The sequence below is a fragment of the Podarcis pityusensis genome, assembly GCF_964106645.2.
Source record: "Podarcis pityusensis genome assembly, chromosome: 2".
Lineage (NCBI taxonomy): Eukaryota > Metazoa > Chordata > Lepidosauria > Squamata > Lacertidae > Podarcis > Podarcis pityusensis.
The window spans coordinates 107,360,511-107,501,694 of record NC_138029.1 but is presented as its reverse complement, the minus strand read 5'-3'; the positions used below and the strand labels follow the sequence as shown (position 1 = coordinate 107,501,694).

The 141,184-nt window shown below is 48.0% G+C and overlaps 2 protein-coding genes across 3 annotated transcripts; both read left to right on the top strand.

Moving 5' to 3' along the window:
* The first annotated feature begins 28,145 nt into the window (after positions 1-28,145).
* MTMR14 (myotubularin related protein 14) lies at positions 28,146-111,717 on the top strand. 2 transcript variants are annotated; one of them, XM_080992006.1, is made up of 19 exons: positions 28,146-28,527; positions 30,024-30,172; positions 44,416-44,524; positions 45,153-45,228; positions 47,524-47,584; positions 48,794-48,916; positions 50,330-50,403; positions 54,729-54,799; positions 58,941-59,015; positions 66,564-66,630; positions 68,037-68,122; positions 69,384-69,460; positions 70,158-70,194; positions 71,343-71,413; positions 72,890-72,939; positions 76,555-76,693; positions 82,858-83,034; positions 100,482-100,625; positions 111,191-111,717. In XM_080992006.1, the coding sequence occupies exons 1-19, from the start codon at positions 28,207-28,209 to the stop codon at positions 111,366-111,368; spliced, it is 2,085 nt and encodes a 694-aa protein (XP_080848132.1). In that variant the 5' UTR covers positions 28,146-28,206; the 3' UTR covers positions 111,369-111,717. The 2 variants fall into 2 exon arrangements, with proteins under 2 accessions (XP_080848132.1, XP_080848133.1); XM_080992007.1 differs by lacking the exon at positions 100,482-100,625.
* Positions 111,718-113,747: 2,030 nt separating this feature from the next.
* Positions 113,748-139,229, top strand: LOC308471742 (copine-8-like; the record flags this gene model as incomplete). The annotated part of the gene is made up of 5 exons (XM_080995998.1): positions 113,748-114,276; positions 128,567-128,607; positions 136,019-136,065; positions 138,028-138,131; positions 139,130-139,229. Exons 1-5 carry the CDS (start codon positions 114,200-114,202, stop codon positions 139,227-139,229), a joined length of 369 nt encoding a protein of 122 aa, XP_080852124.1. The 5' UTR covers positions 113,748-114,199.
* Positions 139,230-141,184: the final 1,955 nt, after the last annotated feature.

Sequence of the window (141,184 nt, the reverse complement as noted above, 5' to 3'; positions counted from 1 at the left end):
AACCTAAGTGGGGGGAAATCAGCTGACCTTCAGTCTAGGCCAGGGCAGGTCCAGCTTTTCATACCAAGTGGGCCACAAATGTACTTGAACCTGCAGGCTGCACACTACCTTGTCACACTGGTGGGTGTGGAGGGAGGCCAAAATCTGGTGCCCCCGCAGCCCTAATGTTGCTTTCCCAAAGCCTGCTAAGCGAGGCAGGGCTTTGGGAAGGAGGTGTGAGGCTCTGGCGGGGTCATAGAGTCATCCCATCTCCTTCCCAAAGCTGGGAAAGCAACAACTAGGCTTTGGGAAGGAGGACTCTAGGACTCTGCCAGGCCCCTCACTCTTCCTCCCCAAAGCCCAGCACCTCGCTTACATGGCTTTGGGAAGCCAGCCTGATGGCTGCAGTGTGTGTGTGTGTGTAAAATGTTGCTGAGGGCCACAAAAAATGCCTCAAGGGCTGCATGCAGCCCACGGACCACATGTCAGACCGCCCTAGTCTAAGCCTTTATGTTGTTGATATAGCCCTTAAAGCCTATTAAAAGGTAAAGGTACCCCTGACCATTAGGTCCAGTCGTGACCAACTCTGGGGTTGCAGTGCTCATCTCGCTTTACTGGCCAAGGGAGCCGGCGTTTGTCCGCAGACAGTTTTTCCGGGTCATGTGGCCAGCATGACTAAGCCACTTCTGGCGAACCAGAGCAGCACACGGAAACACCATTTACCTTCCCGCCGGAGTGGTACCTATTTATCTACTTGCACTTTGACGTGCTTTCGAACTGCTAGGTTAGCAGGAGCAGGGACCGAGCAACGGGAGCTCACCCCATCGCGGGGATTCGAACCACCGACCTTCTGATCGGCAAGCCCTAGGCTCTGTGGTTTAGACCACAGCGCCACCCGCACTGTGAATCATTAGAATCGTATAATTGTAGAGTTGGAAGCGATCACGAGGGTCATCTTGGTCCAATACCGCCCCCCCACACACGACAACCCGGAAATTTAAGAGTCTTGTGCTCTACCGACTGAGCTATCTCATTACTCTAAAGCAGGGACGTTCAACTCCCAAGAGACAGTGATCTACTCAGAATGAAAAACTGATGGTGATCAGTTTTTCGGGGGGGTTCAGGTCAAAGTTGTCGACCCTTTTTTAGGGGGGGGCACGGGCCACTGTGGGGACAGGATGATGGACTTAGATGAGTCTTTGGCCTGATCCAGCATACTCTATGTTCTTATGAAAGTTTGTAGCACAAGTGTGTAACGGCCTCAGTCCAGTATACCTGAATGAGTGTCTCCACCTCCATGTTTCTGCCCGGACACTGAGGTCCAGCACCGAGGGCCTTCTGGCGGTTCCCTCACTGTGAGAAGTGAGGTGACAGGGAACCAGGCAGAGGGCCTTCTAAGTAGTGGCGCCCGCCCTGTGGTACGCCCTCCCACCAGATGTTAAAGAGAAAAATAACTACCAAACTTTTAGAAGAGATCTAAAGGCAGCCCTGTTCAGGGAAGCTTTTAATGTTTAATAGGTTATTGTATTTTAGTGTTTTGTTGGAAGCCGCCCAGAGTGGCTGGGGGGACCCAGCCAGATGGGCGGGGTATAAATAATACATGATGATGATGATGATGATTCAATCCCTGGCATCTCTAGGCAGGGCTGGGAGAGAATCCTGTCCAAAACCCTCAATAGCCACTGCCAGTCAGTGTAGACAACAATTGAGCTCTGTATACGGCAGCTTCCTATGTTTGGTAGATCTTGCTAAGAATGGAAACCAAGGAGTTATTTCAGGAATCCTCCTCCTTTTGATTCTCTCTTTTTCTCTTAACTCCAACCGCCTCCTCTCTGCAAAGGAAGCCTGAAAGAACTTGTAGCTTGTTTAATTTTTCTGAAGAATTTTTGATAACAAACACCTCCAATATGGAAGTCGGTCCCAGTGTTAGGGCCCCGTCTGAGCATGTACAGAGTTTCCTTCTCTCACACATAGACTACACATAGACTAAGAGCCAGTGTGGTATAGTGGTTAAGAGCGGTAGTCTCGTAATCTGGTGAACCGGGTTTGCGTCCCTGCTCCTCCACATGCAGCTGTTGGGTGACCTTGGGCTAGTCACACTTCTCTGAAGTCTCTCAGCCCCACTCACCTCACAGAGTGTTTGTTGTGGGGGAGGAAGGGAAAGGAGAATGTTAGCCGCTTTGAGACTCCTTTGGGTAGTGATAAAGCGGGATATCAAATCCAAACTCTTCTACATACTGAGTAGTCCCCATGGCCCACTACCACCAATATTTTTTTTAAGCATTTCACCACGCTTGTTGTGCGTTGCCCTGACCATGAGCCCGTGGTGTTGTTGTGGTGGTGTTGTTTTCAAGTCACAGCCATTTCCATGTGTTGAACTGGCAATACTGACTGGAACAATGGACTTCATCACCAAGTTCAAGCCAATCTCAATGGACCGAACTCAGTTCTCGTTTCTGGGGCTTTGGGGCAGGATTCCAATATCAGAGGGCTCTTATTCCGGCTAGGGAGCGGATGCTGGGAATAAACAATGGGGTGTTTTTCTCCATCATGTATTTTGTCTAGCCAGGGTCAGGAATTGGGTGATGGACTTGAGGTTGGAATGCTGCGGACAGACACCTGGAAGTAAATCACATAGGAAGCTAGTTGCCTTGTACAGTGGTGCCTCGGGTTAAGAACTTACCGTATTTTTCGCCCTATAGGACGCACTTTTTCCCCTCCAAAAATGAAGGGGAAATGTGTGTGCGTCCTATGGGGCGAATGCAGGCTTCGTGCACCTCTCCGCAAGCAGCGGGAGCCCAGCACTGGGCTCCCGCTGCTTGCGGAGAGTTGCCTGCATGCTGAAGCCTGTGCGCGCTGAGCTCAGCGCGTCCAGGCTTCGCGGACCTCTTCGCAAGCAGCGGGAGCACTCCCGCTGCTTGCGGAGAGTTGCCTGCATGCTGAAGCCTGCGCTCGCTGAGCTCAGCGCGTCCAGGCTTCGCGGACCTCTCCGCAAGCAGCGGGAGCCAGCGCTGGGCTCCCACGGCTTGCAGAGAGCTGCCTGTTTGGGGGCTGGGGTCGGGGGAAGCTCGGGCTTCCCCCGCCCCAGCCCCGCGCCTGGGGGGGAAATAATTTTTTTCCCTTTATTTCCCCCCCAAAAAACTAGGTGCGCCTTATAGGACGGTGCGTCCTATAGGGCGAAAAATACGGTAATTTGTTCTGGAGGTCCGTTCTTAACCTGAAGTTTTAACCTGAAGTTAACCGTCCTTAACCTGTTCTGGAGGTCCGTTCTTAACCTTAACGTGAGGTATCACTTTAGCTAATGGGGACTCCTGCTGCCGCCGCATGATTTCTGTTCTCATCCTGAAGCAAAGTTCTTAACCTGAGGTACTATTTCTGGGTTAGCGGAGTCTGTAACCTGAAGCGTATGTAACCCGAGGTACCACTGTATTAGGTCCATTGGTCCATTTAGCCCAGTATAGTCTACTCCATGGGTAGGCAAACTAAGGCCCAGGGGCCGGATACGACCCAATCGTCTTCTAAATCCGGCCTATGGATGGTCCGGGAATCAGTGTGTTTTTACATGAGTAAAATGTGTGCTTTTATTTAAAATGCATCTCTGGGTTATTTGTGGGGCATAGAGATTCGTTCAGATTCCCCCCCCCCCCAAATATAGTCCGGCCCCCCACAAGGTCTGAGGGGCAGTGGACCGGCCCCCTGCTGAAAAAGTTTGCTGACCCCTGGTCTATTCCATTGGCCCCAACTATTGGGTTGGGGCTTGATTTAAGTCTGTTTCTCTCTATTGGAATAATTTTTAGGTGCTTTAATTCACAGAATCAAAGAATCGCAGAGTTGGAAGGAATCCCCAGGGTCATCTAGTCCAGCATTTCCCAACCTTGGGCCTCCAGCTGTTTTTGGACTACAACTCCCATAATCCTCAGCTAGCAAGACCAGTGGTCAGGGATGATGGGAATTGTAGTTCGAAAACAGCTGGAGGCCCAAGGTTGGAAAACACTGAAGTGTTTCCCAAACTTGGGTCTTCTTTTGGACTACAATTCCCATCATCCCTGACCGCTGGTCCTACTAGCTAGGGATGATGGGAGTTGTAGTCCAAAAACAGCTGGCGACACAGGTTTGGGAAACGCTGATGTATTCCAGTGCCCTGCAATGCAGGAATCACGAACATGTCAGATGGCCACCTGACCTCTGCTTAAAAACCTGCAGTTGTTGTATTGCTTGTGTGTTTGCTGCCCTGGGCTCTTTTTTGGGATGGAGGGTGGGGTATAAATAAAATAAATAGACAGCAGCACGCAAATACCTTGTTTTAAGAAAAGGAAAATAAGTGAGTCCCCAAATGCATGGTTGGGTTAAAGGTGGGTCCCATATCTGACAAAACTGAAGGAGGTCTGCCGTGACTAGCAGTAGCTTTCTGGAGTCATTTCGCATTCATGCTAGTGGCTCTTTTTAATTGAGAGATACTGGGGATTGGACTTCTGTATGCCAAGGAAGCATTCCTCCAGTGAGCTGCCGTCCCTGCTCTAAGCTTCAGTGCACATAACTTTGATGATTTCTGCAAAGTGAACACGCACAGGTTGCATTGTCAGCAGACCCTGGGCCAGACTCCACAAAAGCAGTTCATGTTCTTGAGTCCTAAAATATATACTTTGGGGGGCGAGGAGGAGTGGAGGAGGGAGACTAATTTTAAATTAGCCATTTCCTCCTTCTTTTTTGTTTGTTAAAGATTTTATTGATTTTCCATTTTCAAAACAAATATCCAATATCAATACAGTGGTACCTTGGGTTACATACACTTCAGGTTACAGACTCCGCTAACCCAGAAATAGTGCTTCAGGTTAAGAACTTTGCTTCAGGGTGAGAACAGAAATCGTGCTCCGGCGGCAGTGGGAGGCCCCATTAGCTAAAGTGGTGCTTCAGGTTAAGAACAGCTTCAGGTTAAGTACGGACCTCTGGAACGAATTAAGTACTTAACCCGAGGTACCACTGTACTAAACATTAGTTTTTCATTCCACCCCACCCCCCGTTGACTTCCCTCAGCTTCCAGTTCTGGTTTATTACATCAAATGATACGTTCTGCTGTTTAGCCATTTCCATCTTCTATTCTGAATGAAAAAGGTAAGATGGGTCAGGATTATTATTTATTAAATTTGTATAGCGTCATTCCCCTTCATGGATCACTGCCGTGTCATGGCAAAGGGGCTTGAATAACTCCCAAGAAGCTATGAGCTATGCCGTGCAGGGCCACCCAAAATGGACAGGTCATAGCCGAGAGTTTAGACTAAATGTGATCCACCTGGAGAAGGATCTGGCAAACCACTCCGGTATTTTGCCAAGAAAACTCCATGGACATAAAAAAAGGAGAAGCTTTGAGAAGAAAGTGAGAGTTTCCAAGGCATGCTCTGGTTCACGGAGAGTCGAACACGACCAAGACGACTAAACAACAACATACCGCCCTTCATCTGAAGACCACAGGGCAGTTCACAACATAAAATTACAAACTGAGAACACAAAATGTACAATAAAGCAGAAGCAAACTGACAACAGCCCACCCAAGACATTTACAAGGCCATAGAATGTTAATCAGCCAAAAGCCTGGTCACAAAGAAATGTTTTTACCTGGTGCCTAAAGATAGGTAATGAAGGTGTCCGGTGAGCCTCCCTGGGGAGAGTGTTCCACAAGCAGGGAGCCACCACGGAAAAGGCCTGTTCTCGTGTTGCTGCCCTCCTGGACTCCCATGGAAGAGGCACATGAAGGATGACTATCACAGGGTCCGGGTCAGTTCGTATGGGAAGAGGCGGTCTCCCCATAGGAAAGTGTGTACATAGGAAAGAAACGAAAGGCTATTTCATTTATTGATCTATTATGCTTTTCATACTGCTTTCTAGAGGAAATCAGAATGCCTCCCAAAGTAGCTTACAGCAATTAAAATTCAGGACGCAGTGCTTGTGGCAGACACTGCCTGTAATTGAAAATGAGACACAGGCGCTGCCCTCAGGCTTACAGAATAAATGACAAGGCATACAAGGGAAGAGGAGTGGTGGGTAAAAGGCAGGAGGAGGGAGATCAGTCCGACAAAGCTAGAGGTGGGTGGTTAACAGATATTTTTTACATTTCCTCCCCCTCCCATCCTCCCTCTAAGGAACTCCGATGTTTTAAAGCAGTGATGGCCAAACTCGGCCCTCCAGCTGTTTTGGGACTACAACTCCCATCATCCCTAGCTAACAGGACCAGTGGTCAGGGATGATGGGAATTGTAGTCCCAAAACAGCTGGAGGGCCAAGTTTGGCCATCACTGGTTTAAAGTGTTCCCTAACCCTAACCCCACAAAGAATTCTGGGAGCAGTGTTAGAAACTGAGCTATGAAAGCTAGGAGCTAAATGGCACCTTAAACCTAGCTTATAGGCGCAACAACAAAATGTCTAGGGGTGTTTTTATAATAAGAATACAAAGCTGAAAGTGAATAAACAGCAGCTAAGATACTATGTTCATTTTTCACATGGTCTATTCTTTCCCTTGACACCCCCCCCCCCGTATTTTTAATAGGGTCTCTTCTCCAGTCTTCAGAGAGTACAGTGGTACCTCGGGTTACATACGCTTCAGGTAACAGACTCCGCTAACCCAGAAATAGTACCTCGGGTTAAGAACTTTGCTTCAGGATGAGAACATAAATTGCGCAGCGGCAGCAGGAGGCCCCATTAGCTAAAGTGGTGCTTCAGGTTAAGAACAGTTTCAGGTTAAGAACAGACCTCCAGAACAAATTAAGTTCTTAACCCGAGATATCACTGTAGCTGGAAGGAGGGAGGCAGAAAAAGGTCCTCGTTTCCTTCCCCTCTGCAGTTTTAATCTGAAATCTTAAGCGCGGTACCTGTTGGGAAAAAGCACCAAGGCAAAAACCAGCTCCAGATGGCTGGAATGCAAAACAGGATGTTATGGTTTGCAGATGTACTGTTGGAGAAAAGGTGGAGCCTATTCTCTGTACTGAGCACCGGATGTTAGCTCAGTGTGTCATCTGACCTGTGCTGGAAGAACAGGGGAGGAGTGCGTGTCTCTTCTGATGGAGACTGAAGGGTGCAGTCGCATTTCTATGTACTGCTGAGTGACAGGAATAAAACATGTAAATAGGACTCATGTCTGTCTCATTTCCCCTCCCTGGGGAGAATGCAGGGAGGGAGAGAAGCAGAGAAGCAGAGGGTGTGTTTTCCTCACATCTAATGAGGGAAATCGCCGGTTTATGACCTAGCCTGCCGGGAGACGCAGCGGAGAGGTCATCAAGTATCTCACTCAGTTGCCCGGGGGAGGCCAGTTTACCTCTGACTGTGAGCTGAGATACTAACAGTACCGCGCCTGGAGCTCAGAAACTGCTCGTGCTAATGAAATTCCCTGTTGCAAAATGTGCCTGGAACAATGTGAGTTCCCAACACTGTCTGGGAGCTGTAGTTTGTTGAGGGTGCTGAGGGTTGTTAGGAGACCCCTATTCCCTTCCCAGAGCTACAATTCCCAGAGTGGTTTAACAATCAGCCCCTCACAGTTCCCTAGGACAGGCAACCAGATATTTGGGTGTCCTGCATCGGTATTTGGGTGTCCTAAGTGGAGCTTTTGCATAAGGTTAGGCGATCAGCATGCTTTGCCAGAAACTGTCCACACACACACACGCAAACATTCTCTCCCCTTCTTCCCTTCATAATCGCATGACCCTGTAATTACAGTGTTATTATTGTCTGATTGTCCCTGGTTTGTTTATTTAGCTCCTCTTGTAATCTTCTAAAATGAAAATCAGTTTTAAAAAGTATGTCTTTACGCATATATGCAGGTGGGAGTTCTTGATCAAGGGCTTTGGAAACCACAGATAACTTCTGAAAGGATCAACAAGGTGAGCTCAACCCCTATCAGTCTGTAAACAGAGATAAGTCCCGGGTGTGATTTCAGTGCTCTGAAAACCAAAACTGGCATGATTCCAGAAACAGGATGGATGGCCAGGTCTACCTGAAGCTTGTGTATGCCTGATCACAAATCCTGTTCTCCCTAAAAGTAGCAATGGATATACCTTGTAGCCCTCAAGATGTTGTTGACACCATCTCCCATCAACCCAGCCAGGCCGGCCAATGGTCAAGGTAGATGGAAGTGGTAGTTCAATGGCCCATGGATGGCCACAGATTCCCCAGAAAAAGGTAAGGAATAGCTAGGGAATCAGCATCCAGGTTGATTTTCCTTTTTTCTTTCCTTTTTTAGCAGGAGCTGAATGACTACTGATTTAAACTCATCAGGCACTCCTCCACCCTGGAGTGTTGGGTAAGAACCCCAGCTATTGAAATGCTCAGACCCTCCCAATTCATTTTTATCAGCCCAGATGTGCACAGATGTTTGCTCACAAGGGAACTGCCTCCCTAGCGCCACCAAGCATACCCACTGCATTGGGGGACAAGAATAATCCTGTTTCTCCTGTACTGTTGTCTGAAGGCACATGATGCATACAGAACTCTTGCTGAGGCTAAGGAGGTCTGGAATTTTGTCTCTGCCTGGGTGGTAGACCTTCTAGGACCCCTGTGTTAAATGATAACGGTAAAAGGTAAAGGTAAAGGACCCCTGGACGGTTAAGTTCAGTCAAAGGCGACTCTGGAGTTGTGGTGCTCATCTTGCTTTCAGGCTGAGGGAGCCAGTGTTTGTCCACAGACAGCTTTCCAGGTCATGTGGCCAGCATGACTAAACCGCTTCTGGTGCAACAGGACACCGTGATGGAAACCAGGGTGCATGGAAACGCTGTTTACCTTCCTGCCACAGCGGTACCTATTTATCTACTTGCACTGGTGTCCTTTCGAACTGCTAGGCTGGCAGGAGCTGGGACAGAGCAATGGGAGCTCACCCCTTCGCAGGGATTCGAACCACCGACCTTCTGATCGGCAAGCCCAAGAGGCTCCGTGGCTTAGACCACAGCGCCACCCGCTCCCAGGACCCCTGTGTACCCAAGGTTCAGTGGTGGAAATGTAATTGATCAATCATAGAATCACAGAATTGTAGAGTTGGAAGGGATCATGAGGGTCATCTAGTCCAGCAGGAATCTTTTGCCCAACACAGGGCTTGAACCCACAACCCTGAAATTAACAGTCTCATGTTCTACTGACTGAGCCATCCCAGGAAGCTTCAGGCTCTCACAGAATAAACAGCCCTGAAATTTGATCTATGGATTTCGGAGCGCCCACATTTTTTGAAACGGGAAATTTTATTCCTCTTCAGATTGATCTGGGTGTTAATACCATGCTACACTTCGCCTCCCAAGTGCTGGCCCACCCATGAGATGGGCTGAAGCATCTGCCGGTGGGGTCACATGATGGCAACGGTGGCTTCCAACGAGATCTCGCGAGAGTTTCATGAGATCTCACTGGAAGCCACCCCCCCTACCGCAGCTGTGTGACCCCAGTAAGGTAGGCGTTGGTAGGGGAGGGTGCAATTTCTCTTTTTGCCTCAGGTGGCAAAACATGACAGACCGCCCTAGAATAGATTAGCATGCCAGTACAAAGTAAGTCCATTCTTAAGGAAATCAGCCCTGAGTGCTCACTGGGAGGACAGATCCTGAAGCTGAGGCTCCAATACTTTGGCCATCTCATGAGAAGAGAAGACTCCCTGGAAAAGACCCTGATGCTGGAAAAGATGGAGGGCACAAGGAGAAGGGGACGACAGAGGACGAGATGGTTGGATAGTGTTCTCGAAGCTACCAGCATGAGTCTGACCAAACTGTGGGAGGCAGTGGAAGACAGGAGTGCCTGGTGTGCTATGGTCCATGGGGTCACGAAGAGTCGGACATGGCTAAACGACTAAACAACAACAACCAAGTAAGTCCAGTGCATATTGTAAGTGCTCAGACCCTCACAGAACTGATGGTGGGGGTCGGGGTGGGGTAGTGAAATCACCACTTAGGAGCATATTAGGGTCAACAGCTTTCACTGTTTTTTATTATTATTATTATTATTAATTTATATACCACTTAATGCTAAAATAGGCTCCCCAACCATTTATAACTGTGAAAACCAACTACATACACAAGCAGTGAAATATAAACATCCGTAATTAGAATATGCATTGAAACCATCCCATTAAAACAACACGGTAATTAAAACGGGAGACTTGGGCTGAGAGATCAAGGGAATGCTTGTGCTAACAGGTGCATCTTCAAAAGCTGGTGGGATGCCAGTAAACATCCCATCAACCAATTTTTTTTTGTCCATTAATTAGTAGGCACCAATTTTAATCAGAGTGATTATGAGTGAAGAGCATATTTGTTTATTTTTCAGACTGTGCTGGTCCTGATGTAAAGGTGGCCTTCTCTTCTAACAGCGAATACAGGTACAGTGGTACCTCGGGTTAAGTACTTAATTCATTCCGGAGGTCTGTACTTAACCTGAAACTGTTCTTAACCTGAAGCACCACTTTAGCTAATGGGGCCTCCTGCTGCCACCGGAACACGATTTCTGTTCTCATCCTGAAGCAAAGTTCTTAACCCGAGGTGCTATTTCTGGGATAGCGAAGTCTGTAACCTGAAGCGTATGTAACCTGAAGCGAATGTAACCCGAGGTGCCACTGTAGTTGCTCTTGCTTACTGTCATGGTACAGTTCTTTCAGTATCTCGGAAAGGCACCAGCCCTGAGGCTTGGGTAACAGCAGATTTCTTTGGAGTGATCATTCTGTGATATTATGGCTGTGAACAAAGCTGTATTGTAACTTCTGAATGAATTTTTTTTTGGGGGGGAATATTTGTTTTAAATTTAATTAACATCAATTCATCCATTTCAAAAGTAGGATTGCAATGTTTGATCTGCTAGATTATAAAATGCTTTGAATCTATAATGAAACAGTGGTAGTTTTCTTTTTTCAAACCAACCAACCATGCATTATCTTTCCTGCAAGTGCTTATACAAGTTGCAGATAGCAAGCACCATCTTAAAGAGGCATTCTCCCTTTTTTCTCACAAAGGAAAGAAGGCCTTACTTAAGATGCTACCAGCTGCAGCACATGTAAGGTAAAGGTAAAGGGACCCTTGACCATTAGGTCCAGTCGTGGCTGACTCTGGGGTTGTGGCGCTCATCTCGCTTTATCGGCCGAGGGAGCTGGCGTACAGCTTCCGGGTCATGTGGCCAGCATGACTAAGCCGCTTCTGGCGAACCAGAGCAGCGCACAGAAACACCGTTTATCTTCCCACCGGAGCGGTACCTATTTATCTACTTGCACTTTGACGTGCTTTCGAACTGCTAGGTTGGCAGGAGCAGGGACCGAGCAACGGGAGCTTACCCTGTCGCGGGGATTCGAACTGCTGACCTTCTGATCGGCAAGTGCTAGGCTCTGTGGTTTAACCCACAGTGCCACCCGCACCCCTGCAGCAAGCACATGTACACATCATCTAAAAAGAAAGGGGGAAAGCATGATGCTTCATTTGTATTGTTTGTATCAATATACAAATCTGTACACATTTAATAAATACATTAAGAAAAAAATAAACCATTGGTCAGCTTTTAAAAATATATATATATCAGGCGATAGGCCTAGTTGAAAGGCCTTTGGCATCTCAAGCTGAAAAAGCCCAGGTATCAGGTGGTACGAAAAATATCTGGCAGAGATTCTAGACAGTCACTGCCTGTCAGAATAGACAACAGTAAATGGACAAATGGTCTGATTCAGTATCACTGCATGTATTCATCTTCATGAGAGTCAGGCAATTAGTCAAGTCAGATTTATTTATGTATCCACTTCCTGCAATTAGTGCACTCCAAGTAGGCTTGCACCAGATATAAATGCATCATCATTCATTCTCTCTAACAAAGAACTCAGGTGGTGAGGGCTGACAGTTTTGCAACCAAAATGGGGCCAAGTGAGAAATGAGAGAGAGAGAGAGAGAGAGAGAGAGAAATTAGCATCCTTGGAGTATCTACAAGGTTTTTAGTACACTTTTTAAAACATCATTATCATCATATATTATTTACTTTGTTGACCAGTGGTTTCTCCAGCCACTCTGGGCAGCTCCCAACAGAATATTAAAAACAGCAAACATTAAAAACTTCCCTAAACAGGGCTGCCTTTAGATGTTTTCTAAAAGTCAGATAGTTACTTATCTCCTTGACATCTGATGGGAGGCATTCCACAGGGTGGGCGCCACCACCGAGAAGGCCCTCTGCCTGGTTCCCTGTAACCTCACTTATCGCAATGAGGGAACTGCCAGAAGGCCCTCGGAGCTGGACCTCAGCGTCTGGGCAGAACGATGGGGGTGGAGACGCTCCTTCAGGTATACAGGGCTGAGGCCGTTTAGGGCTTTAACTGGTAGTGTGATAAGCAGGGAGACAAACAGTAGGTGGCGCTACAGCCAATGACAGACGGAGCCAATTGATTCCAAATTTGCCCCCATCCTTCTCCCTGCTGAGTTCTATAAGGACAACACCGAAGCTAAAGAGGAAGATTATTTCAGGCAGTGCCACCTCCTGGACTGGTTGTAAGTAAAAAGTCAAGGGTTTGGCTGAGGTTGGTGGAGCTGTGACCCATATACCCTGTTAGACCAGCCTCCACTAACTAAATCCCAACAGACCAACGAGAACAGAATAAGGGCGAGAGATGGAATATGGAAGGCCATAGCTAGCTAGTTGGCTGAAACCATATCAAACTATCTCTAGCATTTTCTTTCTGGCCCCACTCGTTTCCTCTAATAGCAAACTCAGGTGGTTGAACGCCGATAGAATTGGAGCCCAAAACTGGGCCACTGAGAAACAAGAGGAAGGCATGTTTAGATGAGCACAGATGGAAATATCAATGCTATTGTTTTGAAGGCAACCCAAACAGAGAAACCCCTAATGACGCCTGAGCATGTTCAGTTGCTTCAGAAGGTTGAGTGTCATTTGGAAAACCAGGGTGTGGGAGAGCGAATTGGTGTGTTTGAATGCCTTGCAACCTAACAGCATCCTAGAGGAGGGTAAGATGAGGCAGCTTGAATCCTGACCAGGAACACTCCTGTTGGGTATGAGGCATGGGCGTAGCCAGGATTTATGTTACAGCAGTGCCGGATTTATGTATAAGCTAAACAAACTATAGCTTAGGGCCCCACTCTCTTGGGGGCCCCCAAAAAAAATCAAGGGGAAAAAACCTGGATGTACATTTCCAAAATATAAGATAAAAAACAAATAAAATAAAACCTACATACAGCAACAGTATTTTGTGTTGTGTAGGCTCCTATGGTGTAAGTAATAGATACCTATTAGGTCCATAAATTACCATATAGCATATATTCAACACAAAAAAGAGCGACAATTTGTTGTTGACAAAGGACAGCTGGACATATATAGGGCCCCATTACCTTCAGTAGCTTAGGGCCTCATCAAACCTAAATCCAGCCCTGTGTTAGAGGGGCAGGCTTCATTAAATAGTTTTACTGATTTACTTGATTGGGGGGCAGCTGCCCCACCGGCTACGCCCATGGTGTGAGCCTGCAAACCTACCACACTCACATTCCATAATAATAAAATTTCCTTCAAAACATGACTAACCAAAAAAACACAGAACAAGCAATGGTAGTAATCAATACAGTCACAGTACATTTGCCCAAACTAGCATTTTAAACGTTATTTAATTGACTTGACACATTCAAAATCCCTTTGTAAGTATTAGTAGCTGCTTAATGCTTGAAACACTCTCCTACAGAATGAGGTTTTGTGCATCGTTCAACATTAAGAGTTCACGAGCTACAATAATCCAACACTATTTTGGCCCCAGCAAGCATTCAGATCTAACGAGCGCCTGTTCAAATTGCAAGCAAAATATGTTGGCTCCTGGGATGCACATGAATGCCTCAAAAAGAGTCACCTGGGATATGTGGTGGTGATGGGGGAACCTAAACAGCTCTGCGAATCCACTCTCAGTAATATTCACGGGTGAATTTTCCTTAACTGTTTGCTGAACTTAGCAGTTGCAGGTATCTCTCACTTGCTTCAAACAGAATATTCCAAGGCGATGCCAAAGGTGTCTTAAGATGCACGAAAATAGAACATGATGGGGCTAACACATTTATTCCTGACTGAGAGGTGCGTAGGACAAAGCACTGGAGGAAAGTCTGGAAGCTACATACTTTTGCAGGGAATCAAAGTGTATTTTACTCCTTCCCACGCAAATCAAACTTTATTTTTAGTTCAATCAGCGTTTTATTAATCGCTGCAGCAAAATTAATTGCTACTACTCAGTTTTAAGGTGGTGGGATGCAGTTTTAATTAGCGCCCCTCCCCCCTGGGTTTTATGTTTTTGGTGGAATTTTGTACATCACTTGGAATGGTAGTTGTGTCCTGAACTCATGATTTATTTAACAACTAAGTATTGCATTTTCTTGGGTGGGTAACAATTCTTCAGCAGTGATCTCTGCTGTCTGGTTTTTAAAAGGCAAGGTTTCTAGTCCTTAAAGCTGTGTTTGAAAGTATAATAGCAACACACTGTGAAATCTCGAAAACTCGAAGAGAGAGCCAAGTAGGATTTTTGGAAGTCAGTGGGTAGAACCTCAGATAAAACTATGAAAATTTGAAATTATAGACAGATTTTCTTAAGGGGCATGGTTTATGCTTTTGTCCCTCCCCATGTCCTAATTCTGGGCTTCCCAGGGACACCAGGTTGGCCACTGCGTAGGAAAGAGGATGCCAGACTAGATCGACTCTGTGGTCTGATGGTGCAGAGAGGACCCTGCTCATGTTCTCTTTCAACTGTGCAGCTCAAAGCCAGACGTGCAGAAGATGCTGCTGATGCAGAAAGGTACAATATGGCCTGGGATTGTCGTGATCCCCTGGACTGAACCATCTGCAGATGGCAGATCTCTTGCCTGTGCAAGATGCCCGGACCCCTCCATCAGATGTATCACAACCCAAGTCATGATGTGCCACAGGTAGACCTGTATGTCTGAACTAAAGCCTGCTCTGCTTCAGTTTTCACCAAGGCTACATCAGACTGGAAATCACAATTCCCTATGCAGGTCTAATCAGAAGAAGGCCTCCTTATATTCTCAAATAAGTATACAGTGGTACCTCGGGTTACAGACGCTTCAGGTTACAGACTCTGCTAACCCAGAAATAGTACCTCAGGTTCAGAACTTTGCTTCAGGATGAGAACAGAAATCGTGCTCCGGCAGCAGCGGGAGGCCCCATTAGCTAAAGTGGTGCTTCAGGTTAAGAACAGTTTCAGGTTAAGAACAGACCTCCAGAACGAATTAAGTTCTTAACCCGAGGTACCACTGTACAGAATTTTTTTTAAAAAATTTTTTAAAAGTACAATGGACCAATACCGTTACAGTTCTGGAAAGCAAGGGAAAGCAATTGTAATAAAAAGTTAAAATTTATTTCTGATTTTTGTGTGTGTGAACACTACCCCCAGACTAGATCTACTCTGTGGTCTGATGGTGCAGAGAGGACCCTGCTCATGTTCTCTTTCAACTGTGCAGCTCAAAGCCAAACGTGCAGAAGATGCTGCTGATGCAGAAAGGTACAATATGGCCTGGGATTGTCGTGATCCCCTGGACTGAACCATCTGCAGATGGCAGATCTCTTGCCTGTGCAAGATGCCTGGACCCCTCCATCAGATGTATCACAACCCAAGTCATGATGTGCCACAGGTAGACCTGTATGTCTGAACTAAAGCCTGCTCTGCTTCAGTTTTCACCAAGGCTACATCAGACTGGAAATCACAATTCCCTATGCAGGTCTAATCAGAAGAAGGCCTCCTTATATTCTCAAATAAGTATACAGTGGTACCTCGGGTTACATACGCTTCAGTTTACAGACTCTGCTAACCCAGAAATAGTACCTCAGGTTCAGAACTTTGCTTCAGGATGAGAACAGAAATCGTGCTCTGGTGGCGCAGCAGCAGTGTGAGGCCCCATTAGCTAAAGTGGTGCTTCAGGTTAAGAACAGTTTCAGGTTAAGAACAGACCTCCAGAACAAATTAAGTTCTTAATCTGAGGTACCACTGTACAGAATATATATTTTTTTGATTTTTAAAAGTACAATGGACCAGTACCGTTACAGTTCTGGAAAGCAAGGGAAAGCAATTGTAATAAAAAGTTAAAATTTATTTCTGATTTTTGTGTGTGTGAACACTACCCCCCTCCTCCAAACACACATATACACAAAGAAAGACTATGGCGGAAGACTACCAATTTGTACTCAGATAGCTGGTGTGTGTGTGTGTGTGTGTGTGTGTGTATGTCTTATTTTCCAGCAACTCATACAGCGGAGGATGGGGGTGGAGTGGAGGAATCAAATATTAAAAATCAATTCATTAAGATGGCCCCTTGCCATTTCTACACCCTACACAACTACATAGACTCAGGACAAATTGCAAGAAGCATTTAATCAGCGAGGGAAAGACAGGGGGAATCAAGGAGGGTAACAACCTGGAAGGCACTGTTGTGAGATGGAAGAATGTGTTTGGGGAATGCTTTGGGAAGGATCTGAGGCTGCATCCGACAAAGGATCGGGGGGGGGGGGTTAAGTCCAAATGACCTCCTCCAAGCCCCCCTAAGACGCTGCGTTGGCCACCTTTTGAGCAATTCACTCCGCGCATTATTCAGAAACCCGGCGCGTTCTCCTAGCCTGTTGGAAACGAATCAATGCGCCTTGCATTGCTCATTGGCTCTGGCAAGGCCCCAGGCAAGCGAGGAGGCCTTTTACTACTCGCTTGCGGGAAAGTCGCTCTGTAACAGGGAATCCGCATCGCGTGCACGGTTCCCAGGCGGGCGGCGGCGCCCTTCCTCCCATCCTCCTTGCGCAGGGATGCCAAAAAAAGCAGCAGCCCGGGTCCTCCCTAGCATATTAACCAATCGCCGCAGCAGAGGCGTCTCGGAGGATGCTCTGCAGCCAATCCGGCTGCGTCATGATGCTTCGGGTACCTGCGGTGCTCGGGGGGGGGGGGAGGGGGGAGAGAGGAGGGAGCCCACCTCGGTTGTGCCAAAAGCTGGTGGTGGAAGCTGCAGGCAGGCAGGGAGAAGGCAAAGCGGAGCATTGGTGGGAAGAGGAGCGGCTGCCCTGCTTCCCGGGCTCCCTTTCACTCCGTTTGGCTCAGATCACGTCTCTTTCCAGAGACTCCTGCAGCCAAGCTGGTGCCAATTAATTGCTCTGCTGTCCTTTGGGCACAGGACTGCCATACACAAGGCCTTGCAGAGCCAGGCAGAGGCCCAGGCCAGGTAGATAATGTGCCCCCCCTTTTTTTAACCCATGGGACAACTGAAGTCTTATAAATAAATAAGTAAGTAAGTATATAAATAAATTTATTTATTTATACTTATATACGTTTATATTTATATACTTTATATTTATAAATTTATAAATAAATTGCAACCCCAGAGTCGGTCACGACTGGACCTAATAGTCAGGGGTCCCTTTACCTTTATATAAAAGGGACGTGGGTGGTGCTGTGGGTTAAATCACAGAGCCTAGGACTTGCCGATCAGAAGGTCGGCGGTTTGAATCCCCGCGACGGGGTGAGCTCCCGTTGCTCGGTCCCTGCTCCTGCCAACCTAGCAGTTTGAAAGCATGTCAAAGTGCAAGTAGATAAATAGGTACCGCTCCGGCGGGAAGGTAAACAGCATTTCTGTGCGCTGCTCTGGTTCATCAGAAGCGGCTTAGTCATGCTGGCCACATGACCTGGAAGCTATATGCCGGCTCCCTCAGCCAATAAAGTGAGATGAGCGCCGCAACCCCAGAGTCGGTCACGACTGGACCTAATGGTCAGGGGTCCTTTTACCTTTATATAAATAATTTTCACAAAAGTTATGCTGATAAATAATTTTATTTCAAGGCTTGAACCGTATCTGCATATAAAGACAAAATGATTGTGAATATGCTGACCGAAGACTCCTTTGGAATCGGAGGCCCGGGCCAAGTGGCCCATATGACCCCCCCCCCTGTCTGGGCCTGCCCATACACCCTTTGCCCTGTCATTTCACAGCTGCTAACTCAGCGGTTGGACCTCAAACCCCCCCCCCCAGAAGCGCGCTCTATTGTCACTTGACAGATGGAGGCCAACAACAACAGGCCAAAAATAGCTTTCTCCAGTAGAGAATGAGAGTCTTAACCTTTGGGTTGTGGGTTCGAGTACCACACTGGGCAAAAGATTTCTGCATTGCAGGGGGTTGGACTAGACGACCCCTGCGGTCCTTTCCAACTCTACAGTTCTATGATTCTGAGCAAAAAGCAGCTTCCATCCTACCCCCTGCTTTGAATTCTTCGTCCTCAGTACTTCCTTTGCAGTTCCCAGCACAGGATTCGCCAACCTGGTGTCCTCCAGCGTCGTTGGTCTACAACTCCCATCAGCTCCTGCCACGAGCAGGTGAACTGGTTGGGGCTGATGGGAGCTGTAGTCCAACAGCAATTGGAGGGTGCCAGGCTTTCCAAACACTTTTAGGGCATTGCACAGGGCTGGGGGCGGGTAACATTCTTACTAGGGTGCTGAAGATTGTAGGAAGCAGAGCTGAGCCAAAATGTCTCACCATAATTTGGGGGTGGGGGGTGGACAAAATATATTTGCTTTTCTCCTCCCCCACCCAAAGAAAGACCACTTTGCAGATTTTCCTCCAAATATTCACCATCATATCTATATATTTGCAATGGCTTCCCATTTTTACCCACAATGCCCTAGAATGATACTAGGTCTGATGCATTAGGTTAGAAAATGGTTCCCAAGCTGTCATGTCAACACAGTTGCTGCTGCTCTTACTTACAGCCTTGGATAAAGGAGGGCGAGAGAAAAACAATGGTACTGCCACCAGAACAGGGACGCGGGTGGCGCTGTGGGTTAAACCACAGAGCCTAGGACTTGCCGATCAGAAGGTCGGCGGTTCGAATCCCTGCGACGGGGTGAGCTACCGTTGCTCGGTCCCAGCTCCTGTCCACCTAGCAGTTTGAAAGCACGTCAAAGTGCAAGTAGATAAATAGGTACCGCTCCAGCGGGAAGGTAAACAGCGTTTCCGTGCGCTGCTCTGGTTCGCCAGAAGCGGCTTAGTCATGCTGGCCACATGACCCGGAAGCTGTACACCGGCTTCCTCGGCCAATAAAGTGAGATGAACGCTGCAACCCCAGAGTGGGTCATGACTGGACCTAATGGTCAGGGGTCCCTTTACCTTTACCTTTTAAGCAGCTGGTACCTTGGATAAAGGACAAGTAATAACAATAATTCCTCCTCCCCCTGGAGCAATTCACTGAAATGTTCCATCCACTTTCTTTGCCCACATATACAGTGGATATATTTGATAAGCCATTTGCACACAGCTCTGGTGGGAAACATCATTGCACATAAGAACCCAAAGGCAAACACTGCTGGATCAGGTCGAGGGCTAGTTCAGCATCCAGTTCTCACAGTGGCTAACCAGGTGCCTGCAGAAAGCCTGCAAGCCACTCTCCCCTCCTGCGGTTTCCACCAACTGGTATCCAGAGGCTTAGGGAAATGGGTGGCGCTGTGGTCTAAACCACTGAGCCTCTTGAGCCAATCAGAAGGTTGGCAGTTCGAATCCCCACAATGGGGTAAGCTCCTATTGCTCTGTCCCAGCTCCTGCCAACCTAGCAGTTCGAAAGCACGCCAGTACAAGTAGATAAATAGGTACCACTGCGGCATAAATGGCGTTTCCGTGCGCTCTGGTTTCCATCATGGTGTTCTGTTGTGCCAGAAGCGATTTAGTCCTGCTGGCCACATGACCCGGAAAGCTGTCTGTGGACAGACGCCGGCTCCCTCGGCCTAAAAGCGAGATGAATGCCACAACCCCATAGTAGCCTTTGGCTGGACTTAACCGTCCAGGGGTCCTTTACTTTCATCTTTTACCTTATTCAGAGACTTGATGCTTCTGACGGTGAAGGGAGAACAGTGGCTAGTACACTCATCATACAATCAAGTGTCTCGTGATGAACAGTTTCCAAGTTGTTGTTTTTTAATGGCGTTTTCCAAAACCTTCCAAACCTGAAATTTCCAAATTTCAGGTTTATATATGCCACTTTTCAGTGAACAGAAGCTCGCAAGGGGCAGTTTACAAAGCGAAAACAATGCCAAACCCCATTCGTAGCCCCCACCACAATAAAACTATAGTGGCCAGAGATGGCAGAAAGCAGGAGAAAAGAAATGCAGACATACCTCAAAGGGAATGGTGTGGGTATCCTATAACACTCCTTATCATCCTCTACCTCTAGCTATATGGGACGCGAGTGGCGCTGTGGGTTAAACCACAGAGCCTAGGACTTGCCGATCAGAAGGTCAGCGGTTCAAATCCGGGACGGGGTGAGCTCCCGTTGCTTGGTCCCAGCTCCTGCCAACCTAGCAGTTCGAAAGCACGTCAAAGTGCAAGTAGATAAATAGGCACCGCTCCGGCGGGAAGGTAAATGGCGTTTCTGTGCACTGCTCTGGTTCGCCAGAAGCAGCTTAGTCATGCTGGCCACATGACCCGGAAGCTGTACGCTGGCTCCCTCGGCCAATAAAGCAAGATGAGCGCCGCAACCCCAGAGTCGGCCATGACTGGACCTAATGGTCAGGGGCCCCTTTATCTTTATCTTTACCTCTAGCTATATCAGGGGTCAGCAAACTTTTTCAGCAGAGGGCCAGTCCACTGTCCCTCAGACCTTGTGGTGGGCTGGACTATATTTTGAAAAAAAGAAGAAGAACGAATTCCTATGCTCCACAAATAACCCAGAGATGCGTTTTAAATAAAAGGACATTCTACTCATGTAAAAACACGCTGATTCCTGGACCGTCCCCCGGCCGGATTTAGAAGGTGATTGGGCTGGATCCGGCCCCCAGGCCTTAGTGTGCCTACCCATGAGCTAGATTTATGAATAGCAGGAGTCTCATTGCAGTCAGGTGGCGCTGGGAGCCCTCTCTAAATGCAAACACTTCATTTTCGGTGGGAGACGGAGGTGGTAATAATACCACCCCTGGGCATTTAAGTAGCATATTTCCAGTGTTCAGGGCACCTCCTATTAATTGCATTGATGCCCCTCACGACAGCCTTGCAAAGCAGGCCAGTGTCACCATTCTCCCTGTTGCAGGTGAGGGCTAATGGAATTTGAGCAAATAGTGGCTTCTCCAGGGATTCCCCAACTCGCACTGTATGCGCTGCGTCAGCTCTCCTGCAGCTGCTGCTCCATGGAAATCTATTAGTAGCAAGGGGGACTACGGAGAGAGTTGCATCTGGTAATAATCCAAGCTGTGCTTCCAAAAGTGGCAAAGGGAGACGGGAAAACAGAGCGAGAAGAAAACAGAGCTCTAGCACCACCTGGCGGTTGCAATCCAAAGCTGGCCATGTCTTTAAAAAAAAAATACTGTATTTGTGGCCTTGTTTTCCTTGGGGCTAGTTAACAAACCTACTTCCAGTTGGGTTCATTTCCACAACAGGGTCCTGTAATCCAGAATTGCAACCTAATTCTTACATCACCAGGTCACATGGTAACCCAACCTCCGTTCCCTCTGCTACCCTGATCAGTCTGTCCAGAGCTGGCCCTATCCCTAGACAGAGTGAGGCCATCGCCTCAGCTGGTAGATCCAGGAGGGCAGTAGCAACAGCCTCCTGTTTCTCTTCAGTCCCCTGGTTTGCACCATGTGGCCTGCCCTGCACCCCAGAACTACCTTGCTGCCCTCAGGTGAGATGGAAGACACTGCCCCATTGTCGGTATAGGAATAGGTAAAGGTAAAGGGACCCCTGACCATTAGGTCCTGTCGTGGCCAACTCTGGGGTTGTGGCGCTCATCTCGCTTTATTGGCCGAGGGAGCCGGTGTACAGCTTCCGGGTCATGTGGCCAGCATGACTAAGCCGCTTCTGGCGAACCAGAGCAGGCACTGAAACGCCGGTCACCTTCCCGCCGGAGTGGTACCTATTTATCTACTTGCACGTTGACGTGCTTTCGAACTGCTAGGTTGGCAGGAGCTGGGACTGAGCAATGGAAGCTCACCCCATCACGGGGATTCAAACCTCTGACCTTCTGATCGGCAAGTCCTAGGCTCTGTGGTTTAACCCACAACGCCACCCGTGTCCTTGTATAGGAATAGTAAGATTCAATTGCCTGCCCAGTTGGCTTCTATGTGTCCTGTTGTGAGGCAGCAAAATATATTGGGCTGGCCCCTGTCAGCCAGCCGTTGTTCTGAAGGGCCACTTCAAGAAAGGAGTGATGCGAGATGGGCCTCAACTTTTATCTCCTAAGCCTAATGTTTAAAAAACAAGTTACATTGCCACAAATTTCTGCTTTTTATGGTTGGCAATTGGGGAAAGAGGAGGTATGGTCTTTCTGGAAAGCCAGATTTGGTCATGAGATGCTGTTTTTGATTCCTATTGTTCTGCATAAGTCCTTGCTGGGAAGGATTACAGTGGTACCTCGGGTTACATACGCTTCAGGTTACATACGCTTCAGGTTACAGACTCCACTAACCCAGAAATAATACCTCGGGTTCAGAACTTTGCTTCAGGATGAGAACAGAAATTGTGCTCCGGCGGCGTGGCAGCAGCGGGAGGCCCCATTAGCTAAAGTGGTGCTTCAGGTTAAGAACAGTTTCAGGTTAAGTACGGACCTCCGGAACGAATTAAGTACTTAACCTGAGGTACCACTGTATTATCTGAAACTCTGGATAGCTGTCAGTGCTAACAGCCCTGAAGTAGATGGACCCTTGGTCTGACTCAGTATAAGGCCTCTTCCAACATAAAATTACAGGCCTCCATTTCAGCCTTTCGAGGGCTGTGTGTGATATAGCTCTATTTGTTTGTCATGAATTATTTTTTTCTGAGTGTGAGAGCTGAATCTTCTCAGATCACAATTTGAATTATTTCAGCACACTGGGGACGTATACACGCCATACATTTAAAGCAAAATACTTTCACCAAAGAATCCTGGGGTCTTTACTTTGTTAAAAGTGCTGGGAATTGTAGTTCTGGGAGGGGTAAGCGACAGTTCCCAGCATTCTTTGGGGCTTTTGCTCTAAATGCATGGTGCGTACAGCTATCTGCTCAGTGCTGGCCCTACCATTGGGTAGCAAACGGTTCATATTGTTTCTTCGTTTTTAAAATTTATTTATACTTTTCAGATATATACATTTCACTGATTTTACAATCATATTGACATTTTAAAACTCGACTTCCTTCCCCTTCTTTCTGCGGTTCCTTAAATTTATTTTTAATATCTTCTGCATATCCAAATTAACACAACTTATTCATTTCTCTCTCTCTCTCTCTCTCTCTCTCTCTCTCACACACACACACACACTCACACACACACACAAACTCTCTCTCTCTCTCTCTCTCTTACGTAGTTGCAGGTTATTACAATAATCCTGCCAGTCTTTTTATCTGTTTACAATTTATCTGTAAATATTCAATAAACCATTTCCATTCTTTTATAAAAAGTTTGTTATCTTGATTTCTTATTCTTCTGGTAAGTTTCACCATTTCTGCATATTACATAAGTTTTTGTATCCATTTTTCATTTGCTGGGACTTCTTTCCATTTGGGAGCAAGTAACATTCTTGCTCAGACGGTTCATAATTTAATGTATTTGTATTTATTTTTACAGCAGGGAAGGTGGTGGAAAAGAGAGTTAAGGGTGAAAACTTCCTGCTTCAGGTGCCACAATAACTTGGCTGGCTTTGGATACAAGGCGCTTTGACTTACTGGGCATGTATGTGGCATTTGCTTCTCCACCTCAGAAAATATCTTCCGCCTGCTGAAGGCTATGGAAAGGAGAAATGGGGAAGAGTTCGCAGAGACATCTTGTTATTCCTTGCAGAGTCTGAGCTCCACCTCCGTTATGAACCCGCTCGCTGGAACTGGAAGCCTGCTGAGGCATGAAAAGGCCTGGCAAAACGGCCTGTCTGGTTTCCACCACCCTGCGGTACCCTCTGCTGAGCCTTGTTACTGGCTAGCACTTCAGCATGTAGCTCAGAGGGGAAACAGCTGACCCTGTCAGGTCTCTGAAAGGGAAGCTGCTCCACAATGCAATGTGACAAAAGCGGGTGGCAGCCGCTAGGATAGCCCTGAGAGCAGCGGTGGTGGTGGTGGCAACAGCGGCTGCAGCAGCGTAAGTACCAGAGATCAGGAAGTGGGTTGCTTGCAAGCACTGCCCTTGCTGACTGGCCTTTCATGTATAAACCAGCACTGTATTAAAGGATGGGGAGAGCCTAGGCGTAGCTATATTCCTTCGCCATTCCCCCAGAAAAAGCAGGGTGGTCAGTTACTGCAGGTCAGCTTCCTAAGGAGAATTCAGGGAACGTAAGAAGAGAGATGGTGCTGGAGGAGACTCTTGAGAGTCCCATGGACTGCAAGAAGATCAAACCTATCCATTCTTAAGGAAACCAGCCCTGAGTGCTCATTGGAAGGACAGATCCTGAAGCTGAGGCTCCAATACTTTGGCCACCTCATGAGAAGAGAAGACTCCCTGGAAAAGACCCTGATGTTGGGAAAGATAGAGGGCACAAGGAGAAGGGGACGACAGAGGACGAGATGGTTGGACAGTGTTCTCGAAGCTACCAGCATGAGTTTGACCAAACTGCGGGAGGCAGTGGAAGACAGAAGTGCCTGGCGTGCTCTGGTCCATGGGGTCACGAAGAGTCGGACACGACTAAACAACAACAAGAGAGAGAGAGGCCTGCTGGATTGGGCAGTGGCCCATCTAGTCCAGCATCTATTTCTTACAGCAGCAGCCAACTAGATGCCTATGGGAAACCCATAAGCGGAAGCCGAGCTCAGCAGCGCTCTCCCCTGCTTGCAACTGTTTTTTAGAGACATATAGCCTCTGGTAGTGGAGTCTCTCCTAGTCCTGCCTGAAAAGGTTGGGGGTTGAGCCTGCAGCTTTCTGTGTGCACAGCAGATGAACTATTGCTGAACTATGGGCCCTGCTCCTGTTATTTAGAGGTATACTGCATGCGAATGCAGATGACCCTGCGCATAAACTGCAGCTCTTGATCAGACCCTGAATGGCTGGACCCCTGCATCAGTTTCTCAATTTCTGATCCTGTAAATGCAGACCACCAGAGGGCTCAATAAATCCTATTATTTGCTGCCTGCCATAGACAGCAGGAATTGTCAAGCATAAACAGTGGTTAGGCTATGTCCGGTTTGGCACATCACAGCACCCCCATCCATGGTACATCCAACTTTAAAACTAGCCAAATGTGCAGGCATTCGGAGGTTCTCTCTCCATGTTGCTAAACAGTTTCAGCTGCTGATTTCTGCAGTTTGAGGTGCAATTAAAGACACAGGAGCTGATCAGTTGGCAATCTTGGCACTTGATATCATGGACTCTTGTTTTTCCGTTGCCATAGAGCTATGCTGATTAAGACTTATTCCCCCCTCCCCAACACCTGTGTATTTGTAAGTTGTGGTCAGAGTGCCTAGGAGTAAAGGTAAAGAGACCCCTGACCATTAGGTCCAGTCGTGGCCGACTCTGGGGTTGCGGCACTCATCTCACTTTATTGGCCGAGTGAGCTGGCGTACAGCTTCCGGGTCATGTGGCCAGCATGACTAAGCCGCTTCTGGCAAACCAGAGCAGCACACGGAAATGCCGTTTACCTTCCTGCCGGAGCGGTACCTATTTATCTACTTGCACTTTGACATGCTTTCGAAATGCTAGGTTGGCAGGAGCTGGGACCGAGCAACGGGAGCTCACCCCGTTGCGGGGATTCGAACCGCCGGCCTTCTGATCGGCAAGTCCTAGGCTCTGTGGTTTAACCCACAGCGCCACGCGTGTATTTGTAAGTTGTGGTCAGAGTGCCTGAGAGACCAGCATTCAAATCCCCACTCAGCCAGGAAGCCCACTGGGTGACACACACATACAACACTCACATCATGAACCTGATTAAGACAAAGGTGGGGAACCTTTTTCAACCCACTTTACCCTCCAAGTGTAACTGAAAGTGGAGAATCACCACCACCTTCTCCAAACATCCTTGTCCCCAAAGGGGATTTTCACTACTGGGCAATCCAGGGAGGTCTTGTTAAGGAGGGCATGCACCATGGCTTCCTTCAAGGCAGATGGTACTTTCCCTCTTCCTTGGACCCATCCAGTCAGTTCCCTACAGCCAGGCCTAAGGAACGTGTCCAGAGGAGGGCAACCAAAATGGTCAAAGGCCTGGAAACGATGCCTTATGAGGAACGGCTAAGGGAGCTGGGCATGTTTAGCCTGGAGAAGAGGAGGTTAAGGGGTGATATGATAGCCATGTTCAAATATATAAAAGGATGTCACATAGAGGAGGGAGAAAGGTTGTTTTCTGCTGCTCCAGAGAAGCGGACACGGAGCAATGGATCCAAACTACAAGAAAGAAGATTCCACCTAAACATTAGGAAGAACTTCCTGACAGTAAGAGCTGTTTGACAGTGGAATTTGCTGCCAAGGAGTGTGGTGGAGTCTCCTTCTTTGGAGGTCTTTAAGCAGAGGCTTGACAACCATATGTCAGGAGTGCTCTGATGGTGTTTCCTGCTTGGCAGGGGGTTGGACTCGATGGCCCTTGTGGTCTCTTCCAACTCTATGATTCTATGAACCACACTGCTTCAAGCAGCTTATCTGAGAGTCAGTGTGGTGTAGTGGTTAAGAGCGGTAGTCTCGTAATCTGGGGAACCGGGTTTGAGTCTCCGCTCCTCCACATGCAGCTGCTGGGTGACCTTGGGCCAGTCACACTTCTCTGAAGTCTCTCAGCCCCACTCACCTCACAGAGTGTTTGTTGTGGGGGAGGAAGGGAAAGAAGATTGTGAGCCACTCGGAGACTCCTTAGGGTAGTGATAAAGCGGGATATCAAATCCAAACTCTTCTTCTTCTTCTCCACATCCTCAGGCCACAAGCACTGAAACGGATCCAGCATGGATGGAACAGGGAACAGGCAGTGCTCTGCATGCCTCCATCAGACTTGCTCTAGGCGTGGCATCGAACACTATCCAAACCTGTAGCCTGGGGAAGGGGCATGCAGTTTGGGGAGAATCGCCAAGCATGGGTAGAGAGAACCACACTCATCCCCTGGTCCTTAAGTGGACTCCTGCTCACGTGAGAAATCTCTTAAGTCCATAAGGCGTTGCACGTTTCTTTCTCTCGTTTTTGCTGCAAGAGACCAAGGTGTTAGCCGGTTGCATAAACTGGTGGTAAGACAGGGCTACAACCAAATTACCTGAAATCCAATCTTTGTATTGTTGTTTTTTACGGTAATAATCAGTGCTTTTTTCTATATAAAAAAATGTTTAGGGGTACTCTCATTTTGACTTGAGAAAATCACCATTTTATAGTTCAAATTGGAAAATAAATAAATACAGTAAATAGGACAGAAGTACAAAGATTCAAGACACGTTTAGGGGTATGTGTCCCCCCCCAGAAAAAAAAGCACTGGTAATAATATACACCAGAGTGCAGAAACCGATATTCTTCTTGGCAAAGCATTACTGGGTATTAATAATATTGTTTGTTGTTGTTTAGTCGTTTAGTCGTGTCCGACTCTTCGTGACCCCATGGACCAGAGCACGCCAGGCACTCCTGTCTTCCACTGCCTCCTGCAGTTTGGTCAAACTCATGCTGGTAGCTTCGAGAACACTATCCCACCATCTCATCCTCTGTCGTCCTATTCTCCTTGTGCCCTCCATCTTTCCCAACATCAGGGTCTTTTCCAGGGAGTCTTCTCTTCTCATGAGGTGGCCAAAGTATTGGAGCCTCAGCTTCAGGATCTGTCCTTCCAGTGAGCACTCAGGGCTGATTTCTTTCAGAATGGATAGGTTTGATCTTCTTGCAGCCCATGGGACTCTCAAGAGTCTCCTCCAGCACCATAATTCGAAAGCATCAATTCTTCGGCGAGCAGCCTTCTTTATGGTCCAGCTCTCACTTCCATACATCACTCAATATTGTTAGTAATATCAATAATAACTGATCCACGTGCACGCGAGCGGCCATCCTGCAGTCTCTTTTCGCTTTGGGTGCGCGCGCGCGACAGCAAACACAGACAAAAAAAACCCTCGCCGCTGCCACCAAAGTTCCACGCGCAGCCATTGGCTCGCAGCCCCGCAATTCCCAGAGCCGGAGTCCGGCCCCGCCTACATAGCCCCGCCCACGGACACGCCCCTCACACCTCCTCCTCCTTAAGCCCCGCCCTTCCGCTTCTTCCTTCTCTTCCCCTGGAAGAGGCAGAGAGGGAGGGAGGGGGGTGTTTTCGCGCTCTCTTCGGGCCAATAGGGAAGGGGTATCCTTTCCGGGCGGCCGGTGGTGGTGTTGGTGTTCGCTCTCGTGTCGCGCTGTAATGACGGCATCGCTCTCCTTTCCCGGAAGCGGAAGGCGGTTGGGATGGAGAAGGCGCTGGCGCTGCAGGGGCGGCGAGTCCGGGGCTCGGGCCCGTGAGTGCGGGGCGGGGATGGCAGGAGCCCCGGGCGACCCCACCTCCGCCCTTCAGGGGCCCGGTGCCGGGGAGCGCGCTTTTGCGGAGCTGCTGCTGGAGTTCTCGAGGGCGCAGTACCGGGCCCGGGATGGAGGGGGCGGTAGCGGGGGAGGCGGCGGCGGAGGAGGCACTTCTGCAGGTGGAGGCAGCGGCAGCGGCAGCGGCGGGGCCGGCAGCAGCGCCAAGGTGAGCCTGAGGGCTGGGCTGGGCCTGCCTTGTTCAGCGCCGCTCTGCACGGCCCTTGCCTTAAACTGTCCCCCCAGGTTGCTACTGATCCCTCTCCTCTGAGAAGTGCATGACTGGCACAAAAACAAAAAAACCTCCCACTGGTGAACAGTTTCTTCCAGCTTGGGGATACCTTTTCATTATTATTCCCCACCGACCATCAAAGGCATAAGCAGGACGGCAGCCGGACATTCCTCTGTCGTGCCTGCAACCGAGACGCATCTGAGAATTGTTGTTTTGTTTTTTTATTTGTACCCAGCCCACCACACTGGGTTTTATACTCTTGCCTTTCCTCCACCCAGTGGGTTCAAGGCACTCGCTTACAGATAAAAATAAGAACTGCTAAAAGCATTGGGGGGAAACCACAACAGTTAAGCAGTGGCAGAAAGAAAGCTAAAAATTCTGAGAAGTGTTTTTGGTTGCATTTTAATTGCCTTCCAGAGAGGAGGCCGTATTAGCAGCAAAAGAGGGCATATTTATAAAGATGTGTCAAATCCATTACGGCGTAAGCTTCTGTTGCGCTACAGTCCACTCTGTCTGATACGTGAAGTGTTACCTGTAGTTGGGTCAATTTGTAATTTACTGTGAACCAATTTTGGAGCCAAGCTTTGGCTGAAAAGAGTGGATAGGTGAATCAACATCTGTTCTCTGCAGCGTGAAATCCCTGTCCATTAAAAAAGATCCCTATTAATACTGCAAAGCTCCTCCCTTATTTTAGTGCAGTTGTTTTAAAACGAATCCTTATATGGGGATTTTCTGGGTTTCTTGTATGGTGCTTCATTGCAAAATAAGCCATGGGAAAACAGATTAGGAAAGGAAGATGGGGTGGAGAGAGAAGGTACTGTGTTGCATGAAGTTATAACTTCCCTAACACAAGTAGACAATCCTAGCATCCCTGGTTGCTCCATGTCTATACTCCCAAGTGCACAATCGGATTCTGCATGGCCTTTGTGGGTTGGATGTGCTTCATTGGTGCACCTTGTCCTCGTTTATAGAGTAACCTAATGCTCACGTGGTGAACATTGCGAGTCTTGTGTTTCCTCTGTCCAAAGGTTGCCAGATAACCAGAATTCTAATGATAAGCATTTTAAACGCTGCAAGTCCATGGGATAGATGCCAGCTATATAGAGGGTCTCATTATTGGATTTTTGGGGCAGCAAAGATTTCCTTAAGATCAAATGTTTTGCTCCATACATGCATTTATTTAACCCATATATACAGTGTTTGTACAATGTACCAGGCCTTTGGTTTGGATCACAGTACAGACAACTCCCCACTTGTGCACAATCAGCACATGTGCGGCTGCTGACATGCGTGCCATTAGGAGGTGGGGCAGGGGCAGAACGGACTGGAAGGGACTTGCCTTGCTGATGTGCACGGCGGCCGAGAACGTTACCCCCATGTATAAATAACAATAATTCTGTAATAACTGTTGGTTTGTTCTTTGACTTGACTAGATAGAGCGCATTGAGAAACGCTGCCTTGAGTTGTTCGGCAAGGACTACTGCTTCAGCGTGATCCACAATGGGAATGGTGAAATCTGCAGCCATTACCCCCGCCTGATTGTCTTCTTGGAATATGAGAGCACAGATCAAGAGAGGCACACGTAAGTCGTGACTGCTTTCGGGAGGACTGTGTCTTACCCAAATTAACCTGAGCACGTTTGTGACCTGCAGAGTGCGTCACTGTTTTTTTGGGAGATGTACTACAGTACTAGCAAGTTACTAATCAGTCTTTTCGTTCCTTTTACTTGGCTCTAAAATTGGCTGTTCACATAAATGTGCACAAGCCCTGGTGTTTTTTCTTATGAATGAGAGGCTACTGTGGTGTGTGAGTTAAGTAGCAACCAGTGAATATAAAAAACCCTGCTGGATTAGACCCTGCTAGTTTGACATCCTGTTATCACAGTGGCTAGCCAGATGCTTGTGGAAAGCCTGCAAGGCAGGACCTGATTATAACAACACTCTCCCCTCTTGTGGTTTCCAGAAAATGGTACTGCCTCCGACAGTGGAGGCAGAACATAGCCACCAGAGCTGGTAGCTTTTGATAGCCTTATCCTCTGTGAATTTGTCTAATTCTCTTTTAAACTTCCATGCTGGTGCAACAAGATGGCCTAGATTGCTGGTGTTGCCATCACAAGTGATGTTGGGGCTGGCTCAGGATTCAGCAGATCCTACAATGGGCCCTCCTGATGCTGTTTCAGGGGTTTCCGCTGATGAGAATGCCACTGTAGGTAACTTCCATATATATACCTGCTGTTCAGGCAGTGCATTGAGGTGCCCCTTGCCAGTGGGATTCCTGTACCCCCGCAGCGTTGGGCAGAGGGACACATCTGTGCTATTCAAACCCTCTGCAGCACAGTGCACCAGTGGCTTGAATTGTTCTGCCTCTTAGATACATGTTGCATGTCATGGGGTCCATGCAGTGATAGCCGAGTAGAAATTCAAGCATATGACAGATCTGCGCAGTGGGATGGAGAAGGGTGGGGTGGACTTCCTCTTTGGTTTTCACTTTTTTCACTGCTGTGCTTTGAAACACTTTAGAGTTGCTTCATACAGAACTCAGTTCCCATGCAGAACTTCAATCTGCATGCAGATTTTGTCGTATGTTGCATGTTCCTTGATAAATTTACCACTATTTTTTTTATAATTGTGAGCTCTGTAAGCTTGTTTATAATCCTTTTTCTTGCAGTGAGGCCTAACTGCACTTCTTCTTCTTGTTGTTGTTGTTGTTTAGTCATTTAATCGTGTCCGACTCTTCGTGACCCTAATATGCTCCTAAGTGGTGATTTCACTACCCCACCCCGACCCCCACCATCAGTTCTGTGAGGGTCTGAGCACTTACAATATGCACTGGACTTACTTGGTTGTTGTTGTTTAGTCGTTTAGCCGTGTCCGACTCTTCGTGACCCCATGGACCAAAGCACGCCAGGCACTCCTGTCTTCCAATTCCTCCCGCAGTTTGGTCAGACTCATGTTGGTAGCTTCGAGTACACTGTCCAACCATCTCGTCCTCTGTCGTCCCCTTCTCCTTGTGACCTCAATCTTTCCCAACATCAGGGTCTTTTCCAGGGAGTTTTCTCTTCTCATGAGGTGGCCAAAGTATTGGAGCCTCAGCTTCAGGATCTGTCCTTTCAGTGAGCACTCAGGGCTGATTTCCTTAAGAATGGATAGGTTTGATCTTCTTGCAGTCCATGGGACTCTCAAGAGTCTCCTCCAGCACCATAATTCAAAAGCATTAATTCTTCGGCGATCAGCCTTCTATATGGTCCAGCTCTCACTTCCATACATCACTACTGGGAAAACCATAGCTTTAACTATATGGACCTTTGTCGGCAAGGTGATGTCTCTGCTTTTTTAACTGCGCTTACCCTCTAACAACCCTCAGTGTAGCCATAACCATGAGGCAGGTTGCTGATATTTCCAAGGTACGTTGATATCACTAGATGTCACAGACCACCTCTCCCCAGATAAACCAACCCGGACTTTGCAATCATCATCCCAGGCCCTTCTCTTTGCGTGCCTCTTCTATGTGAGGTCCAGAAGGTGGCAACATAGGAATGGGCCTTTTCTGCGGTGGCGCCCCGTCTGTGGAATGCTCACCCCAGGGAGGTTCAGATGGCGCCTTCATTATACACTTTTAGGCACTAGGCAAAAACGTTCACCTTTAACCATGCCTTTGGCTGACAGATATCCAATGTTCTTTCAAAATGGGTGGGTAGGAGTTATTGTTTTGTTATTTGTCTTGTTTAGTTTTTGGTCTGTTCTTATGTACTTGGTGGTTTTATTCTGTATTTTAAAGTATCTTTATTCTGTGAGCCTCCCTGAGATCTTTGGATGAAGGGCGGTATACAAATTCAGTAAACAACAACAACAACAACAACAACAACAACGATGATGAGGTATCCAGGAGATATGCACTTGTTCCTTCATAGGGAGTTCATCCCCATCCAGAAGCCCTGCCCTGAAGCGTCAAACGCCATCAATATAGGTGGACTTCTCTTTTTCCATCTTTAATGGCTAAGCAAGCTGCAGTTAGCAAAGTTATTACCATGTGCAAATTTGACTCATGCACTCATGCTTAGCTATGCTGCTTCTTAATGTGCCCACCAGCTGCAGGGTGTACCCATGTGATGTTTTTCATGCCTGAGTAGCTTTCGTTGCCCTTTTGGTTCCTCTTAAGTTTTTTTCACTTCAACTTTCTTGCTGCTTGGAAAACGAAAACAATGACTTGGATGTAAGCTGTACAGTCTAGATCAGAAGGTAGAAAGTGGCTTCTGACCCTGAAGATGGAATCTGAGGATTTTGCAAAAGCAGTTGAAAAAAATCCGAGTTTCGTTTCAGTCCCCTCATATCCGTAGTGAGAACTCAGAAAGATGTGGCGAGTTGCAAAATTCAGTGAGTTGGAAAGGAGGTCTGTCTTGTCCAGGAGTTGACAAAAGTATTGGTTCTGGGACTGAATCAATGCACCATCTTGTCCCTTCAGCTACCAAACCTTTGCCTGCTCTTTCTGAGGTTGCACTGAGAGAGGAGAGGTGGAGACTGCAGCAGCGTCAATTGAATGACACTTCGTTTTTATTCGAACTTCCCATTGGAGATTTAATTCAAGTTTGGATTGGTGTTTCATGAGGTTGCCAAACCATGATGCATCCTGCCTGGTTAACCAAACCACTAAAACACGCTGCTCTGCAAGTTTTCGGGGAGGGAATACTACTATCCTGTATTGCAGCTTTGTGCTTCGCTTCTCCTCCTCCTGTGTTACACACCTCACCTGCTTTGCCCCAGCACCAACTCCAGTATCATAAAGGAGCTAACATGTTTCCCAGCATTGCTTATTGCACTCCATTTGCCCTTGTCTGTTTGGCAGCTAAGGGCGCAGAGCTTACTAACAGTGAAGTGGCTTTTCCAGAAAATTATTGTTGGAAGATCTTCCTATGCATTAGATACTTTTTCTCTATATATGCTAGAGTTGTGCTTGAGAATCTCTAGCCCACGGGCCCAATTAGTCCTGCCAGACTTCCGAGGCTGGCCTGCCAAGCCGTTTTTGGCAGGCCGAGCTCCGTAGGGAATATGGCAAAATGCTGTTGATATGATCTTCAGACATTAGCATTTTCACCCACAGCATTGAGTTCTTGACATGTTTCCAGGGCTTAGATCAGTGCAACCGTGGAGCTCTTTGTTGCCTGATATCTCTTGGGGCCATTCTTGCACTTGGTGGTTGCTTGTTTTCTGTATAGTGCAGTATCTGCCCTCTTTGGTTTGAGTCTTGGAGCCCTTTCCCCCCACTTTGCAGTCATAAAACATTGAGGCCTTTTACACGAGAGGAGCCTGGTGATGATGATAGGCCACTGGGCACCACAGCTCCCACTTCTTGCCCCTCTGGTCTAGTTAGGTGTCCAGGGTCAGTGTGTCCTCCACTCAAATCCCACCTCCTCCTAGTATGCAAGACGCAACTTTAGAACAAAAAGTGGCTGATGGAAATTACCAGGACAGTGACTGACCTCTGCTCGAAGGATTTGTGCAAGATTCTGTACTGCGTAGGGAACCAGCCACGCTGCCTCCTGTCGGAATGAACAAGCTTTCAACCTACAAAAACATTACTTATGTGGTGCAATAGGAAAGTAACCAAGTATGAGCTGCGCAATGTAAGGGTGGTGTAGGGTTGTGTGCCCCCCCCCATGTGTATACCCATTTCCTCCTGAAGGGTGCATCATTCTGAATCTGTTCAATTCCGTCTTTGAGACTGGAAAAGGATTTCCCTTCCAAGTTCATGAACGCCCATGAAGAGGGATTTGCTTCCCTGCTATGGCTCGCTTGAAACGTTTGGTATCATTTGCTATAAACTCAGGATCTACGAAGCGCCTCCTAGGTGCTTGTGGGATACTGAGACAGCATGCACAGTTTGACCTGTGCAGAGACAATTCCGTGGAAGTCAGCCCTGTTTGGAATGATTTTGGTCCTTCCACAACTTTTTAAGCAACCACTTTGCAATAGGTAGGCCCCCCAGTCACTAAAGTACGTTACGTTCCTGGTGTGCCGGCTTCAAGTCACCTCATTTGCTGCCCACAACTAGGATGAGTAAACTTCCGCTTTTCTTCTGAGTGTTGACAAGCTGACAGCTGGCACTGGAAAACATGAGCAGACCTCTGGCTTTACTCCTGAGGAACTGCATCTATGCCTTCCTTGAACCCAGAGGCGTTCAAGATGCGTGAAAGAAAAAGTCAGCTGTCCACTCATAAGTTTTTTATAATATACATTTTTATTAGTTTTTACATATATTTGCCCACTCCTAAGTTGACTACTTCAGTGTCCTGTGTTTCTGTGTTAATATATTGAAAGTTGTTTTCAGCTTGTTTTTATGTTTTGAAAAGTGCCCAGTAAATGCAGTTAGCAATTGTAATGGTGACATGCTTGCTTACTTCGCCAACCCTTTATTAGGCATTACAAATATAGGCCATCATAAAACATCCATATATATAACTTTTAAAATATATAAAATAAACAGCCATCTAAAAATATGTAATAATGATGATTTTCATTGGACTTTCTTCCTGTTGAATAGTGCCATTCACCGCTCTGAGAGATACTATTGATAAAAAACTCAGCCACCCTTGCAGTTACTTCCGGGTTAATGTCAGAGAGATAAAATCTGATATTTTCATTGTGCCGTGATGTTAGACTACTAAAAAAAGGGGATAACGTGTTTGCGTAGCTGGTTGTACAAGGGACAGTAGAAAAGAATATGTTCTACTGTGTCTGGCACATTCAAAAAACATTTGCAATGTCTATTGTTTCTGGGGATGTTTAAATATCTGCCCTTGACAAAAGCTGAGGGGAAAAGGTTCAGTCAGGCTAACATAAAGGCCCTGCGTTGGATTGGAATTATCAATTTTTAAATATAAGCAACCCTGTTACCTGTTGTATTTAAACCATAAAACTTGGGGGGAGCAAATTTTATTTATAGTTGACTCAATGTTTTGTTTTTCAATGTCCCTTAATCTGATTGGAAGATGATGATGATGATAATTTATTATTTATACCCCGCCCATCTGGCTGGGTTTCCCCAGCCACTCTGGGCGGCTTCCAACAGAATATTAAAATACAATAACCTATTAAACATTAAAAGCTTCCCTAAACAGGGCTGCCTTCAGATGTCTTCTAAAAGTCTGGTAGTTGTTTTCCTCTTTGACATTTGGTGGGAGGGCGTTCCACAGGGCGGGTGTCACTACTGAGAAGGCCCTCTGCCTGGTTCCCTGTAACTTGGCTTCTCACAGTGAGGAAACCGCCAGAAGGCCCTCGGCGCTGGACCTCAGTGTCCGGGCAGAAAGATGGGGGTGGAGACGCTCCTTCAGGTATACTGGACCGAGGCCGTTTATGTTGCTCACTTGAATTATACAAGTGTTCCAAGTCAATACCAATAGATCTGATTTTGCTATGTAAGTGTTGGAACCATCTGGATTTATAAGAGTTTTTAAGTAAGTCAGCAGACTTGAAGGCTGGCAACGGAAATGGCAACACAACCAGTATTTTATAGTGCTTGCCCTCACCCAGTATTCCATCGTGTGTATACCTAGTTCTGCACACATAATTTCATACTTGATTGAACTTGGGAGCCCCAGGATACATCTCAAGAAACCTGAGTGTATCTTATCTAAATCACTATTATATGCTTGTATTCATATTGGGGTCCCAAAAAGTAGCTGGGACAACACTTTCGCTTGAAAAAAATTGAATAGCAGCTGGTATAAATCGGTTACCTTTCTGAAAATGAAAGCGAACTGCTACTGAGTAGGTACACTTGGCCTGTTTTATAGCACTTCTGCGATGGTTTGACCAACCTGAGTTGCTCTGGAATAAAATTCTGAGATACCTGTACATCTTTACTTGCTGGATTTCTTGCCCTCTTATTTTCCATTTCTCTAATTTCCGGAAGTTAGAGAAGACCAGAATGTTTTGTCTTCCCATCATTTATTGAGAGCTTATTGGTTTCACAACAGGAAATCAGGGAGAGTAAAAGATGTTGCGGACCTCTCCTCATCAGTGATAATGCCGCATCATCCGCATGCCGAAACAGTGGGACCGGGTTTTGATTGATTGGGGGGGGGGGCACCTGAATCTATTTTTTGAATGTGCTCTGGAAGATCTGATAAAAACGAATTAACAAGAAAAGGGGCAAGAATACACCCTTGTTTCTGACATGCGTAAATCTGGCCAATTATAGTTAACCGCTCTGTGTACTGAAGACAGCAGGACCAGCGGAATATGGAATAGGTTGCACAGCAAATCAAAACTACAGTATTACCTTGGGTTACAGACGCTTCAGGTTACATACGCTTCAGGTTACAGACTCCGCTAACCCAGAAATAGTACCTCGGGTTAAGAACTTTGCTTCAGGATTGTTAGAATTCCTGCTCCATGATTGCAGTCGTGGGATTTTTGTCTTTCACATGACGGTATATGTTTTGACTCCACAGAGTGGGAAGTGACGGAGACAGGATGTTTGTGTTACTGTGTTCAGTGACGTGGGACTATTGTCCTTTGTTTGCCCCCCCCTTTGCTGTCTGATGCTCGAGAAAGAGGGAGCCATGTTGCAGTGCTCCGTGTGTGTTTATACGTAAATAAAGTAGATTAGCCAAAATGCTGAGTTGCTGAGGCCTGTCATGCGCATGATACGCAAACTCTGCAGATCCCTAAGTGTGCCGGTGTCGGTTGGCATTGGTTGCTATGATGTTCGGGTGGAAGAAAGCTTATGAAGCTCCCGAATGATCGACAAGGAGGGAGGGAACATGCCAGTTGGGGCATGTGTCTCTGCCAGGGTCCTACTCGAGTGTAGGCTGAACTCCTGACAAGGATGAGAACAAAAATCGCGCGGTGGCAGCAGGAGGCCCCATTAGCTAAAGTGGTGCTTCAGGTTAAGAACAGTTTCAGGTTAAGAACGGACCTCCAGAACGCATTAAGTTCTTAAACCGAGGTACTACTGTACAGCTGCCACTTCTAATTTACACTCAATTCCGGGTTTTAAATGCATGGTGTGTACCTTCTCCTTCTGTGTTTACAGTAACCCTGTGAGGCGGGTAAGGATGAAGGCGTTTGTGAATGACATGTGGTCACTCAAAGGGAATTCGGACGTACATCTCCTTGGCCTTAAGCGTCACATCCTAGCCAGTGTGCCATACTGGCTGCTGCTCGTCCTTCCATTTTCCTGTGAGCAGCTCTTAAGAGTTTATGTCAAAAACTGCCCAGTTCCTCTTCCGACGCCAGTGAGGGATTACTAGCTTGTTCAGATACTTTGCGCACGCCAGCAAGCTGTTCGCCAACGAAGGCTTGCAAGGTTCTCTGCAAGCAGAACATGAGTGCTCGTTTTGTGGTGGGGGAGGCAGAAGGCTCCTTTAAAAGCACTCCCTTCTTCCCCATCCCAAACACCTGAGAACTGATTCAGCCCTTCATTCTGTGACCAAATCATACAGTCCGTTCCCTCCTTGCTTGGGAAATTCTACTGCTGCAATCCAGACTCCACCCTACTTACATTTGCAGATTACTTAGCTGGCAGAAGAACTGAATTATCCCAGCTGCTAGTGGGCTGGGCGATGTGTGTGTGTGTGTGTGTGTGTGTGTGTGAGTGAGAGAGAGAGAGAGAGAGAAAATCTATTGCTGATAAATATCTTGGAGGGACCGAACAGCTCATGTAGAGCCAGAGAGCCGGATCTGTAGAGCAGAGACTCATGAAACAGCAGAGCAAATGAACTGCAATTCCGTTGGCAACTATTATTTTTTTTAAGAGTTCCTGTTTTAAATGAGGAAGGGCTGAGGGGACAAGGAATAACAACCCTGCCCAATGATGCATTCTTGCACAAATTAGAATTAGCTCCTTTCCTCAAAACCTACCTTCCTCCTTCCCAGAAAGCAAAAGCAGACATGGCCAGGGCGATTGCTTGGAAAACAGGGTAAGGATAGGAACATAGGAAGCTGTCTTTGTGCCAGTACTTCAGAGAGCTTTGCGGCTACTGAGCAGGCCCTTGCCACTCTTAGCTTCATAAGTAACATAGGAAACTGTCCTGGACAGAGTCAGGCCATTGATCCATTTTGCTCAGCTTTGTCTATACCAGAGGTTGCCAAATAACTAAATACAGTGGTACCTCTGGTTACATACTTAATTCGTTCCGGAGGTCCGTTCTTAAGCTGAAACTGTTCTTAACCTGAGGTTCCACTTTAGTTAATGGGGCCTGCCGCTGCCGCCGTGCGATTTCTGTTCTCATCCTGAGGTAAGGTTCTTTACCTGAGGTACTATTTCTGGGTTAGCGTAGTCTGTAACCTGAAGCGTCTGTAACCTGAGGTACCACTGTACTGCGGACCCCCTTGTTTTTCGAAAGCCAAGCCGTGGACCCCCTCCTTTGTGAAAATTTTGATACCTGTCTGATACTTTTGGTTATGTGAATGGTGTTGCGGGACCCCCTGGGTGGGTTACATGGATCCCCAGAGGGTCCATGGACCACCAATTGGGAACCACTGGTCTACACTGGCTGGCAATGACTCTCCGGGACGTCAGACAGGGCTCTCGCTTAGCCCTACCTGAAGATGCTGGGGTTGAACCAGGGACCATCTGTACTGAGCTATGACTCTTCTGCAGCTCTGCAGCTGGATCCCCGTCATCCCAGACCATTTGCCATGCTCTCTGAAGGGCTAATAATAATAATAATAATAATTTATTATTTATACCCCGCCCATCTGGCTGTGCTTCCCCAGCCACTCTGGGCGGCTTCCAACAGAATATTAAAATACAAGAACCTATTAAACATTACAAGCTTCCCTAAACAGGGCTGCCTTCAGATGTCTTCTAAAGGTCTGGTAGTTGTTGTTCTCTTTGACATTTGGTGGGAGGGCGTTCCACAGGGCGGGCGCCACTACCGCGAAGGCCCTCTGCCTGGTTCCCTGTAACTTGGCTTCTCGCAGGGAGGGAACCGCCAGAAGGCCCTTGGCGCTGGACCTCAGTGTCCGGGCAGAATGATGGGGGTGGAGACGCTCCTTCAAGGGTTCGCCACCTCTGATCTGTCCCTCTGTTTTGAACAGGATGGATAAAATAAATTATTGCCGGGGGAGGGGGAATCAGATTCTTTTAAAATTTATATCAGATTTTTAAAATAAAATGCTTTTGGAGGAAAAATCTTTCTAAAGATAATTTTCTATTTAAGTTACATTATGGTCCAAGGGCTGTTCATCAGGAAATAAGGATTTGTTTTCAGTTTTTCATGTGTGCTAAAACTCAGTCTAAGTGTGTTTTGTTTTTAAATTGTTTAACCACATCAGTTAACAAACATGGATACATATGCTATAATGCTACTGCTTTAGTTAAATAAATTGTTTAAATTCTTATTAAGGAAATGATAATTTTTCTCCTTCCGATAAAGTACGACAGAAAAGTACAGTTGTCCAAGTATAAACAGTTATTAAACCTCACAATAATTTTGTAATTATCTGTCTATGTATTTCTAATAGTATAACCAGAGCAGTAATTTTTGATGTAACTGTAAAAACTACTCTGAAAATTTATTATTCCAAAAATGAAACCTTCATCTGGTTGTAAATATTAAGATTATACCAGCAAGAATGAGTCTTTCTGTAAAAAAATAATGATTTAAATCAAGTCTTACTGACTAGTGACTTAAATTGTGATTTAAATTGATTGGATTTAAATCAAATCCACCCTGGTGTTGAGCATTCTACTGTTCCTTTGCACATACATGCCCCATGTGTTCAGGGAATCGGCCACCATTGCCCTCTTTGCCCGTCCAACTGAATGGGGCAGGGCGGTGGTGGTTCTGTGAACCCCCTTAGAGGAGTTACTGCTTTGCCCCTTACACCTTAATGGCAGGGGGTGGTGCTGAAGCAGCAGCAGCAGGAACAGCAGCTACGTGACCAATAAAGCAGACTGTTTTAGGGGCTGTATGTGTGAACTGCACAGGGTAATAGAATATTCTATGGGACTTTAAGCTGGCGGTACTTGCTTCCTCGCTCGTCCTTAAAAGAGTTATTAAAAAAAAAACACAACTGGAAATGTTGTACTTTATGTATTTTTCATAAGTAGGGGTCTGGGTTGCCATAGCAACCCCTTTGGCTTACAGAGGCTTTTAAGAGGGCTTGGGAACTTTAATGGAGTTGGCATAAAATCATTGCGCTTTGGGCACGGTTCTCGGCTGGGCACCGGCTCCTGCCTGGCATAACCGCAGCGTTCTCCTGTGTGTCGGAGGGAACTGCAGCCGCGAGTTCAAAAGCGTCCAGTTCCCTGGCACCAATGGGTGGCCGGATGTGTGTTCCTGGCACCCTCCGGCTGGGCAGGTGGCAGGGCTTTTCTCCTGTCCCCGAGGTCGGCGCACATAGACAAGGTGCCCAAACGGCAGCTGTGCCGTGCAAAATGTTCTGTGCTTCTCCTCCTCCTCCTCCTCCTCCTTTTTTACTAACGCTACGCCGAGATAGGCACTTGCTCACCCCTAATAAGCAAGAGCTACAGTTCAGGGATCGTATGTAGTGGGGTCATATTATACAACTCATTGGCTGCTGGTGCAAAATAGAAGGATTATTTCCAGGCACGATTCAAAGTCCTGGTTATTTCGTTTTGGGAAGCTCCAAAGCAGCTTGGGATCAGGGCACTTGAAGGAGGATGGGGCAGTTGCCTTGGATGACAACCAACTGAGATGGCTTTGAAAGAGGATCATCAGACAAAGTCATGGAGGATAAGACTAGCAGTGGCTGGTAGCCACAGTGGTTGTGCTCGCCTCCATGTTCAGGGGCAGCAAAACGTCTGCATACCAGTTGCTGGAAAACCTGCTTTGATCCTTAATATTGTCAACTTCCCCCATCCCTCTAAAAACAAGAACAATTCTCATATTGTTACGTCCCTTATTATATGCACACAGGCTCCGGGTTTCCGAAAGTGCCAAGCACCAATTATAAGCATATGTTATAATGCGTAAAATATGTTATAACACTGGAGAAAAATACATACAGTGGTACTTCGGGTTACATATGCTTCAGGTTACAGACTGCTAATCCAGAAATAGTACCTCTGGTTAAGAACTTTGCTTCAAGATGAGAACAGAAATCATGGTGCGGCGGCAGCAAGAGGCCCCATTAGCTAAAGTGGTGCTTCAGGTTAAGAACAGTTTCAGGTTCAGAACGGACCTCCGGAACGAATTAAGTACTTAACCCAAGGTACCACTGTATGTGTTATTAGCATATACATAAAATTATATGATGCAGAAATAACGTACCAATTGTGGCTCGTCACTTTTGCATTGCTGTTTCAAAAAAAAAAGCCAAACTGTATGCAAAATTAGATGAAAAAAAATAATCTTACACAATACATATAACATGCTGCTGCTTCTTCTTTTTTGCAAAAACAGCAATGCAAAAGGGGCTTAAAATCAGGCGTCTGATGCAGGAGGTGGTCCAGTGTCAGGAAAGCAACACACCTGATATTTCTAGTATTTGGTCTAACTTGTAGATGAGTTCCTCTCCCCACCCCACCCCGGCATTTTTTGGGGGTCGCAAAACATTGAGAGGTGGATTGTTAAAGGTGATCGTTTCAAGGAAGACTTTGCCAGTCTTGTGCCCTCTAGACATTTTGGACTACAAGTCTCAAACATCTGGAGGGCACCAGGTTGCCAAAGGAGCTATCTGGAATATTGTGGAGTTGCAGTGTATCTGTCAGAAAGCTTCGTTTTGCCGCTGTGAGGCATTTGAGCGAACCAGAGTAGCTCTTGAGAGACAAGTTTATTGGAGAGTGCTTGGCACTAAGGCGAAGCTTTGAGCCAGATGTTGTACCAGGGAACCTCATCCAATGCAGTGTCTCAGTGATGGAAGGGGTGTGTGTGGTTTGGAGTGGATCACAGCTTAATTTGTGGCGCTTCATATATCCCAGTTGCTTACCCAGGCTGAACCTTTGAATTAAATACAGAGGGACCAGGAGCCAACTTAAGTCTCATTAAGGTAGCCAGATCTTTTGATCTGATTACTGGAATAATTTGAAATCGTCAAGTGCTAATTAGCATCCCTTGGGAACTGGCTGCAGTTGACCCTACCTCTCACATGCTCCTTCCCCAGACCTTGGGAGAGTCTCTCAATCAATCCACTGTTTCTCCAATGTCTCTCAAGCATCGTGTAGTCAGCAAAGCCTTTCCAGGGCAAAGCTACCTTATTTCTCCTCAACTGCTTCTCTTTCACTCTTCTTTTCATCTCCCATCTTTGAATTCATTTAGCAAATACAGTCCTCTCTGTGGGGGGAAAGACATTTTTTCCCCTTGTGTTCTCTTATTCAGGCTATATTCAGGTGATCACGCCACAGCTTATTACTCACCATCTGACTGTATGTGCTGCTCCTTTCCTCCTTGGTGTGCCAGAATTAAACCTGGAATTCTTCAACTAACCACAGTTTCCCATTTCATCTGGACCAGGAAACGACGGTTATCAGATTGGAACAAGCCAGGATCTTAAACCTCAGGCCTAAATAGGTTTAACATCCTGGCTTGTGAAAGTTTTCACTGAAATGGGAAACTAGGCTTAATTTGAAGACTTATTGTCTTATTGTGGTGCATTATGGGGTGGGGAAGAAGTGATATGAGGCTGGAGCAGTTAGGCAAAAGGTTTAGGCATATCTCTGTTTATGAAGCCAAGATATGATGATCCAGAGGTGGCCAATTGGTGCCTATTAAATGCTGGATTTGTTTTTATCCAGAAATAAAGCAGAGGGTACTCAGACCAAAGTGGAAATAAGTGGCATGGAGGTGTGTTAGATCCCTACCCAGGATTTTTGGTAATCCCCTGATCCTGCCTCGTCCCCCCTCCCCATTAAATACCCACTTTGTTGAGAAGGGATCCAGGCTCACTCATTTTCCATTCTTGGGCAATGTGCTTGAGCACATGGACACATCTCTGCTCCAGATGTTACTGGATTGTCAAAAAAGATGGCATTCAAGGTCTGGTTGTGGGGCAGACGACTTTGGTAGATCCATACTGGGAAGGCGCAGTATGTCCTAGTTGGTTCTGCTTGGACCTCTTGGAAGCTTTCAGTACTATTGACCATTTATTCTAGACCACCTGACTGGGGCAGAACTTTTATCATTTTTTTCATGGTGGCTCCAGTACTTCTTTGAGGGACAGTTCAAGAATGTGGCGCTGGGAGGCTTCTAGGATGTCCTCCCATCTCGTCTCCCATGCTGTTCAACATCTACATGAAAACACCGAGAGAGGTCATCCAGGGATTTGGAGTTTAGTCTCACCAGTATGCTCATGACACCCTGTATCTCCTTCATCCAACTCCAAGGAATCCATTATCAGTTCTGAATCGGTGTCTGATATTAGTGGTGGTGAACAAATTGAAACCTGATCATTCTAGACAGTGGAAATCTGTGTTTAGGTCTCTCCTTGGCGATGACCACCAGCCTTGTAGCCACTGCCATCTCTCTGCTTACTTACATATGCTATGCTGGTGGGGAGAGCAGGGTTAAAATTTCCTTCTATTTGTTAGTTAATCTGAGTCTGGATCTAGGATCTGTTAAATTTGTGGCCACTGAGCCTTTTAAACAAGAAGACAGTGAAAGGTGAGGTCACATCCTTGGTGGCTGTGGAGTTAACAAAACCAAGCCTTTGGTTAGTGGAAGTCTCCCCCTCCCATCATTCCCCCTGAGCTGTTGGCTTCAAAACAAGATGACAGAAGCTACCAGGCTTTACACAGAATGTATGCCAAGATGAGATTTTGCAGTCACTCGTAGCCTGAGAAGCGCATCCAGGCAACACCTGTCCCCTCCAATCTGCAGTTGGTGCCTGTGCAGGTAATGGGCTGTTTTGCCTCCAATAGATTTGAGAGCACCGTCCAAGTTGGCAAGCTGCAAGACCTCATCCACCGCAGTAAAATGGCCAGGTGTAGAGGGCGGTTTGTCTGCCCCGTCATCCTCTACAAGGGCAAGGTAAAGCTCTCTCTGTCTCTGTCTCTGTGTCTTGTGACTTTCATGGTTTTCTTATGTGAATGTCTCATTGTAGCTTTTGCACGATTTACTGGAGGGTGCCTTCAGCCATGAGCAGAAGGGTCTAGAAAGCGGGTGCAACAATCTCTTGACAACCTTTCTTCGATGCTCCCAAGTCAAGCGGGCATGCACCCGTGCAGACTGAGGCCGGGCTGGCTCCTTTGATAAGCTGCTCCATAACTTGCAGATTTGTTTCAGCTCTGCTACCGATAGGTGAACTTAAAGAGGATCCTGCGGGGACCAGCCTAATCCCGTTCATTAACGGTTTGAGGGAGAGACGGTTCAAAGAGCATGTTAATGAAGCGCACAAGGCTGATATTAGTTAAAAAGGAATTGCAAATAGTGGTGCAAAGTAGAATCATGGGGAAATGTAGCTTAGCAGAGGGTTGGGAAGTAATTAAGCCTGACCTGTGAGCCATGCAGACCTCCATCTGGAAGGCGCAGTGCAGACCACGAGTGCAAAGCCAGACTCTCTTGAATTGGGAATGGGAAAAGGCTGGGAGAGGAGGAGGAGGGTCCATTGCTTCTCTGTGCTTTGATGGTCATTTGTTGCATCTCTCTCTTTCCTCAGCATATATGCCGATCGGCCACCCTGGCAGGGTGGGGGGAACTTTATGGGCGCACAGGATACAACTACATTTTCTCAGGTAAGGGAGGTGTAGGTTTGGTAATAGTTGCCATGTGTTACCTCTGTTTTATGACGCTAGTTGGGGGAGCATCCTTGAAAATTGGTGTGAGCAGCAGGCTTGAGCTGCCATTGAGGACAGTGGCTTAGTTCAAAAAGGAAACCAAACTCATGTTCCCTAGAAAGCCAAAGCTGGCAAGTTCTGCAAGGAGAGAAAGATGCATAGCGTACTGTCAGGTGGTGGTAGCCATTTGTGGCCTTGTCTTGTGGGTCTGCAAGCTCCTCTGTAAGCTTCCTGTTTCAGTATTGGAGTCTGCTCCCAAGGGCATCTTTGTTGCATGTCTTCAGTGATGAAGCAATTGCGGGAATCCCTGGTTGCGCAAGAGAACTGTGACCAGGGTGGCTTTTTTTGTTCTTCAGACACTGCTGCATAGATTCTGCATTTCAGAAACAAAGCAAAACCTGTGGGCCAAGGGAGCTACCCTGTTGCACAAAGAAAATCTGATTTCCAACTTTCAAGTTATGCAAAATATGACATTTAGACAGTTGTCCTCTTAATTATGGGGACACGGGTGGTGCTGTGGGTTAAACCACAGAGCCTAGGACTTGCCGATCAGAAGGTCGGCGGTTCGAATCCCTGCGACGGGGTGAGCTCCCATTGCTCGGTCCCTGCTCCTGCCAACCTAGCAGTTCGAAAGCACATCAAGTGCAAATAGATAAATAGGTACCGCTCCGGCGGAAAGGTAAACGGTGTTTCTGTGCGCTGCTCTGGTTCGCCAGAAGCAGCTTAGTCATGCTGGCCACATGACCCGGAAGCTGTACGCCGGCTCCCTCGGCCAATAAAGCGAGATGAGCGCCGCAACCCCAGTCGGTCATGACTGGACCTAATGGTCAGGGGTCCCTTTACCTTTACCTTTATCTCTTAATTATGGGGAGCTGCACTCAATGCTAAGACTCCCCTCCCCTATTTTCTGATTGGCTGTACACCTTCAGGAAGTCATAGCAGCATTAAGGTCTTTAACTTGAGTGGGAAACCTCTGGCCATATTTGGTCCAGCACAGGTCTCAATCTGGCTGGTGAGGTTGTGTCCCCCAAACCACACCCAGCTGCTCCATAGCTGATGTCACATATGAGGAGTCAAGTGTAGGGCAGGTACAAGTGCAACTGGATAGGCTGCGTGACAGACTTCCTTGTGGGGCAGCCTGATCACACAGCCTATCGCTGCAGAAAGCAGTATTGAAGTCCCCACCCATCAGCTAAATGGGTGGTGAGGTCACGCCTGTTGTGATTGGCTGTGTGCCCCAGTTGTGCTGATGGCCAGTGACTGCAGTCCTGCTTTCTGCAAAGGATCCGCTGCATGACTCAGTTTCCTGAAGGCATCTCTGTTGCATTGCTGATCTCTGCAGAAAGCGGCTGAGCCACAGCCCTGTCCCTGGTGTCTGGGAAGCGTTGAGCAGGACGCTTGAGCAGGTGAGCTGGACAGGCCACATGTCAATCATCTGACATCATTGTGATGTCAGGTAAGCTGTCCCATGGGGTGGAGGCAGATAAGGATCTGGTCCACCGGGCCAAAAAAGTTCCCCAGTCCTGTTTTTTTGTTTCGTTTCTTTAAAGAAAGAGTTGAAACTGTTAGTGTTAGTGCATGCACCATTTTTTTCACCTAGACTAAATGAACAGTCTTGATTTATGACCAGCACCACTTGCTTTACCATGCAGGAAGCAGGCAACCGTTCCTTATCCACTCGATATGTTTCACATCAAAAAAGACTTTAAGTATAATATTTAATGTTATACATAGCACTGAAAAGTAAAAAGATAGGTGGTAGTGTCAAATATACCTGGGTGGTCCAGGAGAATATACGAGCGTGGGACTTCAGAGCCATGAAGTCATTGAGTGCCAGTATGGTGTAATCTGTGTCATCTTAGCTGCTATATCTCAGCCTAGCCTACCTCACAGGGTCGTTTTCAGGGTCTACATCACCTTGGAGCAATTTCCCAACCCTCCGCAATTCCCCATCAATGAAACGAGGGGTGGGACTGAAGGGAAAAGCTCTGTAATAAAGCTGGTCCTGTTGGTAGTATCCTTCCAGTTTGTGAGGCGGCGAGCGAGTCGCTTACGTGGGACGAGCCTGATGATTTGATAGGACTCGTTCATCGTCACAAACGGCATCTTACATTATTGGAACACGCAGGAAGTCCAAAACCATGCTTTGTGGGAGAAGTGCTGAGATTCCTATGCCAGCTGATCCAATCTGTTTAGGGCAGAGGTAGCTGTGGCTACTAATATGCTGAACTTCTCTCGGTGTCTTCTCTGCAGGGGGCACAGACGATGCCTGGGCAGATACAGAGGACATGTCAGAAGAGGACTCTGCTTTCAGGTCTGTTTGACCCAACCACTTCCTACAAATATGTCAGACAACCTTTTGACTCCTTTTCCTACATGGATCTGCTTTATGCTGCCATGGCAGGGAGAAAATGTAAGAGGGACCTTTCCTGCCACCATGGAGCTGCAGTAACAGAAAAACTTGCACTTCCATAATTTCATCTCTCCCAAGGCAGGCAGGTACTTGGCTGTTGTGGGTCACAAAGCAATGGCTGGTGTTCTGTGAGAACAGGCCAGTCCAATGATGCTTTTTCTGGACTGCAGTAGATTTCGTGGGGGGAAGTAAGGATCGTATGAGAGGTGGACTGAGAGCAAGTCCCACACACTTGCTGCCAATATTTCTTCTGGGGTTTGCTTGTTTTTTTAATTCCATGAACCTATAGCCTGCTGTACTATATTAAGGCACTTGGAAGTGCTTCACAGTAGAATTTAAAACAAAACTGGAGAACAACTCATAAAAAGCAGTCCTAAAATCTCAGCATAGAAATATCAATAATAAAATACTTTCAGACTTCGGCGAGATCAAAAGAACAGTTTGAAGCAAAACTTTAAAAACCCATTGGCAGAATGGGCTCCATTGTTAATGGATAGCTTGCAGTTTTAAGATTATTCCTTCTGGTAATTTTAGGCCAATTAAAATCCTCTCTCAAGGACTTGGTTGTTTGCCACTCACAGGGCAGTGTTGGACGTGTGTGACTTCTAAATTTGATTGTTTAACTGGTTTGGCTTAGCTTCCTCCCCTCCCGAAGTTAATTCTGGAGGCCTTAATTCTGGAAGTTGTTGGGGACCTCTTTGGAGTTCTCAGGAACCCCTACAGAACCACCCCCAGAATAAGGGGTGAGGTCAAGACATATAAATCAATGTATGTTTTTATAGCAAACTTACAAGAACCTTCAGAGATTTGGATAAAAAATGTAACCCGTTTTCCTAAAGAGGTTCTTCAGATGCTTTTACTACTGAGCTGGGGCACCATCCATCAGGGAAGCTCTCCTGCAAAAGCCACGTTGAAATCAACAAGTCTTGCACAGGAGAATCGCCCGGCTTATCATGTCCTTGGTCTTGGCCATTGTAGAGCATTAGGACTGCTGTGTGAAGCGTTATGTGTTGGCTTGTAGGACTTGCTTATGCCTTGATTCTGCTAATCTGAGCCTTCTGCATTTCCTCCTCTGGGCAGAAAACCTCATCCCCTTGCTCTGTATTTCAGAAATGCAGACTCGCAGCTGTTCGACAAGGTCCGAGGTCATGACATCAAGCTCTTGAGGTACCTGTCGGTTGCGTACATCTGTGACTTGATGGTGGAGAACAAGAAAGTGAAGTTTGGCTTGAAGTAAGTACGGGTGCCATTTGTGTGTTGTGCGTCCCAATTGGCTGCCGGCAAATTTTGAGAAGCACTGCAGGTGAAGGATGCTCCTGAGAGCAGGTGTAGGACAGCGGTCAGATTTAGATCAGGGATACTCCACCATGGTTCTCACTGTTGCCTAAAGCTTCCTGAGTAACTAACCGTGAGCAGGTCACTATCACTCGGCCTCAGCTGCCTTCAAGGGGGTATTGCGAGGATAAAAAGCAGGAGGGTGGAGTTGGGACGGGGAAGCTGTAGGACTCCAGATACTCAACTGCATCTCCCATCATCCCTGACTATTGGCCATGCTGGCTGGGGCTGATGGGAGTTGGAGTTCAGTAGCATATCAAGGTTTCCCCATCCCTGCTGCAGAGAAAAGGGTGGGATAAAAATATATTGAAATGAGTTAAAAAAAATTAAAAAGTAAAGGAAGCCAAGTTATTGCTGCTATCTGGATATAGCAACCAGGTTTCATTTTCAGCAGACGTTCCTAGAGTCGTCCTCTCTCTTTTGACTTCTCTTCTCCTGCCCTGCTGGAAAGAGGCCCCAAATGGAGGAATGTGCCGAGTGCCTCTCTGTGTTTTTGGCCTAGGTTTGTTTTTCCTCGAGCGTAGAGCATCCTGAAGTGTGGCTGTAGATAGTTGTTCTGCACATAATGCAAGGATAGAATGCTAGGTAGCAGCACTTCGGAATGCAAATGGGTGAGGAAGTTAATTTTTTTTTTTTTTATGGTCCCATACATTAAAATGCTCTTTGCGTGTAGCAAAATAGAGATGTCAGGGAGAAGACTACACTGAACTTTTCTCTTACGAGTTTGCTCGCTATGTGCAGGAATAATGTTTTATAGTGCGTTGATCAGCTCAAAGTCTCTGCCATAAAATGCTTGCTTAATTAGGCAGGGTGTTTTTGTTGTTGTTGTTGCAGGGAGCTTTTCCAGGTCTTGGCAGGATGCCTGCCACTTGGTAGCCATGAGCTTAAAAAACTTGGCTTGCTTCATAAATGAAATTGGTTTGTGGCATTCTGCATTCAGCGTGATGCCATTTCTAATTCCCCACCCCAGACTCATCAAAATGAAAAACAAACAAGCTTCTGTTGGAGAGTAGGCGTGAAGGGTAATCCAGCCAGGTACTTCTTTGTAATCTTCAAGAAAAGGAAAAGAAAAAGAATGCCAGATGGGATAATTTAAGCACAAAGACTAGCTCATGCCTTAATTGGAAAGAGATCCTGAATGTGCAGTTATTCTCTGTAAACTTTGTTGGGGGAAAGCTGAGATTATTCGGGGTGGGGGCGGGGAGCAGCAAGGGAAATTGGGCTGACTTTGTTGAGGTTGGCCCACAATTGCCACGCCACGCCAGCCAGCTTCACACACGTGTAGTGCGTTTCTCTGTTTTCCTTCCTTAGCGTGACGTCTTCCGAGAAGGTGGATAAAGCACAGCGCTATGCAGACTTCACCCTCCTCTCCATCCCGTACCCAGGTAGGAAGGAAGCGTTCTGAGGGACAAGCAGCAATTCCTCACAGCTGTCTAGTGCAGCCTTCCTCAGCCTGGTTCCTTCCAGATGTTTTGGCCTACAACTCTCAACACCCCAGCCAGTGCAGTGCAGTACAGTACAGTGGTACCTCGGGTTACAAACACCTTGGGTTACAAACACCTTGGGTTACAAACACTTCGGGTTACAGACTTCGCTAACCCGGAAGTAGTACCTCAGGTTAAGAACTTTACCTCAGGATGAGAATAGAAATTGCGCGCCAGCGGGAGGCCCCAGTAGCTAAAGTGGTACCTCAGGTTAAGAACGGTTTCAGGTTAAGAACGGCCCTCCGGAACGAATTAAGTACGTAACCAGAGGTACCACTGTATGTCGGGCCCTGGGGCTGATGGGAGTTGTGGTTCAAAACACCCTGAGGACCATTAGGTTGGGGAAAGCTTTCATACTGGGACGAGGGCAGAATGGCTATGAGTTTCTCCCACAGTAAAATAGGAGCACCTCCAATATCCAAGGAGACAAAACTCTTAAGGGGTGCGGAATAAAACCACCTCTTTCATTTACAAAATTGTTCTACTTTCTTTATCGCACCCAACATATTTCAAGAATTGCACGGTCTCTTATCAGAGTCCCTGCTTGTCTCGTGATGGAGGAGTTCCTTTGTCTTTTGGGAGAAAACTCTGGAAATATAAGGCTCCTCAGTCAGAGTCTAGCAGTCTCTGCCCATGGCTTTTAGACCAGGTCTGTGTTGCCCTTCCATGCTCTCACTCCCACAAACCCCCACGGGAACATAGCCAGTAGCACATCAAAAGTGGATGTTGCTGCAAATGGATGTCGCATGCCGGGATAATGGGTGACTGCAGGAAGGATGCGTCCTTGAATTTGGCATCGCCGCTCACCCGCCATGCTGGAATTCGGGCTTTCCCCTCCCTGCTATTTCCAAGCCTGGGATTCTGCTGCTAGGAAACAGCGAGGAAACTCACGGCAAGCAGGTGCTGACCTGGAAACTCTGCAAAGTCTTGAAATGCTGTGGGATGTTCCTCGAGAGGCATTACGTGGGGGGAATGAGCACATGCTTAGGTGCTCGACATCTTCTAATGGATGGGAGACCCACACTGGGAGTGTTCCAATTAAGGTCGCATCAAGCCATGGGTGAATTGTCACCACCAGAACATGGCTCTGTAATTGCCAAGGTTTTTTTTTTATATTAAAGTTTGTGAAGGCTTCTCAAACCAATCTAGGAAGTGCCTTTGTGTGTGTGTGTGTGTGTACATATTTCTATATACGAGAATCCATTTTGAATTCAAGCGGCATGATGCTCTAATCGCAACTGGCCCAAACCTTGTATGACCATTATGCTTCATATAGCCTAGCTTAAGGTCACATCCACTCCAAACATTTAAAGCACTATTAAACCACTTTCAGCAGCCCTGGAGGATCTCGGGCACTGCAGTTTGTTCAAGAGTGCCGGGAACTGTAACCCTGCAAAGTTAGCACCCTTAGGAACCTACAGTTTGTCAGGATATCCGCTCGACCAAGCTGATAAAGCTCATTTTCTTCCCCCGAGTCCTTCAGAATCGCCTCCTGACGTGTTTAACGACCTGAGCCTTTGATAAGGCTCCAGGGCACGTTCCATTCAACAGAGTTTCCAGCACAGGAAAGAGACGAGAGGTTTGGGCTGCATGGTTAAAGAGTTTTATTTTTTAACTATGCAGACAAAAACACATCCTCTCTCTATGAAAGCAGAGAGCAACTGAACAAAGGAAACAGGAAACCAGTAACATCACATCCGTCTCTAGTCTCCCGTGAGACTTCCAGTAGCCTGGACTGTCTCTGGAATGTAAACAGAGTCCTGTGACTCCAAGCAGCTGCTCAGTGGCAAAACAGAAACTAACACAGTTCCCAGGGTTATTTGGAGGAAGACATGACTGTTAAAGTGGGAAATAATTCTTTAAATGTATGGCCTGGATGGAGAGGAACTACACTCTCATTCTGAGAGAATGTTTTAAAAATCGGCCAGCCAGTGTGGTGTTATGGTTAAAAACCCGCGTTCAGATGCCCACTGGTCATGACACTCACTGGGTGAGCTTGGGCCCAGTCATTACCTCTCAGCCTAAGCTACCTGAACCTACCTCACAGGGTGGTTGTGGGAATTAAATGGAGAGAACCCTGTACACCGCCTTCAGCTCCTTGGGAGAAAAAGGTGGGGCATAAGTCAAACAAACAAACAAATTTGTGTATCTGAAGAAGTGTGCATGCACACAAAAGCTCATACCAATAACAAATTTACTTGGTCTCTAAGGTGCTACTGGAGGGACGTGGGTGGCGCTGTGGGTTAAACCACAGAGCCTAGGACTTGCCGATCAGAAGGTCGGCGGTTCGAATCCCTGCGACGGGAGAAAGGAAACAACAGAAGCACCCACCGAAAACTACGGAGTTAGGCCTGTGGATTTAAATGGGTCCACTATGAGTAAAATCCAGCCAAATAACTGCCCTGTATATTCAGCCCCAGGGACACGGGTGGCGCTGCAGGTTAAACCACAGAGCCTAGGACCTGCCGATCAGAAGGTCGGCGGTTCGAATCCCCGTGACGGGGTGAGCTCCCGTTGCTCGGTCCCTGTTCCTGCCAACCTAGCAGTTTGAAAGCACGTCAAAGTGCAAGTAGATAAATAGGTACCACTCCGGCGGGAAGGTAAACGGCGTTTCCGTGCACTGCTCTGGTTCGCCAGAAGCAGCTTAGTCATGCTGGCCACATGACCGGAAGCTGTATGCTGGCTCCCTTGGCCAATAAAGCGAGATGAGTGCCGCAACCCCAGTGTCGGTCACGACTGGACCTAATGGTCAGGGGTCCCTTTACCTTTAAGGTGCTACTGGAAGGAATTTATAAATTTATTACAATGATGATTATTAAAAATAGACACCCGGTCCTTCTTCCCAAAGGAACCCGGGGACATTTTCATATGGCTACGTGCAAATAACCCCTGAGCATGCATATCGCTTTGCAGGCATGTTGTGGAATAAAACTGTTCAGGAGCAAACACTTTAAAACATGGTTTGAAGAACCCGTGTGTCGCGAACTGTTTTCCCCGCCCTGTGGCCTCTTCTTCACTGCCAGCTATTCCAAGCGAGGGGATTTCAGGCTTCTCCCCTGCCAGCAAACACCATTTCAAGAGTCTCTTCCTTTCCCAAACCAGCTTTGGGGAGGTGGGGAAGCGGGTAGCTGAGAGCCATGTGCCGATGCATGAAATGCACTCGCTGGGGCAGAGTTTGAGAGCGCGGTCCCTTGGCTGGTTTCAGCTTCTGGCAACAAGCCTTGCCTGCTGCCTGGTGAGGGCTGCCTGTCCCTGCTTCCTTGCTTGCCACTGAGCCTCCTGTGACCCCTTGGTGCCGGGCTGGTGGTGGTGATGACAGTGGTTTGCAGCCTGGTTGCTGCAGACCAGGCTGACTGCTTGTCTGACGTCATGTGACCCAGCAACCGGCTCTAGCCCTTAACACACTGTTTGTCCTGGACTCTTGATTCTGGAGAAGAGACACAGAGTGTATCCTCCCTCTATCTCAGAAGCGGCTGAGTGGCAGGGTGGATAAAAAATCAATGGTTTTTAAAAATAAAAAAAATGGATTATTAAAATTTAAATCAGATTTTAATTATTTAAATTGGGTTTTTAAAATAAAATGATTCTGGAGGAAAAATCTTTTTAAGGATAGTTTTCTGTTTAGGTTACATTATAGTCCAAAGGCTATTCATCAGGAAATAAGGATTTGTTCTAAGTTTTTCATGTGTGCTAAAACTGAGTCTATTTAAAAAATAAAAAAAAAGTTTAACCACACCACTTAACAAACATGGATGCATATGCTATAATGTTATTGCTTTAGTTAAATAAATTGTTTTAATTGTTATTAAGAACATGATTGTTTTTCTCCCTCCAATAAAGTACAGCAGAAAAGTTGTCCAAATATAAACAGTTAACTTATTAAACCTCACAATCATTTCATCATTATCTGTCTGTGTGTTTCTAATAGTACAACCAAATCAGTAATTTTTGATGTAACTGTAAAAGCTACTCTGAAAATTTATTATTCCAAAAATGAAACCTTCACCTGGTTGTAAATATTAAGATTATACCAGCAAGAATTAGTCTTTCTGTAAAAAAAAAATGATTTAAATCAAGTCTTACTGACTAGTGATTTAAGTCAGGATTTAAATCGATTTGATTTAAATCGAATCCACCCTGCTGAGTGGGAAGTCAAGTCTGGATACTACCCTGTGCACGTTCATTCACGGATTCCCTCTCACCCTCTCCTTTTTCTCTTCACGCAGGCTGTGAATTTTTCAAGGAGTACAAAGAGCGGGGCTACCGGGCGGAAGGGCTCGTTTTTAACTGGAAGCAGGTACGGGGGCAGGCCGTGAAGCAGAGTTACCGCGAAGCTGTTCCAAGATAAACTTTTTCAAGGCTCTTGGTTTTTGCCGATGGCCCAAGCTGTTTGCGAACCAACTCTGGGGGCAGAGACCTGGCCTTTGTTTCTCCGTAGTCACTGGAATCTTTTCACAGGCTTAATTTTGCAACAGAGTCCATGTTCCCAGTGCTAGGACTCAACCCTGGAATGTGAAACAATTGGGGTTTACGGCCAGCCGGCTGTGTCCTTTCCCAGACTCCTCTGTTTCCTTTTTCTGCCTGCGCTTTTCCACTTCTGAGGGCCCCAAACACTTGATTTCTCTGGCCACTGAGCACTGGGTTCTTTTGGGGTCTCCTTTTTGGGAGTGGGGCTCAGTTTTTTGCACACATATGCAACACCCAGGGTTTCCCCCCCCCAAGCCCTCTTGTGTGTTGATAGATATGCTTTGGCATAACTATCAACACACAACTATTACAACTATTAAGGATTGTAACTTGGCGAAGGAGTTTCCCATTAGCATGTACAAGTAGGGGTCACTGCAGCATTGACTTGTTTCTCTTCAGGTTTCCATCGTCCCTATTCCATCCCTTCTTTCCCAGGTTCCTCTGCTCAACAAGCAGATAATTCAACAGATTACCGTATTTTTTGCTCTGTAGGACGCACCCGACCATAGGACGCACCTAGTTTTAGAGGGGGAGAACAAGGAAAAAATATTCTCTCCCCCTCTGCGCAGCGCCCCTTCAGCAAAGTGGCAGGAGAAACGGGGCCCCTTCCATTTCTCCTCCCGCTTTCCTGAAGGGGTGCTGCGCAGAGAGGGAAAGCTGAGCAGCGCCTCTCCAGCGAAGTGAAGCCGGGAGAGCAAGAGGGATCAGTGCGCACCGATCCCTCTTGCTCTCTAGGCTTCAGCGGCTATCAGTGAAGCAAGGAGAATCTTCAGGCGGCTATCCCTGAAGCCTGGAGGCTTCAGGCTTCAGGGAAAGCAACGCAAAGCCTCCAGATCATGGCGGGAGCGCTCCTGCTGCGTTTCGGAGGCTTCGCGTTGCTTTCGCTGAAGCTGTGGAGCCTGCATTCACTTCATAAGATGCACACACATTTCCCCTTAATTTTTGGAGGGGAAAAAGTGTGTCTTATAGAGCGAAAAATACGGTAATCAGCATGCTGTGCCTGTTGAACATGCTCAGTGGGCTGTCTTGTGCCCCTTTTTCTTAAAAATAAAATGGTGAGGGGTAGTCCATTGTGAAGCTATCCAGACAGCAAGATGGTTCATTTGACCCTTTGCATACGTCTTTGTTTCTATGTCCTCCTGTTAGCCATTCCAGTGTGTTCGCCCCCTTCTAGTTATCCCCTCCCACCTCAACATTCTACGCTACTTGAGCTATTAAGGGATTATTGGGGTTTTTAGGATTTTCCTTGCTGGTTTTGTGCGTCCGTTTTGGCTACACAAACCTGAGAAGGCTCAGATTGGTGTACAGGTTGCCCCTGAGCAGTTAAAAGGATTCATTTCGTTCACCAGGGAATGGGCGGAAGGAGCTGTTGGGTCAGAGGGCGGTGTTCCAGGGCAAATGAACCTTGGTGCTATTTTCCTGAAAGTCAGAGAGTGTCTGCTTAGGTGATAGCCGGTCTTGGCAGCACTGTCGCAGACAGCCCCACCTTCGCACTTGCAGCCACAAGAGGGCCTAGAATCTGCAGCAGTTTTGGGAGTTGCTGCTTCTGTCCTTCCCCTTCCCCACTGCTGCTCAGGCGGTCCTCTCTGAGAAATCCTTTTGAAAGCATTCAGCCGAGAGGCTTGTTCCTCCCATAGAAAAGGACGCCACAGTAACGCGCTTCACAACGGGGAGACGTAACTCAGGTGGAATACGGTTGCTGTGAAATCTAGCAGGCGTGCAATGCCACACTCCACGGTGTCTTCTTCAGCACTTATGAACCGCCGTAAATCAGGATTCGGAGCTCAGGAGGAAGGCTTTGAAAGCCACTTAATTGTAGAGAAACGGGGCCATTCATTTAGGTAGGGATTGCCAGCTTCTGTATTCCAGGCAGCCAGTGATGTTTCACTCCCAGGCTGGTCTTGGGAGGGGCAGAAGGGCATATTTTGCTGCACAAACTGGCTTTTTCAGAGATGTGTGGAGCTGAGAGGGACCTTGGGGGTCGTCTCATTCATATATGGGTGTGTGGGTGTGGGGGTGTGTGTATATATATATATATATATATATACACACACACACACACACGCACGCACCGTATTTTTCGCTCTATAAGACGCACCAGACCACAAGACGCACCTAGTTTTTGGAGGAGGAAAACAAGAAAAAAAATATTCTGAATCTCAGAAGCCAGAACAGCAAGAGGGATTGCTGCGCAGTGAAAGCAGCAATCCCTCTTGCTGTTCTGGCTTCTGGGATAGCTGCGCAGCCTGCACTTGCTCCATAAGACGCACACACATTTCCCCTTACTTTTTAGGAGGGAAAAAATGAGTCTTATAGAGCAAAAAATACGGTGTGCATAGATAGATAGATAGATAGATAGATAGTCTGTTGAAGGAAAAGCTAGACACTTCCTAAGCCAGCCTCTGTCTCACTGTCAAACAGCTTTTACCAGGAGGAAGCTTCTAGAGCTTAGCCGAAATCTCCTTCCCTGCAGACTCTACCCATTTGTTCTAGCCCTGCTCTCTGGAGCAATGGGAAAACAAGTTTGCACTGTCTTTTGGGGACTGAGTATGCTCAGCGGACACAGAATGCTGAGTGGGGCAGAGACCCAGAAAAAGACAGAATGAAATAGAAAAGATGGAAGCCTGAAGCTTCTACCCTTCAGATATTTGAAGACGAACATGTCTCCCCTTAATCTTTGCTCCTCCAGGCTAAACATACCCAGATATTTCAAATGTTTCTTATAAGACCTTGTTTCTAGACATCCTGGTCTCCCTTCTCTGGGCATGCTTCTGTTTGTCAGTGTCTTCCTTAAAATGTGCCCAGAACAGGATATATTACTGATGATGATTAGCCAGAATAGCGCAGTACAGAGCAGAACTCCTGCTTCTCATGATCAGAGCACTATATGTCTATTAATGCACAAGTAGTGCAGGCGCCATAATAAAGCCTGTGTCATCTAGTCATTGGGGCTTCTCAGGAATGAAACACATGTTGTTAGGCTTGGCACTGTACACTTAAAAATGTTTCCTGCATGTAAACAAACGAGGGACAGGAAGGCTATGTTAACGTGTGGAATATTTTTTTAAATCTGAAAACACTGCCTTCGTATATGTGGAACCGAGTTGAACGTTTGACCCTACCTCATTTTAAATTTGGTAGGACTGTCAAAACGGGATGGGGGGGGGGCAACTGGCCGTTCCCAATTTAGGCGATGAGAAAATTCAGTGCCTGGAAAAGTCGTTGAGATGCATAGAGATGTCATTGGGGGGAATGGCTTACAATGACAACTGGCGTGAGACAGCCAGCATAGTGTATTGACTGTAACGTCATACTAGGACTGGGAAGACCTGAGTTCAAATCCTACCCAGGTATGAATCTTCAGGAGGTACCTGGAGCCACTCACTGTCTCTCAACCTCACCTTATCTTAACAGGGTTTTTCTGAAGATAAAATGGGAAGTCCCGTTGGTATCAGGCAAGAGATATAAATGAAATAAGTAAATAATACACCAGGATACAACTAAGGCTGCAAGTGGCCTTGGGAGCAAACTCCCCCTGAATTCATAGGGACCTAATCATGAGCAAATCTGCATGGGCTTGGGCTGAAAGTCTTGGACCCAAAGCTAAGCTTTAGATGAGAGGAATAGAGGAGTCAAATACACAGACCTGTTTGTAGTACAGGATTTCTAGTACAGTGGTACCTCAGGTTACATACGCTTCAGGTTACATACGCTTCAGGTTGCAGACTTCGCTAACCCAGAAATAGTGCTTCAGGTTAAGAACTTTGCTTCAGGATGATAACAGAAATCGGGCTCCGGTGGCACAGTAGCAGCAGGAGGCCCCATTAGCTAAAGTGGTGCTTCAGGTTAAGAACAGTTTCAGGTTAAGTACGGACCTCCGGAATGAATTAAGTACTTAACCTGAGGTACCACTGCACTTCCTTCATCACATCATTCTACCCCTGATGGACCTTGTGCCACTTTCTTTGCAGGATTATGTTGATGCTCCTCTCAGCATCCCAGTCTCTCTCACCGAGCGGTTGAACATTGATTGGAGTGAGTATCAGGTAAGATGGCAGGTTGCAAGGACCAAGTTTCCCCCTGACCCCTGGATGGTAGACGGGGCATAATGTCTTACACCGTAACCAGTGTTTCTCAAACTTGGACCCCCAGCTATGTTGGACTACAGCTCCCATCATCCCTGACCACTGGTCCTGCTAGCTAGGGATGATTGGATTTGAGTCTAGCAACAGCTGGGGACCCAAGTTTGAGGAATACTACCATAAACTCACGAGGATGTTTGGTATGGCTAATGTTCTACATTTGTGTTGATGTGATTCTCCTGTTTACTGAAAGCTGCTTAATTCAGTTAGTTTATTTCTAGTATTTTATACAAAGTTGTACGGATTCTTTTTTTGCTACTGGTGTTAACGATGAACACTAGTAACGTCTTTGAATTGCAGTTGTCGTTCATGTGATACGTTGAGAACCATTTTGGGCACAATTTTGTGGGAAGGTTCTACAGAAACCAACAAAGAAATGATGCTCCAGTAATTGTTCCACATAAGAGTTTCCAGAGGCGATCTGTGGACTCCTGGGGGGAAAAGTTGGTGGCGGTGGTAAACAGTATGCACATTTAAAAAGTGCTTTTATGGTCTGTATTTGAGTTGAGCCCCCGCCCCCAATAACCTTATGAGCCTCCCATCAGAATTTCACCTTACCCACTTTTTCTCTCTGGAGCTGAGAGCAGTTTAATTCTTGGTTCTCGGGCAGCCTCCCCCCCAGGTAGCTAGCCCTGCTTGGCTTCCTTCAGTTGCAAAATTTCATTGTGTCCTTTCTAGCCATTTTCTGAGCCGATTGGGGTAGGAACAGCAGTGAGTCCACTTAAGAAGGAGCCCTGCTGGACCAGAGAGAGGCTACTTCCAGTGTAGCACTCTGTTTGCAATAGTGAACCACCAGTAAACTACACACAAGGCACAAAGGAATAGCTCTTCTCTTGACATGTCCCAAGCCCATGGTATTCAGAGGTACGCAGGTGTACTCTTTCAAGCCGGGATGAACATTTCCGGGGTAAATTTGCAGCCTACTTTTCTGACAAGCAGTTTATATCCAAAGTGCTTACAGTACTTCTTAAAAATGTATGAATGGCATGTAATAATAATAACATAGCTGTCAACTTTTCCCTTTTCTTGCGAGGAATCTTTTTCTTTTTTCTTTTTCCTTTCTCCTCCTGTGATGAGGCTGCATTTTAATATTTTAATGTTTCAATATTTTAATTGTTGTATTTTAATCTTGTTTTTAAGTTATATTCATTCAACTTGTTTTTATTATTGCTTGTTAGCCGCCCTGAGCCCGGCCTTGGCTGGGGAGGGCGGGGTATAAATAAAAATTATTATTATTATTGTTATTCGGAATAAGGGAATTTCCCTTAAAAACAGGGGAAAGTTGACAGCTATGAATAATATAATAATAATAATAATAATAATAATAATAATAATAGCGTTAAAACAATTTATGTGTTACCTTTAATTTTGAGAAGAAAGGCCAAGGCACTTCTCAAACAAACAAAAGCCGACAGCAGAAAAACCGGTACAAAACGGGACTCTAAATCAGGAATGTATAAATAACGCCGTTAAAAAGTTTCAAGTGCCTCGAAACACAGAGCGGCGCCTCTTTAATTGCAAAACACGGCGAAAACATGCTCACAACGGGAGGGCATGTTATCAGAGAGCAGCAATCCATTAAAAGCCTGCATAGATAAGTGGTTTTTTTTCAATTCCCTTGTGTGGATTAAGCTGAAGCCATTCCGTGTATGTATATAACGGGTGTGTAGGTCAGCGGGGGAGGTGCACTTCAGAAGCTTTCTCAGATGTGGCCCAAAACCTGGGTGCGTGTGGAGAGGAAACGGTTCTGCTCCACCTAAATAGATGGAGATCTGGCATGACCCCATCCTATCATCTGGACAGCATTGGGAGAATGCTTTCCTGAGCAATCCTGTGCTAGTGAGTAGTTTGTTAGACTATACAGCAGGGCAGTCTGGGCCATGGGTTGCATGTGACCCGCAAGGCTCATTTTGGCAGCCCTCGGCAACATTCAAGAAGAAATAAATCTTAAAGCCTTAAAAAGATATATTTTTTTGTGTCAGGTGTGGTTAACGAAAGTGAGTACGCCTGTGTATTAGCTTTGTTTTATAATTAAATCTATTATTTGTGTATTTAATATTAATTATATTTAAATAAATTAATTGTGCTTATTAAATAATATTAAACATACTGTGAACACTTTAATTTTGCGATATGGAAATTGTCGAAGTACAGTACTCTTTCAGCCCGCTTGGTATGAAAGGTTGGACTGCTCTGTTATGGAGCAATAAATGTGCTTGAATAGTTGTGATGCCATCCTGCCCTGCCTTCTGGGAAACAGGCTTGAGAAAACTTTTTGGAGGATCCTGTCTGTCTGTCTCTTACTCTCTCACAATTTCTGCATGTGTTGTCCTGAAACAGGCTTGAAGTACCAGAGCATTTTTGTTGCTGACTTACACCCTTTTGCCTGTCTTCGAAGATCTCATTCCACATTCCCTCCCATGCCTAAACCAAGTACAGTGGTACCTCAGGTTACATACGCTTCAGGTTACATACACTTCAGGTTACAGACTCTTCTAACCCAGAAATATTACCTCAGGTTAAGAACTTTGCTTCAGGATGAGAACAGAAATCGTGCTCCGGCGGTGCAGTGACAGTGGGAGGCCCCATTAGCTAAAGTAGTGCTTCAGGTTCAGAACAGTTTCAGGTTAAGAACGGACCTCCGGAATGAATTAAGTACTTAACCCAAGGTACCACTGTATTTCTCACCAGCCTTTTCCCCCCCTTTCCCTTTGACACACACAGCATTTAAGGTTGGAATCAAGGTTTCCTTTATTTCTGTCCTAGTCCTTTCTTTTGAAGCAGGACTTCCCTGCTTAGCCTTAAAGCCTTTTCAAGATAAGTGCTTCTGCCCAAAGACACATGCTAAAGCAGGTGTGAGCGTCGCCATTTCCCAGAACAGGAACAGCATGCGTCTTCTATGAAGCAAAACAAGGGAGGGCCTGGAACTGACTAGGCTGCCACAAGACTAGGTGGACTGTGTCCCTCACCTCTTGTGGGTGACTTCCTTAAAAATAACATTCGCTGTAACATTCAACACATGCAGGGTACTGTGCTGAAAATCTGCTGACAACAAAGCAATGGCCTGTAGCGTTCTGCTGGTGCCCTGCAATTTCACCTCAATTCTGCCAAGCGTGGCTTGCCGTTAATTGCATTTTTGAGCACATCCTTGCCGGCGAGAGCTTCGCGGCGGAATGTCAGTCATTTTCTTTTGATTCCTCGGCAGCCAGTTGGCGCTGGCAACTTGGTGCGTGAGAGGAGATAACCCACCTGTTCCTGTGGCAGGTTTGGCCTTCAGACCCCACCCACCAGCCTAAGATACTCTGGATTGGCAGCTGCAGGTTGTTAAAAACAAAATGAAACCCTGCTATGCAGAATGTGAATTTGTTTAGAGCTGAATCATGGAGAAGATGAGAGAGAATTTGTGGGAAATGAATGGCCAAGTATATAGATGGCAAGTCATATGTCTTATGTGGCGCTCTAGGGTGACTGCTGGGAAATCATTTGTCATAGGCCTCATTTTTCTAGAGCACTGATCAGTGCTTGCAGCTTCCACCATTCAAATTCCCCACAGCACCCCTAAAATAGTATTGCTCTGGGGGAATTGTGGGAAACTTCTCCCCCTATTTTTTTTTTGACAAAGTAATAATCATAAATAAATAAGAATAAAAATGTGCACCCCACCACCAAGACCATTCCATTGTAACTATCCAACCTCCCAAAATTTCAGCACCTCTTGTGATGGTTTGACCCCTTTCCATTTTAACAGTATGAATTCTGCAAACGCCTTCCTAATAATAATAATTTATTATTTATACCCCGCCCATCTGCCTGAGTTTTCCTAGCCACTCTGGGCGGCTTCCAATCAAGTGTTAAAAACAATACAGCATTAAATATTAAAAACTTCTCTAAACAGGGCTGCCTTCAGGTGTCTTTTAAAAAGAAGATAGCTGCTTATTTCCTTCACATCTGAAGGGAGGGCGTTCCACAGGGCGGGCACCACTACCAAGAAGGCCCTCTGTCTGGTTCCCTGTAACCTCACTTCTCGCAATGAGGGAACCGCCAGAAGGCCCTCGGTGCTGGATCTCGGTGAACGATGGGGGTGGAGACGCTCCTTCAGGTATATAGGTATATCTCCTCAAAATCATTTCTCCTGCGTATTCCCCATCTTACCTTAATGGCACATGTTAATTTATCATTAAAGGCTGGAATTGTGGGTAACTTAATGGCAGAAGTTGCCCGAGTCTGATCAGAGTGCTACAGATGCCAATTGCCAGTGCCTGTATTAATACTATTGCTATTTATTAAGATTTATAATACCGCCTGTCATCACAAGATCTCAGGGCAGTTCACAATTAAGCCCAAGGAAGCCTATTAGTGTAAGAGGCACTTTTGCTTAAAGGCTTGGTCAAACCTGAAGCAGTAGCACAACGGGGGGCTATATTAGTGGGGCAAGGAAGCAGGCTGTAAACAGATTTCTGCCTTAGGTACCTTGTTGGAGCAAATGTGCTGCCCCCCCGTTTTGCCGTAGCCATGAGCGCTGTTGTTATCATCCATTTAATTTATAAACTGCTTCCCAAAGTGATTTGCAATAGAACAAAAGCCTGTATAAGTAAGTTTCTTATAGAAAAACAGTTTATAGCAACAGCACATACATAAAATCAATTCAGGTGCAGTACAGAGACCAGGTGAGATAAAGATCTCCGTTTAGAAGGCTGCAGTCATACCTTGGTTGCCGAACGCCTTGCAAGACAAACGTTCCGGCTCCCGAACGCCGCAAACCCGAAAGTGAGTGCTCCGGTTTGCAAACGTTTTCCAGAAGCCAAACGTCTGACGCTGCTTCCGCGGCTTCCGATTGAGTGCAGTAAGCTCCTGCAGCCAATCAGAAGCTGTGCCTTGGTTGTTGAACGTTTTCAGAAGTCAAATGGACTTCCGGATCAGATTCCGTCCGACAACCAAGGTACGGCTGTATTTGAAAAAGGAGGAATGTCTTTAGCAGGCGCTGAAAAGACAGCACAGAAGGTGCCAGTCTTACAAAGTGTGATGCAACTTGGGTGCGAGCGGATGCCCTTCCCAGTCTTTGACCAGAGCAGCCATTCTGCATTCCCAAAGTTTGATGGATCCCTGTTGTGTTTGTCTTCTAGCTCTCTCGAGTCACCTCATAATAATAAATGGGGTGGGGGAGACAGACACTGCCTGGTAAACATCTGTGGGGGCTTGAAGACTCCTCTCCCTCCTGACTTGCTGTCCCTGGGATCTTGTCGAGCCAATCCCATGCCAGTTGCCAAAAGTGGGTTAGGACTCTGCAGGCAGCTCGGTGGGGTCATTCCGAGACCAGCACAATGTGAAATTTCTGGCCCAGCCACCCCAATTACTGGGGGAGGATTCTGTTCCTAGGAGGGTAGCGGTTTTCCCTTCCCCTGCCCATTCCCAGGCTCTCCTGTTACTCACACACTGTATCTGTTTTCCGCTGTGAAGCGCTCATGGATTGAGCTTCCCCATTTTGGGTGGGGGGGCACTTTCTGAAGTGGGTCGGGACACAGCAGGGCGTTCATAGACTCTAATCAATGTTTCAGAACGCGCTCCGCCGCTGGGCTGTAACAGTTCTTTACTTTAGGGGGTCCTGGACGCACTGTGTGATTCTGTAGGAACCAAATTCTCCTGAACAATTGAGTAATGAGTCAGGAATTAGAGCTCTGTTTCCTTCTCCTCCCACTGCATTCTGAAGTTTCCTTCCAAATTTCTTTTTGGGTGAAACAGTTACGCAAGCGTTCCATGCTTTGCTTCAGATCCAAACGTCACAACTAAGAAACTTAACTGATGTTGCAGCTGGACCAAGAGTTGCAGCGTTGTGCGGCAAAGTAGAATCTACTAAGTAGATTATCGAACTTGCAGGATAAGTCCCTGCTCAGATATAGGATCATCGAGTCAGAAGGGACCCTGAGGATCATCTCGTCCAGCTCCCTTGCACTGCAGGAAGATTCAGCTGTCCCATATGGGGATCGAACCCGCAACCTTGGCATCATCAGTACCACACTCTAACCAGCTGAGCTATCCAGGCTTGGGCACATCGCTGTACTTCAGCCCAGCTTAATACAACCTTAAATACAAAATCCGCTACCGCCACTACTTAACTCTTTGATTACTTTTCTCTGCTTCCCTTTTCTTGAACGTACTTAAGCCCAGCCTCCCTCCACCCTGGGGCTCTCCAAATGGTGTTGGACTCCAGTTCCCATCATCCCTCACTTTTTGGCCGTGTTGACTAGAGCCGATGGGAGCTCTAATCTGAAATATTTTTAGGGTTACAGTCATGCAAGCCTGACTAAAGTTGCAAAATGCAGGGCTCTACGTGGTTTTGGACAAGGTAAAGGGTGGTGCGGAATATTCTTTTAGAGGGAGCATAGGGAAGACAAGCCAGTAGTGATGTATGGAAGTGAGAGCTGGACCATAAAGAAGGCTGATCGCCGAAGAATTGATGCTTTTGAATTATGGTGCTAGAGGAGACTCTTGAGAGTCCCATGGACTGCAAGAAGATCAAACCTCTCCATTCTGAAGGAAATCAGCCCTGAGTGCTCACTGGAAGGACAGATGCTGAAGCTGAGGCTCCAATACTTTGGCCACCTCATGAGAAGAGAAGACTCCCTGGAAAAGACCCTGATGTTGGGAAAGATGGAGGGCACAAGGAGAAGGGGACGACAGAAGACGAGATGGTTGGATAGTGTTGTCGAGGCTACCAGCATGAGTTTGACCAAACTGTGGGAGGCAGTGGAAGACAGGAGTGCCTGGCATGCTTTGGTCCATGGGGTCACGAAGAATCGGACACGACTAAACAACAAAGGGAAGACAAGAGAAAGCCTGCTTGCGTACCTTCTAGCTCCTGAGCCTCCTGCAGAAACCAGTTGGCTTCACTACCACGGAGACCAGAAACATTTCCATCATTCTTTCAAAATGAAAACCCTTTTCTAGGTCTTGCAGATGCATGTGCCCATCAGAGCCTCTGCCTTGCCCCAAAGTAGCCTTTCCCCCCTTACCGTTTGTGTTGTGACCTAGAGAGCGTTCAGCCCTCTTTCCCTTGTGATCCCACAGATGAAGATGGTGGTTGTCAATCTCGTTTGAGGTACTCGGCAAGTGGAGAGGCTTAGGAGTCTGCCCCTAAGAACAGAGGGCTTAAGATGCACGTCCTCCAACAATGCAGGATGGCTCTATGAGAGCCACTGCAGAGACATGGTTTCCTTCAAATTAAAGGCGGCTCTGCATTCTTCCACTTCTTGCTTGCATGCCAGTCCTCCCTAACTTGCCTCTTCGTGGGGGAACAAAATGTAGAAACGAAGCAGGTAATAAAATGCGGGTTAAGTGTTTCAGGTAACGAGTGTTGAGCAGGATTGCAAAGATGCTCCAATATGCATCACTTTATCTGTTCTCTTTTTCTCTCTCCCCTCTCTTTCTCATCTATTGCCCTCCCCTCCCCTGCAGAGCTGGGACCTGGTGCAACAGACACAGAACTACCTGAAGCTCCTGATCTCCATTATTAATGGTGACGGTGAGGTCTTCTTCTTGTTATGGAGAAGGTGGGAAATGGGGGGAGGGTACCTTTTGGGGGTGGCTTATTTGACTACTTTAGAAAACTATGGGGGGGTGAGAGAGAGTGTGTTTTGAAGAAAACTCCATGGCAAAGAAACCTCATGGCTAAAAGCAGGGAAATTGAGGGTTGGGCTTCTAGACTTAAATACAGTGGTACCTCGGGTTACAGACGCTTCAGGTTACAGACGCTGCTAACCCAGAAATAGTACCTCGGGTTAAGAACTTTGCTTCAGGATGAGAACAGAAATCGCGCGGCGGCGGCGTAGCGGCAGCGGGAGGCCCCATTAGCTAAAGTGGTGCTTCAGGTTAAGAACAGTTTTAGGTTAAGAACAGACCTCCGGAACGAATTAAGTACGTAACCAGAGGTACGACTGTATTGGCATCCCCTTCAATAATCTGAGCTGAGCTGCAGAGTGCTGCTCCCTATGCATTTGACCTTATGAAGGGCCTGTTGCCTCTGGTCTCCTTTGCACAGTGCATGTCTCCCAAGAAAGCTCTCGTGAAACTTCTGTGGCTGAGACTTTTGGACGCAGCCATTCCATATACCCTGCTTTTCAGAGGCCTCTCATTTTGCTTCGCTCGGTGAGCTTTGAGGCGCTTGTTGTGAGCTCTGCCCCTGTAGCTGACTTGCCTCCCGATCTGCCCCCTCTGATTCACTCATCGGGGCTGAATATAAAAAGGTAAAGGGACCCCTGACCATTAGGTCCAGTCGTGGCCGACTCTGGGGTTGCGGCGCTCATCTCGCTTTATTGGCCGAGGGAGCCGGCGTACAGCTTCCAGGTCATGTGGCCAGCATGACTAAGCCGCTTCTGGCAAACCAGAGCAGCGCACAGAAACGCCGTTTACCTTCCCGCCGGAGCGGTACCTATTTATCTACTTGCACTTTGACGTGCTTTCAAACTGCTAGGTTGGCAGGAGCTGGGACCGAGCAATGGGAGCTCACTCCGTCGCGGGGATTCAAACCGCCGACCTTCTGATCGGCAAGTCCTAGGCTCTGTGGTTTAACCCAAAGCGCCACCCGTGTCCCTGGGGCTGAATATACAGGGCAGTTATTTGGCTGGATTTTACTCATAGTGGACCCATTTAAATCCAGAGGCCTAACTCAGTAATTTTCAGTGGGTGCTTCTGTTGTTTCCTTTCTCCCGTCCCCCAGGCTTCATATAGTCCCTTGTTGCCTGCCTTGCGGAGCCTGTCCCTGGAGTACCCTGTGCCTTGTGCATCTGGCCTGGCATATGCCACCGCATCTCCTGGGGGGCTAGCGGAGCCCTTTGTGCCCCAGGGGGCTTTTCATCCTGAATGCCATGCAAGTAACACAGCCTTTTCCCCTCCCGCCTTTTGCTTTGCCTTCCTGCTGGCTCAGCACAGATGACAGTGGGCTCCTGATACACTGTATATCCGGCTGGGACAGGACGCCTCTCTTCATCTCCCTCCTGCGCCTCTCCCTGTGGGCTGTGAGTACCAATGGGCATGTTTCCGCAGGCGAGGCAGTCGCCAAGGGGTGCAGCCGGGAAGGGGGCGGGTTGGGTGGAGAGGGAGCGGTCGCTTTTCTTTCGTAGCTTGATTGGCAACAGAGGGACCTCTGTGGTTCTTGCGGCGATGCTTCCTCCCACTTTCTTCTTCAAATGCACGAATCTGTTAGTAGAAAACACAATGTTCGGCATGCTAAATTACACGGGGCACCTTTTGCATTGCTGGTACAGTTGGAAGAGGCAGCAACTTTCAGAACTGAGGACACCTTGCCCCACTATTCGACTGGGGAAGAAGGTGGGGGTTTGTGGAACAATTAGGGCTGCCTTTGGGGACAGAGAGGGCTGGAGGATATGGGACAACTTGAGTTGCACCGAATTAAAATCTTGCACTCCTTGTCTGCTAGAGCCTCCATACAGAGCTAATTCCAGTGGGGCAGGGAAGGAAGTGAGGTCAAACATTTGCTGGTACCTCCAGACTGGCAAAGGAATCACTGCCGGGGCAGAGCAAGAAGGCTTGGTTTATTTTCAGGTAAAGGGGCCCCCACCGTGGACCCCCAAAATCCTTCAACTTAATATTCTCTCCCATTTTGGTTTCTAGGCTGTGTATAGCTGAAACTTTTACTCCTCCCTTCCCTGTGACCTTAGAGGCCAGAGTCACACACTCTCTCTCTCAACAAAAACTGAATTCCTTGATGTCTTCTGATCCACATCCCTTATTGTTCCTTACCGTTTCTTGTTCCGCAGCAGGGGCAAATTGTGTTCGCTCAAGCAAAAGTGCATTGAGCCTATTGCATTTGCATAATTTTCATTTGCTGATAAAACTGGGATGTCGGGAAATGCAGGGAAAAAATCTCTGGAATGAGAGGCGACAGGAAGGGCGGAGAAGCAGCAAAAAAAAGGGGGGGTGCCTCTTCAGAACTGTGGGTGTCAAATTTGTCCCATGGTGTTTGTAGAAGGTCACAGCTTTTTTTTCTCCTATAACACTGAGGACGAGAAGCTTGCTTTTCGAAAACGGCTTTCAATCTGGAGCTCCCCCATGTCTAGATTGCATATGACATAGCTTTGGAGAGAATTGCTGGCATAGCTTCATGGCATTGACAAGAAACCATTTCTCAGTCATAGGAACACAGCGCTTTGGCTTATAACCTGTTTGGGTCTCTCTTCCACACAGCTGCAGGGGGAAATGCAGGACAGCTGAATGTCATTGTCATTTGTGATGCATTGTCAGTTTTTCGTTCCTTAGGATGGGCTGATCCATGCATCCCTGGAACCTGCGGAGATCCTTTATCTGACCGTGGCCTATGACTGGTTCCTCTTTGGGTAAGCATCCTGTCTTGGCCAAAACCAGGGAGGGAACAGTAGGACCAGCTGCAGATTGGATTAATGCAGTTTCCCCTAACTCATTTGAATTTGAGGGTGGGGGCTCCCTACGCCGCACCAGCCATTTGTTTTGCAGGTGAGCATATAGAGACCCTCGCACACAGTTGCACCTGTGCTCCCAGCCTACAGCTGTGAGTGATAATCTGTGTACTGGGGCACTGATCATAGAAGGGCATCTCTGATTTCCCAAGACCATGCAGATAGAAGCTTAACTTTTTATTATTATTATATTTATTTATTTATTTATTATTTATACCCCACCCATCTGGCTGGGCTTCCCCAGCCACTCTGGGCGGCTTCCAAAAAAAAACAAAAACTAAAATACCGTAATACAACTTAAAGCTGCCATTGAAGGCTCTGTCCTTCCCAGATTAGCTGGTGATTATGCGACCAGCAAATCCAGCATTGGCAAATCGGAACCTGTTTGCCAGGAGACCTTCAGTCCAACCTACTTCACAGCTGGCAGGAGAAGGAAAGCTCCAAGCTAAGCCTGTCTCAAGATCCTCCCCTCTTGTGTGAATTCTGGTCATAGTCTGAAGAAACATTGGGTGGGCAATGGAGAAACAGACTTCCAGCCTCTGTTTCCTTGCTTGCTCTTGAGTTTGAACGCTACTCGGTTTCCCTCTTTCTCTTGCAGGCACATGCTAGTGGATCGACTCAGCAAAGGGGAAGAGGTGAGTGTCGCGGGGGGGGCGTCAAAAGAGCAGCAGTGATGTCAGCGTCCCATGGCGGACTCCGCCCTGGCAAGGGAGGGGGTGGGATGAGGCAAGGGTCGCCAGAGGTGTGCAGGTATTATCTGCACCCGAAATTTTAGCAGGATAAGCTTTAAAATTTGCATCCTGTGCCACGGGAAGCCAAACAGCTTCCCATAATGGCCCAGAGCAGAAACCTCCAGCAAGCCTGTAGGCAGGAGACGTCGAACGGCGCAGCGATCAGCGTGTTTCAGTTTAGAGAAAAAAGGCAAGTAAATTAGACATGATAGCACCATGGAGAAAGTGGGTAGAGGGTTTTTCTCCTTCTGTAATGTAGAGAAAGTGGATAAAAGCTTTTCTCCCTCTCGCATAATCAGTCGAAGGCAGAATTAGCCCCTGAAGCTGGATGGTGGCGATTCAGCGCAGAAAATAAAGGAAGCACTGCTTTGCCCTGTGCCTTAGTTAAACTGGGGGTTGGACCACCCCAAGATTTAACAATGTCTCCCCACTTGGATGGCTCTGAAAAAGGAGTGTTGGGCAAACTAGTGGTGGATAAGGTTGGGTCGTAATGAGTACTGGTTGCTAGAGATCACAAATGGGAAAATGCTCGTGGCATTCATGTTTTGCTTATGGGCTTCCCACAGGTTTCTGGTTGATAGGATGCTTGACTGAAATTTGGCTGCATTGGCCACTGAGTTTAAGCGTGGCTGCCTAATCGTCCTTGATTGGGTCTTCCTCTTCAAATAAAACCCCTGCGCCATGATTTGTTCTTTTAAAATTCCGAGATGCCAAAGTGATTTGTAACTCTGTGGGTTCCTAGACCCTCCGGTCATCTTGGCTTGGGCATGTGCAACACCTTTCCATAGCCATGTCTCCTCTTTAATAATGTCAGCTCTGTGTGTTTGTGTTGTTTTGCCTTCTCACAAGCAGCGCTCAGGCCTGGCCAGCAGGAGACCCCTGGAAAAGTGTTGGCTTATGAGGGGGTCTTGCTAGGCTTGTGTGGTGGTGGACAGCCCCCTTCCTGCAGAGATGAGGAAGGCGTACAGTATGACAGCTGTCATTTACCAAGTGCTGTCGCCCCTTGCTCTCTCTTACGCTTTCTCCTCTCTCTCTCTCTCTTTCGGTTCCAGATTTTCTTTTTCTGCTTCGATTTTCTGAAGCACATCACCTCCGAGGAGTTCTCGGCTGCTAAGCCGCCAAGGTAAGGAGAGCCCACAGTAGGAGCTTCCTTCTACCAAAGGCAGCCTAAAAGAACGGAGAATCTTGTTAGCGCACGCTCTTTCTACTGGGAGATGGGAGACCCAGGTGCCTTGGCCCAATTTGCTTTAATTTATTCTGCAGTGAAAACGGGGCCACATCACTTTCTCTGAAGAGGTTTGGGCTGCAAAGTCCTACATAAGAAAAAAAAAAAGTGGCCGTGAGTTTGGTCGGCGCATGGGGTGGGTCAGCAGGCGAAAGGGCCTCTCGCCTTGTACCGGTTGCTGTTGAAACAGCACTGCAGCTGTGGCAGTAGCATCACACCCCTTGAAGATGGTCCAGAAGCAGCAAGCAGTGCAGAATTTGGCAGCCAGGTGCCACAAAGCGGAATTGTGTCACCAATCCTTAAAGAGCTGCCCTGGCTGCCTGTTTTTTACTGGGCACTATTTAAGGTGTTTACCATAGAGCCCTATACAGCAGGGGACCCAAGTCCATTGCATGCCAGCCTATGCCTTAGGGTCTGAAAGGAGATAACCTGCTTGCAGTTTCATCCACAGTTGTGGTTTGCTGTGTGACAGGACAGCGCAGGGCCTTCCTTCTCTGTTAACGGCCCCTGGGATGTGGAACTCTCTCCCACTAGAGAGAACAGGTGTCCCCCAGATTACCGTATTTTTTGCTCTATAAGACTCACTTTTTCCCTCCTAAAAAGTAAGGGGAAATGTGTGTGCGTCTTATGGAGCGAATGCAGGCTACGCAGCTATCCCAGAAGCCAGAACAGTAAGAGGGATCGCTGCTTTCGCTGCGCAGCGATCCCTCTTCTTGTTCTGGCTTCTGAGATTCAGAATTTTTTTTTTCTTGTTTTCCTCCTCCAAAAACTAGGTGCGTCTTATGGTCTGGTGTGTCTTACAGAGCGAGAAATACGGTACCTGTTTTTTGGGATTTTAAATGAAAGACTTCCCCCCCCTGAAATGGCTGGTTTTAAGAATTGTTTTCTTTGGCTCTACGATTGCTTGGTTTTTGTTTTAAAAAAATTAATGGTATGGATAGTGTTCAGCGTTCTGTCTCCAAATGGTGGCTAGCAAGAGACTTCTGGGCAGAGCCCAGTCAGGACAAACTCCTATTGTTTACTGACCCAACTATGAGGCAGGGTGAAGCCGCCACCTCAGGCGGCAGAGGCCCCCAACGCCACGCTGGCAGTGTTGAAACAGCACCAGCACCAGCACCAGTTTCCAGTGAGCTCTCACAAGACCTTGCCAAAATCTCGCAAGTTCTTGTGGAGATCACTTTCCCCTTGTATTTGTATTTTTTAAAGCCAATTACTTCCAAAAATTGCTTTCTTCTGTGGCAGGGCTAAATTCCCTCCTGGTCAGTAGTTGTTTAACCAGTCAAGACCTGGAGGAATACTGTTTCCAAGTCCGTTTTCCATTGATGGTTCAGCGGCATCTGATGACTTGTCATGTTTTGTCTCTCCCCGCCCTAGAAGGAAGAGCCTGCCACCCGGATTTACTTTGGAAGAAATCTGTATGCTGAGTGAGTGTCTCTTGCCGCCTCCTAACCAGTCCCCCCTCTAGCCTCAACTGGGTCTGCTTTGTGATGGCGAGTGGAACAGCAAGGTTTCGCTCACTAGGGGAATTTGGGGAAAGCCTTTGAGAGCCATAGCTCATCGCAGTTTCACAGGAAGGTGGCCAGGCCACTGGATTCAGATTCCAGAAAAGATCGGTGTCTCTACAACTGCAACGGAAATCTACTCCAGCTGCTGATTGAAAATGAGCATAACAAATGGGGCCTGCAACAAAATGTTGCAGTGTAGAGCATTCCCCACTTCCGGGGTATCTCCCCCTTCTCCCTGCCCCTCACCAGTTTTCTATTTCCTCGCAAACAGTCAACCAGCCCCCCCTGAGCACGCTCAGTCATCACTGGGCTGCTTGGAGTTCCTTCCCATTTCAAGTTTCCCCCTCCATAAAGATTTTTGTACTAATGTAATGCCGTCCTGTTAGCAAAAAGATTTCTGTTAGTGCAGTGGAACTTTCCCGCTTTCCCTGCATGCCCCCTTTCCTCCCCAAATCTGCTCCCGAGTGACCCCCAGAACATTTTTCTTTTTGGGGGGGGGACCACATGGGGAGAAATTAGATTCCACAAACGTTGCACATGGGATGACTTTGCTGGATACAACCATGCTTGTTACATAAGGGCCTATGGGATAAATCCTTAAAACCGCTGAGGGACAAGTGTGTGTTCTGAGATAACCAGACAACTGTAATTGGTGTGCATGTGCTGCCGCAGAATGTGGCAATAATTTGATTTCCTGAGAACTTGTCACCCTGATCAAAGCACACATACACAAACTGCCCAGTCCTCTTAGATTGGAAGACCCAAGAGTATGTGTGCAGTGCCTGCTGAAATTTCAGGATCTAGAGAGGTGGCAGAGTCAGGCCCCGTCTACCCTAGGTGTTTAAAGTGGTATTGTATCACTTTGTAAACAGTCATGGCTTCTCTCTGGGAACTGTAAGGGGAGCCCTATTTCCCCTCAGCGAAATACAGCTCTCAGAGTAACCTCAGAAGAGGAATTGCAGCTCCTAACAACCTCATGACCCTCAGCAAAGTACAGTTCACAGGATTTTTAAAGAAAAGCCACGACTGTTTCAAGCGGTCTGCTACTGTGCAGATGCTGCATAAGATTTCCAGTGATGGTGGCGGGAACTGACTCTCCTGCATAAGTCCTCCTTCCCCTTGACACTCCCAGCAGCAGTTTTTAAAGTTACGCAAAATCAAAGCAGTCATGCAGATGTGCTTAATATGCCTAATCCACTGGGCTGCAGCATTTTCTGGTCAGAGAACTTGGCACTAAATTCTGTGCCCAGAGTATATACATGTCCCTGGTTCTTACCGGGGGGGGGGGGAATCTCCCATCACGGGTGAAAAACATAAGATGCTGTTCCCTCCCATTTTGCAGGTGGGGAGCTGTGCTTGGAAAGGTGGGGGGTTTCCCCAGGGAACCCTAGCAAGTTTGTCGCTGGGCTGAGATCTGAAAGCAGGTCTGAGTCCTCAATGCTCTCAGATGGGGCTTTGCTGATGGGGGGCAAAGGCCTGCTTGCTTTTGACTAGGATTGTAAAAGACTTCCTGTTTATCTTTAAAAAGAAAAGCTCCGGTGCCCCAAGAGGATATAGCAGCTGTGACTCCTGCCTCACTATTGGCCCATTTATGACTTAATAATAATAATAATAATAATAATAAATTTTATTTATATCCCGCCCTCCCCAGCCGAAGCCGGGCTCAGGGCTCAGGACTTGTAACCCATGCAGTGGGTAGGAGAGGAGAGTGGGCAAATTGGGTCTGCGTCTTCTTAGCCCAGAGTAGTGAACCTGTGGTCCTTCAGATGTCGGACTACAACTCCCATCAGCCCCCTCTTTGGGGAGAGGCTGTGGCTCAGTGGCAGAGCACATGTTCAACCCCTGGCAGGCACCAGGCAGTTCCCTGTGGTCCCGATTCCTGGCTTTGCTGCCCTGGAGCTGCTACGCATTTGGGAGTTTGGTAGCATCTGGCATGGCCGCAGCTTCCTCACCTTTTCCTTGCCCCTCCTGAGCTCTTAAATAAACAGGTGCTGCCTCTGAACGAGAGCCTGGCAACTCTTGCGCTCACCACTGCAGGTGGTAATGCTCAGCCTTGTGACAGATCACTGAACTGTCATCTTTGCTAATAATTAAAACAAAAAACAAAAAAAACCAGCCGCCCCTCTTAAGTTCTGCCATGCTTTTCTCAGCTGCAGCTTGGAAACGATTTGGCTGTTTCTGAGAAGTGCAGGATTGGAGCTACATATATGCCGTGGAAAGAAGAGCCAAGTTCCGTGGTCGGTGTAAATAAGCAACTGAATAAACAGCTCACGCTCTTCTCATTATGCAAATGTCTGCTGATACCTTTTGCACCCATCTCTGGTTATGATGTGGGACGCCCAAGTCCCATTTCTGACCACATGGAACCACATTACAGTGGTACCTCGGGTTACAGACACTTCAGGTTACAGACTCCGCCAACCCAGAAATAGTACCTCAGGTTACGAACTTTGCTTCAGGATGTAAACAGAAATCGCATTGCGGCGGTGCAGCAGCAGCGGGAGGCCCCATTAACCTAAAGTGGTATCTCAGGTTAAGAACAGTTTCAGGTTAAGAACGGACCTCCAGAATGAATTAAGTTATTAACCCCAGGTACCACTGTATAACATTTCCTCACCTTCCCACACCCTTAAAAAAAAATACGCCAGTTTTGAAATCTCATCAGGCAGTGAAGCTTGTTTTCTTAACTTTAAAAAATAAAAAACCTTTTGCACCCGATAATCTTATGCTTCTTCAGCATAACTGCAGAATGTACATGCAATCTCATGTGATAACCTGTTTGCATAGAGTTCATAAACAAGCTCCTGTTCTTTTTGCAAGACTACAGCTAGACTTGTATGGACTGTACTGAAAAACTGAATCCAAAATATGCCTCCGAACCTCCTGCCTATCACATAGGAGCTATTTATTATGAGTAAGCAAACAGATGTTTCTCCTTCTGATTAAAGCTGTTAATAATAATAAATTTTATTTATACCCCGCCCTCCCTGGCCAGAGCCAGGCTCAGAGCGGCTAACAACAGTGAAATTACAGTAAAAACATAATGGGGGGGGGGGGCACAATTTAAAATACAGGTTAAAATGCAATTTAAAATGCAGCCTCATCAAAACCATAAGGGGAGGGAAACATAAGGGTCAGACTGAGTCCGAACCGAAGGCCAGGCAGAACAGCTCTGTCTTGCAGGCCCTGCGGAAAGATGTCAAGTCCCGCAGGGTCCTAGTCTCTTGTGACAGAGCGTTCCACCAATTTGGGGCCAGTACTGAAAAGGCCCTGGTCCTAGTTACGACCAATCTAACCACCTTGTGACCTGGGACCTCCAAAATGTTGTCATTTGTGGACCTTAAGGTCCTCCGCGGGGCATACCAGGAGAGGTGGTCCCGCAGGTATGTGGGTCCTAGGCCACAAATATTAAAACGAGCTGTTGTGTGAGTTCATGTGTGGTGGAGATCTCTGTGTGAGGTTTGTTTGTGAGGATGCTGGGTTTGCTACTTTATAGAAGAAAGGTAGTCCGACGTTGCTTTCTTTGTGTTCCAGAGCAGAGGGACCGGGGCAGCCCTACTAGTCTCAGCAGCGACTTCTCTCTCGTGATGGAGAACTCACCTGGGGCTGCAGGGAGCTTCACCTACGAAGCAGTGGAGCTGATGCCAGCAGGGTCCCAAACACAGGCTGCTTGGTAAGACCGTGTGTGTGTGTGCGTGTATGCATGTGCCTTCAACCATGGGGCAGGTGTATGTGGGGCGGCAGGTGCATGGCTTTAGTAAACATGTGCCACAAAAGCAGTCCGTTACAATAGCTTAGACAGGGCCTAAGGTAGCAGAATCTACATCCAGGCCTCTCACCCGTCCCAATTTTTGAAGCAGTGACCCCGATGGTACCTTGAGCCAACCTCACCCTCGGTGTGTTGCTGGTCTGGCTGAGGTTCCAACACATCTCACACTACATCCAGGTGCAAAATTAGGCATGCACATAAACCCAGTATTATTGCAGAGGCCCTGAGGAACCCCTTCATTTGGCAGAGGGCACCTGTCAAATCAGAAATAGCCTGTCTAGTACCCCATACACACATAGTGCATTCCTCTCACCTCACTGGTTCCTCTCCCAGTACTGAATTAGAAAGCCTCTGGGACATTATACAGTGGTACCCCAGGTTAAGTACTTAATTGGTTCCGGAAGTCCGTTCTTAACCTGAAACAGACTTTCCCATTGAAAGTAATGGAAAGTGGATTGATCCGTTCCAGATGATGAAAAGCACCCCCCAAAACAGCAATTTAAGACGAATTTTACTCTTTCGCGAGACCATTGATCCATAAAATGAAGGCAGTAATCCATGTACTGTACTATAAAATAAATAAGACAGTATTTTAGGTGGAAAAAAAAACCATTTATTTCTTTCTTTACATGCACTCATTGGCTTGGCTCCTGGCATTCGCAGAGGCCTCAGAGAGCTCCCATGGCTGGAGCCCAGTCGCGGAGCCTCTGCAGGCCCTGCGGACGTCGGGGCTTGGCTCCCGGCCTCTGCAGGCCCCGCGGATGTTGGGACTTGGTTCCCGGCATTCTCAGAGGCCTCTGAGAGTTCCATAGGCCCCGCGGATGTCTGGGTTTGCCTCCAGGCAGCGGCGAGGTCTCCGAGAGCTCGGACAACTTACTTCCGGGTTAAAATCGTTCGTAAGTTGAAGTGTTCATAACCCGAGGTACCACTGTACAGTTATAGAGTTGGAAGGGTAGCCCAGGTGTCATCCATTCCAACCGCCTGTGATGCAAGAATCTCCTCGAAAGCATCCATGACAGATAGTAACCCTCTCACTTATAACTAGGAATGTTCTTCAGCCTGGGCACAGGGGGCCCTTCCAAGCCAAGGGGCGGGAGGCAGGCAGGCAGGCAGGAGTGACCCAATGGATATAGGGTTCTACCTCCCGTCCCCCATCTTGACTGCACAAAATCCACCGCCTAGGGCTAAAGTTGGCCATCCTACATTCCGGAATGCCACTCTGTGATCTGCTGGTAGTAGGGCTCCCTTCTGGGAAACTGGAGAGCCACTGCCTGTCACTGGAGAGGATGCTGAGCTGGGTGGTCCAGATGATTAAGCAGGTGGACTAAATGATTAGGAATAAGGCAGCTTCCTCTGTAGAAAAGGCTCTCAAATCCAGGGGGGAAGCCAGCCAACCAATTTCGTCCAAGCATGACATACCACTTGGCCCTAGGATAGGCGGATCCTTGACAGTGAAGGTCGTTCCACGGGGGGAGCTTGTTCTTCCCTCCCTTCCGTTGGCCTGGACCTTGAAGTCTATGCGGGAGAGGAGCTAGCGGGAGAAGAGGAGAAGCTCTCCCACATGACGGGAGGGTAGGGAGCCAAAGGCTGGGGATTTCGGAGCCTTGCCCGCGGGCCTGCCCTGCTCAGTTTAATTTTTCTTTCTCCTCCCCAAGCACGTGTGCTAATGATATTTTACAGTGCAATTATTCTGAGCTAAATCTGGGCTGTGCTGAGAGGCAGCTGGAAATCCTCTGGGCAACAGCGAACCCTCAGCTTGCTGTTGCATGCCTGGCTTCTTGGAGTGCAGGAGAGAGAGAGAGAGAGAGAGAGAGAGAGAGAGAGAGAGCTGTTCAGAGCATGGGCAGCCCTCGAAATGGTGGCCCTGCCAAGTCTGCTCAGCACCCCAGTCAAATTGCAGGCGGCACACAGTAGCTGACAGTGAAAACCTTGCAGGGAAAGAAGGGCTGGCAGATGATTCTGCAGGAACTGGAAGCTGTTCTGGGTCGCCTGAGTTGTGCGCAGGGCTGTCTGGAATTCTGAGCTGAAAGGCAGATTCTGTTGCCAGAGGACTTCTTTGTGTGCGCACACCGTCTCTGTATTTCTCAATTTACAGCATGTGCAAGGATAATCCCGGTCCCGTGAGGGCTGTTGTATGTGTTGGAAGGGAAATTTGGAGGAGTGTCGGGGGGAACCAGCTGGGGAACCCCCCAAGAGAAGAAGGCTCAGAGCCAGGGGATTGGTGGTGGGACGACGACAAGTGGCCAGAGGGAGAAGAGGGAGCTGACTTGGGGGGAGGAGGCGTCGGAAGCTGAAGAGGCAACAGGGTTTAGTGAGCAGGAGGAAGCTGGGACAGAGAGCAGTCCTGGTTCAGAAGCTGGAGAGGAGGGAGGCCAGGAGAGAGAGGAGGCCGGCTGCAGAAGAATACAGGGAGTCTCCTGCTGCTGCTGCAACCAGCTCCCCCTCCCTCCTGGTCTCCCAGAACACACAAAGAAATGAAAAGAGCAGAGGAGAGATTGGTTGTGCACAGGCGCAGTCTCCGATTGCTTGGCAAAAACCCTGGAGAGGGGGAGACTTAGGCAGCCGTGGAAAGGCAGGGACTTTGAGTCCTTGCAACTGCCTCATTGGGGCAAGACCTACGGGGAAGAGTTGCTGGGATCACTTGGCCTGCGCTGTTTTGGTTTCTTCGAGTTAAAGAGTTAACTTCATTGACATCGTGGGTTTTTATCACTGACCTACACCTGACTCCGGGACGCGGGTGGCGCTGTGAGTTAAACCACAGAGCCTAGAACTTGCTGATCAGAAGGTCGCGGTTCAAATCCCCACGACGGGGTGAGCTCCCGTTGCTCGGTCCCTGCTCCTGCCAACCTAGCAGTTCGAAAGCACGTCAAAGTGCAAGTAGATAAATAGGTACCACTCCAGCGGGAAGGTAAACGGCGTTTCCGTGGGCTGCTCTGGTTTGCCAGAAGCGGCTTAGTCATGCTGGCCACGTGACCTGGAAGCTGTACGCCGGCTCCCTCGGCCAATAAAGCAAGATGAGCACCACAACCCAGAGTTGGCCACAACTGGACCTAATGATCAGGGGTCCCTCTACCCTTACCTTTACACCTGACTCCAGCTGCTGACAAGGAGGAAGTTGGTACTCAGCCCAGGAATCGTAGAGTTGAAAGGGACCTTGGCTTATTCAGTCTCCTCTGACCAGGGACCTGCCTTTAACCCAGATGTGCATTTGGGAAAAGGCCCATGGCTCCTTTGGGTCACTGTCTCCAACATGGTTCCTTCCAGGTGTTGGGACTACAAGTCCCACCATCCCTTGCAGCAGCATTGGCCATGCTGGCTTGGAACTCAACATCATCTGGAGGGTGCCACCAGGTTGGAGAAGTTTGGCATAAGACATCGGCCGTGTAGGCGGTTTGGCGCAAACCATGGTACTCTCTGTCTCCACAATCAGAGGCACCAGCCCTCCTGGATGTCAGTTGCTGGAAACCACAGGATGCGGGGAGAGTGCCTTTGTGCTTGCATCCTGCTTGCAGGTTTCCTACAGGCTGGCCACTGCGAGAACAGGATGCTGGGCTGATGGCCGGATCCTGCAGGGCTCTTCTTGCCTGCAAGGGAGAAAACCGAATCTCTTCCATGCAAGGAAACCCATTTTTAGCTGCCAGTTCTGGGCCTCTCTCTTTCCCCCCGCGTGCTCCCCACCCCCCTCACAAAAGCTGGGACGGTTGCGGAAGCTGCGGGGAGCCCTGTCCTGTTTTTAAAAGCCTCTCTCTTTTTTTAATTGCCTCTCTTCTCTGCCTGCCTGCTTGAGTGCCTGTGGCTGTGTTATTAGGCACTTCATTAAGTCGCAGCCTTGTGCCCGCGCACAATGCAGCAATCACAAGGCAAGGGAGCGCATAAAGGCTCTCGAAAGCCTGGCCCCGCTGCCTTGCCGCTCTGGAGAGTGAGTCGCCGAGGGTCTTGCGAGGAAATCCTGGGGTTTCAGGAGAGCCCTTATTAACGTGCGCAGCAAGGGGTAATAAGCCAGGCCTCTGATAATCGCTCAGCAGGCAGCGAGGGAAACAGAAAGCATTGGGGCAGCAGCAGGGAGAGGGAACGGCTGTGGAAGGTTCAGGTCTCCCAGCTGCTAAGGGCTGGCTTGCACCAAACCTCCCCTTGAACACGAGCAGCCCTTTCGCTCTTCCAGGGCTATGTGTGTCTGCAATTGAGAGGGGTGGTTTTTTAATTATTATTTGTGCAAATCTGGCCATAGCTAAAGGCAGCCTGCAAGTGTTCCTGTGATCACAGCAGCTGGGGAGAAGGTGCCGCTGTGCAATGGCTGCACCCCACCTTCCGGATTCACCTAAATGCTATCCTGCTTAATCCTCGCAACGTCTACATTAGACATAGGAAACCCTTTGTGAATGCACCCTTTGGAGCAAAGAATTCCTGGCACCTCTCCGTGGCAGTGGGAAGATGGCTCCCAAGGCTGCATGGTAACACCTGGGAAAGCAGAATGAGATGGAAGAGAGAGCAAATTTGTCACAATTCTGCTCTTAACCCTGTGTCTGTCCCCCTCCCCCCCCAAATCTTTTTTCTCTGCTGAGAATCAGTTCTGCAAAGATTTGTATTTGCTGCGTGCTCTTTAGCTTGCTTCCAAAATGTAGCCTGTCCTCAGAATTTCAGTACAGTGGTACCTCGGGTTACAGACACTTCAGGTTACAGACGCTTCAGGTTACAGACTCCGCTAACCCAGAAATAGTACCTCGGGTTAAGAACTTTGCTTCAGGATGAGAAAAGAAATCGTGCAGCAGCAGCGGGAGGCCCCATTAGCTAAAGTGGTACCTCAGGCTAAGAACAGTTTCAGGTTAAGAACGGACCTCCGGAACGAATTAAGTTCTTAACCCGAGGTACCACTGTATTTTTGTAAGGGCTTGAATGATAGAAGGTGAGGGGACGATGAATATGAGGAGGGGGAAGAGGTTAAAGTCCTGAGGCTTTTAGGTCATGCGGGTGATAAATGCCATGGAAATGTTCAGAGTTCAGAAATGGCACCTGTCACTCAGTGCAAGCTTATCCCAGTCAAGTTTGGGTCTATCTCGCCCTTCTCAGCGCAGGATCCAAGCTTTGCTTCACAATAGCAGGTGCTTGGAAATCAAAAGAGTGAATCTCCATAGCAGCAGCAGCAGCAGCAGCAGCAGCAGCAGCAGCAGCAAAGCCCCATTGTCTTGGGAACCTGAATTAAGAACTGCAGAATAGGCAGCTGCTGGAAGTGCTTGGGGTCTGGCCCCTAGAGAGCTGCTGTAGTAGCAGAGAGACTCAGAGCAGGGGAGGTGAGCTGGAAAGTTTCCTGGTTCAGACCTTGCCCCAGCCATAAACTCGCTGTGCTGACTTTAGGCTTATCATTGTTCTCTTGGGCGTAGCCTTCCCATCTGCGAAATGGGAATAATAGCGACTTTATAGGCTGCAGAGCACTATGTAAATGCCCTCTTCAGCAGTCTTTCACCTGACGGCTAAAAATCTTCTAATAAGGCTTTTAGGGTATGAATAGCTTTCAGCTCCTGTTCTGATTGTGATTTGCTGTGTTGCTGGAGGGTGATTGTCCCTTTGTATTCTGGGCTTTCTATATTTTTTTTACGACAGTGTAACTCCAAAAGTTCAGTAGATTAACCTATTGTTAGCTACCGTGAGCCATTTCTAACAGAGAGGTGGAATAGAAGTGTGTGTGTGTGTGTGTGTGTGTGTGTGTGTGTGTGTGTGTAATCTCTTTTTCTTGTTGTATAGATTATTATTTTTTTAAAAAAAGAAAAAAGATGCACAATTATGGGAATGGGTGACCCCCCCCCCCGGCTGCTGTTCTCTTTGGAAAGGATTCTGAGCTCCAGTTAATGGTCTGAGCATTTTGAGAGTCCAGTGGGGTACCTTATAAACCTTTGGCCTGACCTCCCAGGAAGCCTTTTTGGTGGAGAGGGAGTGGAGCAGTTAGGAGGCAAGGAGGAACCTGCCTTGAGGCTGCCTAGACTTCCTCACTTGGCTTGGCACTCGCAGCCCAAGAAGGTGCATTTCCTTATTTTTTCTGTACTACTATTTTTATTTTATTTATTTTTTTGCAGGAGGAAAAACTGTGCCTCCTCCCCACAGACAGTCCTGTGGGGTCGGCCGCAACCGTCCGAGGAACGGCTGCCCGTCCAGGGCGTGCTCGAAGCCAAGTCCTCCAGCTCCTCCTCTTCCAACCACTCGGAGAACTTCTCACGGCTGGGCAGCAGTCCTCTGGAAGTGCCCAAAGCCAGGTGAGAGACGAAGTGAGGCTTGTATCACTTTGGAGAGCGGGGGGTTGGGACAGGTTGCCAAGCTGTGCAAGGCAAGGGCGATGTTCTGCAGGAAAAGCGATGTTGGCAGCATTCAAGCAGCTGCACACGAAGGAAACCCTCCTTTCCCCCTTCTAGAAAAACCAGGCGTTAGGAAGGAATCGATCATGCAAATGTACACAAATTTCCTTCTCAGGCGGCTGTTTGGGAACTTTTCGCCAAGTGCCGCCGCAAGGAAAAAGCACCCGCTGCCCTTCCCCTTGCGGTAAAAATATAATTAAAGTGGCAATTTGCTGCTCTTTAGTTCCACCCGGATTCTGCCACCTGAGATGTCTGCTCCTGCTGCCTCAGTTCTGGGCCCGGTGCCGACTTAGCAGAATGAGGAGAGGAAGAAAAGCACTGAGTTTGGGGGATGGCAGCCCTTTGAGGCTGGAGGGGGTCGAGAAACTTCACTGGGTTGTACTGGCTGCACAAGAAGCAGTACAGTGGTACCTCGGGTTACAGACGCTTCAGGTTACAGATGCTTCAGGTTGCAGACTCCGCTAACCCAGAAATAGTACCTCGGGTTAAGAACTTTACCTCAGGATGAGAACAGAAATTGCGTGGCTGTGGCGCGGCGGCAGCGGAAGGCCCCATTAGCTAAAGTGGTACCTCAGGTTAAGAACAGTTTCAGGTTAAGAACAGACCTCCGGAACAAATTAAGTTCTTAACCAGAGGTACCACTGTACTAGGTTAAGCCAGATATCCCTAAAAATTCCTGCTTAGCCCTTTTACAGCTTTAGGGATTTCCCACTGCCCACAGTTTTCAGTTTGTCCATGAGCTCTAGAATTTTTAATTCTGAAAAAAAGGGAGTGGGTTGACATTTTTGGCGATGCCAGAAGTTCTGCTTCCAGGCTTCAGATCATGCGTGTGGCCCAGCTAATCCAGGCACACCTAGCAAAGTGTCCTGTTTATGTCTGTTTGTAAAGCACCCAGAGGCACTTTCTCTGCACCTTGCTTTGGAATGCTAGAGGACTGTGTTAAAACGTAGGCATGGCTAGCAGGGGGCTGTGCCCATGAATGCTGGAATTGGGGGCTTGGGGAAGAAGGTGCCACGCCATCTGTGGGCAAGAGAAGTTGGGCCGCCTGAAGGAAGCTTTCGGTATCATGCAGGTATGGCTCTATGCAAAATTATTGAACAACTGCTCCAAATTCGACTCTGTAAATTGTGTCTCTCTTCTTCCTCTCCTGCGGTGTTGAACAAACCCGTCGTAAAGATTTGTTTTAAGTGCTTGAGCACATTTGGGTGGGTAAGGAGTCTGGGAAGAAGGCAACAGTTGGTTAGTGCCACGTGAAATCCTTTCGGGACCAGGGTCTGCCGTGTTTTAGGAACTACATGGTCTCGCTGTTGCTCTGTTGAACTTGAAAAGATGTACAGGTTACCAGCCGCCTTATGCTGGAGATGTGGTCGGCGTTATGTCAGATTTAGTTGTATTTAGAGGAAATGCAAACGAAAAGATTGGGGGGGGGCTTAATTGCAAGGGAAATCGATCAAATTGTCTTTGAGTCAACGATGGGCGCCGTGATTTTTTCTTTTAAAGTACATACTTCCAACGAAAGAGGGTGAATTTGGTGGTGCATTCGTTAGCCTCGATGTATGTATTAATAGCAAAATATTGGGGGGGAAACTGCAGATCCCGTCAGTGAATGGGGAAAAGCAGTGTGCTTATTTTAAACATATGAAAGACTCTCTCTTGCGGCTTGAAGCCCTGGAGTGTTGCTTCCAACCCTTAAGCCAACCAGAGGCCTCTTGAGTCATTAACCAGGCAAGTCTTGAACTATCTGAAGTGCTTTTCTAAAAATGTCAGGGTATTGATTGCAATAAGAAACTAAAACTGGCTGGAATCAAATGCAGTTCTTGTCAAGGAACATGAGTTTGGAAAGGCAGAGAGATGAAAAGCATAGAAGATTTAAGAACTATAGGTCTGAACCAAAAAAGATGACACACACACCCTCAATCTATAGCAAGGAAGGAATTGGTTAGACGAACCGAAAGCGCATAGCAAAGAAAACCACAAAGCTGAAATATAGATAGCATACAAGTGAGATACTGCTAAATGTTTCAGAGTAGTGTTTCAAATTTCGGGAATGCGCTCTGCCCGCTTTCTCCCCTACCCCACCCTCGGCTGCAGCCAGAGTTGCTATAGAGCTGTCTGTTGTTCTGTCCATTGGTGTAAGAGGAGACTTTGCTCGTGCCCCTTCCATTTGAAGAGGAAGGTCGCTTGTGCCCGCAGGCAGGTAATATCTTTTTGCGATGGCTCCCAATTCAGGAAATTAATGTACTTACAGAAATTTATCTCAAACTATCTTTGGCAGCGCTGTAAAGCCTTCCCCCCCCCCCTTAATTCAGGTGTGCGGCTGGCTGATCTTCCTCCAGCACCGTTCGCGCTTTGTCACTTGTGCAATTGTCTGACTTGGAGATTTTTACCCTTAGGTCTAATTGTGTGTTGTATTTCAAATGAGATGGTGCCGCCAAACCTTGCCCTCCCATATCCACCCTGCCTTGGAGACGATACCTTGGTTTTGTATCTTCCCTGAACAAAATAAAAGAATTCCTTCCAGTAGCACCTTAGAGACCAGCTAAGTTTGTTCTTGGTATGAGCTTTCGTGTGCATGCACACTTGGTATCTGAAGAAGTGTGCATGCACACGAAAGCTCATACCAATAACAAACTTAGCTGGTCTCTAAGGTGCTGTTGTTGTTTAGTCATTTAGTCGTGTCCGACTCTTCGTGACCCCATGGACCAGAGCATGCCAGGCACTCCTGTCTTCCACTGCCTCCCGCAGTTTGGCCAGACTCATATTGGTAGCTTTGAGAACACTGTCCAACCATCTCGTCCTCTGTCGTCCCCTTCTCCTTGTGCCCTCCATCTTTCCCAACATCAGGGTCTTTTCCAGGGAGTCTTCTCTTCTCATGAGGTGGCCAAAGTATTGGAGCCTCAGCTTCAGAATCTGTCCTTCCAGTGAGCACTCAGGGCTGATTTCCTTAAGCATGGATACGTTTGATCTTCTTGCAGTTCATGGGACTCTCAAGAGTCTCCTCCAGCACCATAATTCAAAAGCATCAATTCTTCGGCGATCAGCCTTCTTTATGGTCCAGCTCTGACTTCCATACATCACTACTGGGAAAACCATGGCTTTAACTATACGGACCTTTGTTGGCAAAGTGATGTCTCTGCTTTTTAAGATCCCCTTCATGGATCACTGCCTTGCCGTGGTGAAGGGGCTTGAATAACTCAGAGAAGCTATGAGCTATGCCGTGCAGGGCCACCCAAGATGGGCAGGTCATAGTGGAGAGTTTTGACCAAACGTGATCCACCTGGAGCAGGAACCAGCAAGCCACTCCAGTATCCCTGCCAAGAAAACTCCATGGACAAAGGCAACAGGTATATAAAGGTGCTACTGGAAGGAATTCTTTTATTTTGTTTCTACTACGGCAGACCAACACGGCTGCCTACCTGTAACTATCTTCCCTGAGTACAGGATGGTATCGTTTCCCCCTGCCATCCTGTCCGTTGTGTGGCCTGGCTGTTGCATTTGTTCCCTCTGCATATTTTAAATTGGGGTGGTATTTGCAGAGGCTGCTCTTTTGCCAGCATCGTAGTTTGGGCTGTGCACTCCATCTCCTCTCGAGACAGGCAGATCCCAACAACAACTAAGGCTACAACTGCCAGGGAATAAACCTGGGGCCCCCTCTGCATGCAAAACTTGCACTGTGCCTCTGAGCTGTGGTCTCCTCCTCCTTCTCCTTTTGCTCTGGAAAAGACATGTTCCAGTGTCTTCTGCTTTGGGGGCTGCTTGCCAGGGAGGACCCAGCCCCCTTCTCCCATAGGGTGATGACATTGTTATGTGTGTGTGTGTTTGGCGTTACAAGGGTCTTATCCTGGGAGCGTGTGGCTCCTCAGGTCCAGCAGCTCTGCCGTTGCAGATTTATTTTGGGGAGAGCTGCGGGCAAGGTAGCCACGCAGGTGGCTTTCGCTCTTGAAAGTTCCATGGCGGCACTTGGGGGCCCTGCCACGCTGGCAGGCTCAGCTGTGCCCCTTGTCTATCTCGGCTGAGGGGCCGGCACAGAGCCTTGCCAACCTGGAGGAAGGAGATGGCTGCGCGTGGCTTTCAGATCTTCTGGACCCGTGGCCATGGCAACAAAGCACTTAGCGTTTGCCGCAGCGGAGGAAGCGGGGCATTCCGGTGGGCCAGCAGCTACTACAATAGGTAACTTAATTGGCTACCTGCCACTTCCTGAGCGCACTGACAGGCAGGAGGCAAGCAGGGCAAGTCACGCTGAGGCCGCTGGGAGTAGGAGGAGGGCGTGAGAGGAACGCAGCGCATGCTAGCTTGGGAGAAGGAAGGAAAGCTGGGGGGGGGTTGTTTCTCTTCCCCTCCCTTCCCCAAGAGGGGAGCCTGCCAGTGCCTGGGCAAACTGGCAGGCCAGGCAGAAGGAAACCCCCGCGGTTGTCTGTCTCCGCAGACTGGATCAGGGAAGCTTAATTGAAGCCAAAAAGGCATATTGGTAGTTAAGCTGGCAAGCGCATGCATCCCTGCACTCCCGATTGCCTGAAGCTGTGACTGAGCGGAAGGAAAGGGCATCGCTCAGTATTGCCCTGTGGGGGTTTGTCTGCTTTCTTAACAACAGGGCCGAGGAAGCTTCAAACGCCTGGAGGATCCGATCAGGCCTTTCCCACCTGTCCCGTGCGAGTGCAGCCAAGGAGCTTGCCTGCTAAACCACCCGTTTGAGCGACCGCCCCCTGTCGTCTCAATCTAATCAGCACGTGCCCCATTAACAAACAAAATGCGCCACAGCAATGTATTTACTGGCCTGTGCCACATTTTAATGGGGGAAGCTGTATGTCTGTTGTCGTCCCCCACTTCCCCCCACATGGATACTTATCTCTGTTGTGTTAATATTGCACATGACAGCAGCTAATCTCAAAACGTTCTGCAGAAAAGCTGGGGTAGTCTGGGACCGTGAGGAAAGAATCTTGGGAGCTTCAGGCAAACGCTTGAAGGCAGGATTGCACCTTCTTGCACCTTCTTATTACGATCGGCTAGGCTGTGCAAAATGGGCCCTGGGGTGCAGAGTCTATTCCACTGTTGCCGTTTGCCTTGGAAGCAAAGTGGGGCCCCCTCCGCTGCGGAAGCGTTCCTGGGTGTCCGCAGGCGGCGGGATTAACACCGTGTAAGATGCGCGCAGGACAGTAATGTGGCTTAGCAAACTGGCTAAGCTGCGCCTGAATGCGCTTTTGCTAAACCCATTAAACAAAGCTGGCACAATGCGCTCAGATCCGCCGAGGAGCTCTGGGTCTGGAGACAGCTTTGTCGAAATGCGTAAAGCACAGCGGCAACTGCTCCCGGCCGGCAAGCGAGCACGGGAAGAGGCATCGGGGTGGGGTTGGAGCTTCCCACAGGTTTCTGTACTTCCTTGCTTCCCTTGTATGTGTGCAAGGCGGTTCTTTAGCCACGGAACTTGCAGTTGAATGATACCAGGGAATGAGGGAGCTAGTCCTCTAGGTCTGCCTTTTGGCAGCTTAACCCGGCCTCTGTTCCCGTGCATCTATTTCACAGAGTTAACTAGACCGTTGGAAGGTTCGGGACACCTGAAAACAAGAGCTTCTTTATGCAGCGCATAGTTAACCTGTGGAACTCCCTCCCACCAGAGGCAGCAATGGGCCCCCAACTGGGGTGGCTTTCAAAGAGGATTAGACTCATTCAGGGAGGAGAGGGCTGTCGAGGGCTGCTGGCTGTGCTCTGTTTCCACAGTTGGAGGCAGCAGTGCATGCTGGAAACCACAGAAGGAGTTCTTCTGCTTGAATCCTACTTCCTGGTTTCCCTCGGGCATCTAACTGGCCACTGTGAAAACAGGACGCTGGACTGGACGGGCCATTGGTCTTGCCCAGGGGTCAGCAAACTTTTTCAGCAGGGGGCCGGTCCACTGTCCCTCAGACCTTGTGGGGGGCCAGACTATATTTTTGGGGGGGGAAATGAACGAATTCCTATGCCCCACAAATAACCCAGAGATGCATTTTAAATAAAAGCACACATTCTACTCGTGTAAAAACACGCCAATTCCCAGACTGTCCGCGGGCCGGATTTAGAAGGCGATTGGGCCGGATCTGGCCCCCGGGCCTTAGTTTGCCTACCCATGGTCTGGCCCCACAGGCTCTTGAGTTCTTCTATCCCAGCACTTCTCTATGATCAGGGGAAGCCCATGATGTCATCCCGATGATCTGCTGGTTTCCAGTGCTTGAGGTTGTGGAGGAAGCTGCTACTGCTGCTGCTGTGTGCTGTGAGCAAATACCCTTCTCCTTGCACGCAAGCGTCCTGGCTCTTGACCTTAATGGCCCTGTAATTATTACCCTGGGTCAGGCCGGTAAATGCTCTAATGTGACAGCAAACAGGCATGGCTGAAGCAGAGTGCTGCCGGCTGCCAAGTGCGTCGCTCACTTGCCGGCTGTGCTTCTGGGCCCTGCACAAAGATCTCCTGCCATCCAGCTGCTGTTAATAGAGTAATTATTAGCTTTCTGGTCTTTATGGTTAAATATTTATGTCCTGGGAGCGCTCCTTAACGCCATGTCTGCTTTTTGCAGGCAGCTGATTAAAGCAGGCAGGCGCAAACAGGCAACCGCCGGCCCAAAGGTGGCGGCATTCGGTGGGGAAAGCGCGGTACTAAGCAAGTGAGCTAAGGTTCTGTGCCTGGACGATCCAGATTTCCCCACCACTACCACCACCAAAGGGACGCAGGTGGCGCTGTGGGTTAAACCACAGCGCTTAGGGCTTGCTGATCAGAAGGTCGGCGGTTCGAATCCCCGTGACAGAGTGAGCTCCTGTTGCTCGGTCCCTGCTCCTGCCAAACTAGCAGTTCAAAAGCACATCAAAGTGCAAGTAGATAAATAGGTACCGCTCCGGCGGGAAGGTAAACGGCGTTTCTGTGCACTGCTCTGGTTCGCCAGAAGCGGCTTAGTCATGCTGGCCACATGACCCGGAAGCTGTACGCCGGCTTCCTCGGCCAATAAAGCGAGATGAGCGCCGCAACCCCAGAGTCGGCCACGACTGGACCTAATGGTCAGGGGTCCCTTTACCTTTACCTTTACCACCACCAAGGAAAGCTGGAATTTGCAGTCTGTACAACTGCATGGAGGACTGTGTGAATTGCACCAAGGGGATTTTTTTTTGCAAATTTATTCAGCTTATTTTTAATGCAGAATTTAATTCCGTGTTTGTACTGTAAACCACCCTGCGATCCTCAGATGAAGGGCAGCACATAAAGTTAATACATAACAACAATAATTTAAAAATCTGCTAGGAGCTGGGGTTGCACAGTGCAAACCACTGAGAACCTCAGAGGGAGCTTTTGAGTTTATAAATTTTGGGCAGTGTTGCTTGCCCACTTTTTTCCAAGTGCACTTTTGCCAGTCCTAAGAATTTAGTCCCCCCCCCCCCCCAAATGAAAGCGGAGATTCTTTGGAAATGTAAATCTGCCCCTGTTGCCACATTCTCCTTTTCTGCATTGGGGGTAGTATTATGGTATGGATATGCATATAGCTGAGGCTGCTGGTTATATTGGCTGCTTCTACATTGGAAGCTGATCTAAGGAAGAGAACAGGAGAGTGACTAACAAGCTCATTACTGTAAAGAGGTCCACTGGCAGGGCAATGAGAATCTTTCAATAGCAAGGATCGAATTAGTGCGTAAATTTTCCCCAACCTGGTGCCCTCTGGCCATTGTTGGACTACAGATCCCAGCAGGGACGCAGGTGGCGCTGTGATCTAAACCACTGAGCCTCTTGGGCTTGCTGATCAGAAGGTCAGCGGTTCGAACCCCCACGATGGGGTGAGCTCCCGTTCTTCTGTCCCAGCTCCTGCCAACCTTGCAGTTCGAAAGTACACTAGTGTGAGTAGATAAATAGGTACTGCTGCAGCAGGAAGGTAAACGGCATTTCCGTGTGCTCTGGCTTCCATCACAGTGTCCCGTTGCACCAGAAGCGGTTTAGTCCTGCTGGCCACATGACCCAGAAACCTGTCTGTGGACAAACGCTGGCTCCCTTGGCCTGCAAGCGAGATGAGCACCACAACCCCATAGTTGCCTTTGACTGGACTTAACCGTCCAGGGGTCCTTTATCTTTACCTTTTTTTACAGATCCCAGCTCCCACAATGAGCATGCTCAGTAGTGAGGGAGTTGCAGACCAACAACCCCTGGAGGGTACCAGGCTGGGGGAGGCTGCTTTAAGCTATGGGGCTGGCCTCAAGCCAGGGCTCAACTCTGGAGGAGAAGGCCCAAGCTGTGAAGCATGAAGTTTAGAGCTTGTGAACATCCCTTGTGGGGTGAAATCCTGGAAAGCTGCTGCCGTGGAGTGTAGACAGAACTGCGTTTCTTAGGAACCCTCTACCTGAGAGCTTGCTGAGCTGCTGCCAGTTGTTGTTGTTGCTTAGTTGTTTATTCGTGTTCGACCCTTTGTGACCCCCTGGACCAGAGCACGCCAGGCACTCCTGTCTTCCACTGCCTCCCGCAATTTGGTCAAACTCATGCTGGTAGCTTCGAGAACACTGTCCAACCATCTCGTCCTCTGTCGTCCCCTTCTCCTTGTGCCCTCCATCTTTCCCAACATCAGGGTCTTCTCCAGGGAGTCTTCTCTTCTCATGAGATGGCCAAAGTATTGGAGCCTCAGCTTCAGGATCTGTCCTTCAAGTGAGCACTCAGGGCTGATTTCCTTCAGAATGGAGAGGTTTGATCTTCTTGCAGTCCATGGGACTCTCAAGAGTCTCCTCCAGCACCATAATTCAAAAGCATCCATTCTTCAGCGATCAGCCTTCTTTATGGTCCAGCTCTCACTTCCATACATCACTACTGGGAAAACCATAGCTTTTATTATACGGACCTTTGTTGGCAAGGTGATGTCTCTACTTTTTAAGATGCTGTCTAGGTTTGTCATTGCTTCTCTCCCAAGAAGCAGGCGTCTTTTAATTTCGTGGCTGCTGTCACCATCTGCAGTGATCATGGAGCCCAAGAAAGTAAAATCTCTCACTGCCTCCATTTCTTCCCCTTCTATATGCCAGGAGGTGATGGGACTAGCGGCCATGATCTCTGCTGCCAGTTAGAGCAGCCAATATAGGGTAGAGAGGGGTAAGGCATAGTCATAGCATCACATGCAGAGCTGATTCAAAAATTAAGCCCAAACTGAACCCTGCGCCAAAGCCAGAATTCCATTCTTAGGCCACCACAGGTTGGTGGTATTTGTGGATTTTAGGTTCTCTCCCACCCCCGTTCCTAGCTGGCTTGAGTGACGGATGTGAAGAAAGAGAAGCCAGAGCTGTCAGAAACCTATATAGCTCTTCCTGGGAGGGAAGGGTGGTGCAGTGGAGAGGAGTGACCTAATTAAACGAAGCCCTTTCTCCGGAGCTGGAGCTTGAAAGAATCTGGGCTGCTCGAAGACCCAGCAGATCTGAACGTTCTTCCTGCTAGAGGAATGGACAGCAGCAAGACTCTCCCTGTCTGTTTTGCCTCACCTTTATCCTGCTTTTTCTTCCAAGGGGCTGACTTCCAAGGAAGCTGCCTTATACAGAGTCAGACAGAGGCCCATCTAGTTATTGTCCACATGGACAGCTCTCCAGGGTTTCAGATGCAAGATATTCACAGCCCAACCCATTTACTGGGGAGGTCCCAGTAAATATTTCTCGGCTTGGTGGATTTCTGGAGTTTGGTCCCCTGTGCTTTCTACCTGTGCTGTTAACAAAGCATCGCCGACTCTGCTTTTTATATATAATTTTTATTAGATTTTCTGTTTTACAATTTAAAGTACTCATTTTAACATCCTTAAAATCTCAGTGACTTCCCTTCTTCTCTTTCCATGGTTCATTTTACATAGCTCACATCCCTGCATCTTTTACAAAACCTAAACCATTCAGTATTCCATTATTGCATCCATCAAAATTTATTTACACTGTTGAATTTATCTTAATGCTGCCAATGTTTTCATGTCTACACAGGTTTTCCCCCATAGAGTCAATAAACATTTTCCAGTCTTCTCTAAACGTATGTTCTTCTTGTTCTCTTATTCTATATGTTAAGTCTGCAAACTGAGCATATTCTGCCAGCTTAAGTTGACATTCTTCTTTGGTTGGGACCTTGCTCGTTTTCCATTTTTGGGCTAACGAAACACAGGCCGCAGTAAGGTAAAGGTAAAGGGACCCCTGACCATTAGGTCCAGTTGTGGCCGACTCTGGGGTTGCGGCGCTCATCTCGCTTTATTGGCCGAGGGAGCCAGCGTACAGCTAGCGGGTCATGTGGCCAGCATGACTGGTGAACCAGAGCAGCGCACGGAAACGCCATTTACCTTCCCGCCAGAGTATTCATCTACTTTCACTTTGACTGCTTTTGAACTGCTAGGTTGGCAGGAGCTGGGACCGAGCAACAGGAACTCACCCTGATGTGGGGATTCGAACCCCCGACCTTCTGATCAACAAGTCCTAGGCTCTGTGGTTTAACCCACAGCGCTACCCGTGTCATAAAAACCTTTTTTGACACCTGGGAATTTCAGTCTGAATTATCGCCAATTATCTCTGGTTTTGGAGGGGAAAGTACGTTTAAACATTTTTTTCAATTCATTATGGATTATTTCCCAACGCCCTTTTACCCTTTTACAAGTCCGCCACATGTGAAAGAACATTCCCTCCACCTCTCTGTATCTCCAGCACTTATCTGATTCAGTCGCCACCCCTGTTCTGATTCAGCATCAAAGTAGTTGAGTTCTAATTGACTCCATCACCCCAGGAAAAGGCAGCGAGTTTTCACCTGTGTGGGTAAGAGAGCATGGGTGAATCAGGGAAGCAGTGGCGTCTGGGACGGTTTGCTTATGGGATGCCACCTGGTTACACAAGAAGATTTCAAGGGCAGTAGGAGCAAACAAGTCATTCTTTTTCCTGAGCTCAGGGATAGCCAACATGTTCCAATCCAATTGCTATTGGACTCCAGCTCCCATGAGCCCCAGCCAATGCGGCCAAGGATAATGGGAGTTGGAGTCCAGCCAGAACATCCAGGGGTGCAACACCGACCTCATTGGCCACTCCTGCTTTAGTTAACAGAAACACTAGCAGAAATACCATAATTCTGACACAGCTCGTGAGGTTGACTGTAGAGGTCAGCAAACTTTTTCAGCAGGGGGCCGGTCCACTGTCCCTCAGACATTGTGGGGGACCGGACTATATTTTTTTTGGGGGGGGGGGATGAACAAATTCCTATGCCCCACAAATAACCCAGAGATGCATTTTAAATAAAAGGGCACATTCTACTCATGTAGAAACACGTTGATTCCCAGACTGTCCGCAGGCCAGATTTAGAAGGCGATTGGGCCTGATCCGGCCCTCGGGCCTTAGTTTGCCTACCCATGCTGTAGAGCCACAGCAGCACATACATTTCAGAGAGACGGCACTACTTACTAAAACAATTTTTTTGAAAAAGATTTTGCCACCACTTGGGTCCCTGGTATTAAAAGGTTCTTATTGCCCTGCCAGTGGGCCTCTTTGCAGTTAATTGGCTTGTTAGTCCCTCTGCTGTTCTCTTCCTTAGATCAGCTGTACTCAAGCACATCACTGGGGTCTTTTTTGTCCAGCATGAGTCTGGAGTAGAAAGGGAAGATGAATCCATGGTTTGAAGTGCTGGCTAGTCTTGCCATCTCGCCTCCCACCCCTCCCTTTATTGTTGTTCTCCTGGCTTTCTGCTTTGTCCAAAGATCATAAGCCAAATTAATCCTCTGTATCGGCGCTCTAGTGTCTGTTCTTGGTGGAAGACTGGACTTGAAACTCTAATAAGGTCGTGTGGGATGAAGGCTGGAGAGCTCTGCTTGCCAGGGTGAAAGGATTAGAGCTGGAGAGTTTCCGGAACATTCTCCCCAGCAGAAAAGGATGAGTTACTCTTCAGATAGATAAAGCTACTTTTGTGTTGACAACGCCATTGGCGTTGTCTGCTGCAAGCTTCCCCAACCTGGTGCCCTCTAGCTGATGTCAGACTACAATTCCCATTGGCTCTCTGGGTTCTACAGCATCTGGGAAGGGTACCTCGTAGGTTGTCCTGGTCTACCGCGATGGGCAGTGGCTTTCCAGTGTCTTGGATAGAAGTAGCTCCTCCTGAACTTGTGTCATGGGCTGGCTGGATACAGAGGCACCAGCTGGAGAACCCTCAGGGATAGAAGGCTCAGAGCTAGGCGATTGCTGGTGGGATGATGCGTGGTTAGAGGGAGGAAGCGTTGGAGGAAGGGCGTAGTGATCAGGAGGAGCCTGGGGCAGAGAGCAGTCCAGAATCGGAGGCAGAAGTAGAGGCTGGAGAGGAGGGGGCCAAGAGGCAGAAGAGGAGGCCTCATTGGGGTCAAGACCTCCTGGGAACAGTTGCTGGGTTCACTAGGCCTCCTGCGCTGTTTTGGTTTCTTTGAATAAAGATATTGCTAACCTGCTCCTGACTCCAGCTCCCGACACCCTGCCATTTGCAGTCCTTCAACCTGAGACCTCCTTCATGCAAGCCATGCAAGAAGGGCCTTTCACACACAAAATGTTTCAGGCACTCTGGCATGCTGGCATCCGAGGGATTTAATATTCTTCACAGAGCTTGATTCTAGGCTCTGCTGGTGCTGCTCACAACTCTTCACAACTGTTTCATCCTCTGCTTCCAGATAATGTCACTGGTTCCTGCCTCTTTTCCTTCCTTCCTTCCTTCCTTCCTTCCTTCCTTCCTTCCTTCCTTCCTTCCTTTATCTCTCTCTCTGTCTCTCTGTCTCTCATAGTTTGTCATAAACAAAATATCTCTCCTAAAATCTCCAGATTTAGGGAGGTTCTCTCTGCATTTAAAATGTAACTTATTCAGTGACCCAACGTGACTACAGCACTATGCTTGCATCAGTCATGTCAATCATGTACACTTGGAAAAATTGTTTAATTTTCACAGTGGAAGTTTGCAGGAGCTGGGCTTTTGTGCCGCTTTGAAGAAAGAGGTAGCAAGAGAGCAAGGAGTAGGCACAGAAACTGATGGGCACCCTGCCCAAATCCCTTTTTTCCTCAATTCTTCTCTGATGCGCTGAGGGGCTGGAAACTTGCTTTTTAAAAAACGGAAGCAGAAAATGGACTCTAAATCAACCAGTAGAGTCTATCATCTGGACCCCACAGGTGGCTGAAATTGCAGAGTTATTGGGTAAACCCTTGGGTTTGAATCCTTTCTGGCTGTGTCTGCAAACTTCGGGGCTGGCGTTGTGCTTCTGTGGCCATTCCAGATCTCTCTCTATTATTTCTGGCTTCCCTCTTCCCCTTCTGCTTTGCTGACCAAGCAACCGGCGTTTCTCTCCTTCCTGCACTCGGCTCTTGGCAGCTGGCTTCCTACCGATTTCCAATCCCTGGTCCGGCCGCTTCATTGGCGAGCTGAGTTGCGTGAGCTTTGCCAGAGTATACAAGAAGGCCAGACTCCCCAAATCTCTGGAAACATGATCCACCCAGAGCAGTATGTGTTGAGGTTAATTTAGACCCGAGGCCAAGAGTTCCTGAGTCACATTCTCTCTACCCGACATTATAATAAGTCTTGCTGCAACTGCTGCTCTGCCTTGAGCCTCCTGCTTTCACCGCACTAAGACAATCTTCTGCACCTCACATTCTCTTGTTACAGGGCAATTCCTCTTTGCTAGAACAGTCTTTCCTGCCAGCTAGCCCTGTGTAAAGTCTCTCTACCTTCTTCACTCCACTGCGGAGATCCGTGTCTTCTCATCTTTGTCCCTCCGCAGCCCCTTATCTCCACATTCACAATGTTAATGTACTAGCAGTCATGAAGAATATTCTTTTTTCTCCCCTTCCTCGGCCATTTGCTCTAAGCCCTTTCTTCTGTTCACACGAAGGCTTTAATCGAAGAATATAGATTTTTATGTATTGTAAAGCGCCCCGTGATCCTCGGATGAAGCGTGGTATGGAAATTATATAACAAAGAATTAAAAAGCAATAGAATTGTAGAGTTTGAAGGGACTCAAAAGGGTTGTCTAGTCCAGGCACGTCCAACTCCCAAGAGACTGTGATCTACTCCCAGTATAAAAAAAAACTGGCAGTGATACAGTGGTACCTCGGGTTACATATGCTTCAGGTTACATATGCTTCAGGTTACAGACTCCACTGACCCAGAAATAGTACCTCAGGTTAAGAACTTTGCTTCAGAATGTGAACAGAAATCGTGTTCCGGCAGCGGCAGCAGGAGGCCCCATTAGCTAAAGTGGTGCTTCAGGTTAAGAACAGTTTCAGGTTAAGAACGGACTTCCAGAACGAATGAAGTACTTAACCTGAGGTACCACTGTATACCCATTGTCATTGCCAAGATTGTTCAGCTGTTTTTAGGGGAGAGTGACCAGAAATGTTGAACTTCTTTTGGGAAGGATGACCCAGAGTTGTTGAGCTTTTGGGGGGGGGGAGTGCCCAGAGTTGTTTACCATTTGGGGGGGATCGGTAAAGAGCACAACAGCGATCACTTAAAATAATACCGCAATCGACCAGGAGATAGCGATCGACCTGTTGGACATGCCTGGTCTAGTGCAACCCCCTGCAATGCAGGAATAGCAGCTTAGAAACGCCGACAGATGGGCCCAGCCATGTTGCCCTCCAGACATCCATCGTCAAAAGTGGGGAAATGATGGCTGTGACCGCGATGAAGGAAGTCTCTGTGGGAGTTGCTTCAAGGAATCACTAATGCTTGATCCTAACAGCGGTACCTCGGGTTACATACACTTCAGGTTACAGACTCCGCTAACCCAGAAATAGTGCTTCAGGTTAAGAACTTTGCTTCAGGATGAGAACAGAAATCGCGCTCCGGCGGCGCGGCGGCAGCAGGAGGCCCCATTAGCTAAAGTGGTGCTTCAGGTTAAGTACAGTTTCAGGTGAAGTACGGACCTCCGGAACGAATTAGGTACTTAACCCGAGGTACCACTGTAAATCTCTTCCTTTCCCCCCACCCCTTTCACTTTCCTTGTACTACTAATCCCCCCACATCACTGCTTCTCCTTGCTTCCGCATCCTTGTAAGCGAAACTTGCCGGCCGCCTCCCTTTTCAAGTCCTGTCCTGCTTTTTGGAACTCTTGCTATAAACAGCTTCAAAGCTAAGAGCCAGTAGGCGTCTGGGTATTCGTCCTTTTCTCCACCCCCACCCAAAAAAACCCTATTTGCTTCAGAATGCTATGAGCGCACCTGTGGATCCCTCTGCAGTAAGACAGCCGGGGATTGCAATGAAGGAGTCCGTTTTGTCTTTATTTCTGACGCGTTTCTCTGTTGGGAATCCGCTTCGCCGCCAAAGTTGTCGGGAGAAGGGAAAGAGGAGCCAGCGAGTCTCTTTGCTTGGCTTGGAACGGGAGCCGCCAGCAGTTGATTGACGGCCACCGTCTAGTCAGGGTGGCTGTCTAGAACTTCCACGTTCAGAGTATTTTGTACGTCCCTGGGCACCAGAAGGAGGAGGGAATGATTGTCTTCATGTCCTGCTTCTGATTGGCTACTGTGGGAAGAGTGATACAGTGGTACCTTGGGTTACAGACTCTTCAGGTTACAGACTCCGCTAACCCAGAAATAGTACCTCGCGTTAAGAACCTTGCTTCAGGATGAGAACAGAAATTGTGCAGCGGCAGCAGGAGGCCCCGTTAGCTAAAGTGGTGCTTCAGGATGAGAACAGTTTCAGGTTAAGAACAGACCTCCGGAACGAATTAAGTACGTAACCAGAGGTACCACTGTACTGGCATAGTTGATGCTTTGGCATGACCCAGCACATCTGCTCTTAATCTTTCCTAAACTCATGAGAGATGGCATTATCCCACAACCCTTGCACAAGCCTAGACGGTTGGTCATGAAAACTGAGATTTGCTTTCTTTAAAAAATGCTGGATTGTAAGACGCTTTGGAGACTTTGTGGCTTAAAAAGACAGGGTGTAAATAAATTTAAGGTGTGGAAGAGCAATCCTCTTTTGCCAAGGGCCCAGTGACCTATTGTCCCCAGTCGGTTGATGAGCCCGTTCTTGCAAGAAATGGGAAAGCAAATCCCTTTTTGTTCGCCTTTCCTTGTTTTCCAAGGTAGCAGTGAGTTTTGGGGACAGAGAGAGGGGTGGTGAATGGACTGCGCCAAAAGTGGAAGTCTTTTTTACCCTACAGCATTGTGCCTCCCCCCCCCCCAAACTGGAAATCTGGATTATTCCCCGTACATTGAAATGACCTTTTCAGGTAAGAGGGGGCCTAACGTTTCTGCAAAATGCCAGCAGCTGCTGGTGCTCCGACTGAAAGCGGTTTGCCTTTAAAATAAAAATAAAGGGCTTCCTTGTGAGCTGGGCTTGCCGCCTCGCAGCTGATGCTTCTCTGCTCCCATCGGATTCATTTCTTCCAAATCGGCCAGCTTGTCGTATTGCTTAACGCTTAGCGCCGCGTGTCACTCCTGAGCCTCCAGCTAAGCATTCTGGGACCATGGAGGAAGGACGTGGCCAGGGGCTGCAAGGCTTGCCTTTGGAAGGAGGACGAGAACGGGACTGCTGCACGGTTCCTGCTCTGCAATCCGCTGGGGATCTCCTCTCTGTCTTTCCGCTCTGCTGCCCTCTGGGCCGCTTTCTTCGATTAAGTGCTACTGCTGCTTTCTTGCTTTCTACCAACTCACGGCCCTTGTGGTTCCACGCTGCCTCTCACCTTCCAGGAAAAGAAAACCGGGGATGTCGTGTCAGGATCTGAGCACTCCACTGGCTGGAAGGGCCGGGGGACAAGTAGAAGTTCCTCCTGGAAGCACAAATCTCATAGGAACCTTAGGAAGTTGCTTCGTACTGAGTCAGATCCCCGATCCATCCTTCTTGGTACTTCCTGCACCGACCAGCAGGAGCTCTCCAAGGTTTCAAGCGGGGGTCTCTCCCAGCCCTCCCCGGAGATGCCGTTGGGGGATCAAACCAGGGACCTTCGGCATGCAAATAGGATGCTCTGCCACCCTTCCCTCTTGCGTCGCTCCATGCCCTCTGCAAACTTCCATTGGGCCCCAGCTGGCCTGCATGACGACCGCACCTTTGGGAACAGCGTCGGGGGTTTTGGTCTCTCTTGGCAAGATGGTTCTTGGCTTTTGCAGCTCCTGCATGACATTAACCGCTGGTTTGCCCGCCACAGCGATTCAGCGCTTTCGCCCTCCTTAACAAGCTCGGCATCTTCTTCCTTCTCGCTTTAGAAAGGAGCCGTTTGAGGCCTGCCGTAAGCCGTACACCCTCAATGCCATTCTTGAGATGATGGTGCCATTCTTGAGATTATGATGCCAGTGTAAGGCAGGAGACCAACGAGGGCTTGAGCAAAAGGGACGTTCTGCTGAACAAAGCCATTGACTTGCATCGTCTCCTCTTTCTCTTTCTTTCTCTCTTTCTCTCCCTCTCTCTGCCCCAGATCTGCAGACCATTCTCTGCCTGGATCCTCCATCTCTACAGACTTTGGCAGCTGGCAGATGGTAACGGGGAATGGCAGTATACAGGAGCAAGCAGACTCCTCCCTCCCTTGCAGCTTCCCGGATGAGCTCCCTAACAGTTCCCTGTAAGTGTGCTGAGAATGACGCGTTGGGAGGGGCTGCACTGTGCATAATAACCCAATGCCTCCGGTTCGGACTTCCGGCATCCTGAAACGATAGTCACCGGCCTGGGCAAGGCCTCTCTCCCAGAAGACCCACAAGGACCATTACTGATTTGATCGTACCAGGCTAGCTAGGTCCAGCGGTCTAACTCAGTGTGACAGTTCCTTATAGGCCTTCTCGCTAGCGAGAACATGCTGGTGGCTGGCGGTGCAAGCTGACTCTTCCCACCCAAACACCCCCAGAGCGCATGGGATGCAGATATGTCTTTCACAACGCACAGGGATGTCTGCGAACTTTCCCCTTTGCAGCCATCACAGGTACTTCCATGCAGATGCATGTCTCGTCTTGATATCAGTCCTGTTGCTAAAAGGCAAATGCTCCATAGATGTGAGCTGGGCGCCTCCGGGGAAGCACAACCAGTTCTGAATCTTGATTTCAATGTGCTCTCTCGTTGGGCTGGTCCTTTTCCTTTCTCGTCCTCTTCAGCAGCGCAGTGCATGGAGCTGTGGAGCTTGGCCTTCTTTGATTCAGTTCGTTTATGCAGAGGTTTTCAAGACAACTTTTGCGCATTGTTGTTTTTTCCCACTCAGCCAAACCTTTCGTTTTCCATGGAGTTCCTTTATCTTGCAACTTTTATTTACCAGGCGGAGACCATGGCACTGTCATTTGATCCCTCTTTCTTCTGCTCCAACAGTCCAATCCTAGGAGTTCCTGCCAAGGGGCTACTGTTGCATCCACTGAACCAAGGACAGATCAGAGTGGTCAACAGCCTCTTCATTTTCTCTTCCTCATTTCAGAAGTTTTCATTTTAATAACGATAATCTTGTAATTTGTGCCCCGCCCATCTGACTGGGTTGCTATGTGGATTGGGGAGATTCACTGCTTTTGCAGTTCTGTGGGGCCGGCCCTATATTCGTGGCACCTGTTGCCCTACAAATACTCATGTCTAGCTGTGTCCCTCAAAGTTTGTTAGGACTTGAACTCATTGATCACACCAGAACTCATTGATAGACCTTGTCCTCTTCCTTGCTGGCGTCTTGTGGCTTCTTTGGTCAGTGGTCTATAACCATTTATGTTAGTTTCACATTCAGACCAGTGCCAGCTGAATCTTTGGTGGTCTTGCTATAAGAGGACTGTGCTCGCATTGCCCCTCGATAGCCTCTCTCTCATTTGCCCCTAGCCCTTCTCGCCAGACTCGGGCAGAACCTCGCACCACAAAGTTGCTCAGTTTAAAATGCCACACTAACGGCAGCACCCTTGGCACAATAGTTCCCTGGGGTATTGGCGCTTCTCCTCCTAGCGTTGGAGCGAGGATGGTCTGCTGTACAGCTGGCAATAGAGTAGAAGGTTTGGGACATATTTAGAATGGGACTTTGGCTGAAGCAGTGTCTCAGTGAACTATCCTGGAGGCACAGAAACGAGAAGAAGAAAGCTTAATGAGCAGTAGTCCTGTTGGTTTAGTATGGATTCATTACTTCCAGAAAAGCTAAGTCAGTAAGTTGGCCAGGGCCACAGTGTAGGTCTGTAGATAAAAGACATTATACCTCCAGCAGATGGCTGTTGTTGAGTAGAACTGATCTGGCTTCTAGCACTGAAACCTGGACGGAATTGACCTCTCAGCTACATCCACCCAAGTACTCAATTCAGCGCCAGCAAGGACTAGGGAGATGGTGTTGCCATGATCTACGAGAATTGCATCTCTCTCTCTCTCTCTCTCTCTCTCTCTCTCTCTCTCTCCAGGCTTCCTGTCTGGGTTGCAGTACTCTTGAGTATTGAGTTCTCTTGAGTATCCTTGTGTTGCACAATCAGGGCAGACTGGGGATTGTGCTGTTAATAATAATAATAATAATAATAATAATAATAATAATAAATTTATTATTTGTACCCTGCCCATCTGGCTGGGTTTCCCCAGCTACTCTGGGCGGCTTCCAACAGAGATTAAAAATACATTAAAATGTCACACATTAAAAACTACCCAACCTGCTGCCCATGGGGAAAGACTGGTTAAGAGCCAGGCTCAGTCCAGACAATATGGAGGCGCTGCGGGCAAGCGGTCCATCTGTCCAAGGAAATGGCTAAAATAGCGTTCCACCTGAAGAAACAGGTTTGCAGCTTAGGGTTTGTCTTGCCCGATCTTCCTCGCTTGCGGCACAAGTTGCTTCTGTGGTATAGAGTGCCTTTTAGCGACTTAGCCTGGCGAACCACTTGTGGCCCACCCTATCTGGACAGGAAAAAACCTAGCCTTGCTTGCTTTTGACAGGCCTCAAGGGTAGACGGCTGTAATGTGTGCTATACATGGGGCTGCCTTTGAAAACTGTTCTGAAACTGCAATTAAGACAGAAAGCGGATGCGGCCGTTGGATTACTCCCTGCGACTGGATGTTGTGGTTGTATTGTACCTGTCAGTGTCGGCTGCTGTGGCTTCCACATTGTTTCCAGGCACATTTCAAAGTGCCTTTCACAGCTTTGAACCCAGGTTACTTGAAGGTCTACCTGCCTCCATATGTACCTACCCATACATTAAGTTCTTCAGTGGAGAGCCTCCTAAGGGTGCCATCACGGTTCGAGGTGAAGCAAGTTCCCTGGGGTGAAACACTCCACAGAGGTTTCCTGTTTGTTTCTTGCTTTCTTGCCCTTTTTCTCATCGGGCAAAACCTCTTTTAGCTCCCCAGAGTTTTTCTGTTTTAATCCTGCTGACTCTGTTGCACTGCTTGGTATAATCGCGCGTTTTGGCTTTTGTATTTACATTTTAAGTGTGTTCTTTCGGTGAACTGCTGTGGGAATAATTGAAGGGCAGTTTTTTGTTTTTGGTTTTAGTGCTTCTAATAAATGAGTTGCATAGGAGGATGACAATAGTGGTACTTTTTAAGTTTGTTCCAGGTTGCATGTATTCCCTCCCCCCCCCCCCCAAGAATACAGAAATGGAGTGCAATAGCAGACAGGATCTGTACAAGGAGGAGGTGCAAGGTGTTAGTCTGCTAAGTTTCACTCAGAGTAGGCCTACTGAAATTAATGGGCTTACCTTGGTCAGTGTGGTCATTAATTTCAATGGAACAATCGGATAGGGCTTGTGAGGTGATTCCCGTCCAATGGATCGAAACTTAATTGAATAACACCCATAGTATATATCAGGCATTTCCAACTGGTCGATTGTGATCTACCTATTAATCGCTGAGTGTCCCTGATTGATCCTGGTCGGTCGTGTGATCCTGATGGATCACCCAAAAAAGCTCAACAACTCTGGCCAATCCAATGGGTAGATCACTGCCAGTTTATTTATAGTGGGAGTAGATCGCAGTCTCTTGGAAGTTGGATGCGCCTGGTATATATACATTGAGACTTAACAGAAATCATACAGGATACTTCCAGTGTTTTGCTTTAAAAACCACATATTAATAAATGCTCATAATTTTTCATTATAAGTGCAGGCCTAGCGCTCACAAACAAAAAATTGAATCTTAGCCTTTAAAAAAAAAATTATTCTAAAAGATATCAGTTCAGCCCTTACTGCGACATCCCACAATTTATCCATTCATTTATATCTGGTAATTTCCAGTATTTAGAATGGATTATCACAGCAGGTGCTGTCATACAGCCAGTCAGTTCACGATGTTCTTTTTGTATTAGATCTTAAGTTTAAACGAGCAAGTAAAGGAGTCCAATATCTTATCCGTTAAAAGCTTTCATTTTCTTCTGGTATTTAGTGTGAGGGCATGTTCACCGCATGTGGCAGAAGCCCCTTTGTTTTTTGTTCTTTTAAACACTTACAACAACAGATATTGCAAATGCTTATTTTATTTTCCATGCCATCTTGTAGCGGCACAGGGGGAAATTATTTCTGTTCGATAAGCTATAGCCCTCCAGTAGTTAGAGACTTGTACCCACTTCTCCATGTGCAGCGGACTAAATTATGCTAAGTATTTTGAAATACGTTTGACTTGCGTTAGGTAGGCAAGATTCAACTTTTCCCTGCGCGGAACTCTTGACTGGAGCGTTTTTGTTTAAGTAATGACCTATCTTGACTCATGAGCTTCCCAAAAGGCAGGCATATATATGGGTGAGACTTGCAGGGGTGCAAAATCAGCGAGTGATGGTTAACCCTGACCTGCCTGCCCAGTTCTTCCCTGCAAAATGCCCCATAGGCCATGCCTTGGCTTCTAGCTAGATGCCCAAACCAGCTTGGTGGAGAAACTGCCCGTAGTGGAGCACATTTGCAGAGAAGAATGGGCAGACATGGGGTTACTCTTGTCTCCTGCAGACCCAGGAATAGGAGCATGCATGTGCTCCCAGATTGTGTAGGTGTGTGTGTGTGTGTGTGTGTGTGTGTGTGTGTTGTTTTGAAGATAACAGATGCCTCTGGTGTGAGCGAATTCCTTTAGAGGACATGGAATCCTCACCCTGAGCCATATCCTGGGGTTCTTCCTCTCCCACCGCTGCCATGTCTGCACAGAGGCAGCCTGCTTCTGTCCCTCCTTTTTTTCCCCTTCCCAGCCTCCCCCCACTTCCATGTCTTTGGTAGCTTTTCAGGCTGCCAGGATCTGAATTCTCCTACAGCTGGGCAAATGGCCACAGCCTGGGCCTTGCAACGAAGGAAGCACAGCTGCTGCGTTCCAAGTGGCAAGGAATTTTTAAAGGAGCCGGAGCTGTATCTCTGAAGGAAGTCGCATGGGGGCGGCGGGGGAGACAGCTTTCCTACGCGCTTAATCCAGGCCTCTTTCTCCGGCTGACCCGTAATTGGAATTATGTAGGCCAGTCTGTAATGAGGTCGGTGTGGGTTTTGTCCATTGAGAATCCTGCCTTTATAAGGAGTCGGGGGAGGGAGATTCTCCTATAAGCAGGCGTGGCTAACCTGTGGCTCACCAGATGTGGCTGAACTACAGCTCCCATCATCCCTGCCCGTTGGCCATGCAGGCTGGGGCTGATGGGAGATGGAGTTCAACATTGCCTGGAGCCTGTAGGTTAGTCACGCCTGCTCTACAGCTTCAGACACATTGCAGCCCTTTGACTTCTCCTAGAATTGGGGTGGATGGGAAGAATCATGCAAGTGCGTTCTGCTCATGGTGGCCACAGTCAAATGCTGTGTGTGTTTTTATTTTTGATGTTATTTATTTGTTGCATTAAGGGACGTGGGTGGCGCTGTGGGTTAAACCACTGAGCCTAGGGCTTGCCAATCAGAAGGTCAGCGGTTCGAATCCCTGCAACGGGGTGAGCTCTTGTTGCTCTGTCCCTGCTCCTGCCAACCTAGCAGTTCAAAAGCACATCAAAGTGCAAGTAGATAAATAGGTACCACTCCAGCGGGAAGGTAAGCGGTGTTTCCGTGCGCTGCTCTGGTTCGCCAGAAGCAGCTTAGCCATGCCGGCCACATGACCCGGAAGCTGTACGCCAGCTCCCTCGGCCAATAAAGCAAGATGAGCGCTGAAACCCCAGAGTCGGCCACGACTGGACCTAATGGTCAGGGGTCCCTTTACCTTTACCTTTAACCTATTACTGGAGAATTCTGCTGCCTGTGTGTGTTTCTTTGGGCTCAGCAACATGAGAGCTGCGCTTAAGGCAGTCCACTGCTCTGCTATTTTTTGCCCATGCCCTGGAGTCGCTGTTCTCAGGCATGGAGCGAGGGTGACGACTGTTTTTACACCAGGTGTGGTCTATGTACACAAAATCTGTCTGAGACGGGTGCTCTCTCCCACCGCTTAGTCATGCTGGCCACATCACCTGGAAGCTATATGCCGGCTCCCTCAGCCAATAAAGCGAGATGAGCGCCGCAACCCCACGACTGGACCTAATGGTCATGGGTCCCTTTACCTTGATTTGTTGCATTTATATCCCCCCTTTCTCTCCAAGGAGCTCGAGGGGGCACACATGGTTCTCCCCCTCCTCATCTAATCCCCCACAACAACCCTGTGAGGTAGATTAGGCTGAGAGGCAGCGACTGGCCTCCAAGGCCACCCACTGAGCATCATGGCAGAGTGGGGATTTGAACCCTGGTCTCCCAGGTCCTAGTCTGACACACTACCCACTATGCCACACTGGCTCCCTTGTTGGTGAGAAGGGGTATCTATGTACATGCACCTACACAGCACCAGGTGTGCAGATCAAGGAAGCCGGAAACTAAGAAACACCGAGCACAAAGCTAGATATGTGTACGGTTTTCTTTCAAGCCTCCTGCAACCCGTCTTCAATAGATGCTTTGAGTTCCAGGAAATGCATTTTCATGGCAGCCCTTAGCTTAAATCTGGGAGATATTACGAATGAGCTTAATGACTTCCTGCAGCAGAAGGAAGAAAAAGAGTAAGTGAAGCTAGCTTACAACTCCTGCAAGCCAATCTCCCCTACAAGGAAATGGGGGATTCTAAAAGCCGACCCTCTCTGCAAGCCCTGTGGGCTTGTTTCCAAATACCTAGCAAGGAGCTGCTTCTGCTACAGACTTTTCTCCCCTGCCCGCCCCATCCAGTCTGGAGAGCTGCAGTGTCACTAAACGGGTAATTTCACTGAGGAAGCAGCATGTGGCCAAAGCCAGGGCTTATGCCAAAGTCTTGTGTAATCTCCTGATAGCGCTGTTTGTGCCTTGGGAGTTCCTTGGGGGAGTAGCCGCTAGCTTATTTGTAGTGGGGCAAATAAGCAGGGATCTCTCCTTCCTCACCGAGCCGCGTGTGTAGGTTTTCAGAGCTTGGAATTAGGTGGGTTATAATAAGGTGGTGGGGAGAAGAGCGCAAGTTCCTTCTCTCCCTGCAGTTGTTCTAGTTTGCCCAGCCTCTCACACATTCCCTGGCCTGGGCGAGCCCTGCTGCAACATGCAAACTCTGCCGTTTTGTATTAGGAGGGGAGAAGGGGAGATGGTAGAGTGGGGTGCATAGCTTGAAGGCCATGAGCCCATGTGGGAGCCATACCCTAAGCAGGGGGTGGGGAACCTGCAGACTACACCTCCCATCAACTTCAGGCCAAGGACGATGGGCATTGTAGTCCACACCCATTTAAATAATAATTACTCTGAGATTCTTGGGGGGTCCACATTTGGCGGTGAATCTGACGAGCCTTCCTGGATCAGACCAAACCTGCGTCTAATCCCGGGTTCGGGTTCTGTCAGGAGCCTTCCAGGTGGAACCGCAGGAGAGGGGCAGGAACATCCCTGGATGTGAAGAGGAGGAAGCCTGATGTTTCAAGGGAAGCCAAGGACAAACCCCTGCAGCCCGTTCCTACACATGCTTCTTCAGAATCTAGGGTACACAGCCCTGCGCCCACTTAACCTGGGAATAAGTCCCATGGAATTCAGTGGGGCTCTTTTCTTAGCCAGAAAGATAGCCTTGGGGCCAGATTCAGCTGCTTGGTTCCATTAGCAGAAGAAGCCAAGCCCAAGACTCCTCTGCTGGTGCAATGGTGCAATTTCCTCTCCTCTCCTCCCCTGGATACGGAGGGTCGGGAGGACTCCCAGAATAGCATGTCAGGGAAGGAAAGACAGAGGGTTCATTCCAGCAGACAAGCAGATATGTTTGCACTGGTGGAACCATCTCCTTCGCACTGTGTCAAATTCCATTGTTCAACGGGGCTTAAGCTCCCAGAGGAAATACAGATAGGATCGAAGCTTTTGCTGTAGCTCTCTGCTTCAGATCCTGCGATCCATCAGCCCCTTTGGGACTGGTGCGGAAGTTTTCTTTGCAAACTTCCCAATCCCGCTTAGTCCTGGACCTTTAAAAAGCATTTGGAGGAAGACTCAACAAACTTGTGCTTCCTTGCTGCGGCTTCTGAGTCTCTCGCCCCTATTCTGGCAAAACAGCAACATTTCTCTGCTTTTGCGCAGTTTCATCTTCAAATATGCATTCCCTTCTTTGACTAGTCCTGTGACATGGAGTTCCATGGGCTAGTCGTGGGGCCGCCGGAAAGGCCCTTTCCCCTTTCTGCCACACTCTCCCAAACTGTTCACTCGGCGAGCCAGGCGGGCTGAATAGACCGGCTGCCTCTCTCCCTGGGCTCTTGTGTTTTTTTGTATTATTATTTTTCTTTCTAATCCAAGCCTTTCCGCCATGTCCCCTCGCTGCTCTTTCCGGACTCGAAGCTGGTGGCAGTGGGTGGCTTTCTCCTGCTTTCCATTCAAATTGACGGTGCCAGTTCCTAAGCCGGTGAAAACACTGGGGAGATGAAAGGGAATGCTTGATGGGCAGGTTTGTGCCGTGCCCTTGGGATGACCTTTTTTAAAGGGATGTCTTATTCTCTTTGAGAGAAAATGGTGAGAGAGAAAGTGTGTGTGTGTGTGTGTGTGTGTGTGTGTGTTTGAGAGAGAGAGAGATGCATGTATGCACGACGACAAAGATTGTTTTTCTTAAGACATCTCTGAACAGATGCCTTTGAACAGTAATCTCCCTTTGCGCAGCTCTCATCTGGAATGTCTTGTTTGCTTCTCTCTCTCTCCTCCCCCCCCCCCGCCACCCTGGCTTCCTCCCCACCGTACCATAGATCAGATGGAGAGGAGGCTGGTCACAGGGGGACGCCTTGCCCTACTCTACAGGATGCATCGCTCTCTTGCACCTCTTTTTCACAGAACGGGAGGGTGGGGAGTGGCAGTGATGTGGGGGGTGGAGAGAATAGCTTCCTGCTAGCAGGCATAGCCAGAAGCTCTTGGTTTCTACTCTCCCCCAGCTCCCTTTCTCTCCATCTCTGGAGATTACACTCTCAACTTGGACCCTGTGGAAGGAGGGGGAAGGAGGTGGGAGTTGGAGGAGGAGGAGGAAGAGAAGTGGACGAGGAGGAGGCCAGCAAGCGTCGGGGTAATGGAGCCGGAGGAGCGTTACTAATACAGAAGCTCTTGGCCAGAAGGCTTTATCCCAAAAGCACTTTGAGGAACGGCTGGCAGAATGCAGCGCACAGTTCCTTCTCCATCTCGCTCTCTCTCCTCCCTGCAGTGAGCTTTAGGGATGGGGAGGGAAGCGTAGAAGATAAAGTTCAAGGAGAGAAGGTGGAGATCATGGCCTTTTTCTTTGCTCGAATGTTGGCTTTGAGGTTCCTCCTCAGCGCAGCAGCAGGAGACGGCAAGTGGGCGGGCGCTCTAATTGGGGCTGGTGCAGCAAGCCGAGAGGGGGGAGGAGCAGGAATTCTTTTCGGCGGAATAATGATCTGGCCCTATGGGCGGTGGAGATGGAGGTGTGGGTTCTGGCATTCCAGAGAGTTTGGCCTTCGTGGCTTCCTGAGCCTCTCCCATGGCTGTGATTCTCCCCACCTACCCAGACAAACAAACACAAAAATTCTGGGCCCTAACTATAACCGCTCGGCCAGTTTCCCCTCGTTGCCTCTCCTTTTGCCTTCTCCTCACTCTCCAGCCAAGGCGGCCCAGAAATTCTTCGGTGCAAAGGCAACTGAGCATAGGAATCTGCCTTACACAATCAGACGCAGCTCAGTATTGCTGACACGGACTGGCAGCACCTCTCCAGGGCTACAGGCAGGGCTCTCCCCCAGTCCTACCTGGAGATGCTGGGGATTTAACTTTAATTCTTCTGCACGCAGAGCGGGGGCTCTCCTGCTGAGCTTTGCCCCTTCCCCAAACCGGCGCGGAGTGCCAGAGTTCAGGCAGCCCCAGAAGCAGCTGCCTTGAGCAGACGCTGCTTCTGTTCTGTTCTGAAGCCCTGTCAGGGACCGGGGGAGTGTTTGCCTCTGATTTGGAAGGCCCTGAGCAGCTTTCTGCCGCAGCCGACCGGGTTCCGGGACTCGTGCTTCGCTCACAGTCTCCTCGCTCGCATGGCGAGATGCAGGCGGCGAAAAGGTGCAGAAGCTTGCTGCGTCGGAGCCAGTGGGCGTCTGTTTTCCTTTCCCCCTCCGTGCCACCGGAGGAAAGGGAAGCCAGCTGGCTTTGAAGTGTCAATCACTCCCGGAGCTGTGCGAAATGAAGTCGCGCATTTCACCGGCATCTTGAGAGAGCTGGTGGCCAAAAGGCCGAGCTGTGAAGTATGAAGTTTAGAACTTGTGAACTTCCCCCGTAGAGGAAGGCCTGTAGCTCAGCGGTAGGACATCTGCTTTGCATGCAGAAGGTCCCAGGATCAATCCCTGCGGTCTCTAGGTAGGGCTAGGAAGAGGTTCCCCGTCTGAAATCCTGGAGAGCCACTGCTATGGAGTGCAGACGATGTTGAGCTAGGCAGACAAGTGGTCCAGCTATTGTTTTAAGGCAGCTTCCTGTATTGCCAAAGAAAAGGATTGGCCTGGAGGGGCTGGTAGAAAGGTTGCTTAGCGTTCCTCTCTGCCTCGCAGGAATAACTCCTTGGGACCAAATCCTAGCTGGTTCTCGCAAGTTTCAAATCTGGCTTCTGCTGTGAACTGGGCAATCCACTCTCCCCACCCGTCTGCAATATAGGACACTGACACACTTCTGCAGAAGATACAGATTTCATAGAGTCGTAGAAATGGAAGGGACCCCACTGGACAGCCAGCCCTGCAGTGCAGGAATCTCCACTAAAGCATCCATGAGAGATGGATGCTAGCCAGTGGGATTTTAAGGGGAGCCCTTTGAACAGTTCCAAAAATTGCTGTTTCCTTCCTTGTCCTTACAGCCTGGTGACGCTGACGGAGAGGGAGACCCGGCTGGAGGACGTGCGCTCGGCGTTTCTGGCGGCCTACAACAGCACGGTGGGCCTGAAGCCTGTGATGCCCAGCCCATCGGGAGCCATCGGTGGCCTTCTGGAGCAGTTTGCCCGTGGCGTTGGACTAAGAGGAAGCAGCGTTCTTTGAGACCTCTCCCACCACCACTACCAACAACGACAATGCTGCCCTGTCTGGGTTGCTTTCTAGTCCGGAAGGTGAAGGAACCTCATAAGCCATGAGAGCCCAGTTGCCAGCTTCTGGCTTGGGCCAGAGCATCAGGCCACACTCTCCTCTGTACGCTACCTGACTGCCAGCCCTTCTGGGTCCATCACTGACTGACTGACTGACTGACTGGTCACAGCTTTCAGCTGCCTTGGGCTGGGCTGGTTTCCACTAGAATGATGAGCTGTGGGGAGCGGTTCTCCCTCCCCGCCCCAACTCATACAGGATCTGGCTAGCTCTGACAAATCACCACAGTAAAATGTGTCAAACACCCCGTCTTCTGGTTCTGTCTTTGTGTGCTTGATTTCTTTTTGCGTTAGGCTGTGAGCTCTGCACAAAGCCTTTAGACAGGCGAGGCTTGTACCTCTCGCCACCCCAGGCAATCTAGAGCTGAGGAGGAGGAGTCCAACCACATCTGGAAGGCTGCTGGGTCCCCCGCCCTTTACGTAGAGGCCTGGTTCCCAAAGTGGGAGGAGCCTTTAAGGGAGGTTGAATCTACACATCCCACTCTGCTCCATCGGATCTTGGGCAAAACTCGCACAGCCCTCGTTGGGCCGTGAGCTTAAAATTAAAGTTCCTGTCCTCCATCGATCTGAATCGAGCTTCTGCATTCTTCCTGTTTGCATAATTCTGTACCTTTTCATTTTTTTGCTGGACACCGGCTCGTTTGTCATCTGAAGGAGCTCCATGCCAGCCCAGTCTAGCTGACTTTTGAGGTGTCTCAGCAGACAGTGCCCAGGCAAACTTCCCACCAATGCTCCTTTATTTAAACGAAATCAGATTGTCAGGAAGCAAGTTCTCTCTTCACCCTTACTCTGCTTTAGAAGTGCAGGCAAGGGCAGCCATGGACTCGACTTTAGACGTTGGTGACCTCTCCTCACTAGGCTTTGCCTTTGCTTCCGAGTGCTGTGTGCCAGCAAATGGGTGGAGCCAAAGCCCTGAAGGTGCAACTCGCGAGGGATGGGTGATTTGTACTGCAACAAGCGCATACATGCACACCTCTCCATCCAGGATACAAAGAGCTGCCATTATAGTCCCAGGAACCCATCCCTCTCCATCAAAAGCATTGAGGAACTAAGACGTAACTCTGGGGAAATTGCAAAGGCTGCTGGGTGGGTCACATTGGAGGTCGCATTCTGCAAATTGCCCACCCCTGGACTGGATGATCCATGGGTGTCTTCCAGTAGGCATGGGTGGTGCAGGATATTTGGTGTTTCTCCACTAAAGCATACCAATGTTTTCCTTCCACTATTCTTAGGAATCTTCTTTATGCTGCGTCAAACCATCAGCCCAGGGCTCATCAATGCACTTGCACCTGTTCTCTATCTCTCAGTCCTCTTTCTCCTCTTACTGTTGCTGATACAGTTTTCCCAAAACTTGTGGTAAGGTTGGATGGGCCAAAATTGCAAACTGTGTGTTTTTACTGGGGGGGGGGGGGGAGAGAATACTTCCAAAACAATACTTCCCCGGTAATCTACTTGTAAGCAGGACTGGCTGAGCTTATTTCTGTCCTATGGGTGAGGGTGGAAGTGCTCAAAAGAACGAGAAATCAACTTGTAGGACTGCCTGCCTCTCCCAGCAATCTAAGAAAGCTTCAGAAAAGGGTGGATAAATAAAATGGGGGGATATAATGTTGCCTTTCCTATGTTTGGCTGGGGCTCCCGTCTTGAAACCTGCAATAACGAAGCTAGGGGACGTATTAACACTTTTGAGCACTGTAGCGCCCCCCAATCCACCCCACAAGCCCTTCAAACAAACTCTGGATCTTGGTTGTATCAGGCTTCGAATTTCAATCAGTTTGTACACCCTGGAAATTAACCCCTCTGAACTCAGTGAAACTTGGCTCCTGAGTAAACCAGAATGGGGAAATGCGATGTTTTGCACCCCATTGCCAGACCGGTTCCGCGAAAAGGTGCCTCCGCTCCGCCTAGAAAAAAACATCAACTCACTCCGATTAGCCTGGAGCTGCGCAACCTCTCTCCAGCTTGGTCGCAGAGGCGAACAAGTTTCAACTTCCCCTTATACAATCGTTCTCGTATTTTTATTCTAACTTCTTCTTTTTTTTTTTGCGGGGCTCACGCCTGATGGTGCCCCAATCCCCGCCACCCCCTCGCGGCGCTGGGCGAGCGCTTCAAGGCAGGACCCGGGGTCGCGCCGCTCCTCCGCCTTCCTCTCCCGGTCTATAAATAGCCCAACCCACGCATCGGAACAGCGGCGGAGCTTTCAAACTGGCCCGCTTTACTGAGAGCCGGGGAACCGGGAGAGAGAGAGATCCAGAGAGATCTATCCCGGTCCCATCTCCTCTCTGGGCGGAGCCGCAAGGAAAAGGGCGCCGAGGGAGGGTGCGAGGGGCGACCCGCTGAAAGGCCGACCAAGAAGCGAGGATCGCCTTGGACAGCCCTGCGCGCCTTTGGAAAGGCAGCCGCGGTCGGGTTGGATTTCAGGACCTCGGACAGCTCCCCGCGCCTCTCCGACGGGCGCCGGCGCCTGAGCGCGAAGGGCGCCCCCTGGGGGCGGGCAAAGGCGGGAAGCAGGAAGGGCGGGAGAGTGGGGAGCCCGCCCTGCCCTACAGCGGTCCCTCCCCACCCCACCCCCCAACATACACACGTGCTGCCACCTGGAGCGGGAGCGGACGCGGCTAGACGGAGCGAGCCAGAGCGGCGATCGAAGGAGCCTCCTGCGCTCCGGTGCTTCCGGCTGCCCGCCCCATGGAGCGCGCCCCGCTTCGCCCCTAGCGCGACTGGAGCCCAGCGGGGATGGCGTCTCCCGGAGATCTGGAGTCCGCGCCCTCCAGGGTGCCGGCCACCAAGGTGGAACTCACCGTCTCTTGCAGGTGAGAGGGGTGGGCGGCGGGGAAGGCAGGCAGGGAGGGAGGAAGCGCCCCCGAAAATCCGCTCCTCTCGCCCCGTTATTACACCCCGCGTGTGGATCGGGTGCATCGCTTCTCGTCTCAGGGCTTACAGTACTTCGGGGAGGGAAACCTGACGGAGAGAGAAACGCCTCCCCGCTCGCGAGCCCTGCAGGATGCGCGTGGATTTGTCCTGATGTAAACAGTGCCCGGGAAGCGCCCGGGGTGGGCGCACGCTTGTGCAAAAAAGTGCATCACGATTGTCCAACAGTGTGTGAGGGGGTGGGGGGTAACTAGGAGCCTAGCGTGCAAGTCATGTTGCTATACAATTTGTACATCTCACGAGCCCAGTGAATTGGTGCCTCGGAGAGGTGTGGGTGTGTGTACAGTTTTGTGCGTGCCACCCTGGGCACAGCGAGGGCGCATGAAATTGTTTGTGTGTATATATGTGTGCATGCCGTAGTCAAGTGTTACGCATGTCATTTACCTGTGTGTGTGTGTGTGTGTGTGTGTGTGTGTGCATGTGACGCTTAGGCTCAGCATTTGTGGTTCTCTCTGTTTGCAGCCTTCACAGATTTTCCCCCGCTGTATGTGCTCTTTCAGGTCAGCAATCCTGTTCCATTCACATCTTGCAGTGAGCGTGGAGGTGCCCATATGCATTTGGTACATTCAGCATGTCAGCAGCCGGCGTGTGTTTGTATCACCCTTGGAGTGTGCTTTTCAAACATGATGTTCTTGCTCCTTCCTTTGCAATATCGTTCGTATTTTGCGTTGGTGCTTGAATGGACCCAATCTCCATATAAGTTTAATTGGCATCTAAATGTGCGTAGCACCCGCTTTGCACTGGTGTCATTGTGTAAGTGCAGTGTGCTTGAATCACAGGTTTGGAAGACGCCTGGAGTTTCTGTTGGGTCCAGCTGCTTGCCCTAACAAAATACCTGGAAAGGGAAGGTGTTCATTACTGGACAATTACTCACCTTTTAGGACTTCTTAATCACCTTATTATTATTTTTCCCCTGGCTAGTTTGTTTCTGGTTAAGCTTAGCTTGATATTACCACGTACAGGTTCCTCAAAACTCATCCTCACAGCAAAACTCTGGATTTGGTCGCAACATGAAATCCAGTACTTTGGGCAGAATCCCAACATCCTCTTAGCAAAAGAAGCAGGTTTCTAGTCCTTGTGAAAGATGTGCAAAGCTGTTGCTGGTTGCTCCTAGTATAGAGATACTAGGTAGGGCTTCTGATGGTCTGGAGATAAGAGTTTGTTCCTCCTTAAAGCTCTGCTGGTCAAGAAGATAGGAGTGGAGTTCACCCCTGGCACTCTGCTCTTAAATATCTAATTCTCTTTTCTCCCTTCATTTTAAATTTCTGTTTCCCTTACCCTTATTTCGATACCCAACACAGAAACTCCAAACCACAAATTTGGGCCGAAAACATGTTCAGAGAGATTCAAGCTTACTTATTAATCATGCTTGTTTTGGGTAAGCTTGCCCGATTTATTCTGATGATCGGAATGCAAGTTTTGCTTCTGGTCGCAGAATTTGAAACCTGTGTAATAAATACAGTGCTGTATTTTAGACCTATGGAGTGTATGCAGATAAGGTATCTGGGAAACATGCTTCCTCCTCCCTCCCTTTCTTGTGGGCAGAGTGTTGGGAGGATGGGTGCGAGGGTAGCTAGAAGGGTGGAGGGGAACCTGGGCTGCAGGGAGAAGGCCTGCGCACCGCAGCAATGCCTGTAAGCCAATCAATCCAAGCCCCTGGAGGCTGTGTTTAAAAATAGACCTGAATGGACAGAGAAAATAAGCCTTCCTCCTGTCAGGCAGAGGAGAGTGGTTACCACAGGCAATAAGCATCACCCACTTGGAGAAGAGCAGAAATCTATGTCCCACAGTGAACAGAAGGGATGTCTCTCTCCGCAGCGAGACGCTGGGCTGTGTTGCTGAGAAAGACGCCAAGTCTGCTCGGGGGCCAAGGCATGAAGCTGAGGGTGCCGTGCCAAGGAGGGTAGCTCCTCCGAAATCCAAGCCGCGCTGGTGGAATGGAGCCTCCATGTTCAGCAGCAGTAGGCTGCTGAGCCCAGTAGTGATGTATGGAAGTGAGAGCTGGACCACAAAGAAGGCTGATCGCCGAAGAATTGATGCTTTTGAATTATGGTGCTGGAGGAGACTCTTGACACTCCCATGGACTGCAAGAAGATCAAACCTATCCATTCTGAAGGAAATCAGCCCTGAGTGCTCACTGGAAGGACAGATCCTGAAGCTGAGGCTCCAATACTTTGGCCACCTCATGAGAAGAGAAGACTCCCTGGAAAAGACCCTGATGTTGGGAAAGATGGAGGGCACAAGGAGAAGGGGACGATAGAGGATGAGATGGTTGGACAGTATTCTCAATGCTACCAGCATGAGTTTGACCAAACTGTGGGAGGCGGTGGAAGACAGGAGTGCCTGGCGTGCTCTGGTCCATGGGGTCACGAAGAGTCGGACATGACTAAACGACTAAACAACAACAGGCTGCTGAGCCCCAGAGGCTGGAGACAAAGTACAGATATGGGCTCTTGTCTTCATGCCCTGCTGACATCCAGGTGGTCGCAGAACGCAGGACTTCACAGGCTTTTCAATCCATCTAGCCAGGCTCCTTTAACACAAAGCCAGAAAGTCCACGGGGGAAAAATGTCTTTAAATGGTCCCCCCGCCTGTTCCGTGGCTCAGTCTTGCTACCTGTGACTACAGGGCTGGGGATGGTGTGGCTCTCCAAAAGTTGATGGATGACAACACTCATCCTTCCCTGCCCTTTGGCTTTGCTGCAAGTCAAATCTCAACAACTCCTGGAGGGCTACAGTTCCCCCACACTGATCTGATCTGTTGCCCTCAAAATATGTTTTTCTTCATGGTTCATTTGTGATGCTTGGGAGTTTGCATGCACCTTCCTTCTTCCCCCCCCCCCCGCCCCTTTCAGATTTCACCAGTTTTGGGTCAACGTGCCTCTTCCTAGTTATTGATTCGTGAAGCTTCAGGTGTGCTGTGCCACAATCAGCACCACATTCTACCCAGCTGAGCCTGGACTTTTGCCTCAGCCCTGGGAAGCAGTTAATGAAAAAGTCTGCTCACAAGAGCCAGTGTGGTGTAGTGGTTAAGAGCGGTGGACTTGTAATCTGGTGAACTGGGTTCGCCTCCCCGCTCCTCCACATGCAGCTGCTGGGTGACCTTGGGCCAGTCACACTTCTCTGAAGTCTCTCAGCCCCACTCACCTCACAGAGTGTTTGTTGTGGCGGAGGAAGGGAAAGGAGATTGTGAGCCGCTTTGAGACTCCCTAGGGTAGTGATAAAGCGGGATATCAAATCCAAACTCTTCTTCTTCATCATCTTCACCTCCTCCTACCTATCATATGTTTTTCTGTCGTGGTCAGAAGCACCAGGGGTGTAAATGGACCCCTCCATGTCCAAGGCAAAACCTCTGTCTGTGGCTCTCACCAAATTCTCTTCCCTTAGGACTTCCTGCACAGGATGGAGTTATTTGGTCCTGACTGTAGGAGTTGTGGGTGGGTGTGGACCATGGCAGAATGCCAATTGGATCAGGTCTCACAGAGCGGTTGAACTACACAGGAAGGCAGGAAGCTGCTCTGTGATCCAATACGTTTCCAAGCACAATTCAAAGTGTTGGTGTTGACATTTAAAGCCCTAAATGGCCTCGGTCCTGTATACCTGAAGGAGCGTCTCCACCCCCATCGTTCTGCCTGGATGCTGAGGTCCGGCTCCAAGGGCCTTCTGGCGGTTCCCTCACTGTGAGAAGCAAAGCTACAGGCAACCAGGCAGAGGGCCTTCTCGGTAGTGGCGCCCACCCTGTGGAACGCCCTCCCACCAGATGTCAAAGAGATAAACAACTACCTGACATTTAGAAGACATCTGAGGGCAGCCCTGTTCAGGGAAGTTTTGAATGTATTTTTAATCTTTGTTGGAAGCCGCCCAGAGTGGCTGGGGAGGCCCAGCCAGATGGGCGGGGTACTAATAAATTATTATTATTATTATTATTATTATTATTATTATTATTATTATTATTCACCCAGCTCAGTATCTCCTACACTGGCAGGCAGTAGCTCCTCCATCGTTTCAGGAAAGGGGAATGGGATGGAACTGGGCACTTTTTTCCTGCATGGAAAACGGATTCTCTTCCACCAAGCTACAGCCCTAATCTGGCTTCTGTGGGTTTTTCTGTTTCGTTTTGTGAAGACTTAGAACCGTAGAGTTGGAAGGGACCCCAAGGGGCATCTAGTCCAACCCCCTGTAATGCAGGAATATTTTGGGACTTGAACCCACAACCCTGAGATTAAGAGCCTCGTGCTCCACCCACTGAGCCATCCCAGCTGAAGCTCATACATGAGCTATTGTGCTTTTCAGGCTAGGAACTGTGAGGTCTGGGTTCAAATGCTGTCAGCACATTTCCAGACCCTTCTGGAGAGAGGGGTCTTTTCCTATCACCTGCTATTACCTGGTATTTATTTATTTTTTAACATTGAGATCCGGCCTTTCCTCCAAGAAGCTCAGTGTGGTGTGTCTGGTTCTATTGCTCCCCATTTTATCCCCAATAGAAGTCGATACAAGGGGAGGGGGAATTAATATGAGTGATAACTGAGGTTCCTACAATGATTTGTGAGATTTTCCAGAAGGAGAGCCAAAAATGAGAAAAATTGAAGAGATTAAAGAATATACAGTGGAACCTCGGGTTACATACGCTTCAGGTTACAGACTCCGCTAACCCAGAAATCGTACCTCGGGTTAAGAACTTTGCTTCAGGATGAGAACAGAAATCGGCGCGGCAGCAGCAGGAGGCCCCTAAAGTGGTGTTTCAGGTTAAGAACGGACCTCCAGAATGAATTAAGTTCTTAACCTGAGGTACCACTATACATCGGACTGGCTAAACCAGGCATAGGCAAACTCCGGCCCTCCAGATGTTTGGGACTACAATTCCCATCATCCCTGACCATTGGTCCTGTTAGCTAGGAATGATGGGAATTGTAGTCCCAAAACATCTGGGGGGCCAAGTTTGGCCATGCCTGGGCGAAATTATCATCAGGCTGAGAAAGTGTTCCTGACCCAAAGTCACCCAGTGAGCTTCATGAATGAGGGAGGATTTGAACCCAGGTCTTTCAAGCCCATATGCAACACTCTAAAGCACTACACTATGCTAACTAAGGATGCCAGGGCCTGAAGCTGGGAAGACCAGTGGGGCGAGGGGGGCTGCAAGACAGTGGGGCTCTGGGAATTTTTTTCAGGGCAGGAGCAATTGCCTCCTGTGCTGGGGCACCAGGGTAATTGATGGCCTCCTGCCCTGGAAAGTGCATGAGGTGATAACAAGGCTTTCAAGTTGGTAGGTAGGTTGGTTTGAGAAAAGTAATCCAGAAGAAGATGGAGACTTGTTTCCTTTTCTTTGGTGGCATTCCTGAGTCATGTACTGTTGTTGTTTGTTGTGCAGCTTACCTGCATTGTCGGATATTTCTTGTGGGTTTGGCAGTTAATATGAGTTCCTACCCCTAGGAATGTATCACAGCACTACTGCCTGGGACCTTCTGCATGGAACCCTTGAATTTATTTATTTTATTGATCTCATTTTTTGGTAGGCATCCAATGGATGAACGAATAGGGTTCGAATGATTTTTTAAAAAATGACAAGATCAGCCAAAAATACAAAAATTCAAAGCAGTTCCAAAACAATTGTACAATGAAAGGAAGCTGAAGACAACATACACTAAGCAGCAAATGATGCAAACTTTAAAAATTCAGAGTGCAAAGCAGACGTGTTATGTAAAACACATGAGCTCTGCCATTGAGAGCTATGGTCCCTCCATTTCAACCAAAGCAGAAATTGCAACTGGGCATCAGAGGAGCATACACAGGATACAGAGAACTGTGTAAAATGAAAGGGAAACCAGTCCGTTACGATGCCAAGGAGGCAATAAAAGGTTTATTCAAAATTAAAATTAAAATTAAAAATTTATAGTTTGGTTTTATGTTGCAGTTCTCTCCTCCTGCCCACTTGTAGGTTATTAAACTATTGAGTTAGACACACTATTAATTGCAACCATTTAGGACAGACTCCTTCCCTGGGGGCTCTTTCCTTTGCAGAATTGACACAGAGGTAGACGGAGGCAGCCGCTTAAACGTCACCAAAAAGAAGAGCGCAGGATTGGACATGGACCTGCATAAGATGCGGCTGGTAACTTTACCCGCAGGTGCAAATTCAGAAATAATGACTATGATTCAAATTGGGAGTACGATACGTCTCGCAGAAGCCGGCAGGGCGACTTGTCTGCTGCCGGGTGCTGCTGCAGATGGTCAGCTTCAAATCCCCAAGCCCTTGCTCCCCCTTCAAGGGATCGTTCTCTTTGAAAGAAAGAAAGAAAGAAAGAAAGAAAGAAAGAAAGAAAGAAAGAAAGAAAGATGGATATCTGGATAGCTCTTTTTTAAAAAATGTATTTAATCCATTTTTCGATACAAACATCAACCGCAAAAGACACACACAACAAAAACCATAATAACAGTAAGGACACAATTTGACAGTTCAGATTTGGATACACTGATATACCTATGACTACACCTTTTTTAACAATATTGTCCCACCTCTCTCTCCTCCCTCTACTTCCCACCACTTATCGCTTAAATATTAATTCCAGATTTCTTCATATTTATCCATTATTATTTTGCGTCAACATGCAACTCATTTGTATGTAGCTAATCTGTCCATATTATCAATCCATGTGCTTAATGGAATGTTTTTGCGGCTCTTCCAAGTCATCAAAACAAGGGTTTTTTTGCTTCTAATAGCTCTGGATAGCTCTTGAAACAGAGGACTCTTTCAAATCGAGGGCTGGCCCCTGTAAAGTAGGGCACATAGAATTGTAGACTTGGAAGGGACCTTGAGGCTCATCTAGTCCAGTGTTTCCCAAACTTGGGTCTCCAACTCTTTTTGGACTACAGTTCCCATCATCCCTGACCACTGGTCCTGCTAGCTAAGGATGTTGGGAGTTGTAGTCCAAAACCACCTGGAGACCTAAGTTTGGGAAACACTCATCTAGTCCGACTCCCTGCAATGCAGGAATATGCTGCTACCCCATATGGGGATCAAACCTGCGACCTTGGTGTTATCAGCACCGTGCTCTAGCCAACTGAGCTACCCAGTTGTTAGTAGCCAAGTAGAAACCTACCACATATTCCTTCTAGGACAAGCTTCCCGAACTTGCCCTCCAGCTGTTGTGGACTGCATCATCCTCAGCCATCATCCCTGACCATTGACTCATGGGCGCTGGAGTCTCACAACATTTGGAGGATCGCAGATTAGGAAAGGCTGTCGTAAGATCCCTGAAAGTACAGTGGTAGCCCGGGTTAAGAAGTAACCCAAACTTGACTGGGATAAGCTTGCATTGAGTGACAAGTTCCATTTCTGCATTCTGAACATTTCCATGACACTTATCACCCGCACGACCTAAAAACCTCAGGACTTTAACCTCTTCCCCCTCCTCATATTTATCGTCCCCTCACCTTCTATCATTCAAGCTCTTCCAAAAATACAGTGGTACCTCGGGTTAAGAACTTAATTTGTTCTGGAGGTCCGTTCTTAACCTGAAACTGTTCTTAACCTGAGGTACCACTTTAGCTAATGGGGCCTCCCGCTGCCACCGCACAATTTCTGTTCTCATCCTGAAGCAAAGTTCTTAACCCGAGGTACTATTTCTGGGTTAGCAGAGTCTGTAACCTGAAGCGTCTGTAACCTGAAGCGTCTGTAACCCAAGGTACAATGCCTCCGAATTTCAGCCACTTGCCATTTTCCGTCTTCTTCCTCTGTGAGCAAAAAGGAGGTGGAACATCACATATTCCCAAAAATCTATTGGGTTTTTTTCCGCTTTGTTTTTTGCCACTGGGCTGTTGTTTTTTGTCCTAATGAACGTAAAGTGTTAGGGGGGAAATATCCTGGCTGGGTTGGAATGAGGGGAATCGAACAAAAGCTGATCTGGAAAAGCAGACAACATGATGTATAGCTCAGTCGGCAGAAGCATGAGACTGTTAATCTCAGGGTTGTGGGTTCGAGTCCCACGTTGGACAAAAGGTTCCTGCATTGCAGGGGGTTGGACTAGATGACCCTTCTGGTCCCTTCCAACTCTACGATTCTGTAATTCTACAATTAGGGCCATGGCTCAGCGGTACAGCATCTCCGTTAGGACTCAGAGAGAGAGAGACCCCTGGCTGAAGCCCCAGAGAAACACCTCCCATCAGACAATACTCAGCTATATGGACCAACGGTGTGTTCCTATACAGTAGCATTTGACTTGGGGTGGTAAAACCACCTGTGCTGAGTTAGTTTTGTTGTTACATTGTGGCTGTGCTGGACAGCTATGCTGAGGACAACCTTGGCTTGTCGACGGCTGCTGTGCCTCAGGTATTGGACCTGCCCTGTGCAGAAAGGTGTACTGTCATCAAAAGGTTCTTATTTGATTCTGTAATAGCAACATATATAAAAAAGGAAAAGAGCCTGATTTCTGCCTGGCGCAGCCCATAATGAGAGAATTTGTGTTTCTGCTTCGTTTAGCAGCAGACGAAACTCCTTTGACAGCCCCGTGTCTACAGGCAAAAGTTGTTTTGGGGAAAGCGCCCGTAGATTAACTTGATCTGGGCTGCTGTTAAGGAGCACACAGGGGCCAGGGAAGGCAGACAGGGTGGCCACAAAGCAGGCATGAGTTGCACGTAATCGGATTGGAAGCGATGCTTGCAATCTCCAGGAGATTTTCCCTTTCCTCGCTTCCTGCTATCCACCTTCTGTATCTTGGGCCCAAAGTGCAGAATGCTGTAGAAGGAAAAACAGCAGCAGCAGCACAGAGGCAGAGCAGCAAGAAAGCGAAATCCAGCAAAGAGGCTGATGTCACAAATTATTATGATCACTTTATTTATTATCATTTTGATTTATTAACCACCTTTCGCCATAAGGTCCCAGGGCGGGTCGCAGCAGTTTTTGCAGCGCAAGCTTCCTTAAACCCTCTGAAAGCTTATTCCACAATAAGCTCGCTAGTCCTTTTTTGCAGGCAGGATTCAAACGCGCGCCGAGAAATTTAGGTCTGTGCAACTAAAGTGAATTATAGCACCCGGTCACCCAAGCCCAAGAAAAGCACTTAAAACAACAGCAACAGCAACCAGACTGTTTGACGTTTAGAAAGTGACTGGAAGTCTGCTGAAAAGTGTGGAACGAACTAATTAATTAAGGAGGCGAGAGGTGTAATTCCCCAGGATGAATGCAGAATGAATATTCACCGTCGTGTAACTTCCCCGCATACCAATTGGAACAAATACTCAGTAAAGACTGGATCTAACCTCTGTGGATGTTTTGTACAAGCAAATAAGGAAGAATGACAACCTGGAGGAGCCTTTAAGGGGATGCAACTCTCCAGTTATTTCGATGGATTAGGCCCTCGATTTTGTGCAGGGCTTCTTTAGACCAAAATAGACACGATACTAGGTTATCAGAAGTTTTAGTCTCTTACAGGGATAAGGAAGGAGTGCTGTGCCACATTAACAAATTTGTTGAGGCATCGTAAGTTTTTACGGATCGCGCTCTGTTTCATCAGCTGCATGTAGCATTATACGGTGTTGTGCGGTGTTGGAAACAGTGAGGTCAGGAGGGAAAGACATGCAGGAAAGTACTGACTGCGATCATCGGATCATTAGCAGTGACCATTGACACCCCCACAAAAGATACACAGATGTCGTAGCATTGGAAAGCCAATTATAGGCAACTCCCGCTTTGACAGGACTTAACCATCCAGGGGTCCTTTAAATTTACCTTCACATTCTGAAGCTCCGTGCATTTAAGTGAAATCACGTATACTGGGAACAGCGTTGAAAAAGCTTCCAAACACCCTCCAAACTCCTTTCTCAAACTCCAACTCTCCATAGACCTCAAAGGCCAGTGCAAAGGCTACTAAGGACTGCACTTGCAAAGGATTGCTAGAGACTGTTTTCGCATTTCTGGGTTTGTGGTGATGGTCGTGTGCATGTTCATATGTGCCTTGAATGTGCATAAATAGGGAGTTGCCTGCAGTACATTTTTTTTTAATTAATCATCTGTTGTGCCAATTCAGACCACAGACGACAGCACTGAACCTCTTTGATGAAGAGCGATCAGTTTCCCTCTTCTATACAACCCCTAAAGATGTAGGATCGCTGTCCCCCCCCCCCCCCCCGTGTGGACCACCAGGGCTACATCTCCCCAGAGAAGGGGTGAACTGCGTGCAGCTTGCAAGGCATGAACTACAACTCCCATGATCCATGACGGTTGGCCATGCTGGCTGGGGTGAACTGCCCAGCCACATTTGCAGGGCGAGGGGTCACAAGTTTCTCTCTTTTTTTTTTTTTTAAATGATATTTATTGAGAATTTTAAGATTACAAAGAAAAAAGAAGGAAAAAACAAGAGAAAGAGAAAAAGAGAGGAAAAAAGTAGATAAAAGTAACAATTAAACAATACAAATCAGTAAAAACCAAAGTCAAAAAGAAAAAACAAAACACACAATACATCAAAAGCAAAAAGCAAAAATAAACAAAAAATTTAAAAACAGATCCAATATTCCCAGATCCTTAACTGTCATTACCTTATTTCATCGACCTCCTCACACCTCCCTTTTTTGTATTCTAGCTGTTAATTATCTCAGCAAATCCTTTCCATATTTCATAATATTCTATCATTAAATTACCTTAATCTATTTTAACCTTATCTTACCATAAAAAACCCTAAAACTTAAAACTTAAATCTTATTTATACCAAATTCTCTTAACCATAACATATTCTTACATAATTCGTTTTAACATTTCTGCTAAAGCCAAATAATTTCATTCCAACATTTTTCTAATACTCATTAATTTTACGAAACTTTTCTAAATGAATTTTTAAAACTTTCTTCCAATCTTCATCCATCGTCTCTTCTTCCTGGTCTCGGGTTTTGTCAGTCCTTTTGGGTCACAAGTTTCTCAACCCTTCCCTTGAGTAAAGAACACAGGAGTGGTTCCTCTCACACAGCCCTGGCTCTTGGCTTTACCCAGGAAGGGCTAAAAATGCATCCTGTTCAGGCTGGGCCTTTGCCTGGGGTGCGAGAGATGTCCTTCCCCAACTCACCCACCGAGTTTCACCTGATGGCTACCTATTGCCTAGCTTTGAGAAAAAGACGAATCAAGCACAATGCATTTAAAGCAATATCATGCCACTTTAAACAGTCATGGCCTCCCGCAAAGAATCCTGGGGCGTGTAGTTTGTTAAGTAGGTTAAGAGGCCCCTATTCCCCTCCCAGAGCCACAATTCCCAGAATCCCCTGGGTAAAAAAAAAAAGGTAAAGGACCCCTGGACGGTTAAGTCCAGTCAAAGGCGACTATGGGGTTGCGGCGCTCATCTCACTTTCAGACTGAGGGAGCTGGTGTTTGTCCACAGACAGCTTTCCAGGTCATGTGGCCAGCAGGACTAAACCGCTTCTGGCACAACAGGACCGTTTCCCTTCCCACCGCAGTGGTACCTATTTATCTACTTGCACTGGTATGCTTTCGAACTGCTGGGTTGGCAGGAGCTGGGATAGAGCAATGGGAATTCACCCCATCGCGGGGATTCAAACCGCCGACCTTCCGATCGGCAAGTCCAAGAAGCTCAGTGCCACAGCGCCACCTGCTCCCAGTAATTCCCTGGGAAGAGGGATTGACTGCTAAGCCACCCTAGTGCAGATGGTGCCTCCCACAGCTGCCCCGCTGGAATGATTGAAATGAATGGGGGCTGCTGCTCAGGGTGGGGAGCCTGCGCTAGCCCAGCGTTGATAACCAGCTTCCTTGGGCTGTTCTTCCGTGGGAGACCAAAGCATCTGCCCTAACGCTCCGTAACAGCATGCCAATTTAGTACACGTTGGGGGCTGAGGGGGGGAGACGAATGTTGCCCTGAGAGCAGGCCGGACGCACTCAGCATCGAAAGCCTCCCGACTTCTGTTCCATGGAAACCTCAGATCTGTACTCAGAATGAATTATGCAACTCGGGTACATCTGCATATATCCAGTTTGGCTACATAATTCATTCGGTTTCTAAGATTAACAGTTTCAAAGAATGGGAAAGTGTTCGGCAAGGGCAGGGGTGGCAGAGAGAGCAAGGAGATGAGAGGATCGCTCGTGGGGGAAAGACATGAAAGAGAGATGTACTCCCTGCCCCACTGCGATTGTTTTGGCCTCGCTGCCCCCACCCCCCACACATCTGGTTTGTCAAACTGCACCCCACCACAGCCAAGGATTTCCAAGCTTTTCTAACTCACCAGGATGGCTTAAAAAATATATATATGAATGAGTCTCCATGTGTTTCTAATCAACCATAAGGGCTAGAAACTTGCTTTTTTAAAAAAAAACGAGTTACCAATCTTTTCTAACCAAGATGCACTAGCATCTTGCTTCTTCTTCTTCTTTTTTTTAAAATGAAAGAGTTCACAAGCTCCGTATTAAATCTGTGTACAGTAAGCCCACAACTTACACAGGAGTTACGTTCCAGGGATCATGCCTAAGGCAAAAATCACATATAATCACTTTGGGTTCAATGGTGGGTGGGATTACCAAAGCCTTTCCCCCCCCCTTTCCTGCCCCCGTATTATTTCTTTATGGGATGCGGGTGGTGCTGTGGTCTAAGCCACTGAGCCTCTTGGGCTTGCCAAGTGGAAGGTTGACGGTTCGAATCCACACGATGGGGTGAGCTCCCATTGCTCTGTCCCAGCTCCTGCTAACCTAGCAAAACAAGGAGGGGGAGCATGACCAATTCTGCTGACCCACAGACAGGGAAACCAGCCAATCCAGGAAAACGATAACTTCTGTTTGGCTTGAACATTCCTATTTGTCCATCACCTCAGAGATTGGAGTGGTCTATGCATAATTACCTAAAATTCTGCCATTTGACCTCTACAATCGCTTGGTTTGCATTGATTGTATTGATTTCTGTAGGGGGGCAGCTGTCCCCTCCCCTCCCCTCTTAACTACATCCATGTCCTAAGACCCCTGCACATGTTCAAACTAATCTTCCTTCTTGACTAGAAACTTAAAGAAGCTTTGCTTATATTATTTTCAGGGGGGATATTAAAACCCCCCTGAATAATTACAATAATGAAGAAGATAATCGATTAGCTGGAAGCTTGCCAATCATAGGGAGTTGCCTTCGATTGGGACAGGCCACTTGTCCATCTAGCTCAGTCAGTATTGCGAACACTGGCTGGCAGCAGTAGCCTCCCGAATGGTATACTTCTGTGACCAAGGGAGAGATTTAAATTTCAGTTGCTTATTCAAGTTGTTTGCAGAGTTCTGGGCCGAATACAGAACTGCTAGGTTTTCTCACCCAGTTGGAGTCAGATCTGTGACAGCCTGGCAATCGTGACTGTTAATTGTACTTAAACCTCAGTTGAAGTGTCCTAGCAACAGAGGGGAAGGGATTCTGCTCCAATAAGGGCACAAGGTCTCGCCATGAGGGGGGCCTGTAAGTAGACTCACCTTGCCCCCTCATCTTCCTTGTTTTCATTCTCAGGTCTACTGCTCAGAAATTCCTCCCCGAGGATTTTCTTGGGGGCAGAGAGGGCTGTGAATTGGCTCTTTCCTCCTCTCTCCAGCATGAAGCTGCGACTGACTACAGATTTGATTGCCTCTTTTAATGATCTTAATTCAGATGCATTAATAAAGCTAACAACACAAGAGAAGGGAAGCGGCTGAGAACGGTCAAGGTGACTTTGCTGTCGGGGGAAACGGAAGGGAAGGGAAGAAATCCTAGGCTTATAACTTTGATCCTTAAGCCCTGCCTGCACCATTGCATATTTGAAGCCGTATTATGAACAGTCGCGGCTTCCCCCAAAGAATCCTGGGAGCTGTAGTTTGGTTAGGGTGCTGAGAATTCTTGGGAGACCCCTCGTCTCCTCACAGAACTACGATTCCCAGAGTCCCTTGCAGAGAATTGAGAGGAATAAGGGTCTCTTAGCAACTCTCTGCACCCTTAACATGCCACATTTCCCATGATTCCTTGCGGGGGAGCCATGATTGTTTAAAGTGGTATGATACTGTTTTAGAAGCATAGTGTAGATGGGACCTCTCTCTCTCTCTCTCTCTCTCTCTCACACACACACACACACACACACACACACACACCACTTCACTTCACTTCACTTCACTTCACTTTCCGGCCTTTCTCTATTTCCAAACTCACATTCTTATCTTTCTTTCTACCCCTTTGCTTATCAATCTCCCCAGGAACCTGTTGGACATGGATACTTTCTCCAAGTCTGATCCTGGTAAGTGTGCTAAGTTGTCGATATTTGGTGAGGAGGTGGGGGGCAGCGGTATGTCACTGTCCTTGGTGGGAGGTGACGAATCTGGTCGAAAAGCCAAAAGAAGATTTGCCAAGTAGGTTGGCTGCTATCTGCTTCACCACCTGGGCAGCACAGAGGGACAGGAAGATCTTCTGGTCCACCTCAAAGCGCTACTGAAGCGAAGTCAAATAATGGCAGTGCTTACAAAACAATTAAAACATTTGCAATAAAATCTTACTTGTTTATCGTACTACGAGAAAGCAGGAAATTGGCTTGAACCTTAGAAATGGCCGCCATGAGGGCGGAAGGGGCACTGCCCCACCAACCTTCAGCCTGCCCTCAACCAACCCCACCTGCCTGCTTTCATATTCACAGCCAATCAGGGGGCGGCTGTGCTCTGGCTCCCCCTACTGGTGGCCTCCCTGCCTTCCGCCCAACCAGCCCCCACTGGTCCCCAGTGACCAATAGATGCTGCCCAATTAAATCTCGCCGTGGTTGAAAATGAATTCTAACGCCTTCACATCTGTCGTGGAGCTTTTTCCTAATATGGCTAATGGGGGAAACCTCGTTCTCATCAGAATTAATCCTCCTCCGACGGACAATGGGTAGACAGGCAGACAGCTCATTATGCCTGCAAGCCTGGAACATTGCTCATGCCGTGAGGTTCCCCCCATTGCTTAAATGCCAACTTCTCGTCTCATAGCCTGCTTTTCCTCCCGTCTCTTGTCTACAAGAGCTGAGGCTGCAGTCTTTCATGGCACTCACCTGGGAACGGGTTCCATGGAACTCAGTGGGGATTACTCCTGAGTAGACATATAACAGATGTGTCCTATAAAATAGGAAACCTTTCTTTTTACTTGAAGCCACTGGTTAGAGTCCTACCCTCCGGAGCAGGAGAAAACAAGCACGCTCCATCTTCCATCTGACAGCCCTTGAGATGTTTGAAGATGGCTATCACCTCTCCTCTTAGTCTCCTCTTTTCCAGGCTAAACATACCCAGCTCCTTCAACTGTTCCTCACAAGGCTTGGTTTCCAGACCCTCCCTTGATCATCTTGATCGCCCTCTTCTGCACATGGTCCAGCTTGTCAATATCCTTCTTAAATTGTGGTACCAGAACTGGACACAGTCTTCCAAGTGTGGTCTGACCAAGGCAGAATAGAGTGGTACTAATATTTCCCTTGATCTGGACATTAACTTCTGTAGCCTAGAATAGCATTAGCCTTTTCTGCCATTGCATCACACTGTTGACTCATATTAAGCCTGTGGTCCACCAAGACCCCTGGGACCTTTTCACATGTACTACTAGTAAGCTTTGGGACGCGGGTGGCACTGTGGGTTAAACCACAGAGCCTAGGATTTGCCGATCAGAAGGTCGGTGGTTCGAATCCCTGCGACGGGGTGAGCTTCCGTTGCTCGGTCCCTGCTCCTGCCAACCTAGCAGTTTGAAAGCACATCAAAGTGCAAGTAGATAAATAGGGACTGCTCCAGCGGGAAGGTAAACCACGTTTCCGTGTGCTGCTCTGGTTCACCAGAAGCGGCTTAGTCATTCTGGCCACATGACCCGGGAACTGGTACGCCAGCTCCCTCGGCCAATAAACCGAGATGAGCGCTGCAACCCCAGAGTCGGCCACGACTGGACCTAATGGTCAGGGGTCCCTTTACTTACTAGTAAGCCAGGCATCCCTCATCTTATATTTGTGCTGCTGGTTCTTTCTGCCTTAGTGCAGAGCCTTACATTTGCCCCATGGAGACCTTGGAGTCCTAACCTAGGACGTCCTAGGTTCAGATGTTCTGCCGCTGAGCTAAGAGGCCTACCCCTTTGGGTTTCTAGTGTAAATAGATGGTAGCCCTGGAGGAATTTTATGCTCCATCCCGTAGACAAGCACTCAATGTGAAGGGCGTTTTACAAAACAGAGGAGGACAGCTGCCTGCCCTGAGGAGCTGGCATGCTGTAATTTAAAAGTGGGGAGGCAAGAGAGAAAGGGGAGAGAAATGGAGGCAGGGGGGAAGTTGCCATTTATTTCAGCTGCACAAACAGAGGGCTCAGCACCTAGGACTTGCCAATCAGAAGGTCGGCGGTTCGAATCCCCGCGACGGGGTGAGCTCCCGTTGCTCGGTCCCTGCTCCTGCCAACCTAGCAGTTCGAAAGCACATCAAAGTGCAAGTAGATAAATAGGTACCACTCCGGCGGGAAGGTAAACGGCGTTTCTGTGCGCTGCTCTGGTTCGCCAGAAGCGGCTTAGTCATGCTGGCCACATGACCCGGAAGCTGTACGCCGGCTCCCTCGGCCAATAAAGCGAGATGAGCGCTGCAACCCCAGAGTCGGCCACGACTGGACCTAATGGTCAGGGGTCCCTTTACCTTTTACCAACATGTAGCCTAGGTTTCCTTGAACTGAGTCAGGCTTAGTTCTGGGAAACAATGTAGAAACATATCCTGAAGAAATGTGAGAAGTAGCTCAATGGAAAGATGGGAGGAAACTGTGAAGCCGCAGTTTGTTTAACGTGGTCTGTGGAATTATCCAGCTGTAGAGACCAGCTCATGTACCTGCTTGTGAGGCGACAGCGGCCTACATAATCTCTCAGCAGATTTGAGGCCCCAGAGACAGGATTCAGACATACACAGACACATACACACACAGAGAGAGGCTGTCTCAGAGGAGACATTCTGGTGAATGTCTAAAAGGGGCATCCAATTACAGAGAGTCTCTCTCTGCTGGTGGCTGAACCACAGAAAGCCCAGGTGTCCCTTTTAAGTGGGATCAGCCTCATAATGACTGCGAGGCGAGCAGAGACTTTTTGCAACGGCTTCTTTCGAAGGGCACTTCCAGAACCGTCACGTGGGATTCAGTCACATGGCAGCGGATTCAGGCTGTGCGGTTAGTTGACTGGGTCGCCTTGCAAAACAAAGCCGCTTCCTCAAAACGGCGGACTTTTTTTTTTTTGCGATAAGGAGTGTGACGGGAAAATGCACTGGGAAAGTGTGTGGTGAAGCTCACTTTGCCACAACATCATCTAACCTCCCTGCAAGCAAATCAGAAACGAATGCTCAGTAAACAGGTCACCTAGAAACGCCCAATATTTTAAAACATTAGGGGTTCAAGGAGGGATGACTCCAGGCATTGTGGGACGCTACAGTTGTGGTGAAGTTAACAACACTGACATATATCTAAAAATGACTTTTTAAATAGACTCCTTTTTTAAAAAGATGGCTTCTAGTTAATTACATGGGGAGGAATAACCTATTCAGTAGCTAGAATGTGAATTTTCTGCATTCACTGTGTGGACAATGTGTTCCTGAAATGACCTAGTTACATTTTATTTTATCAGCTGTTGTACATGAATATAAAATCAACAATGCTTACATAAAATCCTTTCTACGAACGTGTGCCTTCTTAATGATCTTCATAAGCCGCTCTGGGAGCCTTTTTGGCTGAAGACTGAGTTTAAAAGGCTTTAATGTTTTTTAATGTAAATATTCTTGCTAAATATTTGGCTGCTTAACTTTGAATCAACGTGAAATAATCAGTCTGCCTGGTTGTTTTTTTTACTCCCCTCATTTGGTGCCTCTTTTGTTTTCAACGGGGTCATCTCACTTCCTCCCCAGCCAGCTATATGGCCCTGTGACCTCCCATGTCTCACAGCCCTTGAAGAGGTTTACTCCCAGCCAAAATGCCCATTCCTTCACAACAGCTATATTGATTGTAAACATTCCGTGACCTCAGGATGTTTGTGAACGTCCCATTACATCAACAGCAAGGGAACTCCTTTTGGCCTGTGAACCTGATCCACTTGTGGGCTACATTTGGCAAGTGGGCTGGGCTGCCCACTTGGCAATCGCCTGCTGTAGTAAAACGTTCAGTGAATCCAGCCCCTAGACATAGTGGTGCAGCTTGCATTAAACACAGCTTCAGTTTGGTGCCAAAGGCAAGTCGCGCTGGCAAAGGCAAGCCACTCTGCTGTGGTCGGATACACTAGGGAGCTCCTCTTTGCAGGAGTTCCTGGCTGGATCGGATGTTTGCTAAAAGCAGCGCTGCTTTTAGCAGACTTCCGATGCCGTCGGAAGCTCCCAAGTGCATCTAATCCCAGCAGAGAGGTTTGCCAAGTTTAAATTTTATTTATTTATTTCATAAAAGGTATGCCCTGCTTGATTGCAAACACACACACACACACACACACACACACACACACACACACACCATGCCTTAGAGCATCAAATGCCAGCTGCGCTCGCAAAGGACTGGCCTGGAATGTACTCTTTAGTCTCCTGATTCTTCCTTTGCAGGTGAGTGGCAGGTGCGTGTGGCCGGGAGGAAACAGCCCCAGGGACCTCTGACAAGCTTCTTTTGGCCTGGAGGTCAGAGGTTCCCTGTGACTGCATCACATCATTGCAGCCTGAGCATGTCAATGTGGAACATAGCACAACATTCACTGAAATGAAACAGCTTTTCCCAGACGCAGGCTGGGGTACATGGCAATCTTTCTGTTGTCCAGACTGACAGGTGGCCCTGCCATTATCTAAAGCAAAGTGGCTGCGTCAGATGCTGGGCTGTTGCTAGCCAGCCCTGCAAAAACCTCAGGCACAATAGAGAATGTTGCTTGTGGCCAGTACTGAAGTAAGTTTACACTACCATTCCAGAAAGTGATGGACTGTTTCCTTTGCTGGAGGTTTCCAAACAGACGTTGGATCTGTCAGGGATTCTCTAGCTGTGATTCCACCACAGCAGAGCTACATGGGTCGTGGGATCCCTTCCATCTCTACAGTTCTAGGATTCTGTTATTCTGTGTATATGGACCAGGAGAAGGCCCCATCTTGTCTTTTGCCTCGGGAAGCCAGTTTTGCAACCATAAAACCATTGACTTGGCAGGAACCTTGAGGTCCTCCAGTTCAACTACAACCCCATAGTAGTGCTGTTTTAAGGTTTTTGTACAGTGGCATTTGATAACCATGGAAACTTGACAAAATCTGCCTGATATGTTCCATTTGTTGGTGATGCAGTCATGTAAAGATTGACTTGATACATACATGAATACAGATGTTTTGGTCCCAGATAACTGATTGGAAAATATTGCAGATGTGGTCTGGATCCAAGGAGAGTCTTGTTAGGCTATTTTAAAAAGCTGGATTCGGAGCAGGAAGCTGAATACATTTGCTATCCATTAATGTCTGCAAAAATCTAAAAGTCTGACATTCAGCAGGAATTGAGATAGCTTAAGTTATACACTGAGGCTGATACCCAGCTAAGATGCTCATTTACAAAAGTCACTTGATTTCAATGGGTTTACTCTGCATACGACTAATATCAGATATAACTCCGAGAAATTCTGTTGATCAGTGATCTGGCATTTAAAACTGTCCTTTTAAAAGTTCAGAAATGGCAAAACCATTCAGAGAAGATGGGTATGATAGCGTTCAGCATTTGAGCTGAAATATTAATCTCGCTGAATTTAATTGTGTTGACATATTGGATCAGGTGATGGTAATGGATTGCCCAAGATGGATAAACGTTAAGGCAGGATATGGCACTGTAATATTAAATCTTTGCCTTGATATTAATTGTGATTGCTATACATATAATATTTATCGTATGATTCATTAGGCCGCTTTTGTCATAACCCATGTGTAGTTTTGATACATTTCCCAATAAAGCAATGGTGACAAGATGCGTAGACACATTATTAAAAGAATGCTGTCACTGCTTTGTCTAATTTATGATATCGCAGAGCAGTTTCGGGCTAAATTGCAAAAGCAGCTCATGGAGAGTTTGCTTCGCCTGATCTTAAATGCCAATCTCATTGTTTAGGAAATCTCTGTGATGAAGGTGCAAGCTAGGACTGTCAACAGATTAAAAGATATTGTAGCTGATGGATGATCAATAACATATAAACAGACATCACAGCAGGTTCTGCTCCTGCAGTAGAAACCTGGCTTCCTCTCAACATCACAAATTAAAGGAGAGTTGCACAACGGACTAGTAACTCAAAGGCTGCCTTGTCCATCACTCTTCCTCCTTGCCTCATGCTTCAAACAGGCTGCTGACATTTTTTTTAAAGTGCCATGCACACCTTTACCTAGCCACAGTTAATGCTTGCCTTGCTGTTGTTTTTAGTTACTGAAACTATTTTAAAAGAACTGCAAACGGCTTCAGAAAGAGAGGGTTTGTGACGTCACCAGTGCCAGCCAGTTAGTACTCAGTACAGTGGTACCTTGGTTCTCAAACTTAATCCGTTCCGGAAGTCCGTTCCAAAACCAAAGTGTTCTAAAACCAATGCGTAATGCAAAATGGATTAATACGTTCCAGACTTTTAAAAACAACCACTAAAACAGAAATAGAACATGAATTTTACTATCTAATGAGACCATTGATCCATAAAATGAAGGCAATAAACAATGTACTGTAGTCAGGCAATCAATCAATCAATCAATCAATCAATCAATCGGTAGCTGAACTGGGTTCCACACAGTCACAAAAACAAAACAAAAAGAGCCGCAAAAACAGACAGACCTCAGCGTAACACTCAAAACGGAAGTGTGGCACTCAAAAGGGAAGCAGAACACTCAAGATGGAGCATGTTCAGCTTCCAAAAAAAGTTTGCAAACCGGAACACTTACTTCCGGGTTTGCAGTGTTTGGGTTCCAAGTTGTTTGAGAACCAAGGTACCACTGTACTCAGGGAACATAGGAAAAGTTGCTGTATCCCAGGTCAGACTATCCGGTGACAGGCAGCATCTCTCTTGAGTGTCTTTTCCGGGCTCACTTGCAAATGCTAGGGAGTGAATCTGAGAGCTTTGCATGTGGCCAAGTCAAATCTGCCACTGAGCTACGACAGGGATGTTGGAGCATTAAAACTCCAATATTGCCTAGTATTGTATTTGCAGCTGGCACCCATTGTCTGTTCTTAATTTAGCTTATAAAACAAAAAACCTTCTGCAGAACAATGGGAAATTATTATTAATTAATTTACATATAGCTTAATGCCATGACAGGCATCTAAGCCATTTACAAATATAAAAAAACAACTTACACTGGCACTAAAATATAAACATCCATCATTAAAAGACATAATGAAACATAATAATGCTTACAACAAACCTAGCAATTGTGCAATTAAAACTTAAGCTGCGTGCCTGCCAGCTATTTAAAGCGCATTCCTTCCCAAATAGAATCCTGGGGACCGCAACACACCTACAATTCCCAGCACCCTTAACAAACTACAGTTCCTGTGACTCTTTGAAGGGAAGGTGTGCTTTAAATATAGGGTGCCTACAAAACCTTTGGCTGCAAAAGGTGCCTTGGGAGGAAAACAGAAGTGCATGTGTAAAAAATGCAATTGTACGGAATAAGATTTCTTTTTCTGCTCTGAATGTGTTCTTCTGACATCTCTCCTTGCAGTTGTGATTCTTTACATCCAAGGAACTGCGGACAAGGAATGGAGAGAGGTGAGCAGCCGCAGGCACACACACACACACACACACACACACACATGCACACACACACCCTTCTGCTTCCAACGCACCTGTTACATCAAACTGGGAAAGCACTCTTGTTGCAGAATATGGGCCTTGCTGCAATTTACCAGCACAGACCCTCATTGGTCAAACCTGCTGGGAGGTCAGCCAATGAGCTGCCTGCTGCCTTGTTTAGGGAAGCTTTTAATGTTTGATGTATTACAGTATTTTAATATTTTTTTTTGGAAGCCGCCCAGAATGGCTGGGGAGGCCCAGCCAGATGGGCGGGGTATAAATAATAAATTATATTATTATTATTATTATTATTATTCCCTTCCTCTGTCAGGTCCAATCCACATGGTCACCATCAGCTCTACTTGGCAGGTACTAGGGTTGTATCCAGGAGAGATGAACTCTGACTCTGAAGTCCCCCTGGGCTGTGGGTGGCGTGGCGGATGCGGTCTGTGCTTGCCGCTAGATTTATTTTAGAGTCTAGACTTGATGGGTCTTACATCCCCCCGCCCTCTTTGGAATGAAAACGTCCCACTTGCTTCAAAATGTGGTAGCTGGTAGCCCAGCCCTGCTGAGTTTCTCACCCTGGGGCCTGGTCCTCCAACCCAAATCCTGCCCAGGAAACAACCACTGGGTATAGCTTCCTTGGCGCTCGGGGGCAAATTGCTCCCCAGCAGCTGCCGCTTCCACCAAACCTCGACTTTTTGTGGAGGGACAGCTTTGCTTTGGCCAGAGGTATGTTGCTCTTCTAGGCTGGGGTGGGAAACCTGTTGCCCTCTAGATCACTGGTGAGTCAGGACCCATCATTGGGTCATGTATAGACTGAAGTTAGTGAAGTGTAGGCGGGTTCCCACGAGGCTAGACACAGTGATAACAACAAGAACCTTTATTGAACTATGTAACTGGGAAAGAGAGGCAAAACAACGGCTTATATACATTTCTGAAAGCCTGGGCCACTCCCACTCCCAACGTGATTGGCTGTCTAAACTTCCAAACTGCGAATCACGACTCAGAGTTCAAGGGCCAGTGGCAGAGGCCCAAATCCTGAAATGTTCTGTGATTGGACAACATGTATCGAATCAGGAGCTCAGAATCCTTAGTCCAGACTGAAGCTCAGACCACTGAATACATAACACAGTTGGGGTTTGGCAGCAGGACCGTCACCATACAAATGTATGTTTAGAAAAATAAGCAGTGGGCCCAAATGGGTGTTTGGGTTAAAGGCAGTTCCCGGATCTGAAAACGAAAGACTGTTTCTATTCCTGGACTACAACTCCCATCATCCCTGACCATTGGTCATGCTGGCTGGGGCCGACCAACACCACCTGGCAAGGCCACAGACTCGCCACCCTTGATCTAAGCCATGGATTGGGAGGGTTAGTGAGTCAACAACCCAAGAGCCCTCCCAGCCCTGTCCTCCATGCAAACATACAAGGATTGAGTATACAGTGATACCTCGGGTTAAGTACTTAATTCATTCCGGAGGTCCGTTCTTAACCTGAAACTGTTCTTAACCTGAAGCACCACTTTAGCTAATGGGGCCTCCTGCTGCCACCGGGCCGCTGGAGCACAATTTCTGTTCTCATCCTGAAGCAAAGTTCTTAACCTGAAGCACTATTTCTAGGTTAGCTGAGTCTGTAACCTGGAGTGTATGTAACCTGAAGCGTATGTAACCCGAGGTACCACTGTACACCAAACATGCAAAGTGCATGGCTTCCCCCAAGGAATCCTGGGAACTGCAGCTTACCCCACCACAATGCTACAATTCCCAGCACCTGTAACAAACCACAGTCTCCAGGATTATTGTCCCCGTCCCCCCCAAGGAGGGTGCTTTAAAGGTGTGGTGTGTTCGCAGTCCATATATGCAACAAGGGGTTGCAACTGCCACCTGTTTAACCTTCTGCATTTCCCCTTCTGTTTTTTCTTACCTCCCTGTCCCAGTTTGGTCGCACGGAGGTGATCGACAACACGCTGAACCCAGAGTTTGTCCGGAAATTTGTGCTTGACTATTACTTTGAGGAGAAGCAGAACCTTCGTTTTGATGTGTGAGTCGCTTCTGGTCCTCTCCCCGACTTTGTGCCCCTGCCCTGACCCCCTTTTCTCTTACCACACCTCTGCTTGCTTGATTCCTGGTTCTCTTTTCATAGAACCATAGAATGGTGGAGTCGGAAGGGACCTTGGGGGGGTCATCTAGTCCAACCCCCCTAAATTAAGACTCGAACCCACAACCCTGAGATTAAGAGGCTCGTTGCCAGGGGCATCGCTGGATCCTTAAAAGACTTTTGGCACAAGCCCATAACAACTGGCACTCCATCCCTGGCACAGCTGAAACTTTAGAGTCACTTTCAAAGGAAAAGCCATCTTGCAAGCAAAACTTTTTTAAAAATTTAGGTTTTAAGAGGGGAGGAAGGAAGGAGATCCGGGGTCCCATGCAAAAGGGTAGGGCTCAGCTCCCATAGTCCACCTCTGGCAGTGCCCCTGCCTTCTACATTCCTGTCCCAGATTGCAGTGCTGAGGCCTGCTTTCAAACCCTATTCCAAGCCAGACCTTCAATATGTTCCAGGGCCAGATTTAGGTTTGATGAGGCCCTAAGCAACTGAAGGTAATGGGGCCCTTTATATGTCCAGCTGCCCTTTGTCAAAAAACAAATTGTCGCTGGTTTTTTGTGTGTTGAATATATGCTATATGGTAATTTATGGACCTAATAGGTATCTAAAGCCATTGGCACATAACAAAATATGTATTTTATCAAAGTAATTGTTGAACTGAAATACAATTAAGTATAATAATCGTGAAATACAATTAAGAAGAAGTATATGAATAGTGAAATAATTATTAAACTCTAACTGTATGTAGGTTTTATTTTATTAGTTTTTTATCTTATATTTTGGAAATGTACATCCAGTTGTTTTTTCCGTTAATTTTTTTGGGGTCCCCAAGAGAGTGGAGCCCTAAGCTACAGCTTGTTTAGCTTATACGTAAATCTGGCACTGATATGTTCTAACACCAAGGCAGTAATGCACTTTCTCTGTGCTTTTCCCAGCTACAATGTGGACTCCAAGACTAGCAACCTTCCCAAAAGCGTGAGTACATACCTCCCTAAATACGTCTGCAAAGGGGTTTTCTGCAGAGATGGGACCTAGAAAATGCAGTTTGTTGAGGTCCTGGAAAGTCTGTTGCAAGTTGGGAGGGAGGGAGGGAGGAAGTGCTGTGTTTTCCAAAAAAAGAACACAAAATGTTGGGCAGGAAAATAACCATCTGCCTTGGGCAATGAGGATTAATATCCGGAGAGCCCAGGATATTTTAGAATTGTAGAGCTGGAAGGGCCCACAAGATCCATCTAGTCCAACCCTCTGAAAGTGTAGGAATCTCAACTGAAGCATGGCCATCCGACCTCTGCTTAATAACCTCTAGGGAAGTAGAGTCCATCATCTTCCAAGGGAACTTGTTCCGCTGTCAAGCAGCTGAAATATACTCGGAATCAAGATTAGATTTCATGCTCTTTATTCAGCTCATAGTGGTGAGGAGGAATGGAAGTTCCCCCAGAATGTCTGCTTTATATACATTATTTACACAATGGGCCCCTTGTGATTGGCTAATTCCAGGATTCACCTGTAGGCCAATCAGGTTGCGGATTCACTTCCACCTGGAGCTGGATTGGGTGGCTCCTGTGGACCAATCAGATTGCTGCATTCTGAATCCTGTTGTTCTAGGACCAATCCAACTGCTGCCTTTTGGGTCCTAGTCAACTCAGTACATAACAGCAGCTCTTACAGTCAAAAAGTTCCTCCTGATCATAGAACTGTAGATTTGGAACCGCAAGAGTCATCTAGTCCAACCCCTCGCAATACAGGAACCTTCTTGCCCAACATGGGACTCGAACCCACAGCCCGAGATGAAAAGTCTCGCTCTCTACAACTGAGCTGTCTGTTTAGTCGGGATCACATTTTGTGCCATTTGCTCACACGGCATGATTTACAGTGGGTTTGGGGTCTCTCCAGAACAGATTTTTGGGGATGCTTTGAGCCAAGCCCAAAGTGGAAATTTGGGATAAGGTGGGGGAGCTCTTTGGGGATTCCTGAATAGTAGCAGGGATGGTGCCTCTAACTCCTGTATCTTGAATTTTATTTCCATGCTGCGTTTCCCATTATGACCTGCGTAGAAGGTAAGTTACCTCCGCCCCTTGAAGTGGCCACGCTGCCCTCTGCTGGTGGAGCCGGGTAGAGTGTGGTTGGGCTGGACCAAGCCAGGTTAGCAACATAGGAAATTGCCTTACAACAAGGCAGAGGGTTGCATACTCTCCAACATGCCGCAAAGGAAAATCGGGATGCGCGTCTTTTGGAGTCACGCTCCTGCGTGAGACATGTGGCTCGCGAGAGAGCACAGGCCCACAATTTTTTGGGGGGTTGCGATTTTGCGGGAGCCAAAACAGGACGTTCCAGGATCCAGTCTGAAGCTGGGATGGCTTCTGTATTTCTGGGATGTCCTGTGATCGGCCCATTGAACACAGAGCATTGTTGACATGCTGCCTGGCAGCAGCTCTCTAGCATTCCCAGGTGAGAGTCTGTCCCAAGCTCTACCTGGAGACACCAGCAATTGCAAGTGGGACTTTTTGCATGCAGTGCTCTTGCTGCAGCCCTTGCCACGGGTTGGGAGGGGATCAGCGGTGGGAGACAGCACCCGTCTCAGCCAGCTTTTGTGTACCATAGACTACACCTGGTGTAAAAACAGTCACCACCCTGGCTCCATGCCTGAGCACAACGACTCCAGGGCATGGGCAAAAAATAGCAGAGCAGTAGACTGCCTTAAGGGACACGGGTGGTGCTGTGGGTTAAACCACAGAGCCTAGGACTTGCTGATCAGAAGGTCGGCAGTTCGAATCCCCGTGACGGGGTGAGCTCTCGTTGCTCAGTCCCTGCTCCTGCCAACCTAGCAGCTCGAAAGCACGTCAAAGTGCAAGTAGATAAATAGGTACCGCTCCAGCAGGAAGGGTAAACGGTGTTTCCGTGCGCTGCTCTGGTTTGCTAGAAGCGGCTTAGTCATGCTGGCCACATGATCCGGTAGCTGTATGCCGGCTCCCTCGGCCAGTAAAGCGAGA

What these genes read in the sequence shown, in the direction of transcription:
- MTMR14 (XM_080992006.1), top strand. Translation starts at nt 28,207, where the DNA reads ATGACGGCATCGCTCTCCTTTCCCGGAAGCGGAAGGCGGTTGGGATGG. An exon ending in AAAGTGAAGTTTGGCTTGAA is followed by an intron (nt 48,917 to 50,329) that starts GTAAGTACGGGT and finishes TTCCTTCCTTAG; the next exon opens with CGTGACGTCTTCCGAGAAGG. An exon ending in CTCCATTATTAATGGTGACG is followed by an intron (nt 66,631 to 68,036) that starts GTGAGGTCTTCT and finishes GGCTCAGCACAG; the next exon opens with ATGACAGTGGGCTCCTGATA.